Genomic DNA, 144,179 nt, shown 5'->3' with positions numbered 1-144,179 from the left:
GACGACCGTTTCGTCTTAGCATGGGACTCCTCATCAGTGCGCATCTACGATCCTGTCCACCTCGAGATTCGAGCCCAGGAAATCGATAGCAAGTAGTATTTGGTAATAAAAAAATGATCCATTAAACACTTGAATTCATTTTGTTAAAATTGACTTCTCTGAACTAAACGACCACATTGTGAAGCATTCATTGTCTTTCTAGACAATATAATCAGTACAAACTTCAGATGGAATTCAGATACGAGAATTTATTCACAAGTAACTGATAACCTGTTCTGTCAACCTTGAGTCTGATTGGTGTGTGATCATTCTGTAAAGATTAAGCTAACTGGATTACTTATGTCACTCCTGACTACGACAATGAAGCAATTAGGTTTTAAGTATGAATTTCTAAAAACGTTATGAATATTTGATGCTGAAACTCCGCCTGTAGCTCTTCTAGGGCTACTGCCGGTTCCAAGACCATGTAAAGGAGAAGAGTTGGGTGTGAGGTTGGTAACCCCATCTTATAGAAAACAACCTTGCTAAAAAATGCTAACCAGAATAAACAATTTATCCATTCAAACTCTGTCCTGGGAGTTGAAGGAATAATTATGACGCTTCATGATGAAAGACGAGATTCTTCGGAAGTTACGGGGCCGATGCCCCTTCTAACAAACAGAGCAACAACTTATATAAATTCATGAAACGTCCGGACAATGTGGGAGACCGGGAGAACCAGTCAAATAGCAATGGTATGGTACCGAAAACAAACTCAGAAGGAAGATTCGAATGACCCTACTAGCCATATCTATTACAACTTAGTTACAATGTTACATTTTTCAGTCAATTGTTTCCAGTTCGAAATTTCTACATCACTATACAGAAAATTCACTAGTAACGAGGATTACGTGTCATTAATGTACAAAATCATGTAATATTTCTGATTACATCACTGATTAACAGTTGGTTAGTCACAAAGAACGTGAAGAGTAGGGGATCGGTCCAACACATCACACTATATGAATGTAACGAGATGAAATCATCAAGATGAATACCGAAACATTAGAAGTATTAATAGTCAGTCAGTAGCAACGTAGAACTTCGTACGTACATCAGTTAGAGTTGCCATACCACATATCGTTGAGCATAAGTAACACGTGTCCCAACTATGTCAACTGATGAAGTTTCATTACTTCATCAATTGATATGCCATCCTTACCTAGTACCCGTTTCCTAACAACTGTGTTACTTACTTGATGGTCCCAGGATATACGAGCGATACTTCGAAGACACCTATGATTAAATACTAGTAACCTACGAATATCCTCTACTCTTACCGGCCACGTTTCACTGCCATAAAGTAAGACGGAATGAACTGCTGCGCAGTAAACCCGTCCTTTGGTTGACAGACGGATATCTCGCCTACGCCAGTATTAATAGTATCAGTAATACACAAAAAATATTGATCATAAACATATAATTTATGGAGAAAAACAACATACTTCGGATAAGAAGTATAAGATAATTATTAGACTCAAGATCTAAGGAAAGATAAGGTATGAATATATCTGCACCATTGATTCCGATGATGTCGCCGACCCTAACCAGATTGTCTGCACCCACCCTACACGGCTCAGACAAAAAGTCAACCCATTCATGAACTGATGTCATTTCTTGAAAATTCAATACCATATCAAATGGTTTACCACCTTTATTAAGTAACCTGGGGCTTATCTCAGCATTGCTTATCGATATTAGCATCAAATACTAGTGTAGTATATGCTACTCATGTTGATGGATATAAGTAGAATGTAACACCACTCAGAAGTAGGATGCCTGGTAGTAGAATATTGATAAGATCGAATTAAAGAGAACAGGAATATAAACGGAGAGTAATTGTAATAACAACAGATTTGCGATACACATGAAGCACGTACGTGACAACTGAAGAAGCATGTGCAAATAATGTATGATCTTTCACGTTTTATGAAGACACTCTGTAAGTCTGCACTTAACAACAAATTAGTTGTTTCTACCAAGTCTTTGTTCACTATATTCGTAGCCTATGAATATCATCAGCTTTTAAATGTAACGTTTTATAATCAAGGAGGGATTTTTGTGGATATTATAGTAAGTGAATAGTGGAATTCATGGGTCAATTGAAGCTAGACCACCACGGAAAACCTGTAACCATTGGACGACCGTATCATCCTAATATGGGACTCCTCATTAGTACGCATCTACGATCCCGCCTCTCGACATTTGAAACCAGAATCTATCAGTCTCACACGTGAGCGCTTAACCACTAAATTACTGAGTCAGCTAGAATTCAACAGTATTAATGTCTAACTTCAATCAATCCACGAAGTTGCACCACTGTCCATCATTGTCATCAGTGAGTTACTATCTCACAACAGATCTTTTGTAAAACTAAAGTAGGATAGATTTAATGTAGCGGATTGATTAAATCCTTCGGAATGAATGATTTTCAAACAAACTCAACTGTTAAGTCAATTTCACTTTTCGACCTTGACATTTCTTGATGAAATCAATTCTCTTTCTTTGTTTTTTTTTCTTTCTTTAAACAGATTTCTTGTTGTGTGTTTAATTCAACTGTGAAAGAATTACTACTAGTTATTCATAGAAAAACATAAAATTAATTGCTAAGTGGTTTTATTATTATCAATACTACTATTAGTAGCAATAGTAGTAGTTATAGTAGCGGTGGTAATGTGTATGATTCTTATTTATGATTATGGAATTGACATTGACGTTATTAGTTTATTAATTAGCTAAGGTTTGGTCAATAAAGTAGAAAAAAGAAACTTAGATATTAATCTAAAGTGCCTATGAGTTGTCAAGTATGTATATATACATATATACGTCTTGTTAATACATACAAACACGTTTATATGAGTATACAATAGTAATAAATTTTATTGTCAGAAGGGGTTTTGTGGAGATTTTAGTGATTTCAATAGTTGAGATCATGAGTTCATTGAAGCTAGACAACCATGGAAATACTTGGAAACACTGGTAGACCGTTTCATCCTATTGTGAAACTTCTAAGGAGTGTGCATCCATGACCCCGCCTCTCGAGATTTGAACCTAGGGTTTATCATTCTCGCGCGTAAGCGCTTAACAACTAAACCAATGAGCCGGCTGGCATCCAACGGTGTCAATGTCTAACTTCAACTAATAAATTTTATGAGAAAAAACATTTGCATAGAACAGTAAAACAATAAAATATTGAATTAAATAGTAATTTTAATTCATTATCTCTTATTGGTTGTTTGTATCTTCCCATTGATGTTTAAGACTATGCTTGATCAGTATTGGGTTCGAGTCCAGGAGTGACGCATCAACTATAAGATATAAGTATATCCAGTTGATGAGTTCATAGAACAGGACGAAGTGATCTGCCTCCTGGATTCCCCTGTTAACCATCACTCATCTTTCTCCTTATCAACAGTAGTTTATTTTTTATAAAAAATATATGGAAGCTGAAGTAATTCTTCCAAAGTGTAGATGAGTCGATCAGAATTAAGAAAACCACTTTCGAGGTTTGAATGATTTTTTAAAAATTTGTAGTAAATTCAATAATTAAATTCATGAGTCAATTTAAGCTAGAAAACCATTAAAAACAGAATATACTGAATTCAAGTATTATGTGTGAGATCGTGAATGCGCACTATTGAGTGTAGTCCCATACTAGGACTGTTATTATCCCGATGATAATAATGAATGGTAACTGTTGGAATCTATTTCTGGATTAATACTATACATATTTCCTAATTGTATAATTGTTAAGTAACTAAACTATTCATATTCATATTCCTTTTATTATAAGCTTTATTTTGATCTATGAACTATTATTATAAGATTTAACATTGTTATGTCATGCCTCGTCTATCAACTACAGTCTCCTGTGATTACAGTCACTATTGGCTAGATCTTGTACAAATGTTATATTCTATTTTATGGTATGATATGGTCTATTTGGTTTAGATATATAAACCCAGTATGTCTGAAATGCCTTATTCATCATATCCTAGAGGCTGAGATTGCTATTCTGGACTTAACAGGCAAAGATTAAACAGGACCGGTAAAGACTCTAAACTGCTCGTACGGGTTTTATGCATCATTGGTCCGATCGATAAATCACTGTTCTTTAATTGGCGGTATCATTACTTTTTAAATAAATTCATAGGGCATTAGGCTACAAGTTATCACAATAACAAAACGACCATATAGTACCTCCAGATTTTCAATGTTGGCTTAACATGATTTCAATGAAATCCAACAATCACCACAATCTTATACTGAAGATTATCACTCAATTTTTTATTGATTATCTCCTTTGAAGTAAAAACCAATTATTGTTGTCACATTTATTGTTGTTGTTGTTGTTCTTCTTCTTATTATTACTCTTTCCCCCTAGTCCTAGAAACAATAATTGAATGAATATGATCTGACTAATTGTAGTCGAACCCTTATACTCTATTCAAATAACGGTTATTATTTATGGATACATGATAAATTTATCATTCACATAGAAAAAACACATTGATTTTAATTAACGATTCAATTATGTAACAAGATCTGTTTTTATTGTGTTCAGGGGCGTTGGTTAGTTGATCGGTTGGTTCATTTATTATTATTATCAGCATCGTAACACCATTGAAGTGACTATAGTGATTATTGTTCATTTCACAGCAGGTGTTGCATTCTCTGTTATATAATAATAATGTATACACACATATATGGGTAAATTATGGATGATAATTACGAATAGAAGATGATTTAATTAGTCAATAAGATAGAAAGATGATAAAAGAAAAATAAAATTGATGATTTGAAATAAACAACAAAAAAGAAGAAGAAGAAGAAAAGAAAAGAGAAGACATCACAACAACAATGAATAATTTTTCGTTAGAAGGTTCGAGTACCAGAGTGAACATCAACTCTGAGATACAAGCACATCCATCTGACGAGTCCCAGGTGGGACGAAAGGTATGCCTTGAATTCGATTGCTAGCCACCATTCATCTATCCTTATAATGAGTGTTTAACAGTTCTAATGGTAATATTTATTAACGAGAGTTTGTTGGTTTATGTTACTTACTGACGCCTGTCACCTCTCGTGAAGGAGCATAGGCCGCTCACCAGCATTCTCCATCCAACCCTGTTCTGAGCAATCCTTTACAACACTTTCCAGTTCCTTTTCATATCTGCTTCTATTTCCCGACGTAATGTGTTCTTTGACCTTCCTCTTTTCCACTTCCCTTTAGGATTCCAAGTCAGAGCTTGCTTCGTGATGCAGTTTGATGATTTGCGTAATGTATGTCCTATCCATTTCCATCGTCTTTTCCTAATTTCTTCTTCACCTGGAATCTGGTTTGTTCTCTCCTATAGTATGCTGTTGCTGATAGTATCCGGCCAATGGATGTTGAGTATCTTGCGTAGACAACCATTTATAAATACTTGTACATTCTTGATGATGGTTGTGGTAGTTCTCAAAGTTTCAGCTCCGTACAGTAGGACTGCCTTGACGTTCGTATTGAAGATCCCCACTTTCATACTGGTTGAAAGTTGTTTTGAGTTCCATACGTTCTTCAATTGAAGGAATGCGGCTCTTGCTTTGCCAACCCTCGCCTTTACGTCTGAATCTGAACCTCCTTGTTCATCGATGATGCTTCCCAGGTATGTGAAGGATTTGTTGGTTTATATGCCACCAGTTGTCTCTATTACTTAGCACAATGATTGATCAATGTAAATCAATATTTAATAGATTAGCTTTAGGTCATAAGTACTACAAGGGGATTATATTTTATTAGGCCATACAAATTGAATTACGATATATGGACCTAGAATTAGCTAACTAGTCGTTGGGAATGATCCACTGAGATGTGAAGTTATCTAAAATTATTCTGATAAGTTGAAAATGACAATAAAACAATTATAATCAGAAAGGGGTTTTGCGGATATTATAGTAATTTAATAGTTGAATTCATGAGTTAATTAGAGCTAGACCACCACGGAAAACCTGAAATCATTGGACGGCCGTCTCGTTTTACTATGGGACTCCTGAATTCAACTATTAAATTACTATAATATCCACAAAACCTCTTTTGATTAAAATCATCATATGCTTACTAGTGACTGGCTTCGAGAGGTCTTTCCTGGAGTTCTAGTGAGAAACAGTGACCAGTGGAGTTCAATCGGGTCTGTTGTGAGATAGTAACTCACTGAAGACAATGATGTACGGTGGCTCAATATCGTTGATTAGTTGAAGTTAGACATTAACACTGTTGGATGCCGGCCGGCTTAGTGCTCTAGAGGTTAAGCGTTCGCGCAAAACCGATAGGTCCCGGCTTCGAATCTCGTGGGGTGAGATCGTGGATGCTCACTACTGAGGAGTCCCACATTAGGACGAAACGGCCGTCCAGCGGTTACAGGTTTCCCATGGCGGTTTAGCTTTAACTGACTAATGAATTCAACTACCAAATAAAACAATTGTTCACTGCTTAAACTGACTTCAGTTCATAAAAAAAATATCTTGAAGTTATGAACAGTCTTCATAAAAGCACTTCAATAATAGATAATTATCATGATGGTGTGCACCCTTTAACGATAACTCATTAACTCAAGGTTGGCCAAATATTTTTTCTTATCTTTTTGATTGAAATCATGAACCGATTGATGTTAGATCACCATTGAAAACTTGAAAAACCGTTTCGTCGTATTGTGCGACTCCTCAGCAGTGCGCATCCATGATCCCGCTCGCGGTATTCAAGCCCTTCGGTCTCGTGCACGAACGATTAACCTACTGGACCACTGAGCTGGCCGTCATCCAATGGTGGTAATGTTTAACTTCAATCAATCCACGAAATTGCGAGACCATCTTCCATTGTACTGAGGTAGATACCTGTCTCTACCCGACACAAATTAGCTCCACTGGTCACGGCTTCTCACTAGAACTCCGAGAATTCCCTCACGAAGTTAGTCATTAGTGAGCACATGTTAATTATTAGTATAGGGGTTGTGGAGATTATTAAGATTTTGATTGATTGTCTACTTACAAGTAGTTTGAAGTTATGAAAAAAATTTAAGGACAGCTACTTGCACTTTGGATATCTAACCCGTACACATTCGTTCTATGTTAAGTATATCATTAGTACTGTATTTTTTTCTTTGGACACCACAAAGACTAAAGACATTAAATACTTGTGATAACTGATGACATTCAATGTAAGGATTTGAATGAACTAGGTTCCTTCTCTATTGATGCTCACTGAACAAGGTGTATCCGCAATAGTAATGAAAACTCGGAGACATTATTAAATTTACTAATCTTTCAACCTGTTGAATAATAACAAGATTAAGAGAGAGAGAAAGGATTGTGAATTGTTATTGTTCATGTCAAATTCGTCAGACTAATAAAACTATCCTTCATAAATGTCCAATATTCAGTCTGAAATGGGGATAAGTTTTGTTTAGAATGACACTCAGAAGTTTCACAACTGGACCATTTTAAACAAATAGCTCAACAGAATCAATAATAATCACCTTGAATCATCCTTCTATTCATTGTGTACAATAATATTAAAACAAAAGTTACCTAGTTTTTAATGGTACACTTAACCGTGGTCAATAAATGACGAATAACGTACACAGACAATTCAGTGGTGTATGGAATTGTCTTCTCCAGCAATTACTGTCTTTCTAAAAGATGGTGCATCAAGGATAAACTTCCCATTAAAGCATCCTCATCGATCATTTTCTAAACGAATATACAATCATTACATTGTAATAACTATCTGAAAGTAAATGCAAGCCAGTCAATAGTATGATATCTGCGCATTTAATCATGTGCTGATATAATAATTGAAGATCATTCACAAATTTGGAAGAAGTGACTTGAAGAAATTCTTAATAGATGTAACTTTGACAAGTCGATAATTCAAGCTTTACCTTTCTGTTCAAAGAAGGTATGCTCTATCTCATATTCCATTTTATGGTTTTACTCATCTGTACTAATTTTACGATCTTTTTAAATCCTCATTCATGAAATCAGCAACCATCCTTCTACAAATTATTTTCAGATTACTACTTCTAATTACCTTTAAAAATATCATAGAACTTATATTTGATGCTTAAAAACCATTGATAACCTTGTACGTATAGGATTATGGAAGTAGTTGACTTTCATTGAAATCTCGGAACGATCTAAGTTAAACCACCATTGAAAACTGTTGGATAACGGCTTAGTGGTCTAGAGGTTAAACGTTTGTGCACAAAATACAAGGTCTTTGGTCCAATTACCGCGTGCAAGAATCGTGGATAGGTATTATCATTGAGGAGTCCCATACTAAGATGAAGCTCCCTTTCAGGCTTTTAATGATGTAGCTTGGATCAGTTCAGGATTTCTTGATGATGCAACACCTCTATGTGTACAGAATTAAGTAAATGACATCATTGAAAAGTCAATACAAACCCAAGATATTACATAACTCAAATGAAGGTCATATGAAAAGCTGTTGGTAAACGTATGATTCGGTAAGTGTAATTCATATGATAAAAGTATTAAACTCTAACACTAAAATGATGTATATTAAACAAATAGTTTCAGTGATATTCAATTAATCATGTTATATATTGATTTAAGCACTTAAGTTTAATTGACCGAGGTTCACACAACTGGATATTATCATTTTTCCGTACATCATAAACTCAATTTTAAAGACCAAATGTAGTTAGCAAAGTCGAGCCAAAACTCCGTTTTGTCCTACATAGGAAATATTACAATAGATGCCCAAACTGTAGTTCGAAACCCCGTAGCTTTTGTCTTAAACGTTTAACATGTTAACCACTTACATACTATGTTCTAATAACCACTGACTTGTGCAACGAAGATGATTTGAATTTCTAGGTGTCGGATAATGGCCATTACGCAATTTTACCTAAATACTTGTAAAAATAGAGTCAATCCGCCTAAGAATATACTGCATCAAACGAAATTTTTAATAGCCACAATATGGAGATGAAAACGATTGAAAATCATAGCTTCTTCGCTTAATTTATAAAATATTGACCACTAAAACAACATACACAGCATAAAAATATCATTGCCTGCGAATGCTCTGGTATTGCCAAGGGTGGAGAGAGTCGACTCTCTCTCTCTCTCTCCAGATGCTCTTGCATAGCCATGCTTACATAGCCACTCCCGGGAAAGTCCTACCCACTCCTCTCCCACGGTAGGATTGTTGTTTACGAAATTGACAGGATCGGAAACGAATCTCTGGAGCTTTACCCGGGATGGTGGATATAGAAGATCCATTCATGGGGGTTGGGAAACCCTCATTCCAAATCAATGGTGCACATGGGCTCTAGGGTTCTGAGGGAACAAATGATGCATGAACCTATTGTTGGTCACCGGCTATCATGGGACTGCATCTCTTAAAGTTTCTCCATCAACTTGTGGATTAGACCTTTAGGTCGAAGGCTCTGGGTTTGGCCCTCTAAGAAAACCACCTGCTTCGATTTGGGCATCCGGGCAGTATTACATTACTTACATAAATCAAATGATGAAGTGTGACGCATGTGTATTTGGTGGCTCTTTGTGCCAATCTTTATGAGTTTAAATAAAAAATATAACTAGTCATAGCAAAATTTCATATAATGGAAATAAGAGAACTCTGTACACATTCCCAGAAGCTGAGATGAACAAATTTGACGTAAAACTGTTATCTATTTACAAGTTAACACGAAGTGTCATAAACCATTGAGGAGAATACTTGATGAGATAATAATAATACTACTGAATTTGAATTATAGTAGTACAAAATAAATTTGTTCGAAAATAAACAAATTGCATTCTCTAAACTTAATTGACAATTTCATCTGGATTCTTTGATGTGAATAATTTAATTAGACGTCTAGCAAATTCAGGACCTAAACGTCTTTTTGTTGATAAAACACCAACACCACGACGTATTTCTAAATTGGCTAATCCTATTTCAAATGGATGAATATATTTTTGTCCTGTAAATTGATTAGATGATGAAAGTGTTGCTTGATAATTTGTACCTGAATAGTATAGAACAGAAAAGTGAATGAAAGATCCATAACAAACATCGCTTTTATATTCAGTAAACAATGTGAATTGAAATACTCTTTTTGCTAAAGACAATTCAACAAAATGACATTTCAAGGAACTGTATATGATGTTCACTGTCTTATTAATCATCATCGACAGGCAATGTTTATTGATGTAGAAGTAGGTTGGAAGAAAGCTGACTAGTTCCAGTTCGTAAGATCACTGACTCCTGGGTTTCGGCTACACTAATAGATGTAGATTATCAGTATAGGATTGTGAAGATTATTACGTTTTTTGATTGAGATCATGAACCGATCGATGTTAGATCACCATTGAAAACTTGGAAGTACTGGATGGCCGTTTCGTCCGATTGTGCGAATTCTCAGCAGTGCGCATCCACAATTCCGCAAGCGAGATTCGAACACAGGGCCTTCAGTCTCGCGCGCGAACACTTAACCTTTAGACTACTGAGCCGGCCGGCATCCAATGGTGTTAATGTCTAACTTCAACCAATCCATGAAATTGCGCAACAATCTTCCATTATACTGAGGTAGATACCTGTCTCTACCCGATGGATTAGCTCCACTGGTCACAGCTTCTCACTAGAACTCCGAGAATTCCCTCACGAAGCTAGTTACTAGTGAGCACATGGTAAATGTAAATTACTTGTGATCTGTGATAATCATGACCAGTGGTTGGAAACTTTGGTTGATATGACTTAGAATCTTTCATAATGGTGTAGATGCATCCACTCTTAATATTTTTCTCGATTTTGAATTCCAGTATTTATTTATTGTCGGCAACACTGCTACTACAATATATCGATTGACTTTACTATTCATTTCGTCGCGCGAATTAGGTATGGCAATCTGGGTCAATACACATCTATGCCAAGTTCTAAGTTGATTGGACTAATTGATATGATTTAATGATTTAAACAATGGACGTTCATAACGTTTGATTTAACAAATAAAAAGCCCTTCTCACTTCATATACATCTGTTTGAAAGTTGGGTCATTAACTTGCATACAAAAAGTATGGTTCAGTACACGTGACGTATTGAGTTGTACTAGGCAGATAGTAACTACGCCTAGAGCCACTCTAGGGTTACACCACCGTTTCGAAGCCGATGTATAAGAGGAGGGTTAGGCATGGGGTTAGTAACCCCAAACCGTAAAAAAGAATTTTGCTTAAAAATCAATGACTACAGACAAAAAGACTTATGACACTTCATGGTGAAAGCCGAGATTCTCTAGATGTCATGAGACCAATGAACTCTTCTGACAACCAGAGTAACAATTAATATAGATAATATGGTATATCCAAATAATATGTGAGACTAAAAAGAACATTTAAATAGAGGAGGAAACGAAACAGTAGTTCTCTCTCTCCCCAAAAAGGCATAGCTCATTTCCCTTAATGTACACGGATTTTTTGCATGATAATATTCATTTCTTAATGATAAAAGTGAAGAAACATTATTTAATGGCTGGATAAGTTGAATGAAAATGTGATTTAACATTAGAATAGGATAATGTAGTCATATAAGTAATATATGTATTTCTGAGGTTTTGATTAGGAAGGACAATATATTAATAGAAGGTTTCTTTGTTTGTTGTACTCGTTTTGTAACTGGTTAGTGGGGTTTGAAGGAGAACGTAGGCTTTTCTAGTCATTGGTCTAATCATCATAAGGTGAACTGGTTTATTAATGGGTCCTACAATCCGATCGTGCGAGCAATATAATAAAGAATTCCATGTTTTTAACAGAGTGGCATTTAGTTAGTATACTAAAAGAATTCCAATTAATTCATTCCACTGAGCAAGCCAGTGTCTGTTTGAATTTAATAACTAAATAGATCACGCGTTGGACATTTTAAGTATAAGATACTGGGTTCAAATTCCGGTGTGACTATCAACACAGGTGCAGGTACATACAACTGACGAGTCCCAATTAGGGCGAAACTCATGCCCTGGGCCCCACTGCTAGCCACTACATAACTCTGCTTATAAGTATTTCAATTTGTTTGGAAAACAGGGACAGATCAAATTTACCTTGATTGTTTGATTGACTTTCCGCTAATTTGCATGCATTATAGAATGATCTTATAGTTGGATATACCAAAGTTATAGCGTGAGCAATTTCACCAGTTAGTCCACGCCACTGACCTAGTTGACCCAGCCATACTCGACTAGACCATAAATGTAAATTTTGTTCTTGATTAGCAGTCAGTGATTCTGAATCATTGTTTATAGTAATTGGTGCTTTACCAGGACCACGACCACGCGAAGCACAACCGCTCAAACCTTTGTGCACAGTATTTGGTAGAAATGATAGTCCTTCATCTCGTTCTAAACGTCCTTGCCTATATAATAGAAAACAAAGATGGTAGAAGGTAATGGCATTTATTCATCTATTTCTATTAGCTTTCTTACCAAGTGTATATTTATGTGTACTTAGCTAAAAACCATATCCTTTATTTATTTATTTATATGATTTAAACACGTAAACATTGGTATAAGGAACCACCAAATACATATGCACCACACTTCATTCGATTCGCGTGTGGGCTGTGATAATGCCTGGGTTCCCAAACCGAACCAGGTGGTTTTCTTAGTGGACCATTCCTCGAACATTTGACCTACAGATTTAATCTACAAGACAGTGAAGCAACGTCAAGAGATGCAGTCCCATCGTAGACGGTGATCAACAATAGGTTGACACACCTTTTGTTCTCTCAGGATCCTGGAGCCCATTTGCACCACTTGTTTGGAATGAGGGTTTTCCAACTCCCGTTGGTGAATCCTTTATGTCCACCAACCCGGTTAAAGCACTGGACCTTCGTTTTCGATCCTCTTAATTTCGTAAACAACACTCCCACCGTGAGTGACTATGTAAGCGTGGCCATGCGAGAGCATTTGGAGAGAGCTGACCCTCCCAACCCTCAGAAGTACCAGGGCATTTGTGGCCACATTCTGTAGACACTAGTACAAACTGAAGTAAGTGGAGCATAGTTCGAACCTGAAACTCAGTAACACAGTTAAAAGCCTTAACCATTGAGCCAATTGTTTTCAACTATCATAGAATGAAACAATTTATGCTGAGGAGTAATTTCGAAAATATCTTCAATCAAGAACTAAAATCACTGTCGAATAACTGTAAACAAAAATCCTGAAATTGATGATTAACTATCTTCATTGAAATCTACAACTTTCGAAGCATTTTGTCTTCAAGTGTTACTGTTCATTTAGAAAAATCAATATTTTACGCTTTTCAACTTCATACAGATGTAAAAAATAAGATGAAACAATGTCCAATACCCTGTTGACTTAACAAAGTCCTAAACATTAATATTAATCTGTGATAAAAGGAGAAACGGAGGATCAGCAATACAACGACAGGACAAACTAAAATATTCCTATGCGCCCCAGCTCTGCTAACGAGAGGGAGAAGACCAGATTCAGTTGGGGGGGGGAGTATATTCCACAAGCAGTCGGAAGCACGAACGAACAAACACACGAATCAATAGTGTATATCAAGTATAAAAATGTCCTTGGGAAACGTCACAAAATAGCATATTAAAAGAGGTAACAAATCAAAGCCATTTCAGGTTCTTCCAAGTGGGAAATACAATCTGAAGGTGAAAGTGGGCGCTTTTAGCGCAAAAATGAGGAATTCAAATTTTCAAAATAAAATTAATAAGTGATTTCTAAGGATCTAGCATCCTTAACAAAATGTTGATCAGTTCTTGGCGGCATAGAAATATGCATCTCGTGCGAATCGACCTCAGTAGAACCATTTTGATTAATTTATACAAGATGCAAATATGCTAACAAAAACTGTTTAAAATGAAGTCGTAAATATTAATAATTTGGATAACTCAAACCACATACTACTAATGATGATGATGTAAACATTATACTCATTGAATAAGCGAATGACTATCAGTGGTCTTGAGTGCTGTTGGAAGATTGAAATCGCTTCATATCTTTCTTTCTACCAACTGATTCTTTCTTCCTGTACTATGTCATTATATGCAATCTTTCTTTTATATATTACCACCACTGAATTAACTACTTCTATGAATCCAGTGTTCATTTTGTTGTGCTAATGAGGTATGGCAACTTGAACCGATGTACATATGTGCCTGGTCCTACGTTGTAGCTGACTGACTGAGTGACTATCAGAATTAAGCAAATTAATGGCTAACGAGTTGGGTGTATGCAGTGAGCTATAGGCTTTCAGTTTGAATGTGAACATCAACACCGGAATATCCATACATTCAGTTGACAAATCACAAATACGATGGGTGAGCACATCCTGGATTCCACTACTGACCATAATTCAACTATTCTGTAGGTAACTTCACATGTTATTGTTTTAGATCAATAGTTTGCTTTACATTAAGCAGAGCTCGGGGTGGTCAAACCAAAACGTGGCATCAGGCCTTTAAGCCATTAATCTCTAGTTTGAGCCATGTTGGTAGATGCAGGTTACTTGGTTGGGGTCCATGCGACTATTATAACCAATGGCTGGAGACTCTGGGTGACATGGCTCAGAATCGATCAAAATGGCGTAGGTGTATACACTCTTTGACTCCCCTTAAACTATAAGATTAAAATTGCTTTATATCTTTCTTCCTGTACTATGTCATTATATGCAATCTTTCTTTTATATGTTACCACCACTGAATTAACTACTTCTATGAATCTAGTGTTCATCTTGTTGTATTAATGAGGAATGACAACTTGGACCGATGCATATATGTGCCTGGTCCTACGTTGTAGTTGACTGATACATTAAGTAGAAAATAATTTGACAAGAGACAGGGAATTTATTGATGTACAAACAAGAATAACCAGTTCATGTTCAATTAAGTGATTAAAACAGTTTTCTGTGATTATAAACTGTATTTAAAACGACAATAAGAGGAATTCACTATAGAAAGAAGGATCTTACTTGAATTGCCTTTCCGCCAACGATCGTGTAATCGCATTTAAAATCATAGCAACATCATGTAAATTTGATGTGACACGAGTACTGTGTACATGCCAATTTAATTGTAGTTCAGCGCATAATTCATTAATTGACATATACGATGAAGAAATATTCTTTGATGATGATGATGACAAATGGTTGGTTCTGAGTGCGAAAACATGAAAGGGCAAACAAATGTAAATCAGTATCATTTTTGCAGTATACAATGGTGTGACAGTAAAAAGTGATCAGTAGATGAACAAATACTTCCAGTTGTTAAGCTCTCAAATCTGGTTAGCATTTAATGATGGATGAGATTTGTGTATTACAGTGACACTACTTATGAGTAACTAGTTTATTATCGTACAATTTCCTCGAAAAGATGAAGGTTTACAGCTTATTTGGCTACTTATGTTTCTGAGTTTTCCGAGAGAGATGGTTTGATTACGGGACCTTCATTATGTTTATGAATGATTTAATTATAGCTCACTTCAATCGAATGCCCTAGTATGGCCGAAGGCAGGGACAACCCGCTCACCTTCTGAAAATCCCTCATATGACCACGTGTATATAGCTACTATCAAGCAAACCCTAAATCACTACCGTCTCACGATAGAAGAGTTGTTTATGCAGGTGAAAGAACTGAAAGCGGGTGTCATGCGATTCAACAGGGTTGGTGAGTACGGAGGATGTACCTAGGAGAGTTAAAAAACTCTGATTCTGAACCAATGGTGTACATGGGCTCTAGGATCATGAGGGAACAAGTGCTGTATGAACCTATTTTTGGTCATCGTTTACCAGGGGATTGGATTCCCAGACGTCATCCCACTGCCTTGTGGAGAAGACCTTTAGGTTAAAGGCTCGGCGAGTAGTTCCCTAAGAAAATCACCTGCTTCAGTTTGGGCACGAATGGAACATATTGCTAACCCAATAAAGCGGCAATTGATACATGCAACTGTTTAACAGTAAACCTCAATGATGGAAACTAAAAAGGCAGGGATGCAGAGGAAAACGTGATATTTGACGAAGGCAAATCGAGACCGAACAACTCAATACATATAGTACTAAAAACATGGACTTCAGAAATGCAGAAAACAAGTAAACTAGAAGTGGTAACAGCCAACCAAAAAAGTGTAGATAGTGAAGAAATCAGGATTAGAAAAACTGTACCCGTTATTATCGTTAAGAAAAAAACTAACAATCGGTCACAAGATTAGATACTTTGAGATCTTCTCAACTCTATCTATCCTATATTTGTTTAATTCTTGGTGCTGATAGAATTCCGTCAACTAAATTACAATGTGACCACTAACCTGAATGATTTGACAAGCGACTCAACCGTGTTTCATCAGACTGCAACCGGTTATGACCACATTTCGATATGGTAAAGGTGACTATTAATTAAACTACCTAAGATAATCGTGTATGACCGATGGATATATCCGTTCTCTTAATGTTTTATACTTTTGATTTAACCATATTATATTCCCCCCAAACGGTCGAGGGTGGAGAGTCCGCTCGCCCTCTCCAAATGTTCTTACATGACCACGCATATACAGCCGCTGTCAGGGAAGTTCTAATCACCTCCCTCTCACATTGGGGTTGTTGTTTGAGAAACTGAGAGGATCGAAAACGAATGTCCGGAGCTTTAACCGGGTTGGTGAATATGAAACATTTACCTAGGGGAGTTAGAAAACCATCATTCCAAACAAGTGGTGCAAATGGGCTCCAGGATCCTGAAGAAACAAATGGCGTATGGACCAAGTGTTGGTCACCGGCTACCATGGGACTGTATCTCCTGATGTTGCTCCACTGTCTTGTGGATTAAACCTGTAGGTCAAATGTTCGAGGAGTGGTCCACTAAGAAAACTACCTGATCTGGGTATCCGGGCAGTATTCCAGCCCTCACATAAATCGATGATATCTGCTGCTGACCTCATCGTTGTTGTGTAGCGCATATGTGTTTGGTGCCCCTTTGTACCAATGCTTATGTGTTCAAATAAATAAATAAAATGTTATACTTTAAACATTATATAAATATAATCACTTAAAATTAATAAGATTGCAAAATTACAAATATAACTTACTTCGATTTAAAAGTAGGCCCTGTCAAGAAAATACAGGTAACTGGTCGTTTCAAATTCATTAAACTAGTACCAAACGCAATAAGATTTGCGTTCTATGGAAATAGGAGAAAAAGAATGACACTGATGATAACTGCAGAAAACATAAATGTCAATAATATTAAATCGACGACCATCTACATATATGTGGATTTTCAAGAAACATGAATGAAGACAGTAAGCCTAAATGGTTAAGAGTAGATTTTTCTATTAGAAAATAATTCCTAACTAGTGGTACAGGAGGATTGTGTAGATTACTGAGTTTTATAGTCGATATCACGGACTGATCTTAGTTAAACAACCAATGACAATTAAGAAACAGTGAACATCTTTTATCGTCCTAGTATAAGACTCCTTAGTAGTAATTACCTCATAAGGAATTGAACCTAAGACCTTGATGCCTCACAACAAGCAATTAACCCTTAGACCACTGAGTTAGTATCCGGTGGTTTACATACCAAAATGAAATCAATTCACAATATTGCACAACCATCTTCCAATGCCATCTGTAAGTAAATGCTTTACATCTGACATGGTTGAGATACCCTAGCCACAGCTTTTGATTGGAACTCCGAGAACTATCTTTAGAAATTGATCACTAGTTACTACATGATTATTATTAGCATACAGGGTCTTAGCTGTTTGTGGAATTAATTATCTAGTTGATTAAAATTTGGTACACGAAGAGCAGGATATCGTAACAACGACAAAATCACTTTCGTCTCACCACAAACTAAAAGTATATTGCTGAGACTCAACGTTAAGTGTCGAATTGTAATACATATACCTAGATATGGTGAAAAATGCTTTACAACTGTTAAAGTGTATAAATATGTATGATTGTTATTGTGGAGATTGCTGAGTTAAATTGAAATCCCGAACCAATCTAGGTTAGATAACCAGTGAAAATGTGGAAATACTGGAGTGGGAATCTGTGAGGAAACTACCCACCAAAGACAATGGGAAATGTTCACAGATTATCTTGAATTGATTCGAGTTAGACTTGTACACTACTGGACACCGACTAAGTGGTCTAGGGGATAAGTTTACGTGTGCGAGACTGAAGGTCCAGAGTTCGATTACTGAGCGCGGGGTCGTGAATTCACACTGATGAGGAGTCACATGTTAGTACAAAAAGGCAGTCTAGTGCTTTCAGGTTTTCACTGGTTGCCTAACTTAGATCGATTCCTAATTTCAATAAAACATGTATAAGTTGGTTATTTGAAATCGATACAAATCGAAGTGTTACAAGCCCCCTGGATCCAGTCATTTATTCTCAAAGTAAAAACGGATAACCGATTAGCAACAGCAAACCGATCTTTTATACTTCATACCGAAGATACAGCTAATCATCAAGAAGTAGGAAAGATTGATAATGGTGTAAATTTCGGTCAAAGTTGAGTATTTGACACGACGTTAAACTGGTTAAAGAAATGATGCAGGATAACCATGTAGTGTACATCAATGATTATTAATTCCATGCTTCTTTTCTTACTTGTGTTGATATGGTTGTCGTTTATATAGTTATGAAGGAAATATAACTTAATCCAATAGTACTGTGCCATTTTTCACGCTGCTACATCTACCCAGTTACCGTAATTAAAAAATTATGAAAAAATTCAACATTTTAGACGAAGTATACCTCGTGTACTTTCTGTTTAGTATCACTAGACGATTTGATGAGTAGATTTTTAATTTGATCAGCAGTTAGCAGAATGACAACTTCAGGTTCGATAAATGGATTAAGTTTAATGTTTAACATTTCATCATCTGCAATACAGATAGAATGATGAGAATAAAATAAGATAGACAAGAGATTTTTAAAAAAATAATGGAGGTTGATTTTATTGTAAACAAAAAGAATATAAGGCTAGTTATTGAGGTTTGAATTTGAACCCTATTAGGTTTTAGGCTTCAACTCCGCACTTCACGATATAATGTAGTCTACGTAACCCTACACAATTTCTTACTAGTGGTGGCCTAATGACTAAGATGTTCGATTTTAAGCCACTAAACTCATATACAAGGCTGGAGCCACGTACTTTGGTTTATGAAACTGAGTAGTAGTATCATTAGCCCTCATGTTTAGAGTGTAGCTCATATCCAAGTACCTGGAGAATGAGTTCATTTAAATTTGATAATCACTAGCTCTCATACTAAAAGGGTGATTCAAAATCAAGTGTCCATGATGTCACTACTGACTGCTAAGTTACACTTGCTCAAATTAGTCAGAGTACTTTAAGAAAATGATAAGCATGCAATCAAATGTGACTGCAATAAGTTACACATCACAATAATGATGTAGCTCATTTATTAAGTACATGTTTATGTACTCGGTTTTGGATAAAACTATGTTACTAAGCGAAGGCCCCTAAATGTCCTGGCATGGCCAAGGGTGGGGATAAACCACTCATCGTCTCAAAATTTCTCCTCATATGGCCACATGTATATAGCCACTGCCAAGCCGCTCTAATCACTTCCTTTTCATGGCAGAAGAGTTATTTATGCAAGCAACAGGATTAGTGAGTACGGAGGACCCACCTGGGAGAGTTGGAAAGTTTATTTATTTAAACACATAAACATTGTTTTAAAATGATGAGACAATTATATTTCAATCATATTACAAGCGGATGGAAATGGAAGACAGAAAAAAATAATCTTTGGAAACTTTAGATGATGCGACTCAAACTGGTGACAGAGATGCGTATGGATATATGTTTCACTCGCCTACAAAATCTCAAGCCTAGCATTACAACATGCCTTCCATGATCATACCAGTGATACTATTCCCATCTCTTTTATTTTCGAAACGCAAGGTTCTTCTTGCTCTATTTATGAAAATGAATACAAATCTATAGTAAATTCTACGTTATCGGTGATAAATACATTTAATTTCCATTCATCTCTTCAGATTCTGGAGTGTAGTTGCTTGTTTCATATCTATTTGCCTCCAAAACACCCTGGTACGACCGAGGGTGGGGAAAGTCCGCTCGCCTTCTCCAAATGCTCTTACATGGCCACGCATATACAGCCGCTGTCAGGGAAGTTCTAATCACCTCCCTCTCACATTGGGGTTGTTGTTTGAGAAACTGAGAGGATCGAAAACGAATGTCCGGCGCCTTACCCGGGTTGGTTGATATAAAGGATTCACCAAGGGGAGTTGGGAAACCCTCATTTCAAGCTAATGGTGCACATGGGCTCCAGGATCCCGAGGGAACAAAAAGTTCGCCAAATTATTGTTGGTCACCGTTTACTATGGGACTGCATCTCTTGATGTTGCTCCACTGTATTGTGGATTAGACCCTCAGGTCAAAGGCTCGAGGAATGGTCCACTAAGAAAACCACCTGGTTCAGTTTGGGAACCCGGGCAGTACCACAGCGCACACACACAAATCAAGTGACTTGTGTGGCGCCTATGTATTCGGTGCTCCTTTGTACCAATATTTATGTGTTCAAATAAATAAATAAAATCGTGTCTACTTATGACCTTTTCACAAGGCAAGCCCTAACTGGAAATCCTGGAGGTACAAGGAAAAGACAAAAACCAGAGAACACAAGCGCAGGGAATCGGAGACAGACATTGGAAAGGAGAGTTGAGGACAGAAGTGGTTTGAGAATCCTAGTCGGCGGCGTATGTTACATGAGGGGTAATAGGTGTAATCAAGTACTACAATTCACTTTCTATTAAACCGTCGAGTGTTAATATTTTTATATCCTGAAACAGAAAATCATACTATGGACTATAATTTTATCACGGCTAGGAGAACCGTATATCTTTCTCTGATCAGAAAGTAATTTGTTACCGTTGAAGTTGTCATCAAGTGTAAGTCGGCAAATCAGATAGTGATCACACAGAACATAGAGTAGACCTAAGCAACCGTCTTCACAGTCATTTTCTAGGAATGCACTGAATAGATCGAGAATAGTCTAAAGAATTTAGCTAATATATTTGGTCAAGAGTATACCTACGAACACTTACTGATTACTTAGTGAATACACTAGAAAAATGTGACTTTGCAATAACAGGGATACTTCATTAAGTCTAATAGTACCATATGGCTGTTTATGCCTCGTTTACTAGATCCGGGTTCGAACCCATGACGCAATAGCTAATAATTGAGCCACTGCTCCATTATCAGTTTCGGAAATATGTTATTACTTGAGAAACAATCACTAAATTCATCACAAACCCAAGTTATACTCAGAGTAAAAGCTGAAAAACTGCCACATTACAATTGAAAGGCAATCGAGATGTGTGTCGAGGGGAGGTACAAGCTTGTTTACTTCCAGAATAAACTACCATAATATTTGCTTAAAGTGTAAAACATTTGAAACGTTAAGATAAATATGATCAGACCTGTTGATTTGGATTCATTTTCTTTAGTCGATAAGTCTATTGTTGGTTGATAACGTGTCCAAGTGAAAGAAAACGAGATAGGAACAGAACCATTGAGACCACTTAATCTAACAGTTTTCGGTTGAATTAAAGGTGGCAATTGTTGCGAAACACTTCTCTCCAAAGGATCATTTGAATTAGTTAAATACTGTATTGTTGACGACTGCCAATTAGCTTCTAATTTCGATGTCAAGGATGCCAATAAACCAGACATTTGTAAGATACTTTCATCGAATTCACAAGAGATCAACTAGGAAATTTGAAAGATTACATAAATACAAAGTAAATAGAATTAACAACAAATTACTCACATAATCTCTCAATTGAACAAGTGTCAGGAAACAAGAATGGGTGCTCCAACAAATAACATGCTTGTTAGATTGAAATCAAGAATAAATATGCTTATAAGTTACTTAGTAAATAAATATAAGAACTAAAATTCGTTCATCATTTAATGGACTTATCATCTATCACGGCTAATTTCTAAGGTGTACCACAAACTGTCATATTATAGCCACAACCAGTAAGCTATATACATAGTATAATCTGGTACATATGTGCATACAAATGAGTAAAAATGGAAACATGACCTATAGGGACGTACCAAGTGGTTCGAAAAAAAAACACCAGTACTAGTCGAGGTAAATAACCTCTTATTTTATTACCTCAAATCAAACAAACATTGATTCACTCCTTCTAAATAACTTGATGATCGGAGACGACCAGTTACTTGGTTGCCGCTTCACGTGAGTGTAGGAAACGCTTACAAGCTATAGGAATCCGGATTTTCGGGATGATTTTACTTGTTAAAACATTCGAGGGGTTCCTTAGAGAAACGTGATAAAATGAGGAAAGCGAAATAACTACCACAAAGTTTTTCAAAAATAATAATAACTGGAACTATTATGAGCCATGACTTAAGAATCGTACCTGTAGGAAACTCTAGGTCGATAGAAATTTATGAGACGAGCCTGTTAGCAGTCCTGTACTATGTTGCCAAACAGCATTGAGGTTTCAGCTCATTTAGGCAAGCAGGAGATAGAGAAGATAAGTGTGTGACTGATCATGAAAAAAAGCCTCTAAGAATATGTAACTTAAGATTTTATATTTTATCTGATGTAAGTTTGTGATGAAAACCATAGCTCTAACTCCTTGCACTCATTTGAAACTCTATCTTGATTATATACTCTATGACTTTAGGGCTGTCTGGACGTTCACCATTGGCTTAGTGTAGCACATTCTGTCCAATATTTGTCATTGGGTGAGAATTATCTCGCAAAGGAATGTGAAGTTTACCACACTGAAACGGACGGAAAGTGTGGGAAACCAAGAACAATATGATTTTGGTTGGGAACTTTGGAGTGGATTCTGACTATCTGAAGAGCAATACCGAAATTATTTGCAATGGGTACAAATGTGTTTGCAGAATAATTAACAGAACAGAGTTTAAAATTAACACGACAATAACACAGACTCACGCGATAGGCATTGTTTGGGTTCTCTAACTTTCTTAGTAGCTGGTCTGCTTTTTTAACATGATTTTGTGGTTTTCCAATCTTAAGACAACACTTAAATCAATGGGTGACAACCATACCTGCTTACGCTTTTTACAGGGAACAACTGAAGAGTCTGTTAATATATTTGGTTCGTCAGCCATAGAAAATGAAATATAAGCTAAACATATTGTAGCATATGTAAGACTAGAAACCAACTAAATGGTTGACCTTCGAAGTCGGCGGGATTACATGTGTTGATATACCGCCGATGGGGATCTTTCAATAAACAATATCTCCAAGTTAACAAAGCATGATGCGGCTGAATCCCTCGCGCTTGTATTTTGATGTCAAAGAATAGTTTAATTCAAGGTGAATTCGCTCCTATTAAGATGGAAAAACGGTGTGCAACATGTGAATAGTGAGAACTTTTTATCTTGCTCGAGGTTTTGTACTTTTAATTAACTGAGGTCTTCTGTTACGTATACTTTTATAGATTTGTTAGTTTTTATGCGTATATCCGTTCTGTTCTACTTCATGCTATCCTTGTATTTCATAGAAATTTTAGTCCTCTCCAATTTGAATTTGTGACAGTTTCTCTGTGACATTCATATAATAGTATCTGGTATGTAGCGTGGCGTCGAGTTGAGATTAACTATGAACACCGCTACCAAGAAACGCGTGCCAGGTAAATCAGAAGGCGGAGGTTGAACGTAACCAGATTTATTTCGTTGGCGATCTCGTGGTATTGAACGAATACCGAGATCGTGCCAAGGAATGGTACAAGTGGAAGCAGAAGACAGGAGTACGTACGAACAGTACCAAAAACCGCGGAACAATGATGGAAGGTAATGGAAGCACAAAATGGCTGTAATTAGCACAGTTAAACAAAGGCACATTAAAACAAGCACTGGTACAGTTGGTTATAATAATAATTGTTTTTATTAAACCAGTCGTGTTCTCGTGATAAACGTGAGTCACTACAGGAGCCCTCCGCTAGAAAAGGTTTACACTTTCGATAAATAGCGGTTTGAATCGCGGGACTGATCGGCTGACGAGCGATTGTAGGACGGAAGAATTGGCGAACAGGAAAGCGATCGTTGATCGTCGAGTTGCCAACGAAGGTCGTTTTCGGAGAACGGTACCAGGAGCGATGTGCTGTATTTATTGCTTGAGTTGGCATGCCACACCAGAGTGGTTTGTATCCAGAATCTGAAGATTGCGTTCGTAGGGAAAGCGGACCAGAAACGCTGCCGACGTAGGACGAAACCACGTTGAGCCGAGGAACCAGAAGCGACCGTAACGACCAAGTTCGAGACCAAGCGTATGCCAAGCATTCGGAACCAAAATATCGACTGAGTGCGTTGACAAGAGCATGGGTGGCCAGTCCAGCTTTCGCCAAAGTTGACTGAAGTCGACGGTACCAAACGGAGATGGTCGAAAGCGTGGGCTCAGGAAACAAAAAAAAAGCAAAAAAGAGAAGAGTGTAGCATGCGTGTATCATAGGAATAATCCCACAGCGTATCGGTTGTTCACTGCGCGACTATTCGCGGAAGCGTACGGGCAACCGTACTCGGCGACCGGAACGTGAGACGGCAGTCTCGTTCGCGTCGCGTGAGCCTGCAATCTCATCCGAAGTCAAGGGCGGCGTGGTCTGCTGATCTGGACGTGAGACTGTCGTCTCATCCGTAGACGTTGCAGATGACGCGTGCTGTTGACTGGGACGTGAGAATGAGGTCTCAGATGTATCTAGCGTGGGACCTGAAGATGGTTTGAGGATCCCGCTGGTAGGTTTGCTAGGTCTAGCATTGAATCTCAGGGTATCAGATAGGGCACTGTCATCGACGTGTGCTGGTTTGAGATGATCAATGCTGACGATCTCGACGCGGCCATGTCGATCAACCTTGAAGGTCTTTTCGTGACGAGCGATCACGCGAAAAGGGCCTTCGTAAGGTTGTTGCAAAGGATTGCGTACCGAATCTACTCGTATGAAAACATGTGAACAGGTAGATAACTCTCGAGAGAGAGCGACCTGTCGATGTTGTATTCGAGTTGACACCGGAGACAGCGTTCGCATAAATGCAGACAGTCGATGGACGTAGTCTGATTTAGCGAAATCATGTCTGTTCCGTGGTGTGAAGAATTCTCCGGGCAGACGCAATGTCGTGCCGTATACAAGTTCAGCGGCAGAACATTGGATATCTGCCTTTAAACTCGTTCTGATGCCTAAGAGAATGAGTGATAAGGTTTCATACCAGTTGTCGTTTTCGTGTGCTCGAAGAGCACTTTTAAGTTGACGGTGAAACCTTTCCACTAAACCGTTTGAAGCTGGATGGTAGGCGGTAGTGCGTATGCGTTCCGTACCAAGCAGCCGAGTAAGTGAGGAGAATAGTGCGGGCTTAAATTGTTGTCTTCGGTCAGTCGTGACAGTCGAGGGACAACCGTATAGAGCTATCCATCGTTCTACGAAGCGGTGAGCAACTGTCTACGCCGTGATAGACGTGATGGGTATAGCTTCGGGCCATCTGGTGAAGCGGTCGATGCACGTGAGTATGTGATCATACCCGTGCGATGGTGGCAGTGGTCCTACAATGTCTAAGTGAACGTGATCGAAGCGAGCATCAGACGTAGCGAATGTACCGGGGGGGGCGGCTACGTGCCTGTGCACTTTTGATCGTTGACATTGTAAGCATTGCTTTGCCCACATACGAAATTCTTTATTCATGGACGGCCAGACGTATCGTGCAGCGATGAGGCGTAATGTAGCTGCGATACCTGGGTGAGATAATCCATGCAGGGCATCGAATACGAGACGGCGATAAGCAGAGGGTACGATGGGTCGAGGAAGACCGGTAGAAGTATCACATAGAATGGTGCCAGAAGTCGTGGCTAGAGGTACTTCCTGATACTGAAGGGACGTGGAGTGTGGTGCTTTTGTACAGCTGGGATCGTTTGCTTGGGCAGCGGCCATAGCGGGAAGATCGAGCACCGGCAGGGTAACTGCATTCATTTGGATTCGTGATATAGCATCGGCAACACAGTTCGACTTGCCTTGGATGTGACGAAGGTCTGTCGTGAACTGGGAGATATAGTCCAAATGTCTGCACTCTCGTGGTGAGTAGCGGTCAGACTTGGTATGCAAAGCATACGTTAAGGGCTTATGGTCGGTGAATAAGATGAATCGATGTCCTTCTACTGCGTGCCGAAAATGTTTGATGGCGCAGTAGGCTGCTAGCAGCTCGCGACCAAAAGCGCTATATCTCGTCTCCGTGGTAGTAAGGCGTCGTGAGAAAAACTCGAGAGGTTGCCAACTACCGGAGGTGTTTTGTTGCATGACTGCTCCTATAGCAACATCGGATGCATCAACCGCTATACTAAGCGTGGCTGATGGATCGGGATGGGAGAGAAGAGTGGCTTGCGCAAGAGCCGTTTTGATTTCAGTGAATGCAGTACGTGCAGAATCGTTCATTTCTAATCTGCGTGGGTTGCCGCGTAGTAAGTCGGTTAGTGGTCGTAACCGTTCTGCCGCGTGTGGGATGAAACGACGGTAGAAGTTAACCAAACCGAGAAAAGCCTTCAGTTCCTTGAGTGAGGACGGCACGTTGTACTCCTTTATTGCTTGCACTTTGTCCTCACAAGGTAGAATACCCTCTTGCTTGATAACATGACCCAGAAATATTATTTCTCGTTTACCTAACCCGCATTTGTCTGGGTTAACTACTATTCCATTATCCGAAAGGCGTTGGAATAATAGCGTAAGATGTTGATAATGTTCATCTACGTTTGATGATGCGATTAGCAGGTCATCAATATAGACGTGAACAAAATCGGGGTCTCGTACAATGCTATCGATAAACCTTTGAAAAGTTTGAGCAGCATTCCGTAATCCAAATGGCATTCGTAGGAACTCAAACAAACCGAAAGGAGTCGTGATAGCAGTTTTTTCGATATCTTCAAGAGCGACTGGGATCTGATGATATGCTCGTACCAGATCGATCTTAGAAAAGATAGTCGTGCCCTTGAGCGATGCCGTGATGTCGTGTATGTGGGGGATGGGGTAGCTATCAAAGCGCGTAACTACGTTTAGAGCTCGGTAGTCGCCGCATGGTCCCCAACTAACCCCATCTTTTTTGCGCACCATGTGTAGAGGAGAGGACCATGGACTGTGAGAAGGACGAATAATACCAGTAGCTAGTAAATTGTCAAACTCACGTTTAGCGGAAGCTAATTTGTCCGGTGCCAGTCGGCGAGGTTGTGCCGTGACTGGCGGTCCGCGGGTGACTATGTGGTGTACCACACGATTGGTCACCGATGGAAGCTCCTCGAGTGGTTTAGTGAGTACGGGGAATTTCTCGAATAAAGCGTGGAATTTATCGTCACGCGAGTAAAAAGTGCCGAGGATTCGGTACGCGTTCATGTGGGCTTTACAGCCCATGAATTTGCTGTTCGACGAAGTATCGATTAGCTGCAGCCTACGTGAATCAACAAGCAATTCATAGTGCTGTAGAAAATCGATACCTAGTATGGCTGTGGGAACATCAGCAATGATGAACGTCCACAGATACCGTCGTCGGTTGCCCAGGTTGACCGCGAGTTGTCGTGTACCGTAGGTAGGAATGACTTAGCCATTCACAGCGCGTAGTCGAAGCACTGTGGCTTGTGACTTGCTGCTACCTCGTGGTACGACAGAAACTTGGGCCCCAGTGTCTACTAGGAACCTAGCGTTTGTGCGATAATCGTGCACACAGAATAGGCGACCAACCTGGGGAGAAGGGCCGGCGAGTACGGCCGCTTTTACTCGCCGGCGCTGGCGTTTCCCGCCTTGTATGAGCATGGTGCTCGACAACGGCGGGCGCCAGACCCGAAGGACCTATGGAACCAGCACCAACTATCACTCGCTTCCGTAGCCGCCTTTCGGCGTGGCTTGGAAGATGCCCTTTTTGAGCGAGTGGTGACGGGTTTGCGAGAACTTGAGCGAGCTCGGCGGAGGTAGGGTTGGGGTACGTTACAACGGTCTCGAAAACTAAGACGTGTGTGAATACACCCGGCCCTGTCACCATGAGCTGAGGAATGACCGGCGTCCATGTCTACTTTAGGACGTGCCGTCGAAGCAACTACATAGGTGTCTCTATTACTAGTCCTCGCCAAAATTTTGTCTGCTATGAGGGCTACCTGGTTAAGCGGTGAGTCCTCGAGCAGTGCCGTCACAGTAGGTTGGATATGGGCTGGTAGTGACTCGAGCCATAATTCCTTAACTATCTCCGAGTCAGATGCTGTTGGTCCTGCAAGAGATTGCAGGCGCGTGAGGTGATGGCTTGGTTTAGCATCACCCAGGGGGTGACGTGCTAACAATGTCCTCAATCGTTCCTCCCTCGATGGGAGGAAATGTCGGAGAATTGCCTCTTTGAGGCGGTCATAAACATTAGGCACGTTAGAACTGAGGACAACCTCACGAACAGCTACTAAATGGTCCCCGGGTAATGATTCGAGAGCGTAGGCGTATTTTTGCCTTTGGCTCGTGATGCGACGAGTCTCGAACTGAGACTCTAATGCAGCAAACCAGACCTCTGGGTCGTGGGGGATGAATGATACAGGTCGAAAGTGAATGGCCTGTACGTCTGAGTCTATAACATTAAAAGTATTCTTGTCGCTATCCGTCATGTCGTGTATATTATATATTAAAAATTAATATGAAAATATACGACAGACGTGGATAGATAAATAATAGACTCACCGAATTGGCTTCTTTGGAAGATTTGACCCGAGGTTGAGGCGTGTTCCAAACTTTGGGATCACCAATTGTAGCGTGGCGTCGAGTTGAGATTAACTATGAACACCGCTACCAAGAAACACGTGCCAGGTAAATCAGAAGGCGGAGGTTGAACGTAACCAGATTTATTTCGTTGGCGATCTCGTGGTATTGAACGAATACCGAGATCGTGCCAAGGAATGGTACAAGGGGAAGCAGAAGACAGGAGTACGTACGAACAGTACCAAAAACCGCGGAACAATGATGGAAGGTAATGGAAGCACAAAATGGCTGTAATTAGCACAGTTAAACAAAGGCACATTAAAACAAGCACTGGTACAGTTGGTTATAATAATAATTGTTTTTATTAAACCAGTCGTGTTCTCGTGATAAATGTGAGTCACTACAGGTATAACAAAACCAACAACAATAAATGAATTGGGCTTGTCTGTATCAGTAGTTAAGTTTCGCATCAAGTATTTAGTGGCCTGAGGGCTGACTCCTATTTTGACTGACGAACGAATATTCTGTGGACATAAATGTGCCACTCATCTCCTTATATTTCACTCAGGTTAACCTCGGTTATATGACCGCAGTAATAAGCAGTCGAGTACGGATGAAGTAGGACGAATTTCTTTCAGGGATTAGTTTGCTCAGACAGACACTAAAATGAAAAACGAGGAGGTGAATAAAAGCGGAGAAGGCGAACATCCCAACTGCGTTTTACTACTTATCACAAGCGTTAATATAGGTAGAAAAAGAAAATCTGTATTGTGACATAGAGACCGGAATTGGATAACATAATCCGTGACAGGCATAAACACAATGCGCATATGCGTAGAATTATTAGGACATGAACATCAGACATATTTACTGATGGTCATAATTTCCAATGCAAAGAATTGGGTTATTGTGAAGGTAAGTTGAGTCAACGTTCACATGCTGTTTGAGTTATCAGGGTCTGTCAAAAGGCTAGGATAAAGCATGCAAGTTTGTAGCAGTAATATACGCTACAAATGTTAAGCACTTCTGTGGAAGATTTAAGGCAACAACCAATCATTCCTCCGGTTCATATCAGATCACTTTGATAAACAACCATCCGGTGTTTTGTTAGCAAATGTCTTGAACTCCGTGTGAGGATCACCGTTAACATGTCTATAGAAAAAAACAGAAGTCTTTAACTGTCTGAGAAGTTCAGGAAGGGAGTTGAATGAGTTGATTCTGTTGTTGAGAATCGTTTATACCAGCAATCAGCCAATCACAAAGTCGAATATGCAGCTACTCACCGAAAAAACACTAAGAACCTTGTGTCTAAAGTTGTGGTGTAATATATCTAATAGTCTTAATCGAAGCACGAGCGTATCTGTTGAACTGTTCTCTTTCATATATTTCTAATGACATTATGTGAAAATGATCTGTTATTAATCTTTTTAGTTTGTTGGGCGAAAGTTGGATAGATTTGTCAGGACATGAAAGACACTGACAAACTATAGGCTTCTTTACCAATAACAATTATGGAATGAACTTGTAGATCACGTTGAGCACGGAGTTCCCACTCGTGATCTGGTGCGGATGCATGACCGAGTGCCTCCAGCTAGGTGGGTCCATTAGAACTAATATGGTCAGCAATGTCGGAGACTTGTAGAGCTCTAATTATTTTGAGGATTTATTTACCGCTACCCAACTGCCGGATGATTTGGCTAGGGATTAGTGACATTTCACTGTCCCTACAAGATAAAACAGTGTTTTCCCTGGGGTTATGTGATAAAGATTCTACATAATCGCGGTGGAGCTTTGATAGCTATGTTCCCAAGGTTACTGAAATCAATGTATACTGAGGCGCCAGAAGTGAATTTGAAATAGTCTGACGAAATATTACTGATTCCAATAAGTCTAGAACGTTGACAAGATACAAGCAATAACTTCAATTTAAAGAAGGCAATATAAAGTTGTATTATTATCGTTATAACCCATTTAATTACAGCGTGAAATATTTGATTGTTCAGCATGTCTATTAGTTGTTTACCACAATAAGTCAATGAATGAAGAAACAAGCCGTGTATACATGTTAATGAACTGTATTCCAACTAGAATAATGTGTTCAATTATATGGAAAGCGATCATAATTTCATACGAACACAAAATCCGTCCCTGCATAAGTGGGGTTCTGAATTACCATAGTTCATTTAGAATTTTTATTGAATGTGTACTAGACTCTGCACTGAAGTCAGTTACTTAGAGTAGATCCATTAGCTCTAAATTTAATTAATTGAATAGTAATACTCAAAATGGAGACTTTGGTTAATGTAATGACAACACTGGTACCTAATAACGTCAAATTTCTGATTGAAATAATAAATTCGATGCTAGTAGTGTCAACAGTGAAATCATGAAATGAAACACTTGACATGAAAATGCATATGATTTTGAGATGAAACATTCGTAATTACAAATAAAAAATGAAACAATTGTTTTTTATTAGCATTAGCATCCATGATTAAAAACCAGTTGCAGGGTGAAATAAGTACGAGCATTACATAGTCTTAATGTGACCGGTCTTGTCACATGTGAGCTATTTGGAAACTGTGTAATTGGTATGATTTTCGCTTATAAAATTTAATAAATGACAAATATTTGCAAAGATTCGTTTCCTTTTTGTGCACAGCGGTGAGACTATAATTTATGGACGACCTTTCAGTGACGCTAGACTGACCTTGGGAGTGTCCACCTAATAACTAGGACCAAATGAGGGTCATAAACATCAGTGAGGAATAAGTAATATGCTTTACAGTTGATGATTGTGATCAGGTATTAGGTTTAGGGTTATTATCACAAACTGAAATAGGCTATAATGCCAAAACTCTATTTAGCCAGATGGGTGAGTAAATTTCGTGCCAGGATCCGAGACCTGTTATCTTGGTTGGTTCGTCCATAAATTATAGTCTTGCCAAATAGAGTATTAATATGAAAACAAAGAGATCTACAACTGAGCTGGCCGGTATCCAACGGCGTTAATATGTAACTTCAAATAATCCCCGAAATTGAGCTACACATCCACCATTGTTTTCAGTGAGTTACTATCTCACAACAGAACCGGTTGAACTCCACAGGTCACGGCTTCTCACTAGAACTCCAGGAAATACCTTCTGAAGCCAGTCACTAGTGGGCATACGATGATTATTATCAGAAGGGGTTTTGTGGAGATTTTAGTAATTTAATAGTTGAATTCATGAGTCGATCAAAGCCAGACCACTACGAAAAACCTGGAAGCACTAAAAGGCCGTTTCGTTTTAGTATGGACTCCTCGACAGTGCGCGTCCACGATCACGTTCGTGGGATTCGAACTCAGAACCTATCGGTCTCATGCGCGAACAATTAACATCTAAACGACTGGACTGACATCCAAAGGTGTTAATGTCTAACAGCCGCCCAGTGCTTCCAGGTTTTTCATGGTGGTCTAGTTTTAAATGACTCATGAACTCAATTATTAAATTACTAAAATCTCCACAAAACCCCTTCTGATAATAATCATCATATGCCCACTAGTGACTGACTTCAGATGGTGTTTCCTGGAGTTCTGGTGAGAAGCCGTGATCTGTGGAGTTCAACTGGTTCTGTTATGAGGTATTAACTCACTGATGACAATGGTAGGTGTGTCGCTCAATTTCGTGGATCGGTTGAAGTTACATATTAGTTACATATTAACGATACATATTAACGAAGTTACATATTAACGATGAAAGCTCCACGATCAAACCATCCAGCTCAGAGAACAAAACTCCACCAAAATCATCCACCTGAGCTACAAATCTTCTCCACTACATATTAGCACCGTTGGATGCTGGCCAGCTCAGTAGTCTAGAGGTTAAGCGTTCGCTCGCGAGACCAATAAATCCAGGGTTCGAATTTCGTGAGGTGGGATCGTAGATGCATACTGCTGAGAAGTCCCACAATAAAACGAAACAGCCATTCAGTTCTTTCAGGTTTTTCATTGATGATCTAGTTTCAATTGATTCATGATCTCAACTATTAAAATTAATTTGTAATAGTTAAGATAAATAGAACCAATCAAAATATCACTAATGGGATAATTTGGAATCATTAATTCATATAATTTAGTGTACAAATTTATATTTCATTTTCCTTGTATACAGTTAATACACCAGTATCATTTTGTATACAGAATTAAAGTTTGTACACACACACACACACACCATCTTATCCTCGAAATGTTTTTCTCGTATATTACTTACAATAACAACAACAACAACAACAACAAAAACCTTATTTACTTCATTAACATTATTCGTATGCATAATCAAAAGAATAATTATTACCTTATTAGCATGTTACTATTTCATTTAAGGAATTGTAGTTTTACTTATTAAGGTCAAAGATATGACTAAAAGCATTATGTAAGTGACATTATATAAAAAAACAACAACAAACAAGGATAACATAGATCTTTGTAGAAAAAAGAAAAATAAAGAAAAACAAGAAAAAAATACACCATTGATAATTTAATACAATTGATGAATTGTATGGAAAAAATAAATAAATAAATCACTTCATAAATACATATACTTGTAAGATTAGATGGTGGTTAGAGGTAGTCGAGAGGAAAACCTGAACTCGGGTTTCGTGCTACTTGGCACTCATCAGCAAAGTGTACCTGTAATCTTGAGGGAGCTGGTGCTACCTGACGGATTCGATCCCGTGTCACCCAGCTTCATAGTCAGAGACGTTACCACTGGGATATCCGAGCAGCGACCAACCTCCTGTAGGACTGAGATGTAATCACAATTGATTGATCACTGGGTGGTGATCAATATTATGTGTGTCAAGTCCTTATTATTAGTGCAGTTCGAATGCTATCGACCATGGTGCAATGTGGCCACCAGTCTAGATAACTCGAAACACGAAACCCGGGTTCAGGGTTTCCTGTCGACTACCTCTAACCACCATCTAATCTCACAATAGTGCACGCAGTGTCGAGTCACCTAGACTGGTGGCCACATTGCATCATGGTCGATAGCATCCGATCTGCACTAATAATTGGGACTTGACACATGACATCGATCACCACCCGGTGACTATCAGTTGTGACGTATACTTGTATCTTGTATAGACTAAAAACAATAGGGATTATTTACAGTGTATATGATACTAATATGATTAATTAGAATTTACACTCTCAAGTATAAAATTGACACGGATAACTAAATTGCTGGTTGAATGACAATCAGTTAAAACGCTGTGGTACGGTTAAGGGTAGAGAGAGTTCGCCCTCCCTCTCCAAATGCTCATACATGGTCATGTGCATACAACCACTATCAAAGAAGTCCTACTCATTGACTTCTCGTAGTGGGGGTTTTCTTTATGAAATTGAGAGGATGAAAAGTGAATACCCGGCGCTTTAACTGGGTTCGATGGACACACAGAGGATCCATGTAGGGGGAGTAGGAAAACACTGATTCCAAACCAATGGTGAACATGGGCTCCAGGATTCTGAGTGAACAAATGACCAATGGACTATTTGTTGGTCACTGGATACATGGGCTTGCATCGCCTGACTTTGCTTCACTGTTTTGTGGATTAGACTTGTAGATCAAAGGCTTGTGTGTGACCCCCTCCCATTATTATTATTTCACTATCAGACACTAATTTCTTTTCGTTATTATTCCCCTATTTCTTATACGCACCTTGAAATCTTTATCTCCTCCCATTCTCATTGTTATTTTGTGGCGCATATGTATCTGGTATACCCTTGTACCTATATTTATTTGTTCAAATAAATAAATAAGTTAAAACTAATATGTAATATATGATATGATGTAATATTCCATAATTAGCAATTCGAGTTCTTATCAGAATGGGGATTTGTGGAGATTGTAGTATTTTTCACAGTTGAATTTATGAGTAAATCTAAAACAGACCATTAGTGAAAACCTGTAAGCACTGAGTGGTTTTTTCGTCCTAATATCGGACTACTCAGTAGCGAGCACCAAGATTCTACACATGGGACTCGAAGACAGGACTTTCGATTTCACTGACACTGGGCCGGTATCCAATGGTGTTGATGTCTAGCTTCAATCGACTTATGGTCTCGCTCAACCATTCACCTACTGTCTGAAAGTGACTAAATCAAGACTTGGTATCGGTTCATGAGGTCACTAACTGTTGACCTGATCTATGTCGTTAGGTACAGATGAGCTGTTTAGGGTTAGTATGATTAACATGACCAACAATTGGAGACGATGTGTGACGTGGTCTGAATTCGATTACAGCGATGCGGGTACATTCGTCTTTTATTTTCACTCCTATCCTCTGTTTTAAATCTATTTCATATATTTTATCCCGTGAATTATTGTTCTCTTCTCGAAGCTTATCATGAATCTTTGTTTTTTATTAGTAGTACTACTAGTATTATTAGTACCGCTACAACTACTATAGTAAATGAGAACACAAGTGGGAACAACCAAATGTATCATAATTCAACATTACAGAACAACTTGACGAAATCTAAAAACCAGACAGTAAATACTTCATTTGCGAAATATTCATCAATTGTCTCAGACTTTATTGCTCCTTCGTTTTCATAGTAACCTTTCCCTGTTCTCGTTCTCTTCTCTTCCATTGTCTTACCTTTCTACCGCCAGCCATTTTACTTTCTATTCGTGATACATACTACTTATATCAGTAGCACACATCACAATACTACTACTACTGATTAAATTATTAATAATAATACAACTATTCCCACACCTACTTCTAATATCTTAGTATTCATATTGATAATTTCACGACAATGAATTTATGTGGTGTGGTAACTTGAATTGATGTCCGGTTCCAAATTGTTTACAGTAGACTAAAACATATAACGCTGTATAATCAGTAATCGAAATTTTCGTGTACGTTTGTAGTTGGTTTTTATTGAACCTTAAAACTGTTCGTCACCATAAAACAAGAATAAAATAACAAAATTTCTCCTATAATATCCCAATCTCCTAATTTTGTGAAAAACTTAACCCGTTTTGAGGAATTATTAGGGAAATGGCACCAAAACCCTAACATTTTGCGCCCCCCAAATATCCCCAAAACTTCGGAGATTTCCCCTATATTTCCCCAAAGTTAAGAGATTGGGATAACTTAGTAACAAACTATACAACGATGCATTAATGATGTTTGGTTCTTAGATTTTTTTTTAATCTTCTAATTATAGCAATTATTTTGGGGTTTTTCAATAAATATAGACAGATTTCACGAAAGTTTTATAAGATTCTGCGGAAATATGAAGAAAATCCCCAAAATTTTAGAGAATTTCCCCAGATCTGAGGAATGTTTTGGGTTTTTATGCCGTTTCTCTAAAATTTCCACAACATTTTCTATAGCGAATTCCCCAGAATCTCCCCAAAACAGATAAAATTATCCCCAAAATATGGAGATTGAGAAGTTGTAAAACAAATGACAACAGCTATTTCATTAAATTATTATAATCTTGAGATTTTTATTTAAATGATTAAAATCAATCAAAACATTCACAGTTGAAATTACAAGTCGATCTAAATCAAACCACTACAAAGAATCTGGAAGGATTGAACAACCGTTTCGTCCTAGTATGTGACTCTACTTGTATGGATATATTAATGGTGGGAATTACAATCTACATTCCGAACAGCCGAATTTGACAAAAGAAACTTGAAAAACTACGGAAACCTTCATCCAGAAGATACAAGTGTTTATTAACAAATGCCTACGCAAAATACTTCAAATCCGTTAGCTAGATACTATTAGCAACACTCTACTGTGGGAGAGAACAAACTAGATTCCAGGATAAGAAGAATTCAGGACACACACTGAGGAAACTATCACATCGCGTCACAAGGCCAAAGGAGAAGAGGAAGACTAAAGAACACATGTCACCGAGAAATGGAGACAGACATGAGAAGAAGGCTTAGGAGAGAGTGGGTTGGAGAATGATGGTTGGTGGCCTATGTTCCATTGGGGGAGGGTAATAGGCGTAAGCAAGTAAGTAAATAAACAAGAAGGATAAGTCCTTTATTGAATCTGGGTTCTTTAATTCAACAACAAAAAATGTATAGTTTCTTAAGGTTGTTTATTAATTAACTGATAGTTGACCGAATGTCTGGATATTTCTTGTTTAGTTCATTACTTAATCTAAAAACTAAATTAGAATTTTGCACATCAAATATTCCAAATATTTGCTACCAAAAATATGTAAGTTATGAATTCGATATGCTAATAAATGGCGTTAAACACTTAAAAGTATATCATCGATGAACTCCCCCGGAGTTCTAATGAGAAGCTATGATCAGTGGAGTTCAACTATATCGGATGTGAGACAGTTACTCACTGAAAACAGTGAAAGATGACTGCGCAATTTCATGGACTAATTGGAGTTAGACATTAATACCGTAGGATCATAGCTCATTGGTCTATAGGTTGATTGTTCACATGTGGAACACAGGATACTGGAATCGATTCGTGGTTGTGGGGCCGTAGCTAAGCACTGTTAATAAGTCACATACCAAGAAGAAATGGCCGTTTAATATTTCGAGATTTTCAATGATGGCCTAACATTAATTGGTTCATAGTTACAATGAAACTAAACAATCTGTTTTAATTCTATATTTACAAGTAGGTAGATTTCATATAGCACTAGACTCAAGAACACGAGCCTTCAGATCGATTAATCTGGACCCAAGTGTTGATATCCAAACCGTGGATTAAAGCCAGTACCTTCAGCTTTATTCACTTAAATACTTGTTCTAGTTGGCCACTAACTTGTACAACAGGTCAAAGTCTTTATTTAGTTAAGACTTTCGACAACGGGATATTTCAAGTCATTACAAACTAAATAATCAACAAACGGTTTGATCTAAAATAATATTCAAGGTGATCAGTAATTACTAACCAAAATGTGTACAGTTTTTGTTTGCTTTGGCGCTGATTCTTCTGTGATTATACAGAGATCAACCCGTATATCTTCGTGGTGCCCTGGATTTAATGACCTCCGTTCATGAACTAACGTGAACTAATCACCTACTATGCTTAAACCGGTGGAAATCGAGCTATTCATCCACTTTGATTTAAAATATGATCAATGAAAAGCGGGGCATATGGTATGGGTAAGCGTGAAGAAAGAATTTCGCTTCTGGTACCTGACTAGATTCAGGCTGTAAAAAGGCCCATTAGGTCTGGTAGGGGCGGATCAGCGCTTTTGAGCATAAACTATGAAGTAACCAACGGGCAGGTGTCAACACTAAAGTTATTTGGGGTATGAGCATGATGACAGCATAGCGTCGAATGAATACTTAAAACCCAATTGATTTGACTACTTGTTATTCATTCAATATTTTGTAACCGCTGGTCTACGATCTGAGGTGAATCGCATCTGTACCTATGTATATACTATGGAGTGTGTAGGACTCGGTCTATGCACTCTTTACATGCACATAATGTATACTTGTGACCCCACACATCTATGCCTATGTGTGCACTGTAGATTGTATATGTCTTCGATGTGTACATACTATATACACATGCAATAAATACTTGCGATAATACCACGTCCAATACTGGTGTATATCTCCAAACGCTTTTTGGTTGCTACAAAGTTTCCGAATATGATAGTAAAGCATAGACTGTTAGCATGTCCGTCTGCACTACAAAAATCGAAGTGCCTAATTACATATGAAATAGAACAAAGTAAACTACTAAACTGTCTGTTTGCTTTGATTTCTCCAGTGATCCGATCTCGTACTCTTTGCAAAAGCTCTAATCTTTTCCAGAAAGGTCTAATGGTTTCTCTTACTTTGTCGGGTAGAACAAATCAAATCAAATTAGTAAATTCATTTAAGGTTGTGTCAGTTAAATAACGCTCGGCTATCAAAGTTCTTGGCTTTCATGATTCATGGTAAACACATCACTTTCAAAAACTATATTGGATGTAAGCTTAGTAATCTAAAGGTGAATCACTCCATATGAAGTACAAAGGTTATGTTATCGGCCATTAGTTTGGTGCTCGGATATGAACTGATAACGAATTCTATGATATGATATAACAGATATATAACCCTCTCTGGTTTTCATTGATTAATGATAATGAGTTCTTGATTCTGTACTAGTTTTAAACGTCTCTCATGAACACCAAACGTTAATAAAACAAAGCAATGTAGAAAAAACCTGACTCGATGTAAATTCTTTTTTCCCGTGTTATATCCTTATACACAATCTTTCTTTTATACATTACTACCATTGAAGTGACTACTTCTATGAATTCGATGTCCATCCGGTTGTGTCAGTGAGGTATGGAAACTTGGACCGATGCATAAATGTGCTTGATCCTACGTTGTAACTGACTGACTGACTGACTGACTGACTGATTTACTGTATAATGACAAAAATATGCCGGATTATTGATCGTTTGTTGCTTGAAATATTTCCCAATATAGTTTAATGTTTATTAAAAGGGTTAAATTCTTTTATCTTTACTACAGGATAGTTGTTTTTTATTTGTTTTAACAACAAAACGATGTTTAAAAATGCAAGAAGAAAAATGTACTACATAATACATAGTTAATGTTTAATGATATAAACTGTTCAATACTACTGATAATGACTATAGTGAATGCTTTAACTGTTAATGTTTAGTCAGTAATTAGCGGTTGAATACAAGATTGATGCATATTTGGATAGGTAAACATTACCGTTTTTCTCTTTCTTTTTTGGTTTTGGCTATTTGGACTCAATAGCCAAGTGAATAATGTGACGGTGTTAGCAGCGGATGGTACTGGGTTCGAGTCAAGGTCTAACAGATCGTAATCAAGTTAATACTCGTGCATTTAAGTTAGTTATTTATCATTTCCGTTTGTATATAATATAATCACAATTGATTGATCCCTGGATGATGATCAATGTCATGTGTGTCAAGTCCTTCTTAGTGCAGATCGAATACTATCGACCAAGTTGCAATGTGGCCACTAGTCTACGTGGCTCGACATTGCATGCACTATGTTGAGATAGGATGGTGGTTAGAGGTAGTCAACAGGAAACCACTAGTGATCAATCAATTGTGAAAACTATTTTAACACTAGACTGAAAATTGGATGCATTAATTTATGTTGAATCCTATCAATTCACCTTTATATGTTATAGTGGTGTTCTGATGTATTTTATTTCGTGTTGACAAAACTCACTTACTTACATACGCCTGTTACCCCCATTGGAGCATAAGCCAACATCCATCATTCTCCAGCCCACTCTCTCCTAGGCCTTCCTTTCGAGTTCTATCCAATTGTTGTGCATTCTTCTCATGTCTATCTCCATTTCTCTGTGTCATGTGTTCTTTGGTCTTCCTCTTCTCCTTTGGCCTTGAGGATTCAAACTGAGGACTTGCACTGTGACGCAGTTTGATTCTTTCCTCAATATGTGTTCTATCTACTTGCAGTGTTTCTTCCTGATTACTTCCTCATCTAGAGTCTGGTGTTTTCTCTCCCACAGTACTGTTGCTGATATTGTCTGGCTAACGGATCTGAAGTATTTTGCGTAGACAATTGTTATAATCAAATACTAATGAACAATCGATTTAGAATGCTTAATATGTATCAGTGTGCAATATCAGCTTCATTGTGATAATATCTGAATTGTCGGCTTTTATAGTTTTCTAGGAGTTTCATTAAAGTGATGAAAGTTCTTCCATAAAGTAATCCATAAACTACCTGAGAAATACATTTGATAATGTTTATTCGAATCTTTCCATTCCACAGGCAAACGTGATGACGTTTGAATCGAACGGCATTGAGTTCGAGTCCCCGAGTGAACATCAACTCTCAGATACATGTACATCCAGCTGATGAGTCCCAAATAGGACGAAACACTCACTGAATTGGATTCCACAATTAGTCACTATCAATCATTGCATATAATAGCTGAGAAATTTATATTTATGCATCAGACATATTCATAAGTAAATAAATGAATTCTTTACTAATGTGAAGAGTGATGATAACATCTTTCATTAGGAGCGGTCAAACATGATGATTCATTGTATTATCCAGTTAAATGTAGATGAAATGAATGAAGTTAATGAACAATATGTCCATCTATTTACTAATAATCAATTAACAAGAATATAACTGACAGTTGTTGATTTCATTTAGAAGTTAACTTGGTAGTTAACTGACAATTATGTATATTATCTGCATATTATTAACAATTAAAAAGAAGTATGTGAGTTTCCATATGGTTCAATTAGTCACTACACTGATTAGCATTTTATACACGTATACATTTATTGCGTAACCTATGATTACATAACAAATCGATAGAATTATACTGATCATAAGGACTTACTTACTTACACCTGTTACTCGCCCCCTCACAATCTACATGAAAGTTTTATAAAACATGATAACGTTCATCACTTAAAAAGAAAACTCGAATTGTAACGAGTAATTTTTCACACTGAAACTTTCTCTTTCTTGGAGTTCTAGTGAGAAGCTGTGACCTGTGGAGTTCAACCAGGTCTGTTGTGAGATAGTAACACACTGATGATAATGGTAAATGTGTCGCTCAATTTCGTGAATTATTTGAAGCTAGAAATTAACACCGTTGGATACCGGCCAGCTCAGTGGTCTAGTGGTTAAGCGTTTGCTCACAAGACGGATCGATCCTGATTTCGAATCTCGCGAGGCGGGATTGTAGATGCACACTTCTGAGAAGTCCCATAATAGGGCGAAACAGACGTTCAGTTCTTCCAGGTTTTCCATAATGATCTAGTTTCCATTGACTCATGATCTCAACTATTGAAATCCATAAGACCCCTTCTGAACCTCCCGAATTTTGATAAATAAATTCAATAGATACGTAGTTCTATGTTAAAAACAAACCAACCCACAGTGATTATTTGTACTGTTAAATTACTTTACTAATAAATTTCAGAAAGAGTTTGTGGAGATTATAGAAATTTCACAGATTGAAATCATGAGTCAATTGAAGCTAGACCACCATGGAAAACCTGGAAGCACTGGACGGCCATTCCATCTTAGTATGGGACTCCTCAGCAATGCGCATCCACGATTTCAGTCAATAAATATGATCGTTGGAGGTAAATGTAAAACGAATTCTTTTTTTCATTGTTTATTTCTCTAAAAACAACAAAAAAAGCCAACTAACAACTGCGATTGAAACACAAGGAACCACATTTTCTTTCTTTAATTCTTCTTCTTCTTAGGATATGACTCAGTTATTATTTAATTAATCCATTAATTACAGCGAGATTATAATTTATGAACGAATCAATCAGATCTACAATAACAGATTTGAGAGTTTGGCACGAAATTCCTTCACCCATTTGACTAAATAGAGTCTTGGCATAATAACTAATGTCAGTTCGTGATGAAAACCCTCTCATAAATCTAATTCCTAACCTTAACCATCAACTGTAAATCCGAATCCTCATTCTGAAAACTGTTTTATAATCTTTATTGAGCCCTAGTAAGTAGGTAGACACTCTCAAGGTCACTTTAGCGTCGCTCAAAGGTCGTCTCACTCTAATTACTAATACAAATTAAATATTCATCACACTGAATGCTGATTGGTCGAGTCGCAGTGATGACCTTGAAGGGTCAAACCAATCAGTATATAAATCTAATACATGAGATAATGTGATATCGTTTTTTTTAAATAAGAAAAATAAAAAAATAACATTACATAATCCTGACAATAGAAGGAGAATCATGCCGTATACTATTCAATGATTAATTTGCAAATGTCTATTCACCATAAATTACATCATAGTTTTTATTTGTTTATTATAATCTCTAATGTAATTTTATGTGACTTGGAATATAAAGTAAAAAATCATTCTAAAAATGATAAACATATAAATATACAAAAAACATTCAATGAAGTATTGAATAAATGGATAGAAACTTATCAAATAGATCAATCCAAATATTCAATAAATAAACAATCTATAGATATTACAATGAAAAGTAAACCAATTCAATTCAATCAATTCAAGGAACTTAATCCTAATGATGATCGTGGTGGTGGTGGTGGTGGTGGCGGTGATGATGATGATGATTTGATTCATGGAAATCATCTTCATGAGATTAATTATTTTAAAGATAATCCAAAATATGAAAATAAAACAGGTTAGTTATTAGATTAATGAAGTTTTATTCAATTCATTTGATATGGTTTTACTTGAATCTTCCCATTGATGTTTAGGACTGCAATTGATCAGTCTGTTATTAGTGTATGCGCATACTGTGCATATTGACTTGATATTGCCTTAATTTACAAACATTCTAAGCAAAGATGGATAGTGGTTAGCAGTGGAATTCAGGACGCGCGTTTCGTCCTTGTAGCGAACGGTACTGGGTTCGAGTCCTAGAGTGAACATCAACTCTGAAATGCAGGACCATCTAGCTAACGAGTCACAAATAGGACGAAACGCGTGTCCTGGATTCCACTGCTAGCCACTATCCATCTTTGTTTATGAAGTTTTATTCAATCTAAAATACTAAAATACTAGTATGGGACTCCTCAGCAATGCGCGTCCACGATCCCGCACCCTGCGAGATTCGAACCCAGGACCTATCAGTCTCGCACCAGGCGTTTGGCCGAATAGACCACTGAGCCGGCTGGCATACTACGGTGTTAATATCTAACCTCAACCAATTCACGAAAATACTTATATTGTCTCTTATTCATTAATTAAACATTGATGTTATCATTGAAGTAAATACTTCTATGAATTTGTTGTTTATGTTGTTGTGTTAATGAGATATGCCTGGTCCTAACTGACTGATGAAAAATTATCTTCTTTTCAAAATGTTATTTACTTACTTACTTACACCTGTTACTTCTTGTGGAGGAACATAGGCCACCCACCAACACTCTCCATTCAATCATGTACTGGGCAATCCTTTCCATTAGTTTCCAGTTGTTATTCATCCTTTTCATATTTGCTTCTATTTCCCGATGCAATGTGTTATTTGGCCTTCCATTTTTCCTGTTCCCTACAGGATTCCAAGTTAGGGTTTGTTTCAGGACTCAGTTTGATGATTTTCTTAATGTATGTCCTATCCATTTCCAACATTCAAAATGTTATACAGGTACTTATATTTTCACAAAGGGGGTTTGTGGAGACTGTAGTAATTTAATAGTTCAATAGTTGATACATGAATTCAACTATCAAATTATTACATTCTTCACAAATCCTCATACTGATAATTATCATGTAATCACTAGTTAGTGACTGTATTCAACATGAATTTCCTGAAGTTCTAGTGAGAAGCCATTATTAGTGGAATTTAACCGTATCTGGTATGAGGCAGTCACTCACTGAAGACAATGGAGGACGGTTGTACAATATTGTGGATTGATTGAAGTTACACATTAACACCGTTGGATACCGATTGACTCAGTGGTCTACAGGTTAGGCGTTTGCGTACGAAACCGAAAGTCCTGTGTTCGCATCCCTTTAGTGAGGGATTGTGGATATGCACAGTTGAGGAGTCCTATACTAAGACGAAACGACCATCTAGTCCTCCCAGGGTATTTATGAAAATCAAAAGTGATTAAAACAATAGCTATTATATTGTAATTTAGAAGCCGTCAGTCATGTACACATTCTACTTCGAAAGGAATTTATATATTTAGTCTTTTAGAACTAATGATAAGTAATTTATTGTTAAACTGAGCTATAGTATCATTAGCAACTGACTTTGTTAATGTACAACTGACCTCATTTTGATTTTGTTGACCTGAATAACTAAATTTTCCATTAATCCCTGTTACAGTATCGTTTATATACAATTTAGAATACTGCTACACTTACTGTAGTGAATGAGAACACAAATAGGGACAACCAAATGTCTTATAATTCAGAGTTACAGAAATCCTTAGTAAAATCTGAGAATCATACAGTAAACAGTTCATTTGCAAAATGCTAATCAGTCGTCTCAGATTTGATTGTTCCTTCATTTCCATAGCAATCATTCTCTGTTCTCGTTCTCTTCTCTTTGATTTTCTCAACTTTCTGTCGCCAGGCATTTTACTTCCGATTGATGATACATACTACTTATATCTGTCGATATCATTAGGACACATCACAGAAATATTCAAATTAAGGTTTAATGACTCAGTGAAAAGGAACTTATTGTAACCCCCCTTCCAAAGATTGAACCTCATGAATTGTAAAGGTTCAAAGTGTACATGTTAAAAAGTATCGCCAAATACAATCTAAATTACTCTAATCAATTTTATCAATTGACTTAAAAAATAGGATATAAATGTTATTCACAGTTAAATTTACCTTCAAATCCATTGGTGAAACTGTGTATGAAGGCCAGAAGATTTTTTTTAGATAAGTGGTGCATGCTACTGATGTTTACAGACATAAGTAGTATGTAATACCGGTCGGAAGTGAAATTTCTGCGAGTAGAAAGTTGAGAAGATTGAAATGAAGTGAAGAGAGAGGGAATTGGACTACAAACAGAATTGGAAGAATCATGAATATTGCAAATGATAACTGATGAAGTGTTTAACGTGCACTTTTCATAATTTACAAAGACATTTTGTGATTTTGAACTGAATAATAAATCGGTTATCTTCATCAAGCCTTCGTAATACTAGTATGGGACTTCTCAGCAGTGTATGTCCACGGTCCTGCACACGTGACTGAACCCAATACCTCAAATGTCGCACTCGAACGTTTAACCTGTGAACCACTGAGCCAGCATCCAAAGGTGTTAATGTCTAACTTCGATCAATATCAGAAGGGTTTTTTGTAGATATTATAGTAATTTCAATAGTTGAGATCATGAATCAATTGAAGCTAGACAACCGCAAAAAACCTGGAAGCACCGGACGACCTATTCGTCCTAGTATGAGACCCCTTGAGCTGTGCGCATCCACAATTCCGCCACGCGTGATTCGAACCCAGGACCTGTCAGTCTCGCGAGCGAACGCTTAACCACTAGACCACCGTCCACCATTGTCATCAGTGAGTTACTATCTCACGACAGACCTGGCTGAACTCAACTGGTCACTGCTTCTCTCTAGAACTCCAGGAAATCCATCTTGAAGTCAGTCACTGGTGAGAAGGGGTTTTAGTGGATATCATAGTAATTTCGATCCAGTCCACGATATTGAATGACAGTCTTTCATCGTCTTCGGTAATGAACTACATCACACACGACACTAGTCGGCTTCACTGGTCACAACTTCTTACTAGAACTCTGAGAATCATTTCTCGAAGCTAATCATTAGTAAGCACACAATATCATACTATATACATTATACTATTTGACAAGCAACTGTTTCTAATTAAGACAATTCATTTATGTTCAACTTATGTATTTAAATCATAGACAGAGGAAAAAAACAAAAAAAAAACAACAATTTGGGCTAAACGAATTGCATATACATAATTGTTTTATTGCATTACATTTAATACACAATCATTATTCAATCATGAGATGAGATGACCTTGTAGAATATTGAACGCTTTCTATCTGGTAAATTTAATTCTGTTTCTTTTTGTTGTTGTTTAGTTAATTCAATTGGTAATCAGTAGACAATTAGTAGAACTGAATTGTAATGGTTATGAACAATTCAATGAAGACAGGAATTTACTGTTATATAAAGATTTTTTCAGTTAAAAGAATAGCTGAAGATAGACCTCCATGAAAAAACTTAGAAGCATGGGATGGTTATTTCGTTTTATTGTGGGATTTTTCAGCAGGGTTTGAATTTCACGAGATGAGATCGTGAATGAGCACTGTTGAGAAGTCCTATAATAAGAAGAAACGACCATCCAGTAATTCCAGGTTTTCTATGGTTGTCTAGTTTCAATTGACTCATGACCCAAGGTCCGAAGGCGAAGTCGTACTGATGACTGGACAGAGGTGTGACAGCAGTAATATGTTTCCTTCAGACAACCAACATAACAATGATGTTGCATCCTCACAAGGGGGGATGGGGTTAGAAAAGGTCGGTATTAAGAATGCACACCTTGCCTTATCCCACGAATATCCCTCTCCAGCGGTAAGATCCCAACAAGTACGGAGCTAACACGAAAACTACTCACAAAAATGTCGTAATATTTGATGATTGAAGACATGAACAGATGTGCAAAAACTTAAAAAGCAATTATTCAGAATTAATAATTACCAGAAAAAATGACACGGGTTACTTACTATTCAGTAATTGAATAATGTTAAGATTTCAGTCCTTCTAAAAACGTTTTTCACAGCCCGAATAGCTCAATGAAAATATCTTCGACTATGAAAACTATCAGTTCCATCAAGATTGTAGGCGAACCTTGTTGAAAAATGATATATAGAATGAAATCTATATCCGAAGTTTCCTGTAGACTACTTCAAACCACTGTCTAGCATTTAAACATAATTCATTTAACGTTAAATTAATAAGACTAAACCACAAATTGATTTATAGAATTCAGTCAGTACCAAAGGACTGGACAGTCAGTCAGCTACAACGTAGGACCAGGCACATATATGCATCTGTTCAAGTTACCATACCTCATTAGCACAACAAGATGGGCATCGGACTGATAGAAGTAGTTAATTCAACGGTGGTAATGTATAAAAGAAAGATTGCATATAAGGACATCGTACAGGAAGAAACAATTAGTTCGTAGAAAGAAAGATATGAAGCGAATTCAATCTTATAGTTTAAAGGAAGACAGAGAGTGTATACACCTACACCACTGTGGTCGGTTGTGAGCGCTTGGGGACCGTGGCCACGCCCTCAGGTCTCTAAGACCACCTTTAATCCAATTCCTATTCAGGTACCTCCAGAAGAACCCTTCCACGGTGTGGGCAACAGGGAAATGATAAACGCCCTCATACTCCCAACAGCATTCAAGACCACTGTATTCATAAAAAAACTAGACAAACATCTCAATGGTCAACACTTAGTGATCAATCAATTAAATAAAAAGGACTTTTAGGAAGACACCACCCAACTATCGTAAATAACATACACATCACACATTGTAATAAATATATATTGTACAAAGATAAAATTCAAAACCAGGTAGATTATCTTCTTTTGAAAGAGAATATAGGTGGATACAACCGATGTATTTCTGAAACTATACATTTATCAATTTCCGTTATTTGTCTTTCAAATTCTGTACAATTCATTCGATTCACAATTCCTTTCTAACTCCGTTTCTGTTTTCTTCAAGTTAATCATCATAGGTTTCTGCTGTTAAGTTTCCCACTTTCGATTGGTGTTCCATACTACTTATATCTGTCGATATAAGTAGCATTTGAGAAAAGTTAAATTTATACATATTTTTACATAAATAGCTTTTATTTCATACAGGAATATCTCTTTTTTGACAGATTTTAAATTGACAAGGATTTAATTAGGAAAATGGGAAGAAAATATAGTTAAAACTAAACAAAACAAACATAGAACACAGATTGTATATCATTTTAAATGACGGACAAATAGACATATGGTGAACGGTGGCTCAATTTCGTAGGTTAGTTGAAGTTAGACATCAACATCGTTGGATGCCGGCTCAGTGGTATAGAGGTTAAACGTTCGCGCTCAAGACCGACAAGTCTTGGGTTCGAATCTCGCGAGGCGGGATCACGGATTCGTACTGCAGAAGAGTGCCATGCTAGAACGAGACAGCCGTCGAGTGCCTCCAAGTTTTCCATGGTGGTCTATCTTTAATTGACTCATGAACTCAACTACTAAATTACTCTAATCTCCACAAAATCCCTTTCTGATAAACAGACATATAATTGTATTGACAATCAGTTATTATAGCAATATATGTAATATATATGAATTGTGGAGTGTTGTTTTTAGGTATACAACTTTGCCGTGATCGATGAGGTAATTATTTATTTTAGTTTGACAAGTTTTCACCAGTCTTTTAAGCTAGTGTGATGTATACTACTAATGTCGATAGATATAAGTAGTATGTATCACCATTTGAAAGTGAAATGCTTGGTGGCAGAATGTTATGAAGATCTAAGAGAAAAGAAGAGAACGAGAACAGAGAATAATTGATGTGGAAAGGAAGGAACGATCAAGTTTGAGACAATTGATTGGCATTTTGCAAATGAAATAGTTATTGTATAGTTCTCAAATTTTACCAAAATATTCGGTAATATTGAATTAACATACATTTGGTTGTCACCACTTGTGTTCTAATTCACTACAGTAGTTGTAGCAGTACTAATAATACTAGTAGTGTGGTGTGTGCTACTGATTTCAACAGATATAAGTAGTATGTATCATCAATTGAAAATGGAATGCCTGGTGACAGTAGATTAGGAAGATCGAAAAGAAGAGAATGAGTACAGAGAATGATTGGTATGGAAGCGAAGGAACAATCAAATCTGAGACAACTGATGGATATTTTGTAGATGAAGTATTTACTATATGGTTCTCAGATTTTACTAAGACACCTCGAGCCTTTGACCTAAAGGTCTGATCCACAAGACAGTGGAGCAACGTCAGAAGATGCAGTCCCATGGTGTCCGGCGACCAATAATTGGTCCATACGCCATTTGTTCCCATATGCACTGTCGGTTTGGAATGCGGGTTTCCCAACTCCCCTAGGTGGAACCTCCATATCTATCAACCCGGTTAAAGCGCCGGATATTCGCTTTTCATCCTCTCAATTTTGTAAACAAAAGTAATACTGCAAGAAGGCAGTGAGTAGGACTTCCCTGAAAGTGGCTGTATATGCGTGGCCATGTGAGAGCATTTGGAGATGGAGAGTTGACTCTTTATAACCTCGGCCGTACTAGGGTATATTGAGCACAATCTCCGAATTGAATCAATATTCTAATGTTAGTTGTTTCATGGTATTTCGATAAGCTCTTAACCAAGAATGGAGTGACATATTTAAAAGTGAAAAGATACTGGATTCTAATGTAGGTAATTCCAACTGATTAGTTCTAAATAGGTCGAAACATATATTCTAGATTCCATTGCTGACTACAATTCATTTATTATCAGTGTAGGATTGTGGGGTTTTTTTTTTGAGTTTTGATTAAGATCACGAATGAATCAATGTTAGACCATCGGTGAAAATCTAGAAGTACTGAATAGTTGTTTCGTCCAAGTATAGGATTGTGGATGTTCACTTCTGAGAAGTCTCATACTAGGACGAAACGTCTGTCTGTCTATCAAGTCCTTCCATGTTCTCAATAATCGCCTAACATTGATGCACTTATCATATCATTTTACTTATTATCAATTCATAACATATGTTATTAGAAAAACAAACAAACAATGAAACAATTCATTATAGTAAGGATTGAACAAATAACCTATGACGTAATTCAATGAAGGAACAAACAAAAAAATGTACGACCGAACAAACGAATGAATGAATTCATTGGCATAATTATATCTTAGAAATATTTCTATAAAACCACAAATTACAACAAACATACATGAAATAAATTCAGGATACACGTTTCGTCCTATTTAAGACTCGTCAGTTAGATGAACTTGTATCTCAGAGTTGATGTTCACTCTGGAACTCGAACCCAGTACCTTTCAGTTCAAACGCCATCACGTTGTCCACTTAACTTTTACCGAGTCTTAATAGCCACTTGCTTATGCAACGAGGTGAAGTTTTAAATTGACTTAGTATTGTTTACTTGAATCTTCCCATTGATATTTAAGACTGCATTTGATCAGTCTCTTGCAGGTATATGTGCATCCTGTGTGGACTGCTTTGATATTGACTTAAATCACAAGCATTATACGCAAAGATGGATAGTGGCTATCAGTGGAAATCCAGGATGCACGTTTCGTCCTATTTGGGACTCGTCAATTGGATGTATTTGCATCCCATAGTTGATGTTCACTCAATGGGAAGATACAAGCAAACGATACTAAGTAAATTGATGTCATTGATAAAGAAACACTTAATTTTTCATTCATTATAAGTAGTATGAATGAAATACTTAATAATGTTATGTTAATGTTTATTCTGACAGAATATATCAATTAAAATATTGGTTAAATTATCAATGTATTGAAGATTATGACATTTAATCTACAGTGAAAAAATATTTTGAAATCTTACTACCTAACATGGTTAAACAATATCCTCAGCAGAACTCCAGGAATTCCTTCTCTTGAAATTGACTAATAGTGAGGATAGGATAGAGTTTTTCGATTTTCGATATTCCCCTTTTTTATACCGAACATTTCTGAATGTCAGTACAGGGTTGTGGAGATTGTTGAGTTTTAATTAAAATTATGAATTGATTATTGTTGGATCACCTTTGAAAACGTGAAAGGATTGTAGAGACGTTTCATTCTAGTATGGAACTTCTCAGAAGTACGCATCCACAACCTCGCATGAAAGAAAGAGAGGTATTTCTAGAAAATCTAGTGAGATGCCGTGACGAATGAAATTCAGCCATGTGGGGTGGATATGAGGCAGTTACCCACAATACAACATAGTTGCGCAATATCGTGGATTGGTTGAATTTAGACATTAATACTGTTGGGTGCCGGTCGGCTCAGTGGTCGACAGGTTAAGCGTTTGCACGCGAGACCGAATTTCCTAGGTTTGAGTTCTTTGTGCGAGATTGTGGTTGTGAACTAATGAGAAGTTTCATACTAAAACGAAACAGCCGTCTAGTGCTTCCAGATTTTTCATAGTTGTCTAGCTTAAATCGATTCATGAGTTCAACCATCAAATAGTGTAATTACAAATCAAAATAAATATTCTGTCAAGAATCATGTAATATGTATAATAGAATAATATGAATAAAGTATGAATTAGGATTGGTGTGGTTTGGGTTACTTATATCCACACAAGTAGTATATAACGGTCTCAAATAGGATGAGGTGACACGCATCATGAATTACACTGTCAATTAACATCCATCTTTGCTTATAATGCTTATGATTTAAGGTAATATTAAGTAAATCTGTACAGGATACAAATATGTCAGTAAGAGATTGATCAATTGCAGACCTAAACATTAATGGGAAGATTCATGTAAACAATAACAAGTGTATTGAAATGAAGATGGATTTTGAAGACTATTTTTGACATTTGTGTATTGTCTGATCTAGACAGTTAAAGAAGTTGTTTAGCACAAACTAAGTGATTTGTTTTTTATTTTGAAATTTATCAAACAACATTTTCACATTGTTTATTTGTTAGTAAGTTAAAAATAGAAAAAACAAAACAATAATACATACTGACGTCTGTTACTCCTTGTGAAGGAGCATAAGCTGCCCATCACGAATTCAGTGAAAAGCTATGACCACTAGAATTCAACTGTGTCTGGTATGAGGCAGTCACTCACTGAAGACAATGGAGGACGGTTGTACAATTTCGTGGATTGGTTGGAGTTAGACATTAACATGATTGGATGGAGACCAGCCCAATGGCTCAAAGGTTAAGCGTTCATGCACGAGACTGAGAGTGCTGAGTTCGAGTCCCCTCGATGTAGCATCGTGGATGCTCATTATTGAGGAGTCCCATACTAGAACGAAATGGCCATCCAGTCCTTCCAGGTGGCCTAATATTAGTTCATTCATGATCTCAATCAATCGCTAATTTGTAAATAAATTTAATTTTATTATTATTAAACGTATCGTAATGTTTATCGTTTTGATGAAGCATTGGTAAAAATGGTGTACTTATGGAATACATTCAAAGCTTCACCAATCTCAATAGTTGAGATCATGAGTCAATTGAAGCTAGACCATCATGGAAAACCTGGAAGCAGTGGACAACTGTTTCGTTCTATTGTGGGACTCCTCAGCAGTGCTCATCCACGACCCCGTCCCTCTGGATTCGACCCCAGGACCTATCAGTCTATTTGTCAATCTTCTAATTTTAATGATTCACTTTGGTGGCTTAAGCAAAGTTCGAAGTTAATTTTTACATCTTGAGATTTCTTATCATGAAGTTTTTCCTTACAGAGATTTGTAAATAGTTACAATTGATTGATCACTGATTGTTGATCGGTATAATGCGTGTGCAGATCGTATCCTATCGACCAAGCTGCAATATAGTCACTAGTCTAGGTGACTCAACATTACGTGCACTATGTTGAGATAAGATATTGATTGGAGGTAGTCAGCAGGAAACCCTGAACCTAGGTTTCATATTACATGGCACTTGTCAGCAAGGTGTACCTTTAATTTTGAGGGAACTGATACTCCCTGACGGATTTATAAATAGTTAATTTATTTGTCTTTGAATAGTTTGGAAATTAATTGTCTTATTCCTACCTGATGTACATAAGTTATATCATCATGACATTTTGTTATAGTAGAAGGAATCATATGTAGGAACAGTAACGGGGCTAATTGGCATACATATAGCATACAATTGTCTTTGAACCTAGTATACAACAATAGCATCATTCACTGTTCCATCGCCCTTGGCAGATCAGGCAACCCGAAAGTAGAGATAAGTGTTTTGATTCATTTTGACATGGATTGTATTATCCTGTTGTTAACATTTTGACTGGAATTATTGATTAGTCTCGGTTGACATATGTGTATCCTATTCAGATTGCCTTGATAAAGCTATTACGATACAAATTATTATAATGGCTTTACCGAGTCAATCCGCATTGGATGGAATAATCCAAATACATATTAAATTGATTTGAAACACATACCCGTTTAGCAGGTCAGTGACAATCTGAACTCAATAGTTAGGTGGATAACGCGATAGTGTTTGAATCAAACGGTACTGCGTTTGAGCCCAGGAGTAAACATCGACTTTAAGATGCAGACGTATGAATGGACATCAACTATTGAGTAACTGAAAATCAAAAAGCATTGAACAACTGTTTTGTTTTCAATTGGAGGTTTTTTCCAAAAGTATGAACCCATGACTTTAAACTGGACCAAATACAAGATTTTCTTGTCTTACAGTGAATAAGATCTGTTTTAATAACTACGTATTTATCTAGCTATCTTCATTTCTCATCTAAATATTTTCACTGAACTATCTCTTCACCTTCATTTTGATTGATTTCACAGCCATCAGCTCTGTGATTGTTAAGACATCCCAGATATTTGCCAGACGAATTACTTTATCCGTATTGTTTGCTACCACAAAAACTCAAGTTCTCAATGACTTCACAATAAAATGATGAATTACTTCTGGAAAGAAACCATTTTAATTCTTGAAACATACCATCAAAGAGCACATTGGTTCTAGTTTCAGACTGCTGAGAATAGGCACATCATCTACTTTATATAAAAGTGGATTTAACATTCTTATATAATACAGTAGGTATATATACTATGTATTGGGTTCTTTTCATGATAGAACAGCTCCTTGTTAAAGAGAACATGAAATATTCAACAGTTCTAAGCTAACGACTGACTGCCTCGGCGAGCGATGTTCAGTGGTATAGGAGCAAGTTGGAAGAAAGTTAGGGGCGGCCAGACCAAAACATGGCACAAGTCCATGAAGTCATTGACAAGTGGACTGAGTCATGTTGGTAGATGTGGACTACGTGGTTGGGATCCGCGAGACGATAGCAACCAGTGGTTAGAGATCTTGGATGACATGGCTCAAAATCGTTTGCAATGGTGCAAGTGTATCCACTCTTTGTATTCTCCCGAATTCATGTCGTTTTTTTCTCTTTCCAAATCTATTTCACTGGATTGTACTCCTTTAATAACATCTTCAAACCTTAATCTTTTCGATTACCGCTTATACTTTTACTAGCCCTACCACTATGTGGTTTGAATCGACGATTGTATCTGTGTGCTAATGTGGTATGGCAACTCGAACTGATGTATGTACGTACGGAGTTCTACGTTGTTACTGACTGACTGACTCTAAGCTGACATCTTGTCACGACGGTAACGTTCACCTTGACATGATTTATTGGACTTGCCTGTCATAATTAACCAATCAAGCTATACTAGCTGTCAAGTCAGCCAGATTGGTTAAAGAACGGTAAGACTAAAAGCACCGAACTCATGACCAGAGGGCGATGTTGAACTGTTTACTGTCCAGCAGTATGATAGCAGTAAGATGTTTCCGTCAGGTAACCAGCATTTGAAGAGATGCTAGTTTCTGATAACTCGAAGAGGGATTTAGAAAACATCAACACTAAAAATATTCTATTCGAACTTACACTGTTTCTGATAATAGCCTCTTTTAAAGTACGAAGCTAACATATTACAAAATTCTCATAGTAAGATCATGTACTATCGGCCTTATTCAGTTATTTTTTAGGTTCTTATACAGATAATCTAAGAGGTAATACTGTTCCATGGTATAGGCAAATGGCAATTGACAACTTCCCTTGTAATGAACAGGACACGAGTGGGGACAATCGAATATAACTGACACAAAATTACAGGACTTGTTAATAAAATCTAACTATCATAAAGTAAGTGCTTAATTTGCAAAATGTCCACCAATTGTCTCAAAATGACTCAGACTTCATTGTTCTTGCATTTTCATACAAATTGCATCGTGTTTCCATTCTTTACTGTTCGATCTTCCTGTCTCTCTGCTGCCAGACCTTCTGTTCACGACCAATATCATATATTACTTATGTCAATATAATTAGCATACACCACACCATCATTACCTTTAATAGTAAATCAGTGATAATAATTGCTTCATAAGAAAAAAAAACGAATAATTTATGATACTTTGTATGTATTTCTTTTTTCTCTATTTCATTATAGTATGTAAAAGTAAATATACTTGGAGAGATATTTCGTTGCCATGGAAAATTTTAATGAAAAATTTCAATCCAAATTGTACTCATATTTTGGGTAATTTAATTGTATCCGGGGTAGATGAAGGTAAGAGATAGATCTGTGTTTTTTTTTGTTTTTCAGTCATACATTCATTGGCTACTTTTGATAAAGAAACTTATTTTGTAAATAGATTTCTTCTTGTCAATAGTTTCATTTTATCAGAAGGGGTTTGTGGAGATTTTAGAAATTTCACAGGTTGAAATCATGAGTCAATTGAAGCCAGACCACCATGGAAACCCTGGAAGCACTGGATGGCCGTTTCGTCCTAGTATGGGACTCCTCAGCAGTGCACATCCATGATCACGCACCCCACGAGATTCGAACCCAGGACCCATCAGCTTCGCGCCAGGCGCTTAACCAACTAGACCACTGAGCCGGCCGGTATCCAACGGTGTCAATGTCTAACTTCAACCAATCCACAAAGTTGCGCTACCGTATACCGTTGTCTTCAGCGAGCTGATATCTCACAACAGACCTGGTTGAACTTCACTGGTAACGGCTTCTCATTAGAACTTCAGGAGTATCTCGCGGGGTGCGGGATCGTGGATGCGCACTGCTGAGGAGTCCCATACTACGACGAAACGGCCATCCAGTGCTTCCAGGTTTTCCATGGTAGTCTAGCTTCAATTGACTCATTATTTCAATTTGTGAAGTTTCATTTTAGTTGTAAAGTATCATTAGTGATTATTCGATGGTTACTTTCAATTTTGAATCAAGTACCATTGATATGTATGTATGATTTCAATGAATCTAGATTGTGGATAACATTCGAATTCAGAAACCGTGTTTCGTCTTATTTGAATTTCGTCAAATGAATGTATCTACATTCAAGAGCTGATATTCACTATGAGATAATGGATAACCGATTTTAGTGAATAATATATTGGTTTTTGAGGTGATAAGTACTTGGTTTGAATCTTAGTGTAAACATCAACATTTGAATCCAGGTACATTTAAATGAAGTATCTCAGATAGAATGAAACATATGTTCTAAGTTTTTTTAATACAGATAGATCAGTTTTACCAAAGACTTGTTGCTAAATGGCAATATCGAAGCAGTTCGGTCAGTATGATCATCTGACATTAGAGACGGATAAATTCCAGTTCCTAATATAAATGACAAGAAAATGCATATCATCGTAAATATTAGTTGTTTAATATTTATATTACTCATGACCGTGATTTTATTGACTTAGGCCCTCACGTATTTGAGATATTACAAGCAGTTAGTAATTAGTATCAGAAGAGGTTTCGTGGATCGTTAAGATCATGAGTCGATTGAAACTAGACGACCATAGAAAACCTGAAAGCATTGGACTTCCGTTTCGCTCTATTGTAGAACTCATCAGTACGCATCCACGATCCCATTTCGTGAGATTCGATCTCACGCGCGAACGCTTAACCTCTAGACCACTGAACCGACATCCAACAGTGTTAACGTCTAACTCCAATTTCTTGGATCAGTTAGTATTGATTTGTTTTCTTCCTAGTAAGGGACTCCTCACCAGTGTTCACCAACGATTCCATCATGGATCAATCAAAGGTCATCGAGGTCTCTTTGGAAATTCCGAAGATGAAAATTCAATAAAAACAGAATATATCGAATCTAATTTTTCATAGTTAAGAAAGATATCGCTTGAGTAAGATAAAAATAATATATTTTCATTATAGGAGTGAATGTGTAATGAATGGAAACCCAAATGGGGACAACCTGACTTTTAAAGAGTTCTTTTGTAAAATGTTAAGAACCATACATTAATTACTTTATTTGCAAATCTTCCATCAACTATCTCCTACATCTTTCATGATTCTTCCATTGTCTGTCGACATAAGGAGCATACACCACAAATGTTCCAGGTATTGATTATTTGAAACAATGAATGCAAACAATTTACACTTGTTTCTTTTAGCTTGACTGTATTCATTGATAAAAGCCAATTATTGAATCAATGTATCCCAATACAAAAGTACAGAGTATCTTCCTAAAATATAAGAAACATTTCTCCTTCATATTCTGTACGATTCTTCAAAGTCACAATTCCTTTCTATCTCCGTTTCTGTTTTCTCTTCAACTTGATCTTCTTTGCCTTCTACTGTCATAGTTTCCACTTCCGATTGCTACTACATACTACTTACGTCTGTCTATATAAGTAGCATACACCACAAGTTTAACAAAGTACTAATTATTCCTGGTGTCTTTACCACTGTCTTTCATTTGTCAACAAAAGTCTATTTAATTTAATAATAAAATTGAAATATCACAAAAGCTTGACCGAAAAAAACAGTAAATCATTCAGTGAAGAAAACTATATCTAAATTGAATTAATCTCCACAATCATCCAAATGAACAATGATCAAGTATTCATGGATAACCACCTTCGAGATGAATCCCTCATGTTGTAGTAAGCAATCTTGATCAGTAGAGTTTGATTGTGCAAAAAGTAAGATAAATATCATTGTAAGAAATGGATTATTGTCATAGTCAATGACAAATTAACTGAAGTTGGAAATGTAGGTTGTTGGACGACCTAACCTTTCTACCACATACTCATGAACAAATGCAGATGATGACAAACAGTGTAGCAGCAGTCTCTGCATCGGCAGGCCTCAACATACACAAAGGAAAAAGCAAGATCCACAAATATAACACGGAGAACATCAACTCAATCGTAATTGATGAAGAAACATTGGAAGCTTTGGAATCTTTCGCGTACCTGGGAAGCATGATCGATGAACAAGGACGATCGGATGCAGATGTAAAGGGCCGCATTTATACAATTGAAGAACATATGAAACTCAAAACAACTTTAAACCAACTTCAAAGTCACAATCTTCAATACCAACGTCAGGACAGTTCTACTGTACGGAGATGACACTTGTAGAACTACTACAACCATCATCTAAATAGTACAAGTATTTATAAATAATTGTCTACAAAAGATACTCACTGTTCGTTGAACGGATTCCATCAGCAACAGCCTACTGTGAAAGGGAGGAAACCAGCTTCTATCTGAAAAGGAAATTATGAAAAGATGTTAGAAATGGATAGGACATACATTATGGAAATCATTAAACTGCATCACGACGTAAGCTCTAACTTGGAATCCTGAGGGAAATTGGAAAAGAGGAAGGTCAGAGAACACATGACGTGACAAAGAAGCAGATCTGAAAAGGATGTAAAGGATCTTGAAAAAGCTGTAAATATTGTCTACTATAGGGTCGGGTAGAGAATGCTCATTTACGAGGATTAACAAGAGTAAGTAAGTAAGTAATTAAGGATATTGACGTTGTGATATATACGTCATGTTCTTACTGAAGAATCCTAAGTTCCTCGATATCCATAAGTAAGATGAATCACAGTGGAAAGAAATCTCCAACCATCTCTACACCTGACTTATCAAAAGAATCATAAACTGAAATCAAATCTTGACGAATACCACCATACAAGATAATTAAAACAAATACCGACAAAACATAAGGAAAGGTAAAGTGTTCATGAATTCATCTGACCTATTTTAACAGAATTTACGAATACATAATTCCAAATTTCAATGTATAAACTTTAAATCACTATTCGATTTGTGACAAGGAATGTTCCACTCTCTAACTCAGTACACATAATCAGTGACTAACATTCTGTTATTTTGTGTTTCATCTATTTTTCAACTAATATAAGATTGAAATTCACTTGATGATGTTTTACTTGTATTTTCGCATTGTCATTCAGGACTGCAATTGATCAGTCTATTATTGGCATATGTGCAACCTGTATGGATTGCATCGTTATTGCCTTAAATCACAAGCATTATAAGTTGAGACGGATGGTGATTAGCAGCGAAATACAGGATACACGTTTCGTCATATTTGGGATTCGCCAGTTCGATGTACCTGCATCCCACAGTTGATGTTCACTCTGGGATTCGAACCCAGTACCATACACGTTTGAAGAGAGGCGATTCGCACACGATGCACATATGCCAGTAAGAGACTGATCAATTGTAGTCCCAAATAACAATGGGAAGATACAAGTAAAGCAAAATCAGGTGAATTTAAACTTCACCTCATTGCACAAGCAATCGACTATCAGGACTCAATAGCTAAGTGGATAACGCGATGATGTTTAAAGCGAACGGTACTGGGTTCGATTCCCAGAGTAAACATTAACTCTGAGATGCAGGTATATTCAGTTGGCGAGTCCCAAATAGAACGAAACACGTGCCCTGGATTCCATTACTAGCCACTATTCATCTATGCTTAATATAAGATTTCTTCCATAGAATCATAAAAACGTCGTTGGTTAGAAATACCTAATACATTACATAACATACATTTCGTGCTTAATGGATTCAAAATAATAAATAATAGTTCATCTTTTATGATAAAATGTTAATAAAGGATTTGCTAGTTAATAGTTCCGAAGAACAAAGCGGGAGAACAAAGAGATATCATACCATACAAGATTACTCTAACCAAACAGGCACATTATTAACTACCCAAAGTATTCATTCATCATTAACCATTCAAACAAAAAGTATCTTTTCTTGTATAATATATTATGTAAATTAGAATGAATTATGCATATTATCTAATATGGGATATGCTAATATATTGGGAATACTGGTCGAAACACCTTGTTAACACATATACACTTGATGAATCATTACAATGACAATTACAATTGAAAGTGCATATATGAAGTGAAGTTAAAAAAATTATGTAAAATAATGTTTCCTATAACAATAAATAAAGGGTAATTGGTTTTTACCATGATAATTAGTAACCAAGGTTACGTAATAGTATACAGATGAAGGTAAGAACTAACATTTTGAAAGGAGATAATCTCCACAACCCCTATATTGAGGGAATTCTCGAAGTTCTATTAAGAAGCCGTGACCAGTAGAGCTGATCCGTGTCGGCTAGAGACAAGTATCTATCTCAGTACAATAGAAGATGGTCGCGCGATTTCGTTGAATCGGTTAAGGTTAGACATTAACACCATCGGATGCCGGCCGGCTCGGTGGTCCAGTAGGTTAAGTGTTCTCGTGTGGGACTGAAGACCCTGTGTTCGAATCCCGCGAGCGGGATCGTGGATGTGCACTGCTGAGGAGTCTCACAGTAGGACGAAACGGCCATCCAGTACTTCCAAATTTTCAATCGTGATCTAACATCAATCGGTTCATGATCTCGATCAAAAAACATTTAAATATAGGAAATCGTAGATAGCTGTCTTGTTTTCATTCGAGATTTCTTACTATTGGATATCAGTGAACGTATTAAGAGTATCCTATTTTTAAAAAACCCTCTCATCGAATTAGATGTTTAAATCATTTATAAAATGTACAGTTCATGTTAACAATCCTAACAGATGAGCTTCTTTTTTGATCCTAATGTTTTTGTAACAGTAAAAACTATGGTTGATAGTTTGTGATTTTCGACATAGTGTCATATAATAATGAAAGATACTACAGTTCGATATAAAGTGCTAAGATACATTGTAAACGACTTCTAATGAACAAGAACATAGGTGTGAACAACCAAATACAATTTCTTTCTATTTCCGTCCCTGTTTTTCTTATTCAATTTAATCTTTTTAGCCATTTGGTACCAGATTTTTTATTTGAGACTAGTGTAACATACTACTTATATCTGTCAACATAAGTAGTATACACCATAGACTTGTAAGTTCCACGAGTTATCTACCGATAGAATAAAATTTAAATGCGATTTTTTGATTTTATGAAATCATTATGCTTCAATATATTGCTTCAGATTTACTTAACTCTAATCCTTAAAGATCTAAACAAACGTAATAACTAACTCATTCGTTCACAGGAAGTTTTATGATACCTTAAGCCACTTAATGGAAAATTTGTAGTGTTGGTCAATCAAAACGTAATGTTAGATATAGCTTATTTCAAATTTTAGACATTTTTACTCTAATTTACAATCAGTGATGTAAATTAAGACTTAGAATGTTATTGGTTTGGTGCATGGTGCAAACGATCGATGACAGTACACGACGTATCCAAATATCAGAGAGGAGTTTTGTGGATATTATAGTGATTTAATAGTTGAAATCATGAGTACATTGAAGCTGGACCACAATGGGAAACCTAAAAACACTGGACGGTAGTTTCGTCCTAGTATGAAACTCCTCAAATATGTATGTACGAATATAAATGAATACTATTATAAACAGGATTTGTCAATATAATGTAAAAATGATATGATATAGAAGTGGTTGGTGATAAATGACATCGTCTGTTGGTATTTTAAAGAGAGATACCTGAATATTGTCCGTCACACCAAGGTACATGTACATACAGTTGCTAATCAGGAAGGTGAATTAGAATACTCAAAGAAAATGTTTGACTCGTACGAGAACTAAATTATTAAGACTAGAATAGTTATTAGTCTAATTGAAAGAGGTCTTGTTTAAGTGCTTCAGTTCAAAGATCATTACAGTAAAAAATTACTTTAAACCTATAACTGACGTATTCAGGGAGTAAAAGCCACCTTCATTTAAATTCACTTGGTATTGTTTACATGAATCTTCCCATTAATGTTTAGGTCTGCAATTGATCAATCTCTTATTGACATATTTGTATCCTGTGAGGATTTACTTAATATTACCTTAAATTACAAGTATTATAAGCAAAGATGGATGTTGGTTGATAGTGCGATTCATGATGCGCGTCACCTTGTCATATTTAGGACTGAACAACTGGATGTATCTGCATCTCAGATTTGATGTTCATACTGAAACTTGAAACCAGTACTGCTCGCTTCAAATGCGAACGCATTATTCACTTAACTACTGAGTTCTGATAGCTGATTGCTTGTGCAATGAGATGAAGTTTAAATTCACTTGATATTGTTTACTTGAATCTTTCCAAATAATATGAAACACACGTCGTGAATTCCACTACTAGTCACTATCCATCTTCGCTTATAACTTATTCATTTAGATGAAAGAAATGTCAGTAAGCTGGATTCATCAATACCCTAGATTGTAACTCTTGGTTAACTCCACTGAAACATAGGTCTCATAGTTAATTTTAAATATAACCCTCATACAAGCTTCGTTTGTACAACTATGATAATGAAAATTCAATTAGGGAAATAATAACAAGATACTTATATTTCAAGTATTCAAATATAAGGATCAAGCGAATGAAACTATCTTGAATGAGATCGTTTATTCTAAGCATAACTTTGTGTAACTTAGTATAAAGCAGAAAATGGACAAAATCTCACAAGGATGCATAAATAGGCAAATAGGGAGAATGTACTTAAAAGATTACATGGGTGAATGATAATAATTAATTGATGAGAATGGATATAAAACATGGTTAAAAGTAATAACACGAACAAAGATATGATGATTATCAGTAAACCGTCGGCAGCCGGCTCAGTAGTCTATAGGTTGTGTTCACGCACGAGATTGAAGGTACTAGGTTCAAATCCAACGTGTAGGATCGTAGATGCACACTGCTAAGGAGACTCACGATAGGACGAAACGGCCGTCCAGTGATTTCTGGTTTACAATATTGGTCTAACATTGGTCGATTCATGATTTCAATCCAAATCTATGATGATGTCTCAGAAAAAATAAGATTAGAATGAATATTCTGTTACGTAATTTGTTTAATTTGGGAGGCCGGTTCAATTGTCTAAAGGTTAAGCGTTCGCGCACAAGCCTTATAATTCATGGGTTCGATTCACGCGAAGCGGGATCATTGATACGTACTGTTGAGGAGTTTCAAAATAGTATGAAATAGCCGTCCAGTGCTTTCATGTTTTCTATGGTTGTCTCGCTTCAATTGACTCATGATCTCAGCTATTCTAATCCCTATAATATACACAAAAACCTCTCCTGATACTAATTTTACACTGATTAAATTAAAAGATGAACCGTCTGAATACCCATTAGAATGAGCAAGAACACGAGTAAAGCCAATCGAATGTACTGGACACACAAAATTACACAACATCTCACTTAAATCTGAGAACAATACAATAAATAGTTAATTTGCAAAATATCAATCCATTGTCTCAAACTTCACTTTTCCTTTTGTAAATATCAGTCCATTATCTCAGATTTCGTTGTTCTAGCATTTTCATACCAAATGCTTTCCGTTTCCGTTCTTCCCTTGTCGATCTTCTATTGAAATATGTTATATCTAGAAGGTTGTTCTTGATATACCGCGTATATAACATGAGCACTAGAACTTCAGAACCCTTCCAAGTCGCAATGAGAAAACAGAAGACTAATGAAAGGAATATTATTCCCAGACAGAGTCAATTATGGTACACAAATGTCAGATATTTATAGTTTTTAGCAATAACAAAATTATCATTACAGTCCTCCAATCCGCATACAGGGGGGTTATTAGCATTGTCCAATCAGGAAGCTACACGTAGGAATTCTAGAATATTCTTCCAAAAATTGATTGGATGGAATGTCTTCGGCTCCTTCTGAGCCTCCTATGGCTTCTTCGAGTTCATCCGTGGTCTGTCGTCACAAAATACATTCTATGCGTGACTATCGTTGTATACTACTTATATTATGGATATAAGTAGCTCATACCAAAGTGAGTGTTTTTTTTTGTATTCTATCAAAATTTCTCTGTTTTTTTTTGTGTTTTTTGGTTTACTTTCAAGATGATGATGTAACGTTGTTAGATAATATAGAAGAAATATCTGGTTATTTAATTATATATGGAGTTGGTCGTAAAGAATTACGTTTATCCCGGTTAAAATTAATTAAAGGTCATGAATGGATATTATTTAAATCAAGAAAAGTTGCATTACTTGTTATCAGTAATTATAAACAAATTAATGAACATCATGATAATTATTCAAATGATTCAATACCATCTTCGAATGTATCATCACAATGGATTAGATCTGTGAATGATAATGGGAAACAGAGGTATAGTCTTAATCATTTACAATCCTTAGAAATGACATCATTTATATGTAAGTATGAATTGAGAATGATGATTTGATTATTTTGTATTATAATGAATGTTATGAATGGATATGTGGTCAGTTGTGGAATTTATGATCAGTGTTTATATCCTATTTAGAAGTTTTCAGATGGATCTATTTGTATTCTATATATTTATACGAGGGACTTGAACTTATTTATAAATACAGTGGTTTCGAATAGTGTTAAAGGTATTTGTAAGCTACTAGTATTTGACCATAGATGCTTTAAAAATATGGCTCACATTTGATGGGATCACCGGGTAAGTAATAGTGAGGTTAAACATAGAGTATTAGGGAATGATGGTAAGTCAGTTGATGAGATTGTGAATCTTCATGAACTAAGATGGTTAGGCTACGTGTTACACATGCCTAACCACAGATTAGCACGGTGAGCAATGCTAACCGGTGTTGGAAATGGTTGGAAGAAAGGTAGGAGCAATCAAGCCAATATGTGGCATCAATCCATGAAGTCAGTAACTTCTAGTCTTAACCATGTTGGTAGATGCAGATTACTTGCTTGACGTCCGAGTAACTGTCGTAAACAATGATTGGAGACTCTGTGTGATATGGTTCAGAATCAGTCACAATGACGTACGTGTATACACTCTTTGTCTTCCGTTAGACTATGAGACTGAAACCGCTTCATATGTTTCTTTCTTCCTGTACTATATCGCTACATGCAATCTTTCTTTTATATATTACCACCACTGATTTAACTACTTCTATGAATTCGATGTTCATGTTGTTGTATTAATGAGGTATGGCAAGTTGCATAAATGTTGTTTCCTATTTTATGATACGATGTGGTCTGTTTGGTTGGTAATATAAACCCAGTATATTTGAAATACATGATTCATATCGCTGAGGCTGAAATTGATGTTCTGTACTTAACTGGTTGGGCTAGGCATTAAGCAGGACTAATAATACTCTAGACTGTTCGTACTTGTTGTATGCATCATTGATCCGTTCGATAGTTCACTATTCACTAATTGATATTATCACATTACGCTACAGATTGATAGGGGCACAAATCCACAAGTTATAACAATCACTACCATTGAATTAACTACTTCTATGAATTTAATATTCATCTTGTTGTACTAATAAGAGATAGCAACTTGAACCGATACACATAAGTAGCTGGTCTTATATTGTAGTTGACTAACTCACTGAACACTCTTAAGATCACTGTAGTACCACTTAAAGACCATCCATCAATCATAATCTCTACTTCTGCTTCTTCCTCTTCTTCTATACAATCTTATTCATGATTATTTTAGCTGTTGTACAATATGGTATCTATTTTTATGATAATCCTGGTTTATGTTATACACCATTTACATTAAAATGGGATGAAATGATTGAAAGTTTAGAATTACAAACGATTGATTTATATGCATTACATTCGAATGAGAATATCACATTATGGTATGAATATTGTCAATGTAAATATTTAAATTTATGTCATAATCATAATCAAACTAATATAAATTTATCATTAATCAATATCCAATCAAACTATATTTATAATGAGTTACTAAGGGATATAAATGAAGGATCAGAGAAAAGAAATTTAAAAAAAAGGAATATTATTGATTCAATTAATCAATCAAGTGAGTACAATTCATTTTATTTATTTGTCATTAGTTACTATCTATATAATATAAGTAATAGTTATATTTACTATATTTTGTTGTTGTTGTTGTTGCTAAGGCTATTAGTTATATGTGAAATGTGAGATTCGAACCTAGGATCAATCAGTCTCACATGCGAACACTTAATCTATAGTCAGTATTTAATGATATTCATGTTTAACTTTCATCAGCACACAATATTGTACGATCGTTCATTATTATCTTCAGTGAGTAATTGCTACACAAAAGACATCATCGAATTCTATTAGTCACGGCTACTCATCAGAACCGATATTAGGAACCCAACTTTTAACGAAACTATCTCGGAAAAAGATGCACATATTATTCATTCTCAATCCAGGAAATTGAATCGATGGGCAGAACACTTTAGGGATCTGTTCAACTAGTCTTCAGCCACATTTCGGTTTCCCACGATCTCCAGTCGACCTGGATGGCAACTCAAATTGATGTACGTACGTACGAAGTTCTATGTTGTTACTGACTGACTGACAGACCACAACTAAAGGATATTCATCTTGAAGCCAATCACTAGTGAACACATAATCATTATTTAACAAAAAGGGTTTTTGTGGAGATTGTAGTAATTTTAATACTTCAGTTCATGAGTCGATTAAAGTTAGACCATCTTAGAAAACTTGGGAGCATTGGATGGTTAGGACTTTTGTGAGATATTAACTCACTGAAGAGAATAGTGAACGGTGGCGAAATTTCGTGGATTAGTTGCAGTTAGACTTTAACACCATTGGATGCCGTACGCGCGCGAGACTAATAGGTCCCGGGTTCGAATCCCGCGAGCAGGATCGTGGATGCGCATTGCTCAGTATTACCATACTAGGACGAAACGACAGTCCTATGCTTCCATGTTTCCCATGATTTTCTAGCTCCGATTGACTCATGAAATCATCGTAATAATCACGTTACGTAATAACGAATATTATGATAAACCTTAAAAACAATTAAAAAGAGAATAAAATATCAGTTAGTGCATAAACAAATTAATTTAAAAACTTCAGTTTAACAAGAATCAAATGGAAGGTTTAATTACTAAGTCTACAATGAAGAAAAAATTATTTGACGAGGGGGGTTGTCGTGTAACATGGATGGATCTAGTTTTTTTTTAAAAAAAACTGATGTTTTGAAAGTAGTTTCTATGCCACAGTTATTTCATAGAATTATGTTATGATCATATTTGTTAATGCAATGAATTATTAACATATAAACGTGTATGCTTTGTACTAAAACAATGATATTCAGTCAATTGCAGAACATATAAATGGTATTTCTTAATTTATTGTGTCAAATGACAAAATTTCGTTAATAATAATAATAATTCCCTAATGAGTTCAGCATACGTTCACATGTGTTGTTCAACCGGATGAAAGATGCAGTAGACGCCCAACTTCGAGATCAACAAGCTGGATTCCGGTCGTGCACAGACCAAAGTGCAACATTACGGATCATCTTCGAACAATCAGTTGAGTGGAACTCGTCACTGTGCATCAACCTCATTGATTATGAAAAGGCATTTGACAGTGTAGATCGGAGGACATTATGGAAACTTCTTCGACATTATGGAGTTCCTGAGAAGATTGTCAATATTATCCGGAACAAATACGACGGACTACAGTGCAAAGTCGTGTATGGAGGACAGCTGACAGATGCATTCGAAGTGAGGACCGGAGTCAGACAAGACTTTCTACTCTCCTCCTTCCTCTTTCTTCTGGTGGTCGACTGGATTATGAACACCTCGACATCTGAGGGAAAACACGGAATACAATGGACAGCTCAGAACAAATTAGATGATTTGGACTTCGCAGATGACCTAGCCCTCCTATCGCATACAAATGAACAAATGCACATAAAGATAACTAGTGTAGCAACAGTCTCTGCATCAGTAGGCCTCAACATTTATAAGGGGAAAACCAAGATCCTCAAAAACAACTCCGATAACAGTAATCCAATCACTCTTGATGACGAAACTCTGAAAGACGTGGAATCCTTCACATACCCGGAAAGCATGATCGATGAACAAGGAGGTTCAGATGCAGACGTAAAGGCAAGGATTGGCAAAGTGAGGGCCGCATTTATACAATTGTAGAACATATGGAACTCAAAACAACTTTCAACCAATATCAAAGTCGGAATCTTCAATACGAATGTCAAGGCAGTTCTACTGTACGAAACCTGGAGAATTACAACAACCACAATCAAGAAGGTACAAGTATTGATAAATAGCTGTCTACGCGAGATACTCAACATCCATTGACCGAATACCATCAGCAACAGCCTCTTGTGGCAGAGAACGAACCAACTTCCATCTGAAGAGGAAATTAGGAAAAGACGATGGAAGTGGATAGGACATACATTATGGAATTCACCAAACTGCATCACGAGGTAAGCCCTAATTTGTAATCCTGAATGGAAGTGGAAAAGTGGAAGGCCAAAGAACACATTACGTGGGGAAATGGAATCAGATATAAAACGGATGAATAACAACTGGAATGAGCTGTAAAGGATTGCCCAGGACAAGGTTGGATGGAGACTACTGGTAAGCAGCCTATGCTCCTTCACGAGGAGTAACAGGCGTAAGTAAGTATATCAGTAATAAGTTCACATCTGTAGTGAATTACTAAACTGAAAACGACACAATGTGAAATAATGAAGATCACATGATAAACCATTGTTTGAATGAGTAAATTTATTCGGTACTTATATTATTGTTCAAGTTGAGTAAAATTATTAATAGATTTTCGTGACAATCAAAATTTTACTTGGATTCACTGAATGATTTTTAGTTTATTAAATTATATTACTGATATTATAGCTTAGTAGTAAATGAACTTATAAGTAATCAGTACCTGAGTGAATAGATTAAATTAGTCAATTTTTCTATTTTTTTAAAAAAATAAAAGTTATCGACACTGTCAAGGAATTTGATCAAGATGATTTGAACACAACCAATATAACATCAAAAGTACATACTACTTATTCAATATCTCAAACTGGAAACATTGATAATGAGCCTAATCATTTAAATTCAAATCATGGTGATACATTGGAATTTCAAAATATTGTACAAAATGATATATTCATGCCAAAAATAAGCACAAAATTAAATGAAATTTATATGGATGATAATCATTTGGCTTCAGAAATGATTTATGATGAAACAACTGTAGCTGTTATAGAAACATCATTTGATAATCATACTTCAAATGAAGGTAGGTTAAAGAAATTACAATCAATATCATGTCTATATGCTTGTTCACATGTGACAGCCTAAGCACAAATCTATCTCTATAGCCTAATTGTTAATCGCTCAAATGTCTCTCGAATCCTAATAATAGCCTTTGGTTGTACAGGGCATGTTGCTTCGATTTTGCCATTAAACCATAATGAGTTTTAGCGCAAAGATGGATGGTGACTAGTAGTGAAATCCAAGACACAAGTCTCATCGTATTCGAAACTCATCAGGTGGATTAACCTTCATTCCATAGTTGATGTCCACATGTGAATTAGAATTCTCTTCACTCTACAAGACATTCGCTATCTGTAATCAGTAGCTAAGTGTATAATGCTATAGCTTTTGTAGCGGATGGTATCGGATTCGAGTCCCGTAGTGAACATGGGTTCTAAGATGCAGGTACATCCAGCCGACGAGTCCAAAGCAGGGCGATACGTGCATCATGGATTTCACTGATAGCTACTATTTATCTTGGCTTAAACAATTATTCTTTGATTAATGGTAAATATGGAATCTCGAAACCTTGTTTAGTCCTGTGTTATAATTGTTGACGTGATTCACTAGTATTCCAACTTTGATTTTCTAACAGAAATCTGAAATCGATTTCTATCGTTTCAAATCTTCATAACGTCATCTGTTTAGCCGCCAAATCATTGAAGATGATAATCGCTTAACCATTACGATTTACATTGCAAAATTTAAACACATCTCTGCCTTAAGTCAATATGAAGTCATCTTTTCTATAGGATTGGAAATTTTGATTGTACCATTGAACCATTACCGCATACAATTTATTCTTCCTACTGAAAAGTACATACTTCATGGTAGAGTGAACATCAACTCTGAGATGCAGGTATATCCAACTGACGAGTCCTAAATGGGACGAAACGCGCGTCCTGAATTCCACTGCTAGCAGCTATCCATCTTTGCTAATAAAGCTTGTGGATTAATGAATTAATTTTTTCAAGCTCATGAACACTTTTCCTCTCCTTATTTTCTGTCGTTATTTGTTTTAATTACCTTGTATGGTGGTATTCGTGAAGATTTAGTTTCAGTTTATGATTCTTTTGACGAGTTAGGTGTAGCGATGGGTGACAACACCAAGTGAATTTGAAGAGTACATATGTTTCACTGATAGTGTAGTGAACGAGAATACAGAACGGGACAACCAAATGTATTTGAACACGCAATTACAGATAATAAAAGCTAGATCACTATGGAAAACCTGAAAGCACTAGACAGCCGTTTCATTCTAGTATGGGACTCCTCAGCATTGTTTATCCACGATCCCGCTCACGGAATTCGAACCGTTCTATTGAGAAGCCGTGACCAGTAAACTTCAACTAGGTTTGCTATGAGGCAGTAACTCAATGAAAACAATGGTGAATAATGGCCCAATTTCGTGAATTGCTTAAAGTTAGACATTAACACCGTAAGATGACGGATAGCTCAGTGGTTTAGTGGTTGAGTACTCACACGCAAAACCGATAGATCCTGAGTTTGAGTCCCACAAGCAGGATCGTGGATGCGCACTTCTAAGGAGTCCGATACAAGGACGAAACGGCCGTCCAGTGATTCTAGGTTCTCCAAGGTAGTATAGCTTCAACTGACTTATTCAACTGTTAAATTAATTGATTTGTAATTTAAGTAAGATTAAGTTTTGTTTCAGCGAAATGACCATGATAAGTAAACAGTGTGATTGTTTCCATTTTTATAAATGATAAGTCATGTTTGGACGTTTAGTGATAACATTCGTGAAACTATGTACTTTTAGTTCAAATAATAAATCGACACTTTTAATGATTAAATATTTTCTATGGATTAATTTAAAACTTGTTAACAACAAGTCTTAGACATGTTGGTCGGTGTAGACTACTTGGTTGGAGTCCGCGCGACCATCATGACCAGTGGTCGAAGACTCTGGGTGACATAGTTCAGAATCGATCACAATGATGTAGGTGTATACACTCTCTGTCTTCCTTTAAAGTATGAGATTAAAATTGCTTCATATCTTTCTTTCTACAAACAAATTCTTTCTTCCTGTACTATATCCTTATATACAATCTTTCTTTTATATATTATTGTTATATCCCAATGACAATAATCAATGGTAACTGGTGGAATCTATTTCAGGAATAATACTATACGTATATTCTTATCGCATAACTGTTAAGTAACTAAACTATCCATATTCTTGTCCCTCTTATTATGAGCTTTATTTTGACCTATGAACTATTATTATACGACTTACTACTCTTTGAGTTATGCCCAGTCTATTAATCACTACCTCCATCATTCACAGTCACTTTGGGCTAATTCTTGTGCAAATGTTGTTTCCTATTTTATGGTACGATGTGGTCTGTTTGATTGGTATATAAACTCCAGTACGTTTGAAATAAATGGTTCATATCATAGAGGTTTTTGAGATTGGTGTTCTGGACTTAAGTGGCTGGGCTAGACAGGAAGTGGGGCCAATAAGGATTCTAGACTGCTTATACGGTTAGATTATAATGTGTTTAGTACACATAATAGAATTGGTCTCTATTCGATGCAGTTATTCATTACTATTACTATTTATTAAAAGTTTCATCAATACAATTTTATACTCTTTTTCTCTTCTTTGAAGTCTTGAATGAATCATATTTTACAACTGTTATTTATGATACAAACATATCAGTTACAACAACCATAGAAACTAAAACACCTAACAACAATAACTCAATATTGAATACTTATTCTATAACTGACCTACCTACTTCTCATGAAAATATCACCAGTTCTATGATGGTAACATTAAATCAATATATCAATGAAGATAATCACACAAATGAATTGGATCTTTTTAAAAGTGAAAATAAATCATTCATTAATTATTCAATGAAATATCCTAGTTTACCTTGTCATACAGCTTGTCCATTAATTCAAGGGAAACGTTATTGTTGGGGTCCAGGACGAAATCAATGTCAAGCAGGTAATTATGTTTTTTCTTATTCAATTCTTTAATTTTTGATAATATTCTTTGCCAGTCAGTCGAATTTTATATGTCTATTACCAGTGGAGCTAATCCATGTCCGGTAGAGACAGGTATCTATCTCAGTATAATGGAAGATGGTCACGCAATTTTGTGGATGGGTTGATGTTAGCCACTATCACCATTGGATACCGGCTGAGTGGTCCAGTAGGTTAGGCGTTCGCGCGCGAGACTGGAGGCCCTGGGTTCAAATCCCACGGGTGGGATCGTCGATGCACACTGCTGAGTTGCACAATACGACGAAACGGCCGTCCAGTGCTTCCAGGTTTCCAATGGTGATCTAACATCAATCGACTCATGATCTCAACAACAAAAAAAAACGATTATTATTGACTTTATTCAATATTCTATTTTTGGTACATTATAGAATTCTCAGCATAAAGTTATTCAACAAATTCTCGTATCTTATTTCTTGATCGATCCTGACGATCAATATTGAATGATCACTAGTTCAGATGTTAGTAGTTCAGGCATCGACATTTGAATAATGTATTATTCTTTACGATGTATATTGCCAGCAACTAGGTTATCTTTGATTGGGTTATTTTTTGTAACTTTTACAGTGAAATATTGTAAACATTTAACAAATACACCTGAATAGGTTATGAGACTAATAAGCATAATGATGTGTCAAAATAAACAAACAAACAGAATAGATGACTTGTTGAAATATCTAAATGGAAGGAACATGTGGTACAAATATTCAAACAGGACGCCTAATGGTCTTTAGCAGTGCTCATCCACGAACTCATAGCAAAGAGATTGGAACCCAGAATCTTCGGCCTCGCACTCGAACATTTAACCTGTAGATCACTGAGCAAGCATTCAATGATAATAATGTCTAACCTCAATCAAACCATGATCTTGCGCGAACCTTCATTCATTGTCTGAGGTAGATAGCTATCTCACACACAACACGGATTAAACTCCATTGTTCACAACTTTTCACTAGAACTCCAGTACTTCTAGCTTGAAGCCAGTCACTAGTGAGCACATGATTATTATCAGAATAAAATGTTTTGGAAATTGTGGTATTTTATGAGTTGAATTCATGAGTCTATCTAAGCTGACCACCACTGAAAACCGTGAAGAACTGGAAGGCCGTTTCGTTTTAGTATAGGACTCTTTAGAAGTGCGCATTCACGATTCCACACCAAAAGGACTCGAACCCAGAATCCTTGGTCTCGTATGCAAACACTCAACCTGTAAACAACTGAACCAGTATCCAGTTTGTCTCATTTTGACACTAACATCTTAAATTTTGTTTTACAATCTACCTTTTTCATTCATTTTCTAAGATTGGATATCAAAGTTTAAACGTTTTCAACACAAAATTATGTGATTTAATATTTGAATGGGTTTTGTGTAGATTTTAGTAGTTTTATAGTTGAATTCATGAATTAAGTGAAGCTAGACAACTATGGAAAACTGCAAAACACTGAATGGCTGTTTCGTCCTAGTATGAGACTTCTCAGTAGTACGCATCCACCATCCAGCACCGCGACATTCGAATCCAGGAGCTATCGGTCTCGCGAGCGAACGCTTAACTTCTGGACCACTGAGCTGGCCGACTTTCAACGGTGTTAATATTTAATTTCAACTAATCCACAATATTGAGCGACACATCCACCATTGTCTTCTGTGAGTTTCTATTTCACATTAAACCTAGTTGAACTTCACTGATCACCGCTTCTCATTAGATCTCCAGGAAATACCTCTTGAAACTAGTCACTAATGAGTATATGATGATTATTATCATTCTTACCTTCTGATATATAATTCATTAACAATTACACCCCATACAAGTGTTTGCATTTTTTGTTGTTGTTTAGTTCATAAATGTCAAGTTCGTCTATGTGAAGGATCGAATTGGTGTTTTCGTATAAAATCTAATGAATATTATGAAAAAAATTTATCTTATCATAAATTTCAAACAAATTCGAATTTTCTCACTACAACAAACGAACAATGTTGTCATTCTGAATGTGCAGCTAGTTGTTATGGTCCAAGAGCTCGTGATTGTAATGTATGTTATATCAATAAGATAACGATTTCTTTCTTTAAATTATGATATTATAAATAAAATAACTAAGTAATTTCATGATTCAAGTAAATATCAGTATGAGGTTGTAGGGATTGTTAAGTTTTTTTGATTGAGATCATGAACCGATTGATGTTAGACCAGCGACTAGCGGAGCTAATCTGCATCGGATAGAGGCAGGTATCTGCCTCAGTACAATGGAAGATGGTCGCGCTATTTTGTGGATTGGTTGAGGTTAGTCATTAGCACTGTTGGATGCCGGTCGGTTAGTGGTCTAGAGAATAAGCGTTCGCGCGCTAGACTGAAGGCCCTGGGCTCGAATCCCGCGAGCGGGATCGTTGATGTGCACTGTTGGGGAGTTCTATAATAGGATGAAATGGCTGTCCAGTGCTTCTAGGTTTTCAGTGGTGGTTCCTGATCTCAATTCAAGTGAATATTAGATAAACATTGAGAGAAGTGTTTTTGAACACTTAACTAGATTAGCGGACCGTTTGGTAAAAGATTATAATGCAATAAAAATTTACAAGTAAATATATTTTAGTAGATAATTATCATAGTGTAAATACTGTTTGGTAATATTTGATTTCAGTTCTGGTTTCTTTGAAAACCAAGGGGTACTGAAACACTACTTCGTGCTAGTATGGAACTCCTCAATATTGCGCATCCATGATGCTATACGTGGAACTAGAACCAAGGACCTTCGTTCTCGCGCACGAGGTTATGCTGTCTCATACTCTTCATGGAGGTGTACCTGGAATTTTGGAGAAACTTGTACTCTCTGGTAGATTATAATCCTGGTCATTCAGTTTTGACGCCTAAGACGTTAACACTAAGCTATTTCTGCCTTGTTTGACATCTATAACTTTGAGATGTTTACATTGATTAACCACTTAGTAGTGACCACTATAGTGATTGTTTGATCCTTTAGTGCTGATTGGATTCTGTCAATAATCCATTTCACACGTTATCGTGTTCACTATAATTTGATCTTAGATATCTGGATATAATAAGTTTATTAAATTATTTACAATATAATGATATTCAATATTATTATGATGTGTGCTACATATATCGACATAAGTAGTATATAACGCTTGTCGGGAATAGAATGTCTAGCAGCACAAGATCAAGAAGATTGAGAAGGAAAAAGTGGGAACAGAAAGCGATTGGTATGGAAATTCAGGAACATTAGAGTCTGATACCATTCACTGATATTTGAAAAATGAACAGTCAAGTTTGAGACAATTGATTGACATTTTATAAATAAAGTATTCACTGTATCATTCTCAGATTTTAGTGTGATGTTCTGTAATTTTATATCCGAAGACATTCGATTGTCCCTACTTGTGTTCTCGTTCACTACATTTGGTGTCGTTGCAAACCAGGAGGGGGGTGGAAGTGTGCTGTTTTGTGGACACCGATGCGGACCTGTAACTGAGGTGCTTGTTGGTGTGATGTGTGCTACTTATATCGATATCAGTAGTATATAACACCAGTAAGGAATAGAATGTCTAGCAGCAGAAGGTTATTATTATGATGTAATTGATATGGAAATGCAGGAATAATGAATTGTAAGACGACTGACTGATATTTGCAAAACGGACAGTCAAGTATGAGACAATTGATTGACATTTTGCAAATGAAGTATTTACTATATAGTTCTCAGATTTCACAATTGTCCCCGCTTATGTTCTCATTCTCCACATTTGGTATCGCTGCCAACCAGGAGCGGGGAAGAGTTTTGTTCTACGGACGCCGATATGGGCCTGGAACTATACTTTACGTTTGTTATTCTGTACAGCTTTCAAATGGATCGTCAACTGACACTATTTCAATCCCAATAGACATTTTTGAATGGATTAGAAACTATTGAATAGAAAGCGTCGTTAAGTGTATTTACTTATCACTATGCCACTTCTTTGTTTTGTTTTGTCTTATCTTTCTAGGCATGTTTACATCTATCAAATCGTGGTGTTTGTACAGATTCATGTCCAGCATCAAAAAAATATAATAAATCTACATTTAGTTGGGTAGAAAATCCAGATGGTTTATTAACATTTGGAATGATCTGTGTAAAATCTTGTCCAAGTAAGTTCATTATTTAATTAATTAATCAAAAACAGATAATAAATGAAAATAAATAGTTATGAGGTAACAGTAACTAAGTGAATGACGTCTTGGCGACTAATCGAATCTAAGATTCATATAGTGAATACTTAATTGACTTTCTGTTGCTAGACATTCTATTCCTTACTGGTGTTATATACTACTGATATCGATATAAGTAGCACACATCACACCAACAAGCACCTCAGTTACAGGTCCGCATCGGTGTCCACAAAACAGCACACTTCCACCCCCCTCCTGGTTTGCAACGACACCAAATGTAGTGAACGAGAACACAAGTAGGGACAATCGAATGTCTTCGGATATAAAATTACAGAACATCACACTAAAATCTGAGAATGATACAGTGAATACTTTATTTATAAAATGTCAATCAATTGTCTCAAACTTGACTGTTCATTTTTCAAATATCAGTGAATGGTATCAGACTCTAATGTTCCTGAATTTCCATACCAATTGCTTTCTGTTCCCTTTTTTTCCTTCTCAATCTTCTTGATCTTGTGCTGCTAGACATTCTATTCCTGAATAGCGTTATATACTACTGATGTTGATGTAAGTAGGACACACAAAAATCTGAGCGATTAGCAGCTGTTATTACTTTAATATGCTCTTCTACATTATTCTTACATTTGCCTCCCCCTGTGTACTTTGTTGATTGTTGGACGAGTACTTTTGAAAAAAAACTAGTCTCAATTGAACCAAAGCACAATATCAGTTCACAAGTACCTGGACTATTAGTTTTACGACATTTGGAAGATACAGAATATTCATACATTGTTATACGAATTTGTAGTACTCTAACAGAATTTTTTATAATATTTTCCCATATTATTGTTAGTTAATCCAAATTAAACATGAATGAACTCTAACCAGAGAGTGGTTTTTAGATTCATGAGTCAATTAAAGCTAGACCACCACGGCTCAATGGTTTACAGGTTAAGCGTACGCGCGGTAGACTAATAGGACCTGAGTTTGAATCTCTTGAGGCGAGATCGTGGATGCATATAACTGAGGAGTCCTATACTAGAACAAAACGGCTAGCCAATGCTTCCAGTTTTTCCATAGTAGTCTAATTCATCAATTTAACTATTAAATGAATGGATTCTATTAGTTAGTTTCCTGAAGGAACAATTTATTACATAAAACCACTAGGGGAAATATTAAACTATTGATTTCATCTCAGCATCCATTAAATACTTCAATAATCAGACACTCGATAGAATTTTCACTTAAAATTAGTGTGAAAAAAAATTATTTTTCCCACTTTTGTTCTTTTGTTTTACTGAGAAACGTATCTACGAGATGATGATCATTGTGTATCAAAATGTGCACGTTCAGGATATATGGCATATCAAGGTGAATGTATACCTTGTCCAAATTCTATTTGTCCTAAAAGTAAGTTAATGATAAGTGTTCATTATTGTTTTATTTTCTATAAGATCTTCATTAGATAAAAACTATATTGGGAAAATTTAATCAAAACTTACTATTTATAAGATGGTTAGTGACTAGCAATGGAATCCAGGTTTTGCGTTTCGTCCTATTTGGGAGTTGTCTATTGGGTGTACCTGTATCTCAGAGTTTATGTTTACTCTGGAACTTGAACCCAGTACTGTTCGCTTCAAACTTCATCAGATTATCCAATTAGTTACTGAGTATTAATAACCACTTGCTTGTGCAATGGGCATCCATTACGGTCCTAAACATCAATAGAAAGATTCAAATGAATTTATTACCATTTATAATTTACCGTTAATCAACCAAAGTTGTATGTATTTATAGTCCAATACAAATAATATGATGATTCTGTTGTCAAAGTTATTGAAATTCATTGGTCACTCAGTATCAAATAACGTCGTTTTTATATGATTCTTTATGTTAGTTAAATTCTATGGATCAAACTGGATGGTTCATAAATTCAGATTACTTAATTGGAAATGTTGGGTGATATGGTTGCTATTCAATCATATTGGTCCAAGAAAAATACACACTTTGTCTTACCTTGGATTATATTTTTTACCTAATTATCAGATTTCAGTCTTTATAATTGTAGATGTACTGCGCAGCAGTTCGATCCATCCTACTTTATAGCTGTGAAACATGGCCGGTAAGAGTAGAGGATATTCGTAGGTTACTAGTATTCAATCATAGGTGTCTTCGAAGCATTGATCGTATATCCTGGGACCACTGAGTATGGGATGCAGTTGTTAGGAAACGGGTACTAGGTAAGTGTTATGCTTCGTTATTGCTTGAATGCGATTACTGATGCGTCTTACTCGAACGAACGAAGGATCAATGATTCAGCGACTCGATAGCCTATTCTGGTCCGTTGTCCCCAACTCTGCTAACTCGATCAAGAAGTCTGGGTAAGGTGTAGAAAGTGTATTCTACAGACAACAGCAGATAACAAGTCAGGCAGGCAGATCAGATCAAGCATACAAGTCAAGCGTATTTATACAAATATTTACAATCGATATTGTCATGGAAGATTTTTGAACATTAATCAACAATTGACTGCTATTTGAACATTTAATCGATAGTTCATCAATTGACCTATTTGTACATTTAATCGATAGTTCATCAATTGACCTATTTGCGCCTTTAATCGATAGTTCATGAATTGACCCCAATAAAAATATCTAACATTTAATCGATTCGATGATCGATAAGATAAAATTTAAAAATATGAGTTTGGGGATCTATCGTCCCCAACACTCCTCCCCCTTTAATAGCGGGCTTTCCTGGGGTCAACCTGCATCCTGACTGTTGCTCGCCGTTCTCGGATAGGCCACCGTCTGTGACGTGTTTCAGCTTGTTGTTGAGGTTTTTCTTTTGGTGGGTTTGCCGGTAAGTTGAATGTGTCTAGCAGGATGTCAAGAGGAATACTTGATTCTGTTGATGGGCAGTCTGGTGCTAACCGTTTGCGTAACTGATTCCGATGGCGTTGCCACCTGTCGCTGCCTACCTCAACTTCGTACATGACTCGACCAATTCTTCTGACCACTCGCGCTTCTGTCCATGGACTATGGGTCGGTCTGTAATCACGGGCAAACACCGGACATCCCACTTCGTACGTGGATCGCTTTTCAAACTTTGTCCGTACTGGTGTCGGTGCATTACTTGGATGCATCAGACTGTGGATCGTTTTCAGTCTTCTTCCCATTAGGATCTCTGCTGGGGACTTTCGCTCCGGCAACATCTCATTTGGTGTTGTTCGATACACGTATAAGAAATTTTGCAATGCGTCTGCTGGCGTCCCCTCCCCTTTTGTTTTAGCCAAGGCTCTTTTGAACGTATCCACAAACCTTTCTGCTTGCCCATTCGACTGCGGGTGGTATGGTGGCGAGCGTAAGTGCTTTATGGCTAGTCATTGACAGAATGACTGGAATTAGCTGTAGGTGAACTGTAAACCGTTGTCAGATACAATGACATCTGGTATACCATTTCGGGAGAAAATTTCTGTGAGGATCTGTATTGTTTTAGTCGTCGTTGGCGGTATGAAAGGGTTGATTTCAGGCCATTTCGAAAGGGCGTCGACTACAACTAGATACATGGTTCCGTTAATCGGGCCTGCAAAGTCGACATGTATCCTGGACCAAGGATGATCAGGTTGTGACCATGAAACTGGTGGAACTTTGGCGCTCACTTTTGCTGCTTGCTGACACCGCATACATTTCCCAACCAATTCTGTTATATGTTGATCCATTAGCGGCCAATACGCATGACTCCTGGCTATGGATTTCATTCGTCTAACCCCCGGATGACCAAGGTGGAACTGTTTCAGCACTTTTGCACGAAGGGATTCTGGCACAACCACTCTCTCTCCGAACATCAAGCAGTCGTTCACAATGCATAGAGAATCCCGCCGCTGATACAGCTGTTTTATATCACCATCAAACTTCTTAGTCGGCCAACCGTTGGTGACATAGCTCATAGTCATCCTGATGATGGGGTCGCTCTTAGAAGCATTTTGTATGTCCACTGCAGATACCGGCAAAGTTCGTATTGCGGTCGTCAGATAACATTCCGCGTGGTCTTCCGCTAGCAGAGATGCGATTACCGTGTTTTCCTCAGCCGCCAACTGGTCACTAATGAGCCGTGATAAGGCATCCGCCTGACCGAATTGTTGAGTGCGTCGGTACTGGATTTCGAAATCATACCCCAAGAGTGCTAAAGCCCATCTCTGAAGGCGATTTGCTGAATGAGCTGGAATGCCAGATTTCGACCCGAATATTGCGAGTAAAGGCTTGTGATCTGTGAGAAGCGTGAATCTCCGACCGTACAGGAACTTGTGGAAACGGCGCACAGCAAACACAAGTGCAAGCGCTTCTTTTTCTATCTGGCTGTATTTTTTTTCTGCTGGGGTTAGTGTGCGGGCAGCATGCATAACGGCTTTTTCCGATGCATCCGGGAACTGATGGGAGATAACAGCGCCTAGGCCATAGGCGGAAGCGTCTGCAGCTACGATGATCGGCATGGCTGGATCGTAGTGTGTCAACAGCAATTCCGAACTAATAATGGACTTCAGTTTACAAAAGGCAGCATCACACTGTTTAGTCCAGTTCCAAGAGCTGTTCTTCTGCAGTAAGCTATTCAGTGGGGCGCGAATATCATGCATCGATGGAACGAACGCTGAGTAATAGCTGACAAGTCCCAGGAAGGAACGTAGTGACGAGACATTAGTAGGAGTTGGCATCAGTTTGATAGCTCGGATATTCTCAGGATCCGGCCTGCGGCCGTCGGCATCGAAAATGAACCCCAAGTATTTTACCGACTGCAAATAAAACTGGCATTTCTCTAGGCGTAACCGGAAACCGTTGTCACTGATGCGTTGCAGTACCAATGTCGTGCGTTCTCGTAGCTGTTCTAATGTCGTTGCTACAATTAAAATGTCATCCAAATAAGCCGCGACTCCCGAGATACCTGATAGGATGGTATCCATTAGTTGCTGGAAAATAGATGGTGCAGTTTTGACTCCGAAAGGTAGACGGTTATACTGGAACAAACCACGATGAGTATTGATAGTTAACAGCTCTCTTGATGCTTCATCTACTTCCACTTGCAAATAAGCATCAGCTAGATCCAGCTTAGCGAAAAATCTTCCCCCATTCAGCATGGTAAATAGGTCTGCGGGAACAGGCAGGGGATAATGATGTTGTTCTAGAGCTGCATTGAGACCTGTTGAAAAGTCAGCACATATACGTATCGTGCCGTTGGCCTTCTTAATAACCACAATAGGTGCTGCCCATGCAGAGTAGGAAACGGGAGTGATAACTCCTTGTTGTTGAAGGCGGTTCAACTCTTCATCTACTGTTTGTAATGTTGCATAAGGGACAGGTCTCTTTGGGCGAAAAACAGGCTTAGCCCCAGTTTTCAATCGAAGTGTTGCTTTCATGGCAGAGCAGCGACCCAATCCAGGTTGGAAAATAGTCGAAAACTGCGTCATTAGGTTCCTCGTATAAGCTTCCAAGTCGTGTGGTTGTTGTCGTAGTTGGGGTTGTGATACCAGGTTGCATATGGTATTCAACGGGACATCAGCTAAATTTAAGTGGTCGAACCAATCTAACCCGAGCAAATTTAGGTCAGCTGGCGTTATGTAGCATACCCCAACAAATGTCAAATCACGGAAAGTGACTGTACATTCCATTTGTCCTAGCAGGTGAAGGTAGTTACCACACGCAGTACGAGGCTTTTGCGTTGTATGCTGCAAGTTTGGGCTGCCCATTTTGATCCAAGTCTTACGAGAAAGGATAGTGACATCTGATGCTGTATCTATTTGTAATTTAGATGAATGCCCATTAATGTTAACAGTAATAAATTTTCTCTGACTTGGTGATGAGCTTTGACACGAAGATACTAAGCTCAATGAATTGGTGCGGGATCTAGGAAGGGTCTTTTTGGTATTTCTGGATTGACTTGGAGTCTTCTTCGTCAGACAAAAACCATCCCTATGACCAATAACCTTACACTTCTTGCATCGATGTTGATTAAATGGGCAGTTTCGAACGTAGTGCCATGCACCACATTGCCAGCAAGGAGCAGGAGGAGTTGCTTTAGTCTGTCGTCTAGAGCTGGAGTGAGATGGACTGGATGAAGCGGGGACGTGTTTGTTTTTGTGAGGTGTCTGTTGCACCGCTCGTACTTCAAATCGGCTAGATCCACCACTCTGGACCATAGAAGTGTCTCGTTGCAGATTGATGAGACGTTGATATTCATTAGCTATATCGTTCAGGGTGAGTTTTGGCTCTTGATCTAAACGACTTAATAGCCTTGTTCGTAAGTCACTGAACTTTTGGTGCTGTAGGCTGCAAATAAGTATCAGGGCCTTAAACTGATCTTCAGTCAAGGACTTTAACCGGAAGCGTTCGCATTCGCGGTTGACGACGCCCACATGCGTAAGAAAATCATCATCTTCGTTCATAGTTAGCTTCAAGCAACGATAACGAGTATTAAACAGTGACGAGTTATCGCCGAAATGTTGGATTAATGTTTGAACTGTGTCTGCAAATGATCGGTCACGTGGGTTCAACGGCAAGATCAGATTGCAATACTTGTCCAGCTCATTTGCACCCAGTTTACGAAGTAGCAGCCGCACTTTCCAAGCATCATCTTGATTGGCGAAATCAAATTTAAATAGATCTTCATATCGCCTGAACCACATCTCAAAAGTAACATTAGAATCAGGATCGTAATGAAATTCAGCTATGCTATTTGCGATGCCATCTACTGATGGTGCCGTGGTTGAACTAGACGTGCTTGGCTGTAAGGGAGGCGTAACCTTGGTCTCCATTAACATTTGCATCAATTTTAGCTGCTGTTCAAGTAACAGTTCAAGTTTGGCAGGGTCCATAATTCAAAACCACCGTCGCCAATTTGTTATGCTTCGTTATTGCTTGAATGCGATTACTGATGCGTCTTACTCGAACGAACGAAGGATCAATGATTCAGCGACTCGATAGCCTATTCTGGTCCGTTGTCCCCAACTCTGCTAACTCGATCAAGAAGTCTGGGTAAGGTGTAGAAAGTGTATTCTACAGACAACAGCAGATAACAAGTCAGGCAGGCAGATCAGATCAAGCATACAAGTCAAGCGTATTTATACAAATATTTACAATCGATATTGTCATGGAAGATTTTTGAACATTAATCAACAATTGACTGCTATTTGAACATTTAATCGATAGTTCATCAATTGACCTATTTGTACATTTAATCGATAGTTCATCAATTGACCTATTTGCGCCTTTAATCGATAGTTCATGAATTGACCCCAATAAAAATATCTAACATTTAATCGATTCGATGATCGATAAGATAAAATTTAAAAATATGAGTTTGGGGATCTATCGTCCCCAACAGTAAGGATGGCAAATCAATTGATGAAGTGATGAAACTTCATCAATTGAGATGGCTGGGACACGTGTTACGTATGTCCAACCACCGATGTGCGATGTTTTATGGTGTAAGAGTAGGATGGAAGAAAACTAGAGGTGACCAGACCAAAACATGGCACAAATTCATGAAGTCATTGACAAGTGGACTGAGTCATGTTGGTAGATGTGGACTACGTGGTTGGGATCCGTGAGACGATAGCAACCAGTGGTTAGAGATCTTGAATGACATGGCTCAAAATCGTTTGCAATGGTGCAGGTGTATCCACTCTTTGTGTTCTCACAAATTCTAATCTCTTGAATCCTCCTTTTCTCTTTTTTTTTCTTTCCAAAGTTATTTCACTGGATTATACTGTTTGAATAACATCTTCAAACCTTAATCTTTCCGATTACTGCTTATACTCTTACCGTCCCTACGACTACGGGATTTGAATCGACGATTGTATCTCTGTGCTAATGTGGGTATGACAAGGTGATCTGAAGTTTGACATTGTTGCTGACTGACTGAATTAAGTCGTAATAGAGCATTAACAAATGTTGATTAAATGATCTAAAGAGAAAATAATTTAAAACACTTGATGTTGTTTACTTGTATCAACTCTGAGTAGCAGTTACATCAACCTGACGAGTCCAAAATAAGACAAAACGCGCGTCCTGGATTCCACTGCTACCTACAATCCATCTCTGCTTATAATTTAAAACAGTCTAAAAAGAAGTTCATAAAATTAAAAGCTTTCACTTACTTCAATAGTTTTTATCTCCCCTACTGTTACCTGGCTGTGAAATAATACCTTTCTTCATTTCTAAAAGCATCATATTGTAATTGCTACTTAAATACTCTGTTCTCAAGTTAAATTCAACTGGTATTAAAAATCCTCTTTTATCCATATGAGATTGAGTTCTTGTTTTAGATCACAATTTGATCAATGTTAGATCACCATTGAAAACATGGAAACACTAGTTGGCCGTTTCTTCCTCTTTCATCTTCTTCTAATCTTACATCCATTAAATAATTGTAGAATTTTGCAAATAATATTCATCATTTGGCATTCATGTTTCATGATTAGTCATTCTAAACACTTTTTCAAACTAATCTTATCTGGTAGGAAGCAGCTGAAGTAGTAATTAATAACTGGTCACTATGTAATGTATACTACTAACGTCGACCAATATAAGTAGTATGTAATGCCAATCCAAAGTGGAAACCTGGCAGTAGAAAGTTGATAAAATCGAATAGAGGAGAACGATAACAGAGAATGATTGGTATGGAAATGAAGGAACAATCAAATGAATTATTTACTGTATAAATTCACTTGGTGTTGTTTTACATGAATCTTTCTTTTGTTGTGTAGCACTGAAATTTATCGGTCTCTTGTTAGCATATGTGCATCCTGTGTGAACTACCTCCATAATGTCTTATGTCATAAGCATTATAAGCAGAGATGGATAGTGACTTGCAATGGAATCTATGACCCATGTTTCGTCCTATTAGGGACTCGTCAGCTAGATGTAATGTTCTTAGATTTTACTAAGAGATCCTGTAATTCTGTATTCAAATACATTTGATTGTCCTCACCTGTGTTTTGTTCACTACATTTAGCTCATTAATATACAACATTTGGTTGATTGCAATTATATTTTATTGTTGGCTTGTATATGCCCCAAATGCCCTGATACGACCGAGAGTGGGGAGAGTCAGCTCTCCCTCTTCAAATGCTCTCACATAGTCACGCGTATATAGCCACTGCCACGGAAGTCCTACTAACTGCCTTCTCGCACCACGGGTGTTGTCTACGAAATTGAGAAGACGAAAAGCAAATGTCCGGCGCCTTAACCAGGTTAGTGGACATGGAGAGTCCACCTAGAGCAGTTGGAAAACCCTCATTCCAAACCAATGGTGCACATGGGCTCCAGGATAATAAAGGAACAGGTGGAGTATGAATCAATCGTTGGTCACCATGAGACTGCATCTCCGTACGATGCTCCACTGTGTTGTGGATCAGACCTTCATTTCGAAGGCTCCAGGTGTGGTCCCCTAAGGAAAGCACCTGCTTCGGTTTGGTCACCCGATCAGTATCACAGCCCTCACACATATCGAATGAGATTTGTGTGGCGCATATGTATTTGGTGCCTCCTTGGCTTGTATATTATCAGTTTTCATTAACGTATGATTTTACTATCCATACAAATATATCCTTATTTGTGAATCATTGAATTATGTATTTATTTCAGTTTGTACATTAAATGAAATTGAGTCAATTAAAGGAATTGATTATTTACATCGTAAATCACTTCATGCTATGGAAAATTGTACAGTATTTGAAGGTGATATAAAACTATCAATGCAATCATTTATCGGGTAATTTATAACACTAGTGTTTACGTAATATGTCAATAGAATGGGATAATATTGTCTTCCCTTATCTTGTTAACTTCAGTTTATTAGCATTTCCCTTAAACATTGTGATTGATTGATCGACTAATTGTTATACGCGGACCGATCAATCTTGGACAAATACTGAAAACCTGGAAGAATTGTACAACCGTATAGTTTCAGTATAGAACTCTTCAGTATTGAGTATTTACGACTTCGTCATTGGAGATCAAACCTGGAAACTTTTGGTTTAGAGAGTGCTCCTTATAGGATTCAATGACCTATCAATCAACTTCACAGTATGATATGTCACTACTGAATTGTTCATCATTTAAAAAGATTAAATAAACATAATACTAGTCACTTTTCAGTAATCCGTCAATATTGACAACTTAATCCTACAGTTTATCAGTCTCATAAATAACAGTTTAACAGCAACATCTCAAACTTTGAAGCTAATTGACGAGGGTTCAAATCTCACAAATAACACCAGTCTCTTATGGATTAACGGTACTCCTTATTGACGAGTACAATGTAGTTAGAAAAGTCTAGATCCAGAGTTTCTTACTGATTAATTCCTAATACTTAAAATTAGAATATAGTGTACGCTAAATCGAGTTACTTTGACTAGAGATCGTATTACAACTTTAACGATAGAACTGTTTGACCACTCAAGGGAAAAAACAATCATGATATAAGATACTATTCCACGGTCAATCAATTGCACAAATACTCATGTATATATTCTTAAATCAAATATTCAATATTCATCATCAATTTGTACTGTATCGCAAGGCAGGATTATGGATGCACAATTCTGAGGAGTTCCATAATAGGATGAAGGAGCCGTTCAATGCTTCTAGGCTTTTCATAGTGGTCTAGCTTCAGTTAACTCATGAATTCAACTATTAAAATTACTATAATGTCCACAAAAACCCCTTATGATACTAATCAGCATATGCTCACTAGTGACTGGCTTCTAGTGGTATTTCCTAGAATTCTAGTTTGAAGCAGTGATCCGTGGAGTTCAACCGGGTCTGTTGTGAGATAGTAATTCACTGAAGACAATGGTGGATGTTTCTCTCAATATCGTGGATTAGTTGAAACTAAACATTACCACAATTGGACGTCGGCCAGCTCAGTGGTCCAGAGGTTGAGGCCTTCGCTCGCGAGACCGATTAGTCCTGGGTTCGAATCTCGCGGTGCGGAATGGTGGATGTACACTGCTGAGTAGTCCCATAATAGGATGAAACAGCCGTCCAATGCTTCCAGGTTTTTCACAGTTGTTTAGCTTCAATTAATTCATGAATTCAACTAATTAAAACAAAACAACTAAACAAATAAACATTTTGTATTTTGTTTCTTATAGTGATCCATTTTATAATTTGTCACAAGTTGATGAAGGTGTCAAATGGAAAGATCTTGTTATTGGTTTATCCAAATTAAAGTATATTACAGGAACACTTTATATTAGTGCTGGATCACATGCTCCATGGATGACTAATTTAACATTTCTATCTAATGTGAAAATAATTGGAGGAAGTAAGACTGATAATTACATAATTGTTGTCATACTGTATTAATCCATAAATATTACTTACTTATGCCTGTTACCCTTCCTCAAGAAACATAGGCCGCCTACCAACACTCTCCATCCAACTATGTCGTGGACAATCTTTTCCAGTTGATATTGTTCATTCTCATATCTGCTTCCAAGTTTCAACGTAGTGTGTTGCTTCGCCTTCCTCTTTTTCACTTCCATTCAGGATTACAAATTAGGGCTTACCTCGTGATGCAGTTTGGTGAATTCCATAATGTGTGTCCTATCCACTTCCATCGTCTTTTCCTAATTTCCTCTTCAGATGGAAGTTGGTTTGTCCTCTCCCATAGTAGGCTGTTGCTGATGGTATCCTGTCAATGGATGTTGAGTATGTTGCAAAGAGAACTATTTATAAATACTTGTACTTGTATTAGTTCTCTTCGTTTCAGCTCCATACAGTAGGACAGTCTTGACATTCTTGTTGAAGATTGTGACTGATATTGGTTGATAGTTGTTTTGACTTCCATATGTTCTTCGATTGTATGAATGCGGCCCTTTCTTTGCCAATCCTCGCCTTTACGTCTGCATCCGATCGTCCTTGTTCATCGATCATACTTTTCAGGTACGTGAAAGATTCCATATCTTCCAAAGTTTCGCCACCAAATGTGATTGGGTTAGTGTTCTACGTGTTGTATTTGAGGACCTTGGTTTTTCCTTTGTGCATGTTGAGGCCTACTGATATCTATAAATGTGATTAATCTTTAGTTTTGATTACGTTTATACTGATTTTGCGATCTGTCACATTTCTAACAATTCAAATCATTGTTTGATCATAGTTAAATGACAGATGAAAGACAGGAAGTATTAGGCAGACGCTTTGTCTTCGTATAAAACTTCTCAGGAGTATATGACTAAGATTATACCAGAAATAAAACCTGAGAACTACAGGTCTTGTATTTAGCGCTTACTGTTTAGAAAATAAGATTATCATCCAATGGTTTATATTTCTTTCTAATTTCAATCAACATGAGATACTGAACAAGCATCTTTCAATAGAATTAGTGAGTAAATAACTCACATCTGATGTGACTGGAATCCAACCCGACCGTTGTTGCTACCTTGACGTGGTGGTCGGGCTTGCCTATCGTGATGAACCAATGGAGTTATACTGGCTGAAACAATCGTTCCTCAAAGTCCTACCATGCCAGACAGGTCGGTTGAAGAACGGTAAGACTAAAAGCAGTTAACCCAAGGTCCGAAGGCGAAGTCGTACTGCTGACTGTACAGAGGTGTGACAGCAGTAAGATGCTTCCTTCAGACAACCAGCGTATCAGTGATTCTGCCTTTCCACAAGGAAGGGCGAGGTTAGAAAAGTTCGGCATTAAAAATGCACACCTCGCCTTATCCCACGGATATTCGTCTCCGTCGTGTGTGACCGATCTCATTTAGTTGTCCCTTGGGCACTTTGTTCATACTCTCAGGTCACTAAAACCACCTCTAATCCAATTTCGTTTTCAAGTACCTCTAGAAGAACCCTTCCACGGTGTGGGGAACCGGGAATTGATAACGCTCCTCATGCCTATAATAGCACTCAAGACCACGGAATCCAACGGTCATGGTTCAAATATAATCTGTGAAAAATCACCTCTCAAAATTAGTCACTAGTAATCAAATTATTACAACACATACATTTTTTTGCCAGGTGAATTTTGTTCATATGCGCAAACAAGTTTAATTAAATGAAAGATTTGTATAGAACTATTCAATGTATTAATAGATTTCCTTATCTGACAAACCGTAAGAGGTTAAGAAATAATGGATGACATTCTACAGCTGACTAAATCAAAGTTATGCAATCATCAATGAGAAAATCTGGAATAGACTTATGTTACATTTGTGAGTAATCATAACATACATAGTTATCCATGTTAAAAGTGAACACAATAGATTATCTACAACACTGGATAATCTTTACAAAAGTAAAGGATTGTCTGTTCCTCTTAGAATGTATGATTTATCATTACAAACAAGATCAACCAATCTAAAGGTAACATCATATGTTATCATCTAGTCAAATTGAAATTATGTCAAAATACGTCGTACCACAGGATACAGTGGACATCTAGGATGCAGTTGGACGATCTAGACTTCACAGATGATCTGGCCCTTCTATCCCAAACGCAACAACAAATGCAGGAGAAGACGACCAGTGTAGCAGCAGCCTCAGCAGCAGTAGGTCTCAACATACACAAAGGGAAAAGCAAGATTCTCCGATACAACACAGCATGCACCAATCCAATCATAATTGACGGAGAAGATTTGGAAGATGTAAAAACCTTTACGTATTTGGGCAGCATCATTGGATCTGATGCAGATATGAAGGCGCGGATCGGCAAAGCAAGAGCAGCATATTTACAACTGAGGAACATCTGAAACTCAAAGCAACTGTCAACCAACACCAAGGTCAGGATTTTCAATACAAATGTCGAGACAGTTCTACTGTACGGAGCGGAAATTCGGTGACCTACGAAAGCCATCACTTAGAAAATACAGGTGTTTATTAACAGTTGTCTACGCAAAATACTTCAGATCCGTTGGCCGAACACTATTAGCAACAACGTACTGTGGAAGAGAACAAACCAGATTCCAGCGGAGGAAGAAATTAGGAAGAAGCACTGGAAGTGGATAGGACACACATTGAGGAAAGCACCCAACCGCGTCACAAGGCAAGCCCTCACATGGAATCCTCAAGGCCGAAAGAGGAGAAGAGGAAGACCAAAGAACACATTACACCGAGAAATGGAGATAGACATGAGAAAAATGAACAAGAATTGGATGGAACTAGAAAAGAAGGCCCAGGACAGAGTGGGTTGGAGAGTGCTGGTCGGCGGCCTATGCTCCATTGGGAGTAACAGGTGTAAGTAAGTAATTAAGTAAGTAACGTCGTACCACATCAATTGACAGTATGTTAGCTAAATTAAATTAGATCTCAACCACTGACCACAGTTACAACGAAGCGATATTTTAAGATTAAATTTAGTGTAACATTTTAATTTCCTGATAATACAATGAACTGATACAGATTTAATAGTTGAATTCATCGAAAACCAGGAAGCATTGAACAGCCATTTAGTTCTAGTATAGAACTATTCAACAATGCACATCCATGATCCCTATCTGATGATTCTAATCCATGACATATCGGTTTCACGTGCGGACACAGCTGGAGAGTCCCATACTGGGATGAAACAGCCGTCCATTACTTCTAGATTTTCCATGATAGTCTAACTTTAATTGACTTAAATGATTCAACTATTAACTTACTTATTTAATTCATAATTCTTTTCTTTTTAACTTTTTGTTTTACTAATATATAGTTAGTTCAAATATTCAACAAACTCGAACAGTCAATATAAATCTTAATCATCATTTAGAATTTTTAGGTATGAAATCATTACAAAAATTAGGTCATCCAAGTATATTAATTACAGGGAATCCACGTTTATGTTATGTGGATACAATTGATTGGACAAGTTTATTATATGATGAAACATTCATAGATGAATATCATGATAAAGATATAAAAATTTCAAAAATAGATAAAACATTCAATAACCATGACAATAATGATTCATTAACACAAATTATATTACGTTATAAGAAAGAATCAAAAAGAAAACGACCATTCAAAGATTCAACTATTTTTGTTGGTGGTAATGCTCATTTTGAATTTTGTAGTAAGTTATATTGTACTATCTGAATATTCTGAAAAAGATTCTTATTTAATGCATCCCCCTTCCCCCCCTTAAAAAATATATATATATACTTACTTACTTACTTCTGTTGCTCCTAATGGTGCATAGGTCGCCGACCAGCATTCTCCAACCCACTCTGTCCTGAACCTTCTTTTCTAGTTCCAACCAATTCTTGTTCATTTTTCTCATCTCCGCCTGGAGTCCCTCTGGGGGCTTCTGACGATCCAAAGCCCGGATAAAGGAGGAGGGTTGGACATGGGGTTAACGACTCCATACCGTAGAAAATTAACTCGCTAAAAAAACGCTAACCAAAACGCAAACATATATATATACCATCGAATAAAGAAACAACCAAAATCCGATCTTTATATTATCCTTGATAACTTCGGAACAACAAAAAGTTAATGTTCTATCGGTCTACAAGAAGTGTTTTCTGTAGTTATAGTGAAAAGCAGTGATCAGTAGAGTTCAACTAGGTCTGTCGTGAGATAAAAACTCAGTGAGGACAATAATGGACGGTGATACAATTTAGTGGATTCGTTGAAGTTAGACATGAATACTGTTGGATGCCGGTCAGCTCAATGGTTTACAGGTTAAGCGTTCTCGTACGAGACTGTTAGGTCATGAGTTCGGATCTCGTGAGGCGAGATTGTGGATGAGCACTGCTGAATAGTCCCATACTAAAACAAAACGACCGTCCAGTGATTCCAAGTTTTCCATGGTAGTCTAGCTTCACTTGACTCATGAATTCAACTAATAAATTATTTTCTTTTGTTTCATTTATGTTTTCGGTAAACTAAAGATTTATGAATTATAAGGAAGCTATTCATTTTACTACTTAATATGTAAGTAGTTTACATTGATCAAGTTACTTCAGTACATCATATACATCAATACATCACTCTCATGGAAACATATGACCTTTATTTTCTATACTTTGAAGATTTATGTCTAATGAGTTGTGATCACTATCGGTTAAATTTAGCCTTAACTGCTGATTATATTTAATCAATCAGGTTGCAGTATGATTAGCCCCACCCGAAAGTCAGTAAATGTACTATGTTTTGATATTAAGTGATTGGAAGTAGTCGACAGGAAATACTGGATCTACGATATGACTGGTATTAACAAAAGAGTTATCCGCATTCTTACGAGGATTAATACACCTTGTGGGGTTCGAACCCACACCAATTAGATGATTGGTCAATCAATTATAGAGACAGTGAATGAAATGGTGTTGAACTCAGGTTGAAAGTTAACTGACTAGTGTTAATTTGATAGATAATGATATTTTTTAACGTAGATGACAGTCCCGTATCGTTTGATAACGATTGATTCAGCTACAGGTAAATGGACTACGTTTTCTCATGTTTTCATTACTGCAAAAATCCATAAAATTCCCTCAATGTAGTTAACCTTTTGAAAATTTTAGGAAACTTTTTAGATCGTTAGGTCATAGAGTTATAGCTCAGAATGTTAAACATATAGTTAAGCTACCATTGACTCGAACATCCACTAACTATCAAATGTTAGTTATAAAAAAAGATCATGGATTATATAGAGTCAATAGAATGTAGCTAGCAGTGGAACTCAGGACATAATTTTCGCTCTATTTGGGATTTGTTAGGTGATGTCTGGAGTGGAAGGTACTGTCTCTGAGTCATGAGGTCAACACCAACATGAGGATACAGATGAGTCAGTAAGTCGGTCACAACATAGAACCATGTACGTGTGTACATCGTTTCAATTTCCCACACCTAGTTAACATGAGATGATATCATCAGGCCAAAACTCAGAAAAGGAAAGGTAGTAACAGTACTAAGGGTAATAGGAAAGATTAAGTATAAAAGATATGATCCAAGAAAATACAAATTAGTAGAACAAAAATACAAAAATTATGAGGGATTCGCAATCTCATAAAGTGGAGGAATACAAGGAACGAATGTACTTGTGCTATTAAAAACTATTTTGAGCAATATCATTCAGTTTCTTATTTTTGGTTAGATCGATTACGTGAACCCAAACCAGGTAGTGTATACCTATTAACAAGGCTCAGTCCAATTGCTGATTACTTCATGAACTGTTACCATGTTTTTAGTTTGGCCGCTTCTAGATTTCTTCTAACCTGATCTTACATCAAACCACATCGCCTTTAGAGGTATAAGGTGGATGGACATATGGAATACATGTCCCAACCGACTCAGTCAATTCGCCATCCTTATCTAGTACCCTATTCTTATCCCAGACATTCCAGCCACATTCATTTGACAAGTCCCAAATAGGGCGAAGCATGCATTCTGTATTAAATTGCGTCATAATGACCATATCGAGGAAATTATCACAGGATGCACATATTCCAAACATGATTGATTAAATAACAGTCAACAACAGAAATAATCCAAACCACTACAAGTTATATTGAAATCAACGGTTGTTTAATCAATAAAAATATACAAGATTGAGCTTGGAAGAAGATCGTTTTTATTTCATTACCTAATAACTATACAACATTATAAGCAAAGATGGATAGTGGCTAACAGTGGAACCCAGTTTGACGCGTGTTTCGTCTTATTTTGAACTCGTCAGCTGCAAGTACATCCACTTGACGAGTCCCAAATAGAGCGAAACAGGAGTTAAACTGGATTCCACTACTAGCCACTATCCATCTTTGCTTAGAATGCTTGTGAATATCGAGGCGAAACGTACAGTATGCATATACACCTATAAAAGACTGATCAGTTACAGTCCTAAACATCAATAGGAAGATTCAAGTAAACAATACCAAATGAATTTAAACTTTCAATTGTATGAGCAAGTGGCTATCAGCACTCAGTAGCTAAGTGGATAACCCGATGTCGTTTGAAACAAACAGTACTGGGTTCAAGTCCAAGAGTGAACATCAACTCTAGGATACAGGTACATCCAGTTGAAGAGTCCCAAATAGGACGAAACGTGCAATCTTAAACATGAATAGGAAGATTCAAATAAAAATGAATAACTGTTTTACCGGAAAACAGATTTACAATTAAAATAACAGAATTCTATCATTTATTCTTATATTAACAGAAGGACGTGGAGCTGTATGTGATGAATTATGTCAACCATCTAATGGATGTTGGGGTCCAGGTAAACAATTTTGTTTTCATTGTAAATATTGGTCTATTGATAATATTAATAATGGAGGAAAAATTTGTGTTCAAAATTGTGAAGATCTACCTGGTTACTATACACCAAAATTCAATAATACACTTAACAACTCGGAACAACTAATCAATAATGGATTAAATCTAATGAAAGATATACAAAGTACTTCAATGATTGTTATTAATCATGAACTAAACAAGTCTACTGAATTCATCAATAAGTATCATCACAATGATAAAAAGAATCAAGTGTTGAACTATAATGTTTCATTAAGACAATGTAGAAAATGTTCAGATATGTGTCATTTACAAAATCAAACATGTTATGGTCCTAATGATGATCAATGTATTGGTTCATGTCGATTTGTCCAAGTAAGTAAATAAATTTGTTTGATTAATCCGACTTCCTTTTCAGGTTCTTCGAAAAATACCTTTCCACAGTATGGGCAACCGGGAATTGACATCAGCCTTCATATCCGTAACAGCAAACGAGACCAATTTGGTCACATTCAAATCCTTCCTCTGTGATAATTAAACTGTTTCATTCATAGGTTGATCATTATGAAAGATTATTAAGTATTATGGAGATGATTTGTAGGTTAGATGGATGATTTTGATGAAGTTTTGTTCTCTGATCATAGAGCTTTCATTGTCCTTTTGAAAGATATCATCAGCATAAACTTCTACCTGAAGTTTGATTAAACCATCCAGCTCAGAGAACAAAACTATTCAGTATAACATTACTTACTGTTATATGAATAAATAGTGTTATGTATGTGACTAATTACCACCTATCTAGATGGGTAATGTTTGGTGGTGTAGGGACGATTATGTTGGAAATAAGCTAGCGGTGGTTGAATCAAAACATGTTATAAGTTTGTAAAGTCACTAACATCTGAATTGAGTTATGTAAGTGGTTGCAGGTTTTTTGTTTGGAGTCCACTTGATTATTGTAAATAATGGCCAGCGATATTAGGTTGTATGGTCTGAAATCTATCTCTATAACTTAAATGCGTTCTGTTTTTGTCTTATTTTAGATCCTGAGTCCTGAAATCTTCTTCTACATTTTTTGTTCCTATGCTTAATCCTTCCTACGATTACTGATACTATAAATAATTCTATTACTATGAGGTTTGGTTTGATGATTTCATCTAGCTGTGCTAATGTGGAGTAGAAATTTGAAATGAATGATATATGCACTAAACTTTACATTGTGTGACTGAATGAATTACTTGCTTACATACCCCTGTTACCCCTCATAAAGGAAAATTGACTGCCCATCAGCATTCTCCATCGAACTATGTCCTGGACATTCGTTTTCAGAAGTTTCCAGTCGCTATTCATCCTTTTCATGTCTACTTCCAATTTGCGACATAGTATATTCTTTGATCTTCCTCTTTTCCGTTTCCCTTATGGATTCCAAGTTAGGGCTTGCCTCGTGATACGGTTTAATGACATATATATAAAGCTCATTATGGGTGTCTGTCATCTCGGAGCTAAGTGACCCAGGTTAGGTGTCGACTACACGTCCTCCTCAGTTATACCTGTGAGTCATATTTCTGTGAACAACTCAGGATTATCACGCTGCGATTTTAAGTTAACTTATTCATCTCTTCAGAAAAAGTACAAATCCATCAAAATAAAATCACTGACAATATTCTCATGAAATATACAGTCCGTAACAGCCAATAAATATATCCGATTCCTAACCAATGGTGTGGATTTGTCCTCCAGGACATTTCTGACTAACGTCATGTAACCTTATCATTTGATTAATTCTGGTTTCCCCATTGTATCAATTATAAGCAAAAATGGATAGTGGCTAGCAGTGGAATCCAGTGTGACGCGCGTTTTATCCTAATAAGGATTCGTCAGAGGGATTTACCTGCATCTCAGAGTTGACGTTTACACTGGGACTCGGACCCAGTACTCTTAGCTTCAAACGCCATCGCGTTATCCACTTAGCTACTGAGTCCTAATAGCCACTTGCTTGTGCAATGGGGTGAAGGTTTAAATTCATTTGGTGTTGTTTACTTGTGCCATCCATACATACACCAACAAAAGACTGATCAATTACAGTCCTGAATAACAATCGGAAGATACAAGTAAACAACACCAATTGAATTTATAACTATAGTACTGCTTTCTATCCATATGATTTATGTGTCATTATCAATATCTTATCGATGAGACTTTTGCCACGTATAGTTTTCTACTAATTGGCAGGAAGAAAGGATAATATATAAAATAACAGCTAACAAATTTGCAGGATAATGCTGAATTAAAAGAAGAGTTTGGGTACGTTTTCTTGTACGTATGATTCGGTTTACAAAGTGTACTTTAATAAAGGATTTAGAAATGTAGAAAAGACAAAGTTATACTGTATTTAGCAGGTTTCAGTTAGACTCATAAAGATTATCAGATGATACTTGTACTATAGTTGAATGATCGGCATTGGCTGTATTGATTTTCTATGATCTGTCTACATGAAAGCAACCAACCTAAAGATCCAAATATCTTAAAAATCTTAGAAAAACCTCATCGAAATTATGTATTTTTATAGTTTAAGTAATTAACTGATCTTAGTTAGATCACTATCGAAAATCTACAGAATTCGGATAGTTGTTTCTTCCTAGTATAGCACACCTCAATGACAGTCCATGTCCACGACTCCATCATCGAGGGTTGAACCTAGATCTCTTTGCATCGCATAAGAAAGCTCAACTTCTAGGCAATTGACATTCATTGACGATCTAGATTTTATACAAGAGATGATATTTTGAATTATATAACATTTCAATTTTCAATAATTTATTTTCTTTAAATCTAGGATGGTCCATTTTGCAGAGCTTATTGCCCACCTAATAAATATACAGATCCAATAACTAAGAAATGTATGGAATGTTCACTAGCATGTACACCACCTGGTGATATATATATAAATAATAATTTACTGAATCAAAAAATTGAAACCAAATTGAAATATTATTGTACAGGATCAGGAGATTGGCCAGGTGATGGTGGATGTAGTTATTGTAAACAAACAGTTTTATATTTAGAGCCAAAAAACTCTAATCATTATTTAAAGTGTATCAATGTAAGTATGATAATTATGAATCATTTTATCTGTTAATTAGTTTACTTTCAATCAGTCAGTAACAACGTAGAACTCCGTACGTACGTACGTCAGTTTGAGTTGTCACACCACATTAACACAGAGATTCAGTTGTCGATTCAAACTCCGTAGTGGTAGAGGTGGTAAGAGTATAAGCAGTAATCGGAAAGATTAGGGTTTGAAGATGTTATTCAAACAGTATAACCCAGTGAAACAAATTTGGAAAGAGAAAAAAAGGGACATGAAGAATTCAGAAGATTAGAATTTGTGAGAACACAAAGAGTGGATACACCTACTCAAACCATTGCAAACGATTTTGAGCCATGTCATTCAAGGTTTCTAACCATCAGTTGTTATCGTCTCACGGATCTTAACCAGGTAGTCTACACCTACCAACATGGCTCAGTCCACCTGTCAGTGACCTCATGAATTTGTACCATATTTTGGTTTGGCCGCCCCTAACTTCCTTCCAATCTACTCATACACCATTGAGCATCACACGTCGAGGTAGTCGGTGGTTGGGCATACGTACCACGTGTCCCAGCTATCTCAATTGATGAAGTTTCATTACTTCATCAATTGATTTGTCATCCTTATCTAGTATCCGTTTCCTAACAACTGGGTTACTTAGTCGATGGTCCCATGATATACGATCAATGCTTCGAAGACACCTATGATTGAATACTAGTAACCTACGAATATCCTCTACTCTTACCGGCCATGTTTCATTGCCATAAAGTAGGACGGAACGAACTGCTGCACAGTAAAATAGTTTACTTTCACATAATTTTTTCTTAAAGATCAAATGAAATTGTTTAGTTTGCTGTGAATGATCCAGTATGCGAGAATCTAACCTATGACCTTCGGCCTCACATACAAATACTTAACTACTATACCACTGAGCCGGCGAGATCGAAGGTCCTAGGTTCGAATGTGTAAAAATCTCACATGAATACATATCTTTACTGCATATTAAACTAAACACAACTAGCAGTGATTCATATATTGATATGAATTTTATTGTGTTGCATTAATTGGATTCAATCCACTTTATAATCTTTGACTTGCTACTACTCCTATAAACCAATCAATTTAACATTTTTGTTTCAAATTTAATGATAAAATGTTAACAGTTGAATTCATGAGTCGATCTAAGCTAGACCACCATTGTAAACCACGAAGTACTGGATGGCCGTTTCGTCCTAGTTTGAGACTACTCAGAAGTGCGTATCAACGATCCCGTACCAAAGGAACTCGAACCCAGGACCTTTGATCTTGTAAGCGAACACTTAACCTGTAAACACCTAGCCGGCATCCAACGATGTTAATGTCTAACTTTAATCGATCCATTATATTGCTCAACCCTTCATCCATTGTCTGAGGTGGATAACTGTCTCTACCGTAGACGAATCAGACTCTAATAATCACTGCTTCTCACTAGAACTCCAGGAAATCCCTCTTGAAGCTAGTCAATAATGAACACATGATTATTATCAAAATGAGGATTTATGGAGATTGTAGTAGTTTTAACAGTTGAGTTCATGAGTCGATCTAAGCTAGATAATTATTGAAAACTTGGAAATACTGGACGTCTTTTAATTGACCTTCATTTCAATAAATTCAGTTAAATGGGTTAATTAACAAAAAAGTTATATTCAAATTTAAATAACTATGAAAGGTTAATTATAGTTCAGTTTAAAATGATGTAGTTACTAAACATGTGATAGAAGAGTTTGATTCCTGAAAGGGTTGTGGATGATCACTGCTCAGGAGTCTCATATTGGAATGACACATTTGTACAGAGTTTCATAGTTTTCAGTATAGGGTTGTGAAGATTATTACGTTTTTTTTAATTGAGATCATGAACCTACTGATTTTAGACCACCATTGAAAACTTGGAAGCACTGGATGGCCGTTTCATCCTATTGTTGAACTCCTCCTGCTCTCGGGATTCGAATCCAGGGCCTTTAGTCTCACACGCAAATACCTAACCTAAAGACCACTAAGCCGGCCGGCATCCAGTGGTTTTAATGTCTAACCTCAACCAATCCACGAAATCGCGCAACCATCTTTCACTGTACTGAGATAGATACCTGTCTCTACCCGACACGGATTAACTCTACTGGTCACTGGTTATCTAATTAAGATCAGTTCAAGATACAAACTATGAAATTCACCAATCTCCTCAAACTCCCTAAACTAATAATATTACTGTATGTCACCAAATTCTATATGCATGTAGGGACAGTTAATAAATTGAAATGAAAAAATATGAATCAGACTAGGACTCAAGTCGATTGTCATCACTCAATCTAACTCAATCATTTTCATTGTTCTCATATTTTTTTTTAATGATCATCTTTATAGAGTTGTCCATATGGTACTTATCAACATGTGATTAACTTACATCACAGAGGAGGTTCCAGTGTAGATCATCAATCAATAGTTTATTTCAATATGAAAGAACAAAATGAAAGAATATCATCAAAAAATAATTCAATTCATCGATTTTTCTGGAGTCAAACTGATGCTAATCTTTTTCATCATTTCTCATCGAAAATAATTCATGAAATTTCTATATGGTTATTAAATCATACTCAACCACAATTGTATGGTTTAGCACAAATATGTTTACCATGTCATGAACAATGTCATTCAGAAATGATTCCATTAAGACAATCAAATTTAGTTGGATCATCTTCTGTTGCATGTTATGGACCTAGCCCAGAACAATGTGTACGTTGTGCTTATGCAAGTTATCAAGGTCGTTGTGTTTCCACTTGTCCATCAGGTTAGATATTTAATATTTTTAATGATTTATTTATTACTTATAGAATTAATAAATTATATTGTGTATAGTAACTCCTTAATGTCAACCGTTTCCAAGAGGTATCTTTTGGAGTTCTAGTGAGAAGCAGTGACCAGTAGAGTTCAACCGAATCAGTTGTGATATAGTAGCCCACTGAAGATAATGTTCGACAGTGACTCAATCACATGGGTTGGTTGAAGTCAGACATTGACACTACTGAATGTAGGCTTAGTGGTCTAGAGGTTGAGTGTTCGCGTGCGAGACTGTTAGATCCTGGATCCGAGTCTTCACAATGTGATAACATAAGATTGAAAATTATTATGAATTAACTGGCTAGTTTAACCGACTACTACTTAGGCATAATGATGATCGGCAAAACATAGCAGAACAGAATAAAAATGATTATATAGTAATTTTCAACCAATGTCAGTCCTTAATAAAAATGAATCTTTTAATTAAGAAAATCTCTATGAAGCATAATTAGACATCTGATTGCCTTATGAGTGATAATTGGGATCTTGAACTGATCGATGTTAAACCATCATTGGAAATCTAGAAGCACTGGACGGCCGTGTCGTCCAAGTATGGAAATTTTCAGCAGTGTGTATCCACGATCCCACCCACGGGATTCGAACCCAGGAAATTCAACCTTGCGCGCGAACGCTTAACAATAACACCATTGGATGCTGGGTCGCTGGTCTAGAGGTTAACCATTTGCATGCGAGATCAACGGTTCTAGGTTCAAATTTCATTTGAGGGAGAGTGCACTGTTTATAAATCCCATACTTGAACGAAACAGCCGTTCAGTGTTTCCAGGTTTTCAATGTTGCATTAACATCGATCGGTTCATAATCTCAATTGAAACTTAACAATCCCCACAACTTTATACTAGTGATTATGTAATATGCATAGAAGAGTTGGTTTTCATTGGTAACTTATCATAGATCAATACTTCATGAATAACGCCTATAGTTTCAATAAATCCCAATATAGTTCCATATTCATTTGATTGTTTGTTTGTCTAATTAGGAACTTATCCAAAAAAGAAATCATTTCGTCATTTTGATTCAACTTTAATAAATGATTATTTTATTGGATATTTACCGGATAATATTACATCAATTGAATGTTTATCATGTCATAAAGAATGTGAAATTGGTTGTAGTGGTCCAACAGCGGAAGAATGTACACGTTGTCGATATATGAAAATTTATCATGATTCTCAAATGAAATCAGTAAGTACTATTATTTTAAATGTTATAACTTATGATTTTGTGCCCCTTATCAATGTATAATGTTGTATGATATCACCAATTAGTGAATTACTTACTTACTTACTTACGCCTGTTACTCCTCGTGAAGGAGCATAGGCCACTCACCAGCATTCTCCATCCAACCCTGTCTTGGGCAATCCTTTTCAGCTCCGTCCAGTTGTAATTCATCCTTTTCATATCTGCTTCTATTATCCGACGCAATGTGTTCTTTGGCCTTCCTCTTTTCCGCTTCCCTTCAGGATTCCAAGTTAGGGCTTGCCTCGTGATGCAGTTTGACGATTTGCGTAATGTATGTCCTATCCATTTCCATCGTCTTTTCCTAATTTCCTCTTCAGCTGGAAGTTGGTTTGTTCTCTCCCACAGAAGGCTATTGCTGATGGTATCCGGCCAGTGGATCTTGAGTATCTTGCGTAGACAGCTATTTATAAATACTTGTACTTTCTTGATTGTGGTTGTTGTAGTTCTCCAAGTTTCAGCTCCATACAGTAGAACTGCCTTGACGTTCGTATTGAAGATTCTCCAATTAGTGAATAGTGAATTATAAATCGGATCAATAACTCATAAAACCCTTACGAGCAATCTTGAATTTTATAAATGGAATAAATTCACTTGGTATTGTCCTACTTGAATCTTTCCATTGATGCTTAGTATTGCAATTGATCAGTCTCTTATGGGTATATGTGCATCCTGTACGAATTGCCTTGATATTGCCTTAATTCACAAGTATTATAAGGAGAGATGGATGGTGGTTATGTTATGATTTTATGTCTGGCTTTTTATCATGTGATTTATTCATCAATCAAAATACGACTTATACAATCTTAGCACTGTGTCCAACCAGTAACGTCCGATCGGTATGAGCAGTCTAGCGTCCTTATTAGTCCTATGTCCGCCTAGCCCGTCCAATTGAGTCCAGAACACCAATACCAGCTTCCACTATGCAGATCATTTATTTCAAACATATTTAGTCTATATACCAGCCAAACAGACCTCATCATACCATGAAGTAGGAAATGAAATTTACAGAAGATTAAGCCAAAAAGTGATTGCGAACGTGGGAGACTGTGATTAATAAACTGAGCATAATTTAAGAACCGTAAATCATACAATAATAAATTATAGGTCAAAATAAAGCTTATAATAAGAGAAATATAAATATACATAATCTAATTGTTGAATAGTTATACCATAAGAATGCATAGATAATATTAGTCAATTAATATGTCTCAGAAGTTACTCTTGATTTAATCTTCGCTCGGATATAACAGGTTAGTAGTGTAATTTACCGCACACGTTTCGTCATATTTAGAAGTCATCAGATAGATGTACTTAGATCTCAGAATAATATTCACTCCAAAACTCGAACCATGTACTGTTCACTTCAAACACCAGCACATTATTTACTTAGCTACTGGCTATCAGAACTCAATAGCTAAGTAGATAACGTGATATAGTTTGAAATGAACAGTACTTGGTTCGAGTTTCGAATTGAACATCAGCTCTGGAATTTAAGTACATCCAGTTGACAGGGTGATTCCAATGCTAACCACTATCTATTTTTATTTAGAATTAAATCTTATTTTCTTATTTTCATCTAATATGTTTACGTTCACTTGGTATTGTTTACTTGAATCTTCCTATTGAGGTTAAGGACTGTAATTGATCAGTCTCTTATTGGTATTATATGCATCCTGTACGAATTGTATCAATATTACCTTAGTTCATAAACATTCTAAGCAAAGACACATAGTGGCTAACAGTGGAAACCAAGATGTGAATCCCAGAGTGAACATCAACTCTGTCATGCAGATACATCCAACTGACGAATCCCAAATAGGACAAAACGCGTGTCAAACTGTATTCCACTATTAGTTAATATCTGTCTTTGCGATATTACATTGAATTGTATTATTATGATTCTTATTATTTACAATTCATACTTTTAGTGGTTATGCAACACTACCTGTCCTGATTATAGTCCATTTCAAATATCTGATAGAAAAACTGGTGAAATGATATGTTCAAGTGATTCTATTCATTTACATATTATACCATATTATAATAGACAATATCCCATTGATCATCATCATCAGAATACTTCAATAATGAATGATCTTAATTATAATTTATCTGATCCAATCGAAAACCTTAATCTTCTTCAAAATGTTCATATTATGAATTATATTTGGCATAATCATCAATTATCAACACAAACTGCTGGTCTTATTTCAGCATTATCTGCATTATTTATTATGTTATGTTTATTATGTTTAATTATTTATTGGACTATTCATATTCGATCTAAATATATAAGAATGGAACAAGATCTTAATGATGATCAGGATCAGGATCATGATGACGATCATCATGATGATGATGACGATGATAATAATAATAATAATCAATTAAATCAATCATGTTTTATATCATTACATAAAATTTGTAAAAAGTTTTGGACACAAGGTAAACCAAAATTAGTAAAAAAGAAAAAAACAAAAATATCTACCATAGCAACTAAAAATGATCGATTTTTATTCAATAATAATAATAATAATACATTGATCAATTATTCAAATAATAAATTAATGAAAGAGAAATTATTTAATCCATTCAATTGGAATAATTCATTAATACCAATGAATAGTAGTATATTATTAGATAAAGATAATAAATGGATAAATCATATGGATGAAGAAATATCTGTAAGTAGTTTGTTTTGTTTTTTCTTTAAATTAAGCGCTTGGCCCGAGACTGATAGGTCCTCGGTTCGAATCTCGCAGGGTGCAGGATCGTGAATGCGCATTGCTGAGAAGTTCTATACGAGGACGAAACGGCCGTCCAGTGCTTACAGGTTTTCCATGATGATCTAGCTTCAATTGACTCATGATTTCAATCTGTGAAATTTCCAAAATCTCCACAAACCCCTCCTCATAAAGAAATGAATGTTTATTCATTTTATTGACACCGTTGGTTGCCGGCTGACTCAGTGATCTAGAGGTTAAGGGTTCGTGTGCGAGACTGATAGGTCCTGGGTTCGAATCTCGTGAGGCAAGATCATGGATACTCACTGTTGAAGAGTCTCAAACTTAGATGAAATGGCCGTTTATTGCTTTCAAGTTTTCAATGGTAGTCTAGCTTCAGTTGATTCATGAATTCAATTATTAAAATTGCTACAATCTCTACAAAACCCTTGTCTGATTATGTTCATTATATGTTTGATGAAATATGTTCTACACTTCTAGGCTTTTCGCGGTGATCTACCTTTAATTGACTCATGAGTCCATGAACACATGAATTACTACTATCTCCACAAACCCCTATACTGATAAATATCATATGCTCACTTGTGACTGACGTCATGCTAGGTTTGAAGCTATCACGAGTTCACTTAATCGGCGAACGAGAACAAGACTCGGTGACCAAAGACCAGTAAACTAGCTATTGATGCATCCCAGCCCCGCTAACTAGAGGGAGAAGTCCAAGCTTGGAATGGGAAGTATATTCTACAAAACAGCCGGAAACGAGCGATAATAACAAACACAATTCAAAACGTATATATATAGTGCAAAACCGTCCTTGGGGAGAGTTATCAAATAGCATACTAAAAGACGCACCAGACCAATAGTGTTTAAGATATTTCTCAGTGGGAAATACGACATGAAGGTGATAAGAGCGCCTTTTGCGCGGAAACAAAGAAATTCAAATTTTCTAAATAAAATTACAAAATTAGGTCCTTTTCCAAGTGAGTTTCAGGAATCTAGCGTCCCCAGCACTTCAAGAGGTATTTCCTGGAGTTCTCATGAGAAGCCGTGACCAGTGGAGTTCAACCATACCGATTGTGAGATAGTAACTCACTGAAGACAATGGTCGACGTATGGCTCAATTTCGTGGATTAGTTGAAATCAGACATTAACACCACTAGATCCCGGCCAGTTCAGTGGTCTAGAAGTTAAGCATCCGCATGCGAGACCGACGTTCCGGATTTCGAATCCCGTGTGTTGTATCGTATATGTGCACTACTCATGAGTCTTATACTTGGACGAAACGGCCGTTCAATGCTTTGCTGTTTTCAATGGTTTTCTAGCATAGATCGACTCATGAATTCAACTATTAAATCTACATTTGTAAATGATACAGGTTATTAATAGCCTTTACTGAGTCATCTGATAACTGTTGAAAATCAAAATGATCTGAACAGAATGAAACTTCTAAGAGGTAAGTATATCATCAAGCACAACAATGATCAAACAATGAATTATCAAGTTTCAGGACAAGCACTTAATCTTTAGGCGACCGAGCGAGCATCTAATAATATACATTTTTAAATTCAATTAATTCGTGTTGTGTAACAATTACCTTTTGGTACTATTAATAAATAACTTCTTCATACTGACATGGTTGAACTAAGCTGGTCACAGTTTTCCACTTAAATTCAAAAAACAGGTCCTTGGTTCGAATCTCGCAGGATGCAGGATCGTGGATGTGCACTGCTGAGGAGTTCCATACTAGGACGAAACGGTCATCCAGTGCTTCCAGGTTTTCCATGATTGTCTAGCTTCAATTGACTCATGATTTCAATCAGTGAAATTTCTAAAAATCTCCACAAAACCCATTCTGATAAAAAAAATTATCTGTCTAAATCGATTACTTGTGAACACTTAGTTACTATTGGTAGTATGAGGGGTCTTCATTGTCTACTTCATAATAGTTGAGATAGTTTACCTTACCCTTAAACAATAACTATAACTCAACCTTATCTTCTTGTAATATGATCAAATTCTTAAGTGTATTTGACTAAGTATAACTATCATCTAAATGATTGAGGACAAATACTTAAATCTTTCATCCATATAAAAGAGCGTATAATTAAGAATAAGTCACAAACTAAGATCGTTTCTATATTATATAAGTGTAAATAAACATATTCTCAGTGAACAATTCATGTTGGTATTTGGTAGGAATGATGAATCAGTTAATGAAGTGGTAATCCTTGATCGACTGGATAAGTTAAAATATGTAATAAGTATGTTTAACCACTGTTCACCTCAACGTGCTTTGTTTTCTGGTGTAAGGGCACTATGGAAGAAAGTTAGAGGCTATCAAACCATGATGTAATACTAATCAAAGTACTGATTTATTTTATTTATTTTAACACATAGATATTGGTAAAAGGAGGCACCAAATACATATGCGCCACATAAATCATTCGATTTGTGCAAGGGCTGTGATACTGACCGGGTGCCCAAACCGAACCAGGTGGTTTTCTTAGGGAGCCACACCCCGAGCCTTCGACCTAAAGGTCTGATCCACAAGGCAGCGGAGCAACGTAAAGAGATGCAGTCCCATGGTATCCGGTGACCAACGATTGGTTCATACTGCATTCGTTCCTTCAGGATACTGGAGCCCATGTACACCATTGGTTTGGAATGAGGGTTTTTCAACTCCCCTAGATGGACTATCCATATCCACCAATCCGGTTAAAGCGCCAGACATTTGCTTTTCGTCCTCTCAATTTTGCAGACAACACCCGTGGTGCGAGAAGGCAGTTAGTAGGACTTCCCTGACAGAGGATATATACGCATGGCCATGTGAGAGCATTTGGAGAGGGAGAGCTGACTCTCCTCACTCTCGGCCATACCAGGGCATTTAGAGGCAGAAAGTAATGATCTATTTCCGAATTGAGCAAAACAGATAAGTGCAGACTATCTAGTTATGGTCTACGTGTTAACAACTGTCGGTATTTGAAAACTATCAATGCTGTGATTAAAATTGGCATAGATTCATTCATTCTTTATCTTTCCTTAAATCTCAGGTTTCAAAATCATCTTGTTTATTTTATTCCATGAATGCATATTTTCTTATTAAATCATATCTTCTAACCCCTATATTTTTCATTCTTACTGATATTGTTATGAATTTTACTACTGTACCATATCACTGTGCTGATATCGTGTGGCAAATTGAATTGTCCACATATGTGACAGGTTCCATATTGAGCATATTTGACTGAAACCTATCAGTGAATCAATCCTTTTACCTTCCATAATATTTTTCAATGTTAACACATATCATAAAACAAAGCCGATAGTCTTTAAAATAATTTCCTGACTGAAGTTAACGAAGAATTTTGCTTGATTTAACATTTCTTAAAGTAATTTTTAATAATTGAATTGATGAGTTGATCTATGCTAGATCACTATTGAAAACCTGGAAATACTGGATAGTCATTTCTTCCTAGTATGAGATTCCTCAGTAGTACACATCCATGATCCCTCACCAAAAGGGATGCGAACTCATGACCTTTGGTCTCGCACGCGTAAAAATAAACTCACAATATAAAACAGTACATGTGGTGAATACTCCATCGTATAAATATTCAACTTAACAACTACAAAAGAAAACTATATACTTTGGGAATAGGTATTTATGTGGATTTTACAGCTGAGTTTTACGAACTGTGTAACAGATCATATGTAGTGGTATTTTTATTGGATTAATGATTTACTAGCTGAATTCATGAGTCAATTAAAGCTAGGAACCATGTAAAATCCAGAAACACTGAACGTTCGTTTCGTCCTAGTATGAAACTCCTCAGCAGTAAGATTCCATGATCCCGCTCGCAGGATTCTGACACAGGACATTCAATTTCGCACGCGAATGCTTGACCTGTAGACCACTGAACCGGCCGACACCCGGAAGTTCAACCAATTCACGATATTGAGCCACCGTCCACTAATGTCTTCAGTTAGTGACTACCTCACAACAAACCTAACTGAACTTCACTGGTCACGGCTTCTCAATTGTATTCCAGGAAATACTTCCTGAAGCCAGTCATTAGTGAGCAAATGATGATTATTATCAGAATGGGGATTTGTGAAGATAGTAATAATTTAATAGTTGAATTTATGAGTCAACTATCAAATATTTCAATCCCTCAGAACCAGCTACACGATTTGGACTTCTCAGATGACCTAACCCTTCTATCGCATACACATGAACAAATGCATATAAAGACAATCAGTGTAGCAGCAGTATCTGCATCAGTAGGCCTCAACATACATAAGGGGAAAACCAAGATCCTCAAATACAACACGTAGAACACTAACCCAATCACATTTGGTGGCGAAACTTTGGAAGATATGGAATCTTTCACGTACCTAAAAAGTATGATCGATGAACAAGGACGATCGGATGCAGACCTACAGACGAGGATTGGCAAAGCAAGGGCCGCATTCCTTCAATTAAAGAACATATGGAACTCAAGACAACTTTCAACCAATATCAAAGTGAGAATCTTCAATACGAACGTCAAGACAGTTCTACTGTATTGAGTTGAAACTTTGAGAACTACAACAACCACCATCAAGAAGGTACAAGTATTTATAAATGGTTGTGTACGCAAGATACTCAACATCCATTGGCCGTATACTATCAGCAACAACCTACTGTGGGTGACAAAAAACCAGCTTGCAGGTGAAGAAAAAATCAGGAAAAAACGATGGAAATGGATAGGACATACATTACGCAAATCATCAAACTGCATCACAAGTCAAGCCCTAACTTGGAATCCTGAAGGGAAGCGGAAAAGAGGAAGGCCAAAGAACACATTACGTCGGATAATAGAAGCAGATATGAAAAGGATGAATGAAAACTAGTTGGAACTGGAAAGGATTTCCCAGGACAGGATTGGATGGAGAATGCTGGTAAGCAGCCTATGCTCCTTCACGACGAGTAACAAGCGTAAGTAAGTAAGTAATCAAGTAAGTAATAAAATACTGAATACTTTTGTATATGGTTTATTAAATCTTTGGTATATTTTCTTTCACACACACAAAAAAAATCAATAAATAGCCTACTCGTTCAGAATCTATAAAACCAAACATGGCAACATTACGTATCATTACTGAATCAGAATTAATACGTGGTCCATTAATTGGTTCTGGTGCATTTGGTACAGTTTATTGTGGTATATGGTGTCCGAAATTGACTCAACAAAAACATGATCCTATTCATAATGATGCATATAATACAATAACAAATTCCATTATAACATCAACTTCAAATGTATTCAATTCCAGAACATTTGATTGGAATAAATATACCAATGATATAGAAACTATTCCAGGAGGATTCAATCTACATATTCCAGTAGCGATTAAAGTCTTATCAGATTCATCTGATCCACAAACTAGTAAAGAACTATTAGAAGAAGCAAAAGTAATGCTACTTTTTTTTTGTTTTTTTTTCTTTTAAAGTTAAAGCTTCATTATTCATTTTCATCTAATGAATTTCTTATCATTACTGACAAAACGATTTCAAACCTACGGATAAACAAAGGTGAATAGCAATTAACGGTGGAAACTAGTTTGATGCGTGTTTCATCCTATTTATGACTTGTCAACTGGATGTAACTGCATTTCAGAGTTGATGTTCACTCTGGAACTTGAACCTAGTACCGTTTGCTTCAAACGTAATCACATATGATGAATATATATGCCAACATGAGACTGATCAATTCCAGTTCTCAATAACAATGGGAACATACAAATAAAACAACATTAAGTGAAGTTGATGGATAGTTTGGTTTATCCATATTAAAACATTCATAAACATCCACTTGGTGTTGTTTTACTTGTATCTTCCCATTGTTAATTAGGATTGCCATTGATCAGTCTCTTATTGGCATATGTGCAACCTGTACGGATTGCATCGTTATTGCCTTAAATCACAAGCATTATAAGTTGAGATGGATGGTAATTAACATTGGAATACAGGACACACGTTTCGTCATATTTGGGATTCGCCAATTCGATGAACCTTCATTCCAGAATTGATGTTCACTTTGGGACTCAAACCCAATACCGTTCACCTAAAACACCAACACGTTCTCCACTCAGCTACTGATTCCTGATGATGTCCATTAATTGTCTCACACGTCATTGTTCTTTTGTTTCCACACAAATTATTCTTAATTCTCATTCTCTTCGCTTCAATTCTCTCAAACGTCTGCCTCCAGGCATTCCACTTTCGATTGATGACATATACTACTTATATCTGTCGATATCATTAGCACATACCGTATCAACTAGAACCTCAGTTCCAGGCCCGCATCGGTGTCCGTAGAACAACATCCCTCCTTACTCCTAGTTGGTAGCGATACCAAATGTAGTAAACGAGAACACAAGTGGGGACAATCGTAAAATCTGAGACTAAGTACCTATCAATGTTACCTAAATTTCACATTTAATCCAATTAAGAAATGTTTTTATGACTGAAATCAACGATTGTATTTCCTATTGGAACTTTCATAACAGTGATATTCTGGTCTACACTTGTTGCTCTAAATTCGTTTTGAGCATATAACCAGCATATCTCAGTGATGATGTTTCAGACTGTAATACTTGATGACATGAGTTATGAATCAAACGAGAAACATCATTCCTTTCACGATTGTAGATATACTTTTTAATGTGTTCCGTGTCTACCATTAACCACCTAACATTAAAGTATTTCTGAATGACTAGTGCAAAGTAATTGAGTCCTTCGTAAGAAGGTTATCATCTCTGATTTCTATGCAGCGGTTAAGATGTTCAACTTTTAGCCTCGAATCCTAAGTTTCAAATGCAGCCCCATTTGCTTCAATTGAATAACCACGTTTTATCTATCATCAACCCTTCCCGCTTAAAATGTGGATCAAAGTCAGGTAGATTATTATGTAACTAGTAATGAGTTAATCATCATAAAGAGGAAATTTTTCACTATTATAGTTACATTCAGTCAATGCTCCAACTGTCGTTCAAATTTAGTTATTTTCGCCTAATTTAAATAACCTAAATAAAAATATCGGTTGTCATAAGATAAAGAATAAATCTGATTGATCAAATTATTCAAGATTAACTATTCTCAAATGTAAGGACAACCCATGGATGAACTCAAGGAATCTCTAAGAAGCTCAGGAAGAGCTGACGATATTCCATCCAATTATCTTTTAAAAAAATATTCCAGAATCTCTACATGTAGTTTTCCTATTGGACAAATGCTAATAACCCTCTGTATGCGGATTTGAGGACTATAATGATGATTTCATTTTTATTAAACACTATAAATACCTTAGAGTTTTATATTATATTTGACATTGTTTGGAATAACATCCCTTTCACTTGTCTTCTGTCTTCTCATTTGCAATTTGAAGGGTTCTAGCGTTCGAGTGCTCAAGTTGTACTCGGTATATCAAGAATCTAAGCTCTAGATATAACACCAAGTTGTTCTGGATAATGTCTACTGATTTAGATATTTGTATGCACTCTGAGTTGCTCTGATCTTTTCCAGTTGTTATATCTTTGTTTTAAAGTCTTTTGCTGACTTGCTGACTTACTCATGCTTGTTACTCCCAATGGAGCATAGGCCACCGACCAGCATTCTCCAACCCACTCTGTCCTGGACCTTCCTCTCTAGTTCTATCCAATTGTTCTTCATTCTTCTCATGTCTGTCTCCATTTCTTGGCGCCATGTGTTCTTTGCTTTTCCTCATCTTTTGTGACCTTGAGGATTTCAAGTGAAGGCATGTCTTGTAACGGAGTTGGGTGCTGTCCTTAATGTGTGTTCTATCCACTTCCATTTCAAGTCTTTTACTCCTCAATGATAGATATTTATAACTTAAGCTATGAATGTCCCTATCGTTTCATTGTATTTCGAATGTGATTTCTTCTTAGTAAGTAAGTTGGTTATTATGAACTCAGATGAAGACATTAAAAAGGCTTCATGCATATCATGTAACTGATCTATTTTAACTGAAATAGGTGGAAAGTTTCACGTATCTGGTCAACATCATCGATAAGCAAGGAGGATCTGATGAACATGTTAGGGCAAGGATTGATAAAGTAAGGTAAGCATACTTACGGTTGAAGAACATATGGAACTCAAAATAACCGTCAACCAACATTAAATTTGAAATATTCAATATAAACTTGGAGAACGCATACAACTACTATCAAAAATGTAGACGTAATTATGAACAATTGTCTACACATGATACTCAATATCCGTTGACTGGATATCATCAACAACAACCTACTGTGGGTGAGATACAAACCAGCTTCCAACTGAAGAGGAAACTAGGAAAAGGCTTTGAAAGTGAATAGGACACACATTATGGAAATCATCAAATTGCATCATGGAGCAAGCACTAACTCGGAATCCTGAAGAGAATCAAAAAAGAGAAAGACCAAGGAACACATTGTAATGTGGCGTCGAGTCGCAGTTGACTATGATCACCACTACAGGAAGATCACGTTCCAGTTAACCGATAAGATCTCCCGTAAGCCAAATGTCAGAAGGTAGTTGATGACTGTAGTCGAGATGTATTTGTTGGCGATCTCGTGGTATTGAAATAATACCGAGATCGTACCAAAGGAGTACAAGTGTGGTTACTGAGCGTGACCGAATTAGTGCAAGGTCACAATCAAAGGAAGAATGTATGTATTTTGGTACAGTTAAACAAGCAAGTACAGTAAAACAATCACTTGTACAACTGGTTATAATAAAAATTTTTTCCATTACAACAACCGCGTTCTCTTGATAAACGTAGGTCACTACAACATTATGGAAAGAATTAGAAGCAGATATCAAAAGAATGAACAATGATTGAAAACAACTAGGAAAGATTGTCCAGGACAGAGTTGAATAGAGAATGCTAGTGTGTATGTGTATGTGTATGTGTGTGTGACCTGTACTCCTCCACGATGGGTTACAGACATAGCTAAGTAAACAACTAAACAAATAACACATAGGTAACTATTATCGAAAATCAATGTTAAATAAGATAAAAACATTGTTTATTTTGTTCCTTTTTCTTTAGGTTATGGCAACTGTTGATCATCCATGTTGTGTACGATTTTTAGCTTTATGTCTTACATCTAAATTACAATTAATTACACAATATTTACCATTAGGTAGTTTATTAGAATTTGTTAAAATACGTTGGGATTTTATTGAAGTCAATTCATTATTTCAATGGTCTGAACAAATTGCTTCTGGTATGACATATTTATCATCACGTGGTATTATACATCGTGATTTAGCTGCACGTAATGTACTTGTTCAATCCAAAGATCAAGTAAGTGAGAGATGTATATGATGAATTGATATATTATAATGTGAACTACTTATATTCATATAAGTAGTATGTAATGATGGTTAGTCATAGAATGTATTTTAATGGGAGATCGATAAGGAAAAAAATGGGAATAGAAAACAATTCGTATGAAAATGCATGAACAATGAAATCTGAGACAATGGACTGATATTTACTGAAGGAACAGTCAAGTTTGAGACGATGGATTGATATTTTGCAAATTAACTATTTACGATATAATGGATAGTGGCTAACAGTGGAATCCAGGACGAGCGTTTCGTCCTGACGAGTCCCAGATAGGACGAAACGCGCGTCCTGGATTCCACTACTAGTCACTATCCATCATTGCTTACAAAAAGCTTGTGAATTAAGGCAATATCGAGGCATACGCATAGTATGCACATATGCCTATAACAGACTGATCAATTGCAGTCTTAAACCTCGATGGGAAAATACAAGCCAAACAATACCAAGTGTATTTACGATATAGTTCTCAGATTTTAGCGAGATATTTCGTAATTTTATGCCTAAACTCGACTGCCCTACTCGTGTTCTTGTGCGCTACAATATTATGTGAATTGATAATGTTGAATTCAAGATTCAGGACAAGTTAAAGCAAAAAGTAACCATTGAATAGAACGATCTACAAAACATTCAATGAAAAACTATTTAGTGTTATTGAAAGTAATTTAATAGTTGAAATCATGAACTGACTGATGTTAGACCACCACTGAAAAACCTGGATGCACTAGATGGCTGTTTTGTCTACGATCCTACATATGGAACTCGAACCCAGGACCTTCGGTTTTGCGTACCAACGCCTAACTTCTAGACCGCTAGGCCACTTTAATCACTCAATGATATTAAATGGATATGCACTGCTGAGGAGTCCTATACTAGGACGAAATAGCCATCTAGGGCTTCCAGGTTTTCAGTAGTGATTAAGCTTAAATCAACTTGTGATTTCAATATCTACGTTTAGTCTGGAATAACGATTGGATTTTTATAGTGGTCAATTAGTTCAAGTTTAAGTTATACTATAATTAATGTAGAATTCATTAGATGCTAACCAGTATACTAAACATTCTATAAAAAGAGTCGTAAGAAAATGAAATGTATTCATAATAACATCTATATTACATTTGTTTATTTTCATAGGTACAAATAACTGATTTTGGTTTAGCTAAATGTTTAGATACAATACATAGTGAATATCATGCTAGTGGAGGACGTATGCCAATTAAATGGCTCGCAATTGAATGTATACAAGATAGAATATTTTCAAGTAAATCAGATGTTTGGTCATATGGTAAGTTTATAATGATTATATTATGTTTATTATTCCTTCACATTTAATTGAAACTTAAGAAGCTCTGAAAAGCAACATTTTAAGGATCTATTATAGTCAGCAAAAAATAATAATACCCAAAGAATGTCTTACATCTGTCTATCAATAAAAGAACGAGTATACTGAACGGCAGTCCGTTCTGTTTTAATTTACGGCAGCGAAACATGGCCATTAAGAGTAGAAGACACTCGTAAGCTTGTTGAAACGGCGGCTAACCAATATGTTGAGGCTAATGTCCTCAATGTCTGACTCCAATAAATAATATCCCGTGAACTGAGTATTTAAGGTAGGCTTAATCTCCTAGTAGAATTGCGGATTTACTCGAGATTATTGAGAAGCCTGAACACCAGTTATAGAGATAGTTTATTGTTAATGATTAATAAAAATCCACAAGCGTACGGTGAGCAAGCACACGATGAAACAGAGTGAGTGAGTGTGTGTTAAAAATCCATATATATTTTTGAGAATTAATTGGGTGTGGATAAATTATCGATTATCTGCACATTGAAACCAATAGGAGGATAGCTTAAGGGTTAATGTACAGCGATGCATTCGATCATACACACTGAAATTAACATAGTGAATTAAGAGTCTGAGTTACAATGAATAGACAAATGATACAGTGGCCAAATGGGCTTGCCACAAGCTACTAGTATTTGACCACGGATATCTTAGAAATATTGCTGGCGTCTGCTGGGATCATCGGGTAAGTAATAGTGAGGTTAGACGCAGGGTATTAGGAAATGATGGTAAGTCAGTTGATGAGGTTATGAATCTTCATCGACTAAAATGTTTGGGCCACGTGTTACGTATGCATGAACACCGATTACCACGACGTGCAATGCTAACCGGTGTTGGAGATGGTTGGAAGGAAGTTAGGGGCGGCCAAACCAAAACGTGGCATCAGTGCTTGAAATCACTAACTTCTAATCTGAGCCATGTTGGTATATGCAGACTAATTGGTTGGGGTCCATGTGACTATCGTAACCAATGGTTGGAGACTATGTGTGACATGGCTCAGAATCAATCACAATGGCGTCGGAGTATACACTCTCTGTCTTCCCTTAAACTAAGAGATTAAAATCACTTAACATCTTTCTTTCTACGAACTAATTCTTTCTTCCAATACTATACTTTTATATGCAATCTTTCTTCTATATATTACCCCACTGAAGTAACTACGTCTATGAATCCAGTGTTCATCTTGTTGTGTTAATGAGGTATGGCAACTTGGACCGATGCATATATGTGCCTGATCTTAAATTGTAGCTCACTAACTGACTGATCATAATTATTGAATTCTAGTCAGTGCATACTTTTCACTTCCAACGGGATTAAGTTCATAACTTTCATGACCAGTTAGTCACTCAGCTATAACGTAGCACCGGGCACATATATGCGTCGGTTCAAGTTGCCACATCTCATTAACACAACAAGATGAACACCAAATTCATGATAATGATTCTATGTATTGTAAAAACGTGAAAACAAAATCAATTATAAGGTGGTAGTTGGAGGTAGTCAACAGGAAACCCTAGACCTGAATTCCGTGCCATTTGGCACTCATCAGAAAGGTGTACCTGTAATCTTGAGGGAACTGATACTCCTTAGAGGCTCCAGGTGTGATTTCCTAAGAAAATCACCTACATCGGCCTGAGCACGCGAGCAGTAACACGGCACACACACACAAATCAAGTGACTTGTGGGCTACCCCTCTGTATCCAAATAATGGATAAAAATACAAATTGGATCATTGCATTGAACTACTTTTTGAAAAGATTCAAGATTATACAAATAATTTATATGGATATGTATACATTTTTTTGTATCTAGGTATAACTTTATGGGAAATGTGTACATTTGGGCATCGACCATATGAAAATATTCATGCAAGAGATTTATTAGATTTTTTAGAGAAAGGAAATCGTTTACCTCAACCAGAAACAACAAGTCTTGACTTTTATTGTTTAATGTTACAATGTAAGTTTATTATAGTCTACTGTTACTCTGTTATGTATTCACATAAGTGTTTTATGAAAATTTTCGTAAATAATTCTTTTATCAACAAAGATGGACGGTAACTAGCAGTAGAATCCAGAATGTATGTTTCATCATGTTTTGGGCTCATCAACTAGATGTATCTACAATTGATTCATCTTTTTCGGGATATGTGGATCCTTCACATTCAACTGACGTGTACCGTATAGGATGAAATGAACATGCTGGATTCCTCTACTAACCATTATCCATCTCTGCCTATAATACTTGTGACCTAATGGTAGTAACAAAACAAACCGTACTGGATGAATACATACTAAGAAGAAGATGATCTATTTTAATGCTAAACAATAATATGAAGATTCAAGCAAACAATACAAATGAATTGGTTCTTTTATTCATTCGTAAACAACAGTTGGTTCTTGTTCACTGTTTATACAATAAAGGAATTCCTCATTATAAGTATCTTATTAGCACCTTCAACTTATGTAAAAGTGGTTTTCCTCACAACTATTGAGTAGTAACCGATCCTAGACATCATATCAGCGGTCTTGAGTGCTATTAGAGGTTTAAGGGCAGTTTTCATTTCCCGGTTGCCCACACCGTGAAAGGGTTCTTCTAGACGTACCTGAATAAGAAATGGGGTTAGAGTTAGTCCTAGTGACCTGAGAACGTGGCCGCAGTGCACAACGGACAACTACTTCAGACCGGTAATTTTCGTGTTAGCTCCGTAGTTATTGGGACCTTACCACTGGAGACGGAAACCCGTGGAATAAGGTGAAGTGTACATCTTTAGGGTCGACCTTTTCTAATCCCAACCCTCCTTGTAAGAAGGCAGAATTGCTGTTATACTGGTTGTCTGAAGGAAACACCTTACTGTCGTCACACGTCTGTACAGTCATCAATACGACTTCGTCTTTGGATCTTTGGTTTGCTGCTTTTAGTCTTACCTTTCTTCAGCCAACCTGTCTGGCGTGACAGGACCTTGAGGAACAATTGTTCCAGTCAGCCTAGCTTGATTGACTCATCACGATAGGAAAGCCCGACCACCACATTAAGGTATCAACAAAGGTCGGGCTAGACGTGAACAATAAATATTTCAACCATTTTTAAACTAATTTAACCCTCTGTTTTTACTTACTGTTTTTTTGTTTGTTTTTGTTTAACTTGCAAATAAATAGGTTGGCAAGCAGATCCAAATCTTAGACCAACATTCAAAGAATTATGTTCAGCTTTATGTGAAATGAAAGCAACACCTAATCGTTACTTATTCATAACGGTTAGTTCAAAACATGTTTAAATATATATGGAGTTTCAGTAGTAATCTCTAGAAGAAACAGTTTTGATGATCATATGGGTCCATTCAGATAAACGAAATAGTACTTAGGAAGTTTATATTAACAAAATTAACATTTTCCAAAGTATATTTCCATTTTTCTAAAATGATTGAATTGATATGGTATCAGTTAAGGGTTTTGTGGAGGTTGTAGAATTTTTCACAGTTGTGAAATCATACACAGATTCTAGATTATTAGTGAAAACCTAGAAATACTAGACGATTACTTTGTCCTAGTATAAGACTTTTAAGTAACACGCTGGTATAACTTGTGGCCTGTGAGCCCTGTTAGTGTATAACCCAACGATACTACCAATTAGAGTACAGTGAATTATCAATCGGACCAATGACGCATAAAACCCGTACAAACAGTCTAGAGTACTTATACGTCCTGCTTCCTGCCTAGATCTGCCTGTTAAGTCCAGAACACCAATCTTAGCTTCTGAGATATGAATCATGTATTTAAAACATACTGGGTTTATATACCAACCAAACAGACCATATCGTACCAATAAAATAGGAAACAACATTTGTACAAGATTTAGCCCAATGTGACTGTGAATGAGGGAGGTAGTGATTAACAGACAGGGCATAACTCAACGAATGGTAAATCGTATAATAACAGTTCATAGGTCAAAACAAAGCTCATAATAAGTGGGACACGGATATGAATAGTTTAGTTACATAACAATTATACGATAAAAATATACGTATAGTATTGGTCCGTAATGGATCCTAAAAGTTACCATTCATTATACTTATAGGAGCATAACACATGCATCCACGATCTCAAATGTCATAATCTAAACCAAGACGCTTTAACCTCTAGATCATTGAGTTTGCTTCCAACGATATTGTTATCTAATCACAATCAATTCACGATATTACATGGTCATCTTTTATTGCCTGTAATGGGATATCTCTCACACTCGATATGTTAAGAAATCATTGAAATTGGAACATACTATTCGTTAATGATATTCTACCCATACTCAAAATTATTTCACAGGTGGTATTAGATACAGATTGAAATCTTTAGCGATTAAAATGTGCCACAAAACTCAAACATCATCGAAGTGATTGTTTAATCCAGCAACTTTCTTACACATAAGTAAATAAACATTAGACAACTAATAGTTGTCTGCATTTTCTGATATGACAGAGAATGGAAATTGAACAAATGAATGAATCAAACGGTGCAACATTGAGTCCATCTACTCTCTGAATGTTATTCAATAAATTTTGATATCTATATACATTCGTTCAGGAGCATTGAAATAAAGAATCATTAATATAAAAAGTACAAAGTGATTATAAGATGTGTATATTATTTATAGTGATATTTCAATATAAGAATTAGGTTCAACTTGAATGAATGAACTGGAACTGATCTTAGTTAGACCATCATTAAAAACTTGAAGGTTATAACGTTCGCGCAAGACCGGAGATCCTACGTTAGGTTATCACATGTGAGGTCATGATCGCGCACTGCTGAAAAGTATCATACTAGGACGAAATGGTCATTTATTATTTCCAGGTTTTTAATTGTGGTCCAGGTGAAATCACGAAGTGATCTTTAAGGCATTATTCGGTTAGGTATATTTTGCTTTGCTTGTAGGATATCTAGCCAGATTTCTTTGGCAGCTATGAACTATAAAACCTTAGGTGATGAATGTGTTGTTGAAGTAACAGCAGTATAGATCTAGTTTATCGATGGCCTTCAAGCAGGATTCATTTTATAGCTCAGCCAAGACGAAATCAATGAAAATGAGGCCTAACGGTGATCTCATAATCATTACGTCAATTTGTCTAATAATAACTAATGTTAAAGATAAAATAAACGTTCATTGTACATTTCAGGCGTTTAGGATTATCCTCTGATTAATATTAGATTTTTAGTAGTCTTAAACTCAAACGAAACAGCTATGTACGATTTCTTTATCTTCAATCTATTTTCATCTTCCTTGTTTTACTAAAGATTTATTATCAGTATAGGGTTGTGGAGATTGTTGACTTTTTGATTGAGATCATGAATGTATCAATTTTAGACCACCATTACAAACCTGGCAGCACTGGATGACAGTTTTGTCCTAGTATGGTACTTCTCAGCATTGTGCATCCACGATCCCTCACACGGTAATCGGACCTAGGACCTCTGGTCTCACATGTGAATGCTTAGCCTGTAAACCAGTGTGCAGGCATCCAACAATGATAGTGTTTAACTCATGAGTCAACTGAACAAGACTACCATGGGAAACCTGGGTGTTTTGTGAGATAGTAACTCACTGAAGACAATGATGGATTTGTCGCTAAATTTCGTGGATTAGTTGAAATTAAACAATAACACCATAGATGCCTACTGATTGGTCCACAGGTCAAACATTCGCTCGTAAAAGCTATAAGTGGGGCAGGATCGTGAATGCACACTAATGAGGAGTCTCATATTAGAACAAAACGGTCTGCCATGATGATCTAACTTCAATTGACTCATGAACTCAACTATTAAAATAGTATATAGATATTTTGCTGAAATTCATTATTCACTTTCTTTTTGTTTTTCTTTTTCAGCCTGAACTTCGTAAATATAATTTAACTAATCAAAATATAACAAAAAATGCATTAGAATTTTTAACTCATTGTATTACTACTACTGATACAACGATACCATTAACATCTACTCAAACAAATATAAGTAGTATAGAATCATATCAACAAATTTATCATCATAATTCATTCAATGAGAATCATTCAACAATGATTGAAGATTATACACAATATACACAAATGAATTATGATTGGTTAAAAAATTTATATGTCAATAGTAGAATTAATTTATTCCCGGGAGAATATGTTCAAACTATATTAGATAATTATAATTATTTAATTGGAATTAACACATATAATAATAATAATAATGATAATAATAATAATAATAGTAGTAGTAATAATGGTAATAGTAGTAGTAGTAGTAATAATAATAATAATGGTAATAATAATAGTAATAGTAATAATAATAGTAGTAATAATGGTAGTAATCATAATAGTAATAGTAACAGTAATAATAGTAATAGTAACAATAGTAATAATAATAATAATAGTAATGGTAATGGTAATAATAATAATAGTAATGATAATTATATTCGGTTTCAACATCAAATCAATAAGGATACACTATCAAATCAATTAATGAATAATAGAAACATCATTGATCATAGAGACAATAGCAGTGCTGATTATGATAATATTATAATTGATACTGAAGAGATTTATGTGGTGAATGAAGAGAATTCATTATCTCTACTACAAATAGATAGTTGTCAAGTAACTGATCAATATGATATGAAGAATGTTAATGAAGAATGCAATTGTAATGAAGTAAGCTATTATTGTAATTTCAGTTATTTATATATTATTGTAGTCAAGGTGGATATCACTCACTCACTCACTCACTCACTCACTCACTCACTCACTCACTCACTCACTCACTCACTCACTCAATCACTTACTTACTTACTTACTTTACTTTGCCTTGCCTTGCCTTGCCTTGCCTCACTTGCTTCACTTGCCTTGCCTTACTTACTCTACTTTGCCTTACTTACTCTACTTTGCTTACTTTGCTTACTTACTTGCTTACTTACTTACTTGCTTACTTACTTACTTACGCTTGTTAGTCCTCGTGGAGGACTATAGGTCGCCAACTAACACTCTCCATTCAAACCTTGTTCTGGGCAATCTTTTGCAGTTGTTATTCATCGTTTTCATATTTGCTTCTATTTCCCGACGGAATGTGTTCTTTGGCCTTCCTCTTTTTTTCACTTCCCTACAAGATCCAAGGAGAATATTAGTGAAGAAAACCGATTATATATAATACGAAATTACAGTGACTTGATATAATAGAAAGAAAAAAACATACAGTAAATACATTATTTGCAAGATGTTCATTAATTCACATGGTATAGTTTAAATGAATCTTCCCACTGATGTTTAGGACTGTAATTGACCAGTCTCTTTTAGGCATATGTGCATTTTGTGCCGATTGCCTCGATATGGCCTTAGGTCACAAGCATTCTAAGCAAAGAAGGATAATAGCTAGTAGTGGAATTCAGTGTGACGCACGTTTCGTCATATTTGGGATTCGTCAGTTCGATGTACCTGCATCCCACAGTTGATGTTCACTCTGGGACTCCAACACAATACCATTCACACAAAACGCCACCACGTTATCCACTCAGCTACTGATTCCTGATGATGTCCATTAATTGTCTCACACGTCACTGTTCCTTCGATTACACACAAATTATTCTTAATTCTCATTCTCTTCGCTTAAATTCTCCCAAACTTCTACTACCAGGCATTCCACCTTCGATTAATGATACATACTGCTTATATCTGTCGATATCATTAGGACATACCGCACCAACTAGCACCTCAGTTCCAGGCCCGCATCGGTGTCCGTAGAACAACATCCCTCCTTACTCCTAGTTGGTAGCGATACCAAATGTAGTAAACGAGAACACATGTGAGGACAACCGTAAAATCTGAGAATCATACAGTAAATACTTCATTTGCAAAATGTCAAATCTCAAATTTGACTGTTCCTTTTACAAATATTAGTCAACCATATCAGATTTGATTGTTCCTGCATTTCCCTACCAATTGCTCCCTGTTCCCATACTTTCCTCCTCTATCTTCTTCATTTTCTGCTACGAGATGTTCCATTCCTTACTCGCATTACATACTACTTATGTCGATATACGTAACACATATCACACTACTGAATTGGTTATAGCAACCGACATCGTATGCAATATATATTCTGTTTTGACATATTTTGTAATTTGAAAGTGTCATAAAAGGTAGACAGTCTTTGTTCATCCCATACGAGATCGAAAGCCTTGGTTTAAAATCTCGCAAGGTGAGATCGTGAATGCACACTGCTGAGGTGTCATACAATAGAATGAAACAACCGTCCAGTACTTCCAAGTTTTCAATAATGTTCTAACATCAATCAAGAACTTGTTAATCATCTCCACAACCCCATTCACATTATTTTTGTTTTACAAAAGTTTATTATCAGAAGGGGTTTGTGGAGATTTTAGAAATTTCACAGATCGAAATCATGAGTCGATTGAAGCTAGACCACCATGGAAAACCTGAAAGCACTGGACGGCCGCTTCGTCCTAGTACGGGACTCCTCAGCAGTGCTCATCCACGATCCCGCACCCCGCGAGATTCGAACCGAGGACCTATCAGTCTCGAGCCAGGCGCTTAACCAACTAGACCAGGTCTGTTGTGAGATATCAGCTCACTGAAGACAATGGTGTACGGTGGCGCAACTTCGTGGATTGGTTGAAGTTAGACATCAACACCATTGGATGCCGGCTCAGTGGTCTAGTTGTTAAGCGCTCATGCTTGAGACTGATAGGTTCTAGCCTTGAATCTCGCGGGGTGCGGTATCGTGGGTGTGCACTGCTGAGGCGTCCCATACTAGGACGAAACGGCCCTTCAGTGCTTCCAGGTTTTTCATGATAGTCTACCTTCAATTGACTCATGATTTCAATCTGTGAAAAGTTTATTATTCAAACTGATTACATGACACTAGTTACTTTTTTTTCGTTACTTTTTCACAGGTTTCATCATTAGAACAAAATCAATAAATGTTCAATATTCAATATTCAAACTCAACTAGATCTTCTAACTAAAGAGAACTATATAGATAGATAGATAACTGGATACTTATTTATAATCAGTAATGATTATAGTGAAATAAGGAGATCTGTCATGTTTTTTTATTGTTTTGTAAATATTGATTGTTTTTCTTTTTCTTTTTTTCTTTTCGTTTCTTTTTTTCTTTTCTATTTTGTTTTTCTTTGTTATGACAAAGAAAAGAAAAAACATCTCTATTACTATTTGCATTTTTATTTGCCTAATGAATATTGAAGTGATGGAATATTCTAGGTGATACAGTTTTTTTTTTGTTTTTTTCCGAAAAAATTTTTTTTAATTTTTCACATATTTTTGTACATTTATTATAATCAGAATAGTTCATCAGTTTTGTGTTGCCATAGTTACACATATATGATAATATCCATGTGAAATGGTCACTATTTATCAAATAGTTTACACACAAGTTTTATACATTAACCATAGAGCAGGATCACTCTAATGATGTTCCTGGGAAAATCATTCTATTCCTGACTAGTGTTATATGTCGATATAAATAGCACATATCACATCAATTAGCATCTTAATTCTAGGCCTAAATCAACGTTCACAGAACAGCACACTTCCCCACTCCTTGTTGGCAATGATACCTAATGTAAATGAAGGCGAACATAAGTGGGGACAACCAAATGTATATGAATTAGAATTACAGTATCTCTTAGTAAAATCTGTGAAGCATACAGTGAATATTTTATAATTGTTTTTTTGCAAAATGTCAATCAATCATATCAAACTTCATGGTTTCCTCATTTTCATACCAATTACTTTCTGTTCTTGTTCCTTTCTTCTCGATCTTCTTGACCTTCTGTTGTGAGATATTCTATTCCTGACTAGCGTTATATACTACTTATGTATTTTTGTACATTTATTATAGACAGAAATGTTCATCACTTTTGTTTTCCTATAGTCACGCATATATGATAATTTCAGTGTAAAATTGTCACTATTTATCAAATAGTTTACACACACGTTTTATACAATAATAATAATAATAATAATAATAATAATAATAATAAATCAGGATCACTCTATTGATGTTTCTGTAAAACGGTTACTAGTATTTGATCATAGGTGTCTTCAGAACATTGATCGTATATCCTGGGACCACTGAGTAAGTAATGCAGTTGTTAGGAAACGGGTACTAGGTAAGGGTAGCAAGTCAATTGATGAAGTAGTGAAACTTAATCAGTTGAGATGGCTGGGACACGTGTTACGTATGCCCAACCATCAACTGCCCAGACGTGCGATGTTTTATGGTGTAAAAGTAAGTTGGAAGGAAGTTAGGGGCGGCCAAACCAAAACGGCACAAATTTATGAAGTCATTGACAAGTGGACTGAGTCATGTTGGTAGGTGTAGACTACCTGGTTGGGATCCGTGAGATGATAGCAACTGATGGTTGGAGACCCTGAATGACATGACTCAAAATCGTTTGCAATGGTTTGAATAGGTGCATCCACTCTTTGTGTTCTGCCAAATTCTAATCTTCTGAATCCTCCTTTTCTCTTTTTTCTCTTTCCAAATTTATTTCACTGGATTATACTCCTTTAATAACATCTTCAAACTCTAATCTTTCCGATTACTGCTTATACTCTTACCACCTCTACCACTACGGAATTTGGGTCGACAACTGCATATCTGTGCTAATGTGGTATGGTAACTCGAACTGATGTATGTACGTACGTACGGAGTTCGACGTTGTTACTGACTGACTGACTGACTGTTTCCGTAAAAACCGATTATATTGATAAGTAATTTTATGAATAGTGAACTTTCCTTTTCAATATATGCAGGGCATTTACGAAATAGTCATTTCATCTGTTCTCATTATCATTAATATGATCGTAGTGAATGATAACACTAATGGGGACAACCAAATATATCTTAATTTAACATTACAGAATGTCTTGGTAAAATCTGACAACCAAACAATAATACTTCATTTGTAAAATATCTATCAATTGTCTCAAACTTTGTTTATCCTTCATTTCCTCCATACTAATCATTCTCTGTACTCGTTCTCTTCGATTTTCTCAAACTTTTACCGCTAGGTATTCCACTTTTGATTGATAATACATACTACTTATATCTATCGATATCAGTAGCATACACCACACTCATCATCGATAGTGAACAGCTTTTAGACACATTATCAACAAAATCAGTCACTCAGTCATAAATACTGTAGAATCTAGTTCATGTTACAACACAGAATCAGAATAACGAGGTGAAATTATCAAGACAAATTTTAAAGTATTAACAGTATTAGTTGTAGCGAAAATTTATTATACGTACATGGTACAATTCGAAAAGAATGAAAATTATTTAACACAAAGAGTACATGTATTTGTGCCATGGTGACCAATTCTAATCCATGTTATCCAATCATTGGTTACGAGTATTGTCCAAGTCCCCAACAAGCTGGCTTTTACCTATTATTACAGCTCATTTGAACAGTCACTTACCATTACTGACAAAATATCCTCGATCAGAGATTTATTCATTATGTATAATAGTAATTTATAGTGAACTTCAAGATATTATGGATCTTATCGAATAAATCCTCTGATATTATAGTAAGTGTTGACAGTCTTATTAGAACTCAAATATCGCAGTCGAACATCTTAACAACGAGAAACTGTAGTGTGGCATCGAGTCGCGTTTGACTATGATCACCACTACAGGAAGACTACGTGCCAGTTAGTCGATAAGATCTCCCGTAAGTCAAATATCACAAGGTAGTTGATGGCTGTAGTCAAGATGTATTTGTTGGCGATCTCGTGGTATCGAAATAATACCGAGATCGTACCAAAGGAGTACAAGCGGAATCACTGAGCAAACGTAAGTGCGTGCAAGGTGACAATCAACGGAAGAAAGAATGTCTTTAGTACAGTTAAACAAACAAGTACAGTAAAACAATCACTGGTAAAACTGGTTATAATAATAATTGTCTCCATTAAAACAATTGCGTTCTCTTAATGAAAGTAGGTCACTACAAAGCAAATGACACATACCTTGAACATATATCCAACATAAAATGTAACCGTCGAAACTTGAAAGTTATCAATGTGAAATGCTGAAACTGATAACCTTAATTCAGCACTTTCTCCCCTCCCTCTTATTATTATAGAATGACTTGCTATCAGTCAAGAAAAAGCATGAATTTTAGTAGAGTTGCATTCTGAGCTGTATAGTCCAATAGTTAAGCTTACATTACCTTCTTAGACAGGTTCACCAGTATTCAAATTTCTCCACATACGACTGGCAATTTGTTCTGATGACTTTAGTTAAGGTTATCCTCTAAAGCTACAAACCTTCTCCATCAAATCAAAAATATGAATGTGAACTAGTCAATATTCATTATTTTTAACTAGTTATGTTACTTCATTTGTCTATCAGTGAAATCTGTCATACACATAATATAATCTTGGCTTGATATTATTACCGGTTAGAATAAATATTCTAATCTGTAAATATTCATTCAAATTAAAGTTGAAGGTGAGACTATAATTTATGGAAGACGTTTGAGCGACGCCAAAGTGACCTTCATAATGTGTCCACCTACTAACTAGGACTAAATGAGGGTTATAAACCAGTATAAGGAATTACAATTATGATTTACAGTTGATGGTTAAGGTTGGGAACTAGATTTAGAGTTTTCATCACAAACTGACATCAGCTATAATCCCAAAACTCTATTTAGCTAAATGGAGGAGTGAATTTTACACCAAAATCCATGACCTCGGTGTTTACTTGTAACTTCCCACTGTTATTTAGGACTGCAATTGATCAGTCGCATGTTGGCATATGTACATCCTGTGCGGATTACCTCGATATAGCCTTAAGTCGCAGGCTTTTTAAGCAAATATAGATAGTGGCTAGTAGTGGAATCCAGGACGCACGTTTCGTCCTATTCAGGACTCGTCAGCTGGATGTATCTGCATCTTAGAGTCGGTGTTCACTCTGGGACTCGAACCCAGTGCCGTTCGCCTCAAACACCATCACGTTATCCACTTAGCTACTGAGTACTGATAGCTGATTGCTTGTGCAACGGGGTGAAGTTTAAATCCACTAGGTGTTGTTTGGAGCGAACGGCACTGGGTTCGAATCCCGGAGTAAACATCAACTGTGGGATGCAGGTACATCCAACTGACGAGTCCCAAATAGGACGAAACGCGCGTCATGGATTCCACTGCTAGCCACTATCCATCTTTGCTTAAAAATCCATGACCTGTTATCCTAAATCTGATTGGTTCGTCCATAAATTATAGTCTTGCCGCGTTGAAAATTTCAGTAACATTTCTCAAGCCTTTTTTGTAATAAATTTCGAGGAAAAAGCAGATTTTTTATCCTAATGAAAAGCTTAGGGATGTCATTCAATCATCGTATCCAATGTCTAGTTCATCGACACCAAAACTGTCGTTCAATTGTTCGACAGGACTGTAATAAAGCTGTTTGTTTAAGTGTACTAAAAACAAACATTCTTCCGTTAACTGTGACCTTGCACGGACTCGCGTACGCTCAGTAGTCCCGCTTGTAAACTTTGGCACGATCTCAATATTATTTCGATACCACGAAATTGCCAACAAATATACCTTATCACAACCATCAACTGTCTTCTGGTTTTTGGCCTATGGAGGGATCTAATCTAATAACTGGCATGTAATCTTCCTGTGGTGGTGATCATAGTCAATCGCGACTCGACCCCACACTACGATCTCAACCATTGAAATTACTATAATATCCATAAAAAAACCCTTTTTATATGAATCAACATACGCCCACTAGTGACTGACTTCAAGAGGTATTTCTTGGAGTTCTAGTGAGAAGCAGTAACCAGTGGAGTTCAACCATATCAGCTGTGAGATAGCAACTCACTGATGACAATGGTGGATGTGTCGCTCAATTTCGTGGATTAGTTGAAGTTAGACATTAACACAGTTGCATGCCGGCTCAGTGATCTAGTAGTTAAGTGCTCGCGCGCGACACCGATAGATCCTGGTTTCGAATCTCACGAGGCGGGATCGTGGATGCGTACTGTTGGGGAGTCCCATACTAGGACGAAACGGCCGTCCAGTGCTTCCAGGTTTCCGATGGTTGTCTAGCTTCAACTGACTCATGATCTCAACCATTGAAATAAAAGATACCCAAAGTTACAACGAACACCATGTAGTATGTCATACTAAGCATAGTTTATGTGGACTTAATACAAGAATATTATATATTGAACAAACATTACACTTAGATAAATCAGTATTATATCGAATAAATTATCATACTGGAAACCCAAACAAATACTATACTGTGTAATTATCATATTGAATTAAGAAAACGAAAGTAATATTGGATATAAATCACGAGTAAACGAAATGTAATTTTGCTTTCTAATCTCATCCTATCACATAGATTTAATTAAACTTCAGCTGTTATATACGTTACACAAATTCAATCAATGATCAGTTTTCGTAAGAGTTAGATTAATGTCATACCAAAGCACTAGTACATGGTACACTAAAACCATTGTATACATGTAGTCTCCATAATGAGCAACTCTCAAAACAGTGAAAAGGTTGGTGTACTTGGGTAATTTTGATTGCTAATAATCTTCTGGCAAATAATACCAATCTACGCTGAAAATCAGAGATTGATGACATCCTAAAACGACTGTCACATACACTGTATCCTTAACTTGAGCATTACAGTCAATTGCACAATGATGTGAGAGCATTCCTACCTCAAGCTCGTGAGACGCAGATGATATATGACAAGTATTCACGCTATATCAGTACAGAATTATTCCTATTCAGCGACAACACTGTATCTGTAACCAAAGATCCATATATATGCTTGTGTATAGTACAGCTTATAGCTCAACCTTAATCCCAGGTGAGGTTATTTAAAAAAGTATTGTGGATGATGAACTAATAACGTTATTTGATAACGCTGAGATTGGTTGGAAAAACGGTGATCAGTCAATGATATCAACATGAAATAAAGGGTGACTAGGTTGATATGTTTACTTATCACATCCGTTTGTACGGAGTCTCTGGAATTATGCAGTTCGATGACTTCAGATGTGTTACCATACACGACTTTGAATGGACCACATAAGCGATCTTGCTGTGGTCTTGTAAAGGCTAATTTCCTTCGACTCTAATAGATGATATCCCATTAAATGAGTATTTTAGTAGGCCAATTATCCTAGTAGTATTACTATGAATTTACTCGAGAATATTCAGAAGCTAGAACAGAATACTAGTTGTTGGGATAGTTAGTGTATTGTTAATAATTAATAAAATCCACAAGCATACGAAAGGCAAGCACATTGGGAAGACAGAATCGAAAAATCCATATATATTTTATAGGTGTTAATTAATTGTGGGTAAGTTATTGATTGACTGTGTAAATAACCAATCGGAGGATAAATGAAGATTGATGTGCAGATATATGTTCGATCAAGCTCACACATAACTATATATAATGGGTTAAATGTCTAAATTACAGTAGCATATAATAGAAGTTTCAATGGGCTTACAACAGCCTCTTTTTGTGTTTTTATAAAGCAATACGTTGTATAGTTTAATTACCTTTGACAATCACATTGTTTTCATTATCCCTTATTTAATTTCATTGAGACATTTGTTTTTCGCCTTCATACAACCAAAGTGTCGAAGCATATTCATGCACGAAGTACCTCATCGATCAAATTAAATAAAGTTTTACCTCCGTCTAGCATTTATTCTCAAGGTGATTGTGACGGCAGTAAGATGTTTCCCTTAGGAAACCAGCATCTCTAGTGGTTTCGCCTTCTCACAACGGTAGGTAGTTAGAAAAGGCTAACATAAAATTAGAATATATCACTACGCCCAGTGGATAAGACAATTAAAGTAGGGAGCTGATATATCAAGAACTGATACTGAAACGTCCGTGTGACAACTCAAGCAGCTATCCTCTGATTTGCGATCAGACTCACAGGCTATCGAGACTATCCCTAACCCAGCTTATCCCCAAGTTTTTCAAGTATTTTTACATGATGTGGGCACGGATATTGAGTTTTCACAGTTCTAGTTGAAACTTATGGCTTGTGCAGCCAAAAAAGTTCGGAGGATTAAACTATATCATAAATAAGCTGTTAAAATAGTTGAACTAGTGTATTGTGCTCACAGCAATACCTGAAGCTTACCTAATGGGACCATGTCTGTACACAACCACGGAGTTCCAGGAATAGGCGAAACAGTTTCCCCCTGGATTTTAGAGGGAAATGAATGTTCAGTGACGTTATCATGCCAAACAACTGATCAAGGACATTCAATAGTTCAGAGTAAATACTTCTCAAATTACATCAGAACAGTATTAACCATTTTGGAGAAATCTAATCTGAGTACTTATAAATTAGCAATAAGATGTCAAGGTAAACTCTGAAGCGCTCAAAACAGAAATCATGAACATTTATTAGTCACGATTTCACAATGAATTGACCTTATTTTTATAACCAAATGTGTCAACTTCCACTATGCTTCCTTTTCTTAACAGAAAATATTGGTGAGAAGTGAACGTTACAGAAAATACTATCCTGTTGTCATGTAATTTTTTCGTAATAACTGAGATAACTTTCATATCAGACCCACACATAGGAGAGTCAATCAGTTAACAACACCGTAGAACTTCGTACGTACATACATCAGTTCACCTTGCCATACCACATCAGCACACAGATACAATCGTCGATTCAGACCACATAGTGGTAGAGGTAGTAAGAGTTTAAGCAATAATCGGGAAGATTAGGATTGGAAGATGTTATTCAAACAGTATAATCCAGTGAAATAAATTTGGAAAGAGAAAAAAAAGGGACATGAAAGATCCAGAAAATTAGAATTTGGGAGAACACAAAGAGTGGATACACCTGCACCATTGGAAATGATTTTGAGTCATGTCATTCAGGGTCTCCAACCATCAGTTGCTATCGTCTCACGGATCCCAACCAGTTATTCTATACCTACCAACATGGCTCAGTTCACTTGTCAATGATTTCATGAATTTGTGCCATGTTTTGGTTTGGCCGCCCCTAACTTTCTTCCAACTTACTCCTACACCATAAAATATCGCCCATCGGGGCAGTCGGTGGTTGGGCTTATGTAATATATATCCCAGCTATCTCAATTGATGGAGTTTCATCACTTCATCAATTGATTTGCCATCCTTACCTAGTATCCGCTTCCTAACAACTGCGTTGCTTACTCGATGGTCCCAGGATATACGATCAATGCTTCGAAGACACCTATGATTAAATACTAGTAACCTACGGATATCTTCTACTCTTACCGGTCATGTTTTACTACTGTAAAATAGGAGGAGATAGAGAGAGAGGAAAAATAAACACCTGTTACATGAAAACCCTAATGCAAGTAAGCTGGAAATAATCATAACAAGAATTTGAAATCAAAAAGAAAACTTGCATCATCAAAAACCATTAACATATGGATTGTTTACCAATCCTATTGATGACTGAATTAAGTATTTTACCTTCAAAAGTCTGATGAATATTTTTTTCTTTCTGTAACTAAGTAGATGTTTATTTATTTAGGAAACATATACAATTAGCAATATTAAAAATTGAATTCATCTCACACAATGGAAACAATTGATTATATTAATCTAAATAGAAAATATACTCTGTTCTTTTCCAAGTACCTACATGTTTGACATTACATTTACACCATATATTGTTTCCTTTTATGATATTAAATATCCGATAAAATTGAGAAGTGTAAGATGCATAATCAGAAATAAGGTGCAATTTTATGGTTATATCACAGTTAAAAATCAGAACATATTTACTGAGTCTCTTTTTTTTACATTATGTATAGAGGAATACGTGAGATGTGTGTTTGTTTGTTTGTTTTGCTTGTTAGGCAACTAATGGTAGACCACTTCCAGATGTGTTATTTAGATTGGATTTAGTTTGAGATGAAGGCCATAAACTAGACATTTTGCTAGTTGCTGTAGATTTGATTACTTTTAAAATATTTGATTCACCTTCATTCATATTAGACATCCAACAACGAATATAACCATAAACATTTGCTATATTCATACACAAAGCGATAGTACAGACAAAAGCCCAACGAATATGCAATGAAAATAATGACGCCAAGAAAAATATACACCATATTGCTGGACTTGCAATTAAACCAATCCAAAATAAACGAGATAATTGTTGTCTAGCCATACGAGCGGCTAATTCACGTCGACTAAGGGAAGAAACATCAGCAGAATCTATAGGTGAAGGTTTACGTGAATCATATCGCCAATGTACCACTCCGGCGTCATCAGTATAGCTCGACCAACGTAAACCAACTAAGATGCGTCCAGAAATATTTTTTACAACCCAAAAATCGAGTGATAAGCAAACAAGTATAAAGATAAACGGAAGAACGAAAGACGTTGTAAACCAAGCGCATAGTATATATATAATCAAAGCAGAAGAACGGAAGAGGAAATGACCGATTACAGCTGAGCGTCGTGTTGATGGGCTATGAGGTCCGTCTGAAGATGAACCAGTATCCATATCATCTGTCAAAGCTAAGACAACTTCATCTCTGGAGTCCATCATGGCTAACGAAAATATGCCTATAAAAAAGTAAGTGAAAATATGTTAGCATAGGATAATATCCAACAGTAATTCGGTAGTAATGAAACCTACCATACAAACGATAATAGAATAACTTTTACTACGGAATATAATGATTAATTTAATACCCCTGAAAATTGAGAGAAAAAAGACGGTAAGTTATGTATTTGATAAGGTTAGTCATTGAATTAGTCTGTATAAATAGCTTAATCTACGAAAATTCTAGGCAGAAAGTAACATTCCTCCGGACAATATAACCCCTTAGTAGTGCTCGATATGATCGTCAAGAATTAAGTTAAACAGGTGTTGGTTTGTTGGCGAATGAGTGATATGAAAAACTGATATTTTTCATTCGGTTAAAGTATCTAATCATGCTTATTATTGGGTAAACACAGCGCATACAAGTAAATAATTCTATTACAAAAAACTTACTTTGCAGCTGATACCCTTGTTTTGGATAGCAGTTTATTTAGGTGTTCGTGTCAATAGTCTTCCCTCATAAGTGCCTATTACTCGACCACACCGTAACATTCGAGTCCATTGATTATTCAGCACTGTTTGTCTAACAATCCACATACCCTTATTACAAATAATAAAATCTTCCATAACAGTAGTTATCAGTGTGTTTACTCAAGCGACTCTCATCGCCAATAAAAATGTCCTAGATTTCTGAGTAGATAAACTTGAATTTGAGTTGAACAATGCCTAATTGACTATTTAGTTCCTAGGAACCAGATGATATAAAAATTGCTACTGGTCCGATATGACTAATTACTGAGGTTTAAAGTTTGTGATGTGGATTCCCAAAACAAAGATCCTATCCGGTCTGGATACTTCAGAAAAATTACAGTCATCATACACTGCGACAATCAGATAAGAATATTAGAAAGTCTCATGCAGTTTTTTTCGTCATCCGAAATCTTAAACATTGTTACACATTTCAGTTAGTTGGTTAGTTAACGACAAAGTAGAAAGCGGGATGGATTTATATCGGTCTAAGCTAGCATAATTCACATTATTTTATGGAGAGCAAAAGTAAAACCGAGCACAAGTGGTTGGCTAGTACTACTTGTTCCAATGGGACCTAAACATAAAACGAACAAATGAAACTCAATAATGAAAAGTATGGAATGACACAAATCTCAGGAATTAAGAAATCAACGATAGACAGTGCAACTGAACTACTGAGACCAATGTCAAACCGTTATCCACCCCAATAAGAGGATCTTTCGAGGTTTTTAGGTAACTATTAATTCTTCTACGCTGCACTATTCAACAGGAAAGTACTATTGCAAAGTTTGGTATAACCAGTCTATGTAGCTGTTGGCCATTTCCTTGGAAAGCTCTCTGTATGTGATTGAGTCAACAAAAGCATTCAGAGGATAGAACATCGTACATCGTCAACGGGTCAGATGATGGGAGGAGGGAGAGCAAAGTCTCCAACAGTGTCACGCGAATCATGTGAAGGCCCTTCATTTCCTCTGAAATTTAAAGCGATCACTACTCTCGGATACCAAGAGGAGACTACTATGTAGCTTTTTGATATCCAATCCAGTTCTTTGACAAAAATGTAATGACGAGACTATAACTAGGATGGGCCAATGAAGTTAAGGATAGTCTTGAATTTTGAGGCGAAAATCATTCATACATTTGGCCAAATAGCACTTTGACATTATAGCTGATGTCATTTCCTGATGAACGCCTAAGTCTCATTCCTGACTCTAACTTTAAACCCGGTATCTTAGTATTAATTCTTTATACTCTCTTTATACCCTCTTACAATCCTAATAAGTAGGTGTTTTATCAAGTTCACTTTAGCGTCCCTCAAAGGTCCATGTATTTTACGCACGAGGTTTCAATATCCAACACCGTGACGAGTCAATTCAAACCGGTTAATTTCGTTGCGATAGTCTCTTATTGCTTCTGTACTGCTTCAAATCTCCGGTAATGTCCAATAGGAAGGAGTTTAACCAGTTAACTGCGATAGCTCTAATTAGTTTGATAATTATTCGTATTTTATTTTATTTATTTAAATACATAAACATAGATACAAGAAGGCACCATAAAGATATGCGCCACATAAGTCATTCGATTCATGTGAAGGCTGGGACACTGTCCGGTGGCCGTAACCGAAGCAGGTGGTTTTCTTAGGGAGACACTCCCCGAGTCTGTGACCTAAAGGTCTAATGAAAAAAGCAGTGGAGCATCATAAGGAGATGCAGTCCCATGGTAGCCGGTGACCAACTGTTGGTTCATACTCCACCTGTCCCTTTAGTATCCTGGAACCGATGTGCACAATTGGTTTGGAATCAAGATTTTCCAACTCCCCTAGATGGATCTTCCATACCACGAACCCGGTTAAAGCGCCTGACAGACATTCGCTTTTCGTCTTCTCAAATTCGTAAACAACAGTAATGCCGCGAGAAGGCAGCAAGTAAGACTTTCCTGGCAGTGTTACATGATCATGTGAGATCATTTCGAGAGGGAGAGCTGACTCTCTCCACTCTCGGGCGTAACAGGGTATTTGGGGGCTGGGGTTTCTAGAACAAACATATATTAAATGACCTGAGAGGAAGCCGCATAGTCATGACTAAAAAAATAAAAGGTCTGGGTGAGGAAAATTTAATAAATGATGAGTAATCGAAGAGGTAAACTAATGAATGAATTAATAAAATATTAATGCAGTGTGAGCAAAAATAAGTGTAGGGACCATAGATAAATGGAGATCGTAAAGGCGGGATAGGGACAAGCTGATAATGATAACGGTAGATACGTTAGAGGGCGTGTGATGGGTAAAACTAATCAAAGTGGGAGATGTTAATCCATGACTACGTATTTCTCAAGTCTCATTTTTAACCTATCTGTATATACACAGAATCTGAACCAAGAGCGATGAACAAACACATAATCTACGGTCTAGAATTGTTTATATTCAGTACAAACACTACTAAACGCACTTATTTCTCAGAAATAAGCTAGGGAGAAGAACGACGACTTACCCTGGCAAACGTACTTAGCGTTATTCCGAAAAAGTGCGGCTTTACTATTCAATCCTCAATACCCTAGTGTCCAGCTAATGTGAACTAGTTAACTTTTCTTGATTAGCATTATAGTGTTCAATAACTGTCTCTGGTCCCCAAAAGCATGCAGTGAATGCGACTTAGTCATTATTTACCATAGTTTGGAAGTAACTAGCTATCCATCAGATATTGCCAAAACTTAAAAACTAAACGAAACACGATTCATGCATACTTCAATAGCTATCGGTATTTCCAAGCGTCGATAAGTTTCTCAAATAAACTCACACATATTACCTACGCTTACCTGGGACAAGTAGTCATATGAGAATACCACAAAAACTAATCGCTCGTGATTGATGCAGATATCAAGAAGCAAGGATGTAGGACGTAACCACACAAAAAATGGACCGACGAAAGCACATTCTACAAAGACCCATCTTGATTACAACACGGTTATAGTATAAGACTACGTATACTCTTATTTCCTATCTTCCAAACCAAGTTTACTTTAGGTAACTCTAAGCTATTTGGGTACAGTACCGATTACACTTGATTCGAGACAACTGAGGTCTCACAACTTATGGAAAACAATTCAGACTGGTGAATCAAAGTTAATCTTCGATAACTACCATACAACCGATTACTGAACAGTTTGGCAACGAGAAGCTTGGGTTTGAGTTCAACACTTACGCTTTCGATGATCAAATTGACAACAAGTTTTCGCCAGAAGGTAATAGTGACACAATCCAAGTACACGAAGCAAACCCCATAAATTTAAAAGATGATTGGAAGCCAACCTTTCAAAGTCTGATTTTCTATCTGGTGATTCCTTTCTTATAATGACTTACTCAGTGCATCTGTAGTGGCATTGAACAATAACCGCACAATCCACAAAGCTGAACACGAGACTACTCAGAAAATAGATATTCAATATTTAACGCGGATAAATACCTAACGATGGAGAAGGCGCGAAGAATGAATTGAATGGACTGGAGTTGATCGAGTGGCATGGCTCGGCCATGCAGGCGTGGTCCATCTGAATGTTATCTTATATCTTCTATTCGTATTAAATATATTGTTCCTTCTCTAGCTTAACGTTGTTCTACATCATGTATTGGTAATTGATACGATACAGTGAGTTGGTGTAGTCGATGGTGTGACTTCCACGTAAGATCTTATAGATTAGGCAGTTATATCATGACAAATCTACAAATTTAGGATTAGGTCTATTATTAGAGCAGTACTAATATAATAGTAGACCATAATTCTACATTGGTGAGCCCAACTAAAGAAACGCAACCTATTATTATTAATCCTTATTTCCACTTCAACTTTCTCGATCGATTTTATATTTATGTTAACCCTGTATTCTAATAGTCCTCTGATTAATGCTCACATGCATTATCGTAATGTTATATTGATTAGTCCTCATGACAAACTAGCTCAATCGATAATAAAAACTGGTCGTCTATATTAACTAATTAGCTTTGATGGTTTGTTAACAAGCTGTAATAGCATTTACATGCTTCAGCGACATAGTCTTGTTTAAACATCAAGCTCTAGCAAATATGACCTGTAAATAGCGTAAATATACATTGACTAACAATGCGATCAAGGAATAAATAGTTATATGAACCTAATTCTCAGTGTTTCCTCACTTAACACCTCATTCTGTTTTAAACTATGCACTATCCTGCAATATCTTTTCTTCCGACCACTGCCTGCCTAATTTCATATTTTCGAGTTCCATTGCCAAACAACTGCAAAAACATACGGTGAGTTTCAAATGGCTCGTTCAATAACAACTACATAATTATCTGGATTCATTCAATTGTTCTGATCCGAACAAGTGACAAAGACCTCAACAGCATCAAGCACCCTGGAATTAATTGCCATACTGCATGTTTTATTCTGGATACTTTTGGATCATTACTACTCCTCACGAATGGCGTTATATATGTCGTCCACTGAATAATATAATTTTCAAAAATAATCCAGGCGAGTTTAACTATTTTACTGGACGATTTTTTTTGTACTTAACATGTATATGTTTTCCAGTTGCTTGTGCCATATATTTGTCAGTGTCTCTAGGCTAAATGCAGGAATTTCTCATGAAAAGTTTATAATGCGTTACATTCCTGCTTGAAGTTTCATAAGCAGTCTTGACTTTAAAATTACTTTTCCTGGTCATGTTCATTATTTTTAAATTGTCATATACGTCAAGAACCTGCATGTTAACCTGACCCACACACGCGTTGCACTATATCTTCATGTCTTCTAAATTTAGAAATCATCTGAATCGTCTTTAATATTTATCAGTAAACCCATCATAGTCGTTGTTGCTAATCGTATTTGGGTTTATGAATTGGTTTATCATATTACCAGCCTAAAATGCGAACATAGTTTAGATAATAAGATTAAAAATTTAGGTACTATCAACTGCACTAGTAAAATAACTAAATCCTCAGGTAGCTGTTGGCTAAACAAACGTTTAAAATCAAAACTCCGTAGCCTACTAGAATTAACAATAAACGAATATTTCTGAATTGAAATTTATAATTAAATTAGGCGTCTCGAATTCTTTAACGTTATAAATTTCTGATGATTTCGAATCACTTAAAGCAACAATACCTATTTTTCCACTGACTAATCCTCAATCAACACTAACTAGTTAAATTTAATAGTTTCAGGATATCGTCATAAAGCATTGTCATAACTTGACAATCACGTAATATGACTGATAAAATTAATGAAACTATTAACGAAATCAGTCAACAAATTGACTTATAATTACCGTTAAATGGTGTTGTTTTCTTGGTATCTTCATCCATCACAGATGATTACAGTATGTTTCTCTCTCAGTTGCTCATTCAGTAAATATCTGAAAACCTTGTCAGTCTAATTGATGGTTTAGCGACACAATCATGCATGCAAATAATCAGTATAAGCAGTCGAGCAAATCTCCTGCAAACTGAAAACATCAATGTCGAATTTACCCCAACACTGACTAAGGTTCAAGCCATTATCATAGACATGAGTTGGGAGTGTACTCCCCCTGGTTACAACTTGTGTTCTCCCTGATAATCACATGAGCATCACTCACTATTAATCATCTTGTAAAAACTTATTTAGCTAAATACATCTTGCAGCACCACATCACTTCGTCATATGACACAGGCCTAACTGATTTTAATAACTTATAACCACTATATCTCAATTAAGTCGTATTCCGCCTTATAATAAACTGCATACTTGCAACTAACTTGTATGCCCAATCAGCCAGCAAGTATAAATATAAATAAATAGTCTGCCGCAGATCAGAACATTGAGTCTAGAGCATGTCTCTTACGAATACACTCATGTTTAACGAGTTGTTCCTAGCTATCTGTCCAAAATTCATATAATTATCACTCATGTATTTAAATTTTATTTTGATAACCATTCATGTGTATTAGTAGTATTACTAAATTTTATCACGGTCAAGTAAAAATGAGGTTGAGAAAATCTCCCCGTAACTAAATAAACCGTATCAAACTAACTGAAACACTAGTTGGAATTCTTTTCCATGGTAATACTTTTGTTCTTCCAGTTAGCCTACTAATACAGATGCAATTGGAAATCACATATGGACGAGTTACCGGCATATTTGTTAATTGGGTTCATAATTTAAACCAAAACTAATACCAATATTAACATTTCTACAATATTCATTACTTTAATATTTCTAAACACAAAATACTTACTACCTATACGTCAAGTTATTAACCAACGGCTATTAACACGCATTGTTTTATTATTATTACTGTAATCTCATTTTTTATAGCTCAAATAATCTTCACCCAAATTGTCATTTAAGTGTGTTAAGCATGAAGGCAGATTTTTTAAAAAATTATTACATGTATTTCCCGACCAGATGCTGCCGCCTTCTTTTTGATTTATCTTTCAGCTTATCATTACCCAGGGGATTCTTCCTAGTCTTGGTAACCTTCGGCGCACGACGATCCCATCCAATTCGGTATCGAACCAACATCACGTTGATTCTGGTGGGAGAGTAGTGTAGTGGCATTGAACAATAACCGCACAATCCACAAAGCTGAACACGAGACTACTCAGAAAATAGATATTCAATATTTAACGCGGAGAAATACCCAACGATGGGGAAGGCGCGAATAGTGAATTGAATGGACGGGAGTTGATCGAGTGGCATGGCTCGGCCATGCAGGCGTGGTCCCTGCTGGATGTTATCTTATATCTCCTATTCATATTAAATATATTGTTCTTTCTCTAGCCTAAGCTTGTTCATCATGTATTGGTAGTTGTTACGATACGGTGAGTTGGTGTCGATGATGTGACTTCCACGTAAGATCTTATAGATTAGGCAGTTATATCATGACAAATCTACAAATTTAGGATTAGGTCTATTATTAGAGCAGTACTAATATAATAGTAGACCATAATTCTACACATCTACCACTCAACTGTTGTGCAATGTGGGAAAGTTGTGACGGAAAATAATGTATTGTATGGAATACGTCAGAGTGCGATGGTTTGATATAAAATTTGGCTCATCAGGGATGTCAATATTAATAAATTTCACCTTGGAGATTCTTAGCTACATAATGATGACATATAATTGACAGATAGTACGACAGTAGTCTACATAAACTCCTCATTCAGCGCTCAGCAAAATCTCTACAACGCGCAGATACCTATGTCGGTACAGAGCAAACAACTGCCAAAATGGGATTCCCTGATGCAGCAGTGTCCTAAAGTAGTTTACTTATGCAAAACATGGTTGTTAGGCAACGAAAAGATATCTTTACGAAGAGATTGCAACCAAACGATGTCGTTTTCGATTTATCCAGTTGGTTCACTGTGAGAAGCGCTGGATTCTGGCTAATGCGGCACATCTTGCCACGAGTTTAAGTACCATAACCTCGCCTGCAATGCTTAGCCATGTCATACGATTGAACTGAATTAATGTCCCCGCTTTTCATAGTTAACCTTCACTTCGTGTCAGTTGTTGAGTATACGTCTTTTCAGTAATTATATGCTCGGCTTCAAAGGTCATGTGGCCAGGGTCCAATGCCACTACAAACCCTTGACAGACCAGTTTTGTGGAAATGTGAAAATGAGCAAAACCGACTACGCTCTCACTCCAGGACATCAAAGCACCCACTAATATCGCCACAGACACATCTGAATAATATATTTGATGCGAATAGGGATAAGCTACATATAATGACCATGCGTACAAAGCTGAATTGTGCCACAGCGATCAATTTTTCTCGCGCTCGTCAACTTTGATCGTCTCTAGGTGTTACATATCGAATGTTGATCTTTTCGGTAATTATATACTTGGCTTCAAACGATCATGTGGTTAGGAATCAATACCACTACACTACTCTCCCACCAGAATCAACGTGAAATTAATTCGACACCAAATTGAATGAAGTTGTCGTGCGCCGGAAGTTACCAAAATGGTAATAAAATCCCCTAGTTATTGGTGAAATGACGGATAAATAAAAAAGGAGGCTGCAGCAACTGTTCAGAAAATACAAGTAATTTCAAATATGTTTGATATGATTCTTAACACGCTTAAAATGAAAATCCACGCGAAGGTTATTTGAGAATTAAACAGGGTGGGATTATGACAATGAAGAACGATTTATTATCGAGATATTTAAACAAGTTATATGAAGATGCATAGTAATAGCCACTGGTTAACAGAATAAACTAGATTTGAAATGAAGAATAACTGTTCAGGTAGTTTTGATTCGCGCTATCGCCCATTTGAAATCAAAACAAGGTAAATGGATGAATAAATTTTCTAACAATTTGATCTTCTCTATAACAATTTCATCTTGCCTGTAAACTGATGTAAATCATGTCACAGACTGTTACTCGAGAATAAATTGTTATTATTAAACAAATATTACCATCCAGTTTTCCAACGAATAAGTGTTCAATCAGTAGTCAGATGAAGTACAACAAATGGACGTTATTCTATCATTTCTGAGTAGGTCACATACAGGTTCGTTCAAAAGGTAATATTTAATTGTGTTACAACACGGAGAGTCACCAATTATGGATGAGTGCTTCGATTCACAATAAAAAACTACACAATTCTAGCCAAAGCAAGCTACACAATCAAAAGAGGGAGTAAATCAATATGGTTGTCGCCATAACTAGCTGTCAATTAAAACAACATAAATGTAGTTCATGAAAAGCATGAAAACTCAGTGAGGGCGAAAGGAAAACAAAAACTGCGATACAATACGAATGGTACCAACTCAAATCGAATCAGAAAGATTGACAAAGTGTGTATTTGAAGGAACCAAGAGGAATAAGTTACAAGTGTATACGTGGAGGGGTTTTCATATACAAAACAATAGAAAAGGATCTGACAGGCAGTATAAGTATTTTGTGGCTAGAGATAGAGAAACATCAATGTTGTATCAATGTTGATATTAGTATTATTTTTGGTGCAGACTAGAAAGCCATTCGACATCTACGCAGGTACGCTATGCGTATGATTCGATTTCCGATTGCACCTGCATTAATAGGTTAACGGAATAAACAGAAGTATAACCGCTGAGGGGAAGGATTCCGACTAGTGTTCCAGTTAGTTTGCTATGTTTAATGAGGTTTATTTGGTTACGGGGATATTAATATTATTGCTAAAATATATGGATTGTTATCAAAAATTCATTTAATTCATGAAAATAGCGACAATTATGTGAATTTTGGATAGATAGCTGACGATAGTTCGTTGAACGTGAGTGTACCCGTGATAGACACGCTCTAGACTCAATTTTCTGATTGGCAATAAAGCAGTTTTTTCTTTTCACACATACTGTTCGGTG

General features: G+C 36.5%; 4 protein-coding genes across 4 annotated transcripts; 2 read left to right on the top strand and 2 right to left on the bottom strand.

Moving 5' to 3' along the window:
* Positions 1 to 7,689: 7,689 nt before the first annotated feature.
* EME1 (crossover junction endonuclease eme1) lies at positions 7,690 to 23,233 on the bottom strand (the record flags this gene model as incomplete). The annotated part of the gene is made up of 8 exons (XM_012940656.3): positions 7,690 to 10,070; positions 12,135 to 12,445; positions 15,040 to 15,222; positions 17,145 to 17,236; positions 18,823 to 18,950; positions 21,538 to 21,826; positions 23,055 to 23,132; positions 23,171 to 23,233. The coding sequence occupies 8 exons, from the start codon at positions 23,231 to 23,233 to the stop codon at positions 9,868 to 9,870; spliced, it is 1,347 nt and encodes a 448-aa protein (XP_012796110.2). The 3' UTR covers positions 7,690 to 9,867.
* Positions 23,234 to 42,511: 19,278 nt separating this feature from the next.
* ERBB2_4 (Receptor tyrosine-protein kinase erbB-2) lies at positions 42,512 to 65,937 on the top strand (the record flags this gene model as incomplete). The annotated part of the gene is made up of 4 exons (XM_051219562.1): positions 42,512 to 42,998; positions 55,558 to 55,677; positions 64,297 to 64,567; positions 65,907 to 65,937. The coding sequence occupies exons 1-4, from the start codon at positions 42,596 to 42,598 to the stop codon at positions 65,935 to 65,937; spliced, it is 825 nt and encodes a 274-aa protein (XP_051065089.1). The 5' UTR covers positions 42,512 to 42,595.
* Positions 65,938 to 65,944: 7 nt separating this feature from the next.
* ERBB2_3 (Receptor tyrosine-protein kinase erbB-2) lies at positions 65,945 to 124,597 on the top strand (the record flags this gene model as incomplete). Its single annotated transcript, XM_051219561.1, has 21 exons — positions 65,945 to 66,239; positions 69,194 to 69,502; positions 72,152 to 72,496; positions 74,389 to 74,582; positions 76,544 to 76,685; positions 78,012 to 78,119; positions 86,348 to 86,474; positions 87,859 to 88,031; positions 91,407 to 91,766; positions 94,851 to 95,299; positions 97,758 to 98,024; positions 100,410 to 100,833; positions 101,881 to 102,086; positions 104,072 to 104,827; positions 109,977 to 110,342; positions 113,983 to 114,240; positions 115,417 to 115,567; positions 117,440 to 117,586; positions 118,786 to 118,883; positions 121,509 to 122,315; positions 124,571 to 124,597. Exons 1-21 carry the CDS (start codon positions 65,984 to 65,986, stop codon positions 124,595 to 124,597), a joined length of 5,970 nt encoding a protein of 1,989 aa, XP_051065088.1. The 5' UTR covers positions 65,945 to 65,983.
* Positions 122,631 to 137,386, bottom strand: FAM18A (Golgi apparatus membrane protein TVP23 A). The gene is made up of 3 exons (XM_035729600.2): positions 137,293 to 137,386; positions 133,186 to 134,292; positions 122,631 to 122,760 (listed from the first exon to the last, which is right to left on the bottom strand). Exon 2 carries the CDS (start codon positions 134,273 to 134,275, stop codon positions 133,571 to 133,573), a length of 705 nt encoding a protein of 234 aa, XP_035586409.2. The 5' UTR covers positions 134,276 to 134,292; positions 137,293 to 137,386; the 3' UTR covers positions 122,631 to 122,760; positions 133,186 to 133,570.
* Positions 137,387 to 144,179: the final 6,793 nt, after the last annotated feature.

The sequence above is a fragment of the Schistosoma haematobium genome, chromosome 5 (genome assembly GCF_000699445.3).
Source record: "Schistosoma haematobium chromosome 5, whole genome shotgun sequence".
Taxonomy (NCBI): domain Eukaryota; kingdom Metazoa; phylum Platyhelminthes; class Trematoda; order Strigeidida; family Schistosomatidae; genus Schistosoma; species Schistosoma haematobium.
Note: the sequence above shows the minus strand (reverse complement) of the source record. Positions and strands in the feature narration are given on the sequence as shown.

Coding starts and splice junctions, on each gene's coding strand:
- FAM18A (XM_035729600.2), bottom strand. CDS start 134,275: ATGATGGACTCCAGAGATGAAGTTGTCTTAGCTTTGACAGATGATATG.